The sequence below is a fragment of the Hemiscyllium ocellatum genome, chromosome 37, assembly GCF_020745735.1.
Source record: "Hemiscyllium ocellatum isolate sHemOce1 chromosome 37, sHemOce1.pat.X.cur, whole genome shotgun sequence".
Classification (NCBI taxonomy): Eukaryota; Metazoa; Chordata; class Chondrichthyes; order Orectolobiformes; family Hemiscylliidae; genus Hemiscyllium; species Hemiscyllium ocellatum.
In genome coordinates, this window is record NC_083437.1 from 21,510,056 (window position 1) to 21,623,394 (window position 113,339).

Genomic DNA, 113,339 nt, shown 5'->3' on the forward strand with positions numbered 1-113,339 from the left:
AAGGAAATGGCAGGAACTCTGAACAGGTATTTGGCTTCATAGCAGATGTCACAGAAAGCATCCTTAGTATTAAGTCAAGAGGGAAATGGGAGGGAGAATTGAGAGAGGGCAAGTACTGGGATAACAAGTGGGACTAAAGGTTGAAAGTCCCCTGGACCTGCAACTTAAGTCTGAAAGATGGTGGTGAAAGAGACAGTGGTTGCAATGATTGTAATCTTTCAACATTCCCAAGATTCTGAACGGATCAGAAAATGACAAATGCAACACTGTTTAAGAAAAGTAGGTGTCATGAAACCAGGAATCTATAGGCCAGTCAGTCTACCACCAGTCATTGGGAAACTGCTAAAAACCATTATTCAGAAGGTAATAGCAGGACCCTTAGAAACTCATATTACACAATCAGGCATAGTCAAAATGGTTTTGTGAAAAGAAAATAAAGGGAAACCAATAGCTATTTATGGGGGTGGGGGGCAGAAACATAATGGTGGCGCTACTGGCCTAGTAATCCAGAGGCCTAGACTAAATCTGGGAAAGTGGTTCAAAATACACCATGGTAACTGGTGGAATATAAATTAATACATCTGTAAAGTAACGCTGCAATGAAACTACCATTTAGAACCTAATTTGTTGATGATACAAAGATCATTAGGAAAGCAAGTTGTGAGGAGAATGCAGAGAATCTGGAAAAAAATATAGATAAACTAAACAAGTGAGCAAATAAATGTGTGCAAACGGAATATAATGTAGGAAATGAGATTCTCACTTTGACAGGAATAGAAAAGCAGAATGTATTTTAAATGACAAACTGTAGAATACTGCAGCAGTGACGGATCTGGGCATCCTTGTCCATGAATCACAAAAGATTAGCATGTGGTTACAGCACATAATTAGGAATGCAAATGGAATGTAGGGCTTTATTATTGCAAGAGGGTGGGAAAATAAGTCGGGAAGTGTTGGTACAGCTGTACAAAACCTTAGTGAGGCCACATCTTGAAGACCATTTAGTTTTGGTTTCTTTACCAAGGAGGGATGTACTTGCATTGGAAGCTCACAGATGATTTCTGGGACAAAAGAGGTATCTTATGAAGAAAGACTCAGCACACTGGGTCTGTACTTGAGCTCAGAAGCATCAGAGGTGATTTAATTGAAACAAATGGTTTTCAGTGGGTTTTTGAGGGTACTGAGAAGATATTCTCTTTTATGGGGCAATCTTAAACTAAGGGCCATTGTTTAAAAACAAAGGGTCTTCCATTTAAAATGAAACGGAAGACAAATTTCCTTTGTCAGAAGGCTGTTTGTCTTTGGAATTCTCTTTCCTAATGAGCATTGATGCAGTATATTCATAAAGTAGTACAAATAGACCCTTTGGTCTAACTCATCCAGTCCAACCAAGTTTCCGAAATTGAACCAGTTGCACTGCACGAACTTTGCCCATTTCCTTCTAAACCTTTACTAACCATGTACCTGTCCAAATGTCTTTTAAATAATGTAACTGTGATAGATTTTTGATTAAGGGTTAAGACAACCTGGCAGGAAAAGGAAGTTATGTGTTGCAATTTTAATGAATAGCAGAGTATACTCAATGGGCTGAATGGGTTACTCCTTCCTAAACTTCTTTTGAAAGTGCAGGGACATGGAATTAAATTAGGTAGCTTTTTTCAAAAAGGAATGGCAATCTAAACAGAATTATTGAATTTTACAGCCTAAGGAAAACATAAAAATCATCTAAATAGTTTCACAGTCGAAGGAAGCACCTATAATATCGATGTTATCAAACGTATGGCTAAATTGTTGGAAACTAGTATTGTGTAATGGATGGGTGGATTGCCCATCCAGGGAATGTGTTCAAATTCTACCATGACAGTCTGAAAACAAACATATCAATATCAAAAAACTCTGAAATAAGGAACTGATATCAGAAGAAGTGGCTAATTAACTGTTGGACTATCATAAAACAGAACTAATTCATTAATGTACATTAAGGAAGAAGTTCACACCTAGTGTGTAACTCCAGTCCAATCAATGCTGCAGGAATATGTCTTTCAATTGCATCAAATTAGCCAGTAGTTCACAAAGACCTGACATCACATGCTGATATCAACTAGGAATACATTTAAAGAAAACATTCTTTATTTAGTCAATATACTGGAATTTATTAGTCATAGTATTTATAAATGACTCAACGAAACCCGCTATGACAGGTCAGCCCTGATGAGAAGCAGATTTTTTAGTGACTGCAAAACTATTTCTTACCACATATCTCCACATTTGCTTGCTCAATCTCTCAAACACACATATAGTGGAAATGACTGGATAGTATTTAGCGTAATTATAAGGAACACCGGATAATTTCTTTCTCCTGACACAAAAGCAATGAAGTCAACTGCATCGTCTCTATCATCCTCCCTCTAGGAAGTCAACTCAGCACAATATAAAGAATGAATGCAGGGCTCTCCTTGGGCCATGCACTTTGGCTATTCTCAAAAATAAAATCTGTGAACTAACAGGGAAGTCTGTCTCCAATCTGTCTTTTTAAAAAATATCCTGATTTGATTCAAAGTAGTTTGTGTGTTCACTCCTACCCTATTTTAACGGTAACCATCAAGAATCTAAACAAGCTTTGATTAACCCTGCTAGACTTGCAGCTGCAGATCATGGTTTTATCTTGTTGTAAGGACAGCAAGATCTGATCTCAACATCCATTTAGAAATTTAAATCACTCGTTTATGTCTGCTCCGAGTAACTGCCTAGTAAACAAAGATATATACAGTACAAAATGTCTTGATGTTACAGGAGGATAATGTGCACAGGATCTGCTGTTCCAGACTCTCAAAGATAAAATCAATTTCCAAACTCCAACTGTGTTAGATTGTGCAAGCTAAAAATAGGCTATAAACATTTTGTTTAACAAAGATGACCAACAGTTGTAAAATAGCTAAGATGCTCCAATCAGTAAAAATCTCATTTTTCAGTATAAAAAAGGTAAAAAAAAAAGCTTGACCTTTCCTAGGACTGAAACTCTTTTCAAACAACTATCAAGTCAATAACAAATGAAAGACATGAACAAAGCACCTTAAGTCAGAATGACTGAGTTATAAAATTCTGTTGTTCTATGTTGGAGACTTCAAAAGTACAAATTAATCATTTCTTTGAAAAACCTACGAAACCCAAATTTCTGGTTTAGGACTATGACACTAACATGTGGTCCAATACCATTTATGCACCAACTTAAATTGTTCCTCAAAACTTTTCAAAATTGGCACAGCATATTTTACTTCTACTGAACAAAAGTAGTGTTAAATAGCAATTTAAATTGTGGAACCATATTAGACATGTACCAGTGGAGCTACTAATAACTAGGCAGAATAAAGATAATAGACTACCGCGACAACTTCAAGTGAGACATCTACACTGCATTATCATATGTAAAAGACTTGATAAATTAGTTGTTCCCTTGCCCATACATCCAACTGAATTAAGTGAGGATTAAAAACAATCAAGAAAAATATACATTCCTTAGCTTTAGCAAACTGGTACGGTTTTTTCTAATTGCTCCTAGTGCACTGACAGTATAGTTATATAGCTATATATGCACAATATACCTTACAGCTAGTGTTGGAATTGAGACTTTCATTATAACAGCTACTTTTTGAAATCTCTTGGAAATCCATGGTTACAAGGTAATTCCAGAATATGCATCTACCACAATTTGTGGAATGTGCAATCAGAAACAAATGATGTTGACAAAACACCGAGAGAAAGCTTAACTGTCTAATTAAAAAGGTAGTTATGCATTTATAGCCAACCTTAAAATGTCGGTTGTCAAAGGATTAAACAATACCAGCTCGCAAGGCTATTTACATGCTCAGTCAAGAGAGAAAAATGTCATACCTTCTGTAATGTGCTAAGATTTTTATTCTGTGTATCAAAATTATAAGTGCCTTCAACATTACCATGAAAGAATTGTTTTGAGTTTTACAAATATTTACAGCACTGTGTAACACGGTTCAAGTCTGTGTGGGGTTGGGGTTCCTTTCTTTTTTACACAAGTTAATCAGATCAGACCAAAGCACAGAATTCCAAAAGTACTATGTACAAACGCCATTAAAAAGTACAAGGAGACTGTTTGCTGCCAGTAGGTAGTTACAGCGTTCATGGCTGGCTCAGACAGCACAGCCCCTGTTTTCTTGGGAGTACCAGTCCCCTTGCATCCCCATCCTATTAGGAGTACGGGGGCTTGTTTAGTCAGTACCAGTTTTGCTGCATATTGGAGACCACTTTTCACCACATGGGCTTAAATCAGACTTCGATTGCTCCAAACAACAAAGGGATTAAAAAAAACAAAGAAAAGACTGTGGAAAGAATTTATAAATTAATGAGACCGAAGAGATGTCCTGACAAGCATAAAATACTCTCACATCTTGAAGGGCAGCGTTAGGGAGTAGTGAAGCGCACTTAAGAATGAATGAAAGTACAAAGTCCGCATATGAAAATAAGATTTCTCTGAAAATGCATTTTGGCACAGGTAAAATTGTATGTTTCTTTTCATCTCAGTAAAGTTTGAATTCATGGTTCCAAGGATTCAGCATTTGCCATCAGCTTTATTCACCTTTTCAGCTTAAACCGTTCATCCCTCTTCTCTCAGAATTCAGCCCATTTGATTCCCTCGCAAAGAAGGGAGATTTACAAAACGAAAAAGTTGATCATTATAACTGATGGTGGGGTTGAAAAGCATCCCAACTCTGGCCCTACTGAAACAGGTAGAGATTCTGAGGTCCTGCCTTCAAGTTCATCAGAGGGGTCCAGGATGCTACCATGATAAGATCCATAGCAATCTACTGCCATACAGTCACCAAGTCACTAATATAGTGCAATGGTAATCCCAATTCACATAAACAGGAATCGCCGAGAGTGCAGGATTACACAGAGAGGTTTCCACTCTGCCACTGGAGCCACCAGTTCGCTCAGGGCCGGAAACATTGTAAACACGTAGCTGCCCATTGTCCAAGTCGGGCCTTGCTTGGAAGAAGATTGGCAGTTGGCAGTGTAACGGAGTCAAAGATTAAAAACGAGAGCGAACCAAATGCTCACACTGAAGCAATGACGATCATTAGATGAGGGGAGATGTTGGAGATGCTGGCCAGCAAATCTGGGGCTAGACGGGACAGATGACTTTCAGAGAATTCACAGGGTGGGAATATTTGAAGAACATAAGCAGGCTGTAAAGAGAAAATGCACAGAATTAGTGGGTGCTGCCTCCAAAATATATATTTTTTAAAAATCGCAGGTTTCCTGTAGAGTAACTTTCACAAAATATGTTACATTCTAACATGCTAACTAATTCTTGATGAATCTCAAACAACATTTCATGTTGAAATGCAAAAACTGGCTTACCAAAGATTTAACTTTAATTAATTGTGGTCTGCAAATAACAGCCTCATTCAAGTATGCTGGTGAGCTAAAAATGTGAATAGCTCTCCTTTGAATCAAATCAGTGTCCACAATTTTAAAACTGACCAGATTCCCCTTCTGAAATGTAGGGAATTGGAGAATGAGTAAGAAACTCTCCTACCTTGTTGATATGAAATGTCTCTGCCTAAGTACATAATATTGTTTTCAGCATCCTATTTACAAGTTGAAAATAGCCTGTTCCTACAGCCTACTGGAATGGATTTACAATACTGAAACAATTTGACTGTGTTCCAAGCTGTCTTCAGTTGTTGGGGACATAAGGGTATTTCCAGTTACTGCAATGAAATTAATTCAAATTGATACTTTTGTGTGCTGCATTCGACGTTAAGAGCATCACTCATGGGTGGCTGCATTAATCTTCTGTTCTGTCCCATGGTGTTAGAAAACATGCTGTTGAATTTCTGGTTGATCATATACCTGATTTGAGCCAGGATTTGGAACATTGATTATTCCAGCAGCTTGTTTTAGTTGTAGATAGCTAATAAAACCAGCCTTCAAGGACTCTGTCTGACTCACTACATCTTCCTGATCACGACCACACGGTAAAGCCAACAATAAGCAGTAATCAGTTTCAACCTAGAAAACAAAAAGAGAGATCTTCATTCCAACAATTATTTACACTGCAGTTGCCCAAATTATAATCTTAATGTTGAAAGACATGTTTAAGATGACAAAACATTCACAGCCTTTAAGTACATAACTACCCCAAATCAAGACACTTACCGTCATTCTACGTGCTACACCTTCTAGCTGCGTTGCCTCCAGCCGCATACGCTGAGCAATTCTGAGAGGAGGCCCACCTTCAGGCGCTGGAAGTGACCGGTGTGCCAGCACATTGTTGCCTGACACAAAATGGAGTTGCACTGCTGCTGTGTCATTCTTCAGAGCCAACAGCCCCTGCCATACAATTGGGTATTTCTAAAAGGAATAAATAGTTTAAAAGTGAATCACACTTAGATCTTTTAATCCTGCAGCATTTCAGTTCTAACAAAGCAGACCCTTTAGGCATGTCAGATTTTTCCAGAATGATGTGAAAAATTATGCATTTGAAGGGCATTGATACTAATGCTAGCTTTACACAAATGCAAGAGAAACAAGTGAAATGAGAACAGGTATTTCATCAGATTTCTTTCAGCTAAACACGATAAATTACTCACCTCAGTCAGGATCATTCTCAATGTTAAGGAAGTTTGATTTAGAAGTGGTTTATTCCTCTAATTAATTTGCAAGTTAAAGGAATAAACAGTTTTAGAAAAAAAATACAAGAAATAAATATGAAGTCCAAAACAAAGTAGAGCAGATGAGAAGCAAAATGATCATAAAAACAAAGGTAACAGTTATAACAGAAGGACCAGACTGATGCTTATACCAGTTAAACCAAACTCTATATACAAATTCAACATTTCACAAATCTTTGAAAACTTTGAGTATATACAATTTAAAATTAACTTTTACATTAATTGATAAGTTGAAGCTAATCTTTTTGATATAAGAGAATTGCGGCTTACTGTGAGAAGCTGAACCATATCCACAGGTCTCTGTGAGCCTGATGGTGGCTGTGGCTCCTGCTTTCCAGTAGTTGGAGGGTCTGACCTGGATATCACCGGTGATGGGGCTGTTCCTGATGTTGAGGATTGTGTGGAGATAAAAGATGGTTGTTTTGGAGTTAGGGGCTGGTGTGGTGAGGATAGTTCATGCTTGATTGGCATAGACACTCCAGTTGGAGAAGGATAAGAAGTTAGATTAGCTTCCGGCTGTACCCTCTCTCTCTGTAGATGCTGTAAGTGAGGAGAGTGCAATTCCATCTGCCCTGTTAGTCTGGTGATAGATACATGATGAGGATGCTCAGAAGCTGCAGATCCCTTAGCATCCTGGGATATTTGTGGAGTTTTACTTCTCTGGCCAGGATGTACATGCTCCCCTTCTGAAATACCCTATTAAATAATAAACAGTTTTACACATAGCACTGAAAATATTCTTGTATTCAACACATCCCCACATTAGCATTATAAAGTGTTATCATTTGAATCTTTGATTTGAAGGTTCTAATCAAGCTGAAAGCTGCTCTAAACTAAATTGCAGAGAATTCTGCTAATTTCTCAATTTTTGCCAGACTGTCATCTGGTATTTGGTCTTTTCGGACTTTGAGAACTAGGTTCTATCCCAAAAATATTTTGGAGCATTTCAGCTGAAGCCACCGATAGGAACAAGTTAATAATTTACCATATTAAATTTTTACAAAATCTAGAATTACATTCTTAATTGATACTTTCACAGAGAATTCCTTCAGAATGGACTTATATAAATTTCCAATAACTGAGTATGATTAGTTGGTATTCTGTTAGAGGGAAATATTTCAATGGCTCCCAATATACCATTTCTTTAATTGACATGACTTTGTGGTGGTGGAGCACAGATGTGGCAAAAGGAGAACTTTAGATTTTTAAAGACAGAAATATAGGTGGTGGCACAATCTATGTTTTGAGAAGCCTTGAACCTTCCTGCACAATTGTTTGTACATATTTATCTATAAGCTGGAATATAAAAGTTCAATGCCAAGAGGAAGTCTTGAACTGTTTTAAGTCTTAACTGTTGAAGACAGAATTTGTGTTGAAGGTAAAGCCTCAAATGAAATAGATTAGCAATGTTCATTATAAATAATGAAATCAGCATACATAAAATTACCAATAGCTAGACATAAAAAACAAATATCCTATGGATGCAGCTTGCAATGTATGAGGGAAATACGACAATAAGCATAAATGATACAAAAATTAACTACAAATTTCCCTCAAGAAGAGACGAACAGCATGGTAAGAACATTTAGCACAAAAAGAAAGTAGAAAAGAATAGAGTGGAGAGGAGAGGAGTTCAAATTTTCAGTGTCTTTACAAGCATCCCATATGCAATAGGATCTCTCCCAGAAAGGTCTGAAAGCTGATGTTTGTAGAAGTTCTCTGGTCTGAAGTGGTTGCTTCTCATCAAAATTGGATGGTAGGTCCATTCCAAGTCTTTAGGAGGCATCTTTCGAGAAAAGCTGAAAACGTGTTGCTGGAAAAGCGCAGCAGGTCAGGCAGCATCAAAGGAGCAGGAGAATCGACGTTTCGGGCATGAACCCTTCTTCAGGAATGTTTTCTTGGATGCTGCCTGACCTGCTGTGCTTTTCCAGCAACACATTTTCAACTCTAATCTCCAGCATCTGCAGTCCTCACTTTCTCCTAGAAGATCTTTCGAGAAAAAAAAGTTCTGCAGCATGGCAAGCAAAAACGGATTTTGGGGCTGGGGCAGGGAGGGCACAGACTTACTAGTGGAGCAAAAACAATCAAGTATTCCAGGGCATTGAAAAACACTTTTTAAATAATAACAATGTTGAACTATCAAAGATCAGTTAATTCTAGGTCAACATATTTGAAAACAACCAGTCCCATGGACCTAAAGGGAGACAAAATTTATAACACCATTGAAGGTGGAAGGAGGAATTCATCTCAAAAAGCTGTGGTAAAGTGAAGGGGCACAGATTACCTTACAAGACAGTATCAATGACAGGCTTTACCACAGGCAACTGCAGATCCAGTAAATAAGATCTCTATTTTGACATTTTACTCAAGAATAAAACTATCCAGAATCAAGGCACGTCGACACAATGACAGAACATGATAACTTTCAATTCTGTTGTGTAAGTGTGTTCAAGGACAGAATTCAAAAACAGAATCCTCTCAATATCATCTATAAATGCTTCAGAGTGGCAGAGATTTTTGTTTAAAAAAGGGAAAACATAAACTAAAACAATTTAGTTATAAAAACCATATTCAAATAAATAGTTTACATCAACAACACTCATTAGTGCAGTGTTGTTCACATCTACAAAACGTTTGATTTCTTTACACTGCAACATTATTTAACGGGAATTACAGTGCTATAGCGTTTAACACCACTTTGGTTTGATGGTGGTACCTGACTCGGTCAGAATGCCATGGGTTCAAGATTCACTTCAGAGACTCAAACATTTCTTCAGATTTTTGCTTAAGTGCACTACTGACCAAGTGCTACACTGTCAAAGATGTCATATTTTGATGAGCCTTCATACTTTCAAGTCAATACAACAGACAAGATATCATTCAAAGAGCACGGACCATCACCCCAGTGTCTTCATCAAATTTATCCCTCATATCAATATTACCATAACAGATCTGATCAATAAGATATTATTACTTAGAGATCTTGCTATGCAGAAAATTGGCTTTATAAAACTAAAACATTGGCTTACTGTTAAGCATTTGGAGACATCTGGTGATTGTGAAAAGTACAGTATAAACGCAAGTTTTTTTTTAAACTGCATAGTATAAAGGAAAAAGTTTCTGAATTACACAGGAGAAATTTCTAGATCAGATCTCAGGCACGCAAATTAGGTGACTCTAGCCTATACAGGAAATCTAGGAGTGATCTTTGCAAAGCCATCAAGGACATCAGGAGACAATACAGACTAAACTAACTCCCAGACGAACCACCCAAATACAAGGCCTACATAACAGGTTACAACATGAAGTCTAAGAGAATCACTGACAACAATGCATCCCTCGTTGATGAACTCAATGCATTCTATGCACATTTTAAGCAGAAGAACAGTGAAATGATGTCACCTACCCCAACAGCCTCAGGTGCACCCGTACCCACAGTCACCACCGCAAATATCAGATAGGCCTTACTGAGAGTGAACTCAGAGAAAGCAATTCGCACAGATGGGAGTCCCCAGCCGTGCACTCAGATCCTGCACAGACCAGGTGGCAGGAATGTTTTTTGACATCTTTAAACCCTCTTTACTATGATGTGATGTTGCCACCTGCTTCAAAACGACCACTATCATCCTGGTGACAAAGCAAAATCAGGCAACACGCCTTAATGATTACTGCCTGATGGCTCTGATATTCATCATTATGAAATGCTTCTTGACATTAGTAATGGTACACATCAACCCCTGCTTCCCAGGCTGCCTTGATCCACTACAATTTGCCTATCACTCTAATAGTTCCATGGCAGACACCATCTCCCTCATTCTACACTCATCCCTGGAACATGTGGATAACAATGACACCTACGTCGGACTCCTATTTATTGACATTAGCTCTGCCCTCAACACCATAATTCCAACCAAACTTATCTCCAAACTTCACGACCTTGGACACTGTTACCTCCTCTACAACCAGATCCTTGACTTCTAGATCCGTAGACTATAATCAGTAAGAATAGGCGGCAAGATCTTCTCCACAATAATCCTAAACAGCAGGCTGCATACTCAGCCCCTTACTATATTCCTTATACATTCACAATCGTGTGGCCAAAATTCAGCTCTAAGACCCTTTACAAATTTGCTGATGACACCACTGTAATGGATTGGATCTCAAACAACTATGAGACAGAGTACAGAAAAGATACAATGCTTAGTGTCTTTACACTATCTCTCCCTCAAATGTCAGCAAAATGAAGGAGCTGCTCAATGATGCCAGGAAGTGTAGTGGGGGGCATGCCTCTGTCTGTACCAATGGTGCTGAGGTGGAAGTGGTCAACAGCTTCAAATGCTAAGGAGTAAATATCACCAACAATCTGTCCTGGTATATCCACATTGATTTGACAGTCAAGAAAGCACACCAATGCCTCTGCTTCCTCAGAGGCTAAGGAAATTTGACACATCCACAATAACTCTTTTTATAGGTTATTTCCTGTGGTATTACTATCTGGATGCATCACAGCTTGGTACAGTAACTGTAATGCCCAGGACCACAAGGATTTTCAGAGAGTTGTGGATGCAGCCCAATCCATCATGAAAACCAATCTTTTTTCCACTGACTCAGTATATACTTCCCGCTGCTTTGGGAAAGCAGCCAACATAATCAAAAACCCCTCTCACCCAGTTATATTCTCTTCCATCGGACAGAAGATACAAAAGTTTGAAAACACGTCCCTACAGATCCAAGAATAGCTTCTTCCGCACGGTTATCAGACTTACAATTTCTTGTACATTAGAGTTGGTATTTCTCTGTAACTGTAACACTATATTCTACATTCTGTTCTATTACCCTGATGTACTTGTGTAAGGTATGATTTGTCTGGTTAGCAAGCAAAACAAAAACATTTCACTGTCTCTTGGTATGTGAAACAATAATAAATCAAATTAAACAGATTAGTGCATTTTTGACCAAATGAGAAAGTAGACACTGCTAGAGCATTTTGGAAGGTCAAGTACAAGTGGAAACTGTACAGTCAATGGCAGAAACATTAGGAGTATTAATATGCAGAGGGATCTGGGTGTTCAGGTCCACAGATCACTGAAGGTCGCAGCACAGGTAGATAAAGCTGTACAAAAGGGCCAATGACATTTGTGCCTTCATTGGAAGGGGCATTGAGTAGAAGGATAGACAAGTTCTGCAGCAGCTTTCTAGAACTTAGTTAGGCCATACTTGGAATATTGCATACAGTTCTGGTCACCACACTACCAGAAGGTTGTGGATGTTTTGAAGAGAGTACAGAAAAGAGTTATCAGGATGCTGTCTGGTATAGGGGATTATAGCTATGAAGAAAGGTTGGTTAGACTGTGTTTGGTTTCACTGGAATGCAGGCGGTTGAGGGGTGATCTCGTAGAAGTTTAAAAGATTGTGAACGGCATGGATACAGTGGAAAGTATGAAGCTTTTTCCATTGTGGATGGGTCAATTACTAGGGGACACAGGTTTAAGGTGTGCGGGGAGGGAGAATGAGGAGGTTTAAAAAAGGTGCGAGGCAAGTTTTTCCACACAGAGTGCTGAGTGCCTGGAACGCATTGGCAGAGGTGGTGGAAGCAGGCACAATAGCAGAATTCAAGAAGCACCTGGACAAATACATAAACAGGAATGGAATAGAGGGATAGGGATCCTATAAGTGAAGACAGTTTTAATATGGAACGGTATAATGTGTCAAGGCAGGCTTGGAGAGCCGAAAGGCCTGTTCCTGTACCATACTGTTCTTTGTGCTGGTTGTGGGGAATAAGGTGGGTTGAATGCATGATGTGTTGATAGGGCAATATCTAGGGAACCGATTTCATAGTACAACATCCGGATTAGCTATAGAAAAGGCTTTGCACCTTGGGAAGAGAGAATGCAGATAAAATTAGGAGAATGATTTTGGAGAAGAAATCTCAGTTACGTGGATAAACTACAGAAACTGAAGTTGTTCTCCTGAGAGGTAAAATAATCATTGAACAATTTGATACAGGCATTCAAAATAATGAGTGGTCTGAACAGTTAAACTAAAAGTATTTTATTGGCAGCAAGGCAAAGTACCAGGAATGCCAATTTAAGGTGAATAGTTAAAAAAAAATTGTTACAAGAGGAAAAAGGTGTACGAGTGATTAGTATCTGGAATACATTGCCTCTATAATGCTGCCAGGCAATGTCAATTGTGGCTTTCAAAAGGGAATCCGATAATTATCTGAAAACAATTGCATGGCTTACAAGGGACAAGGAAGGGTATGGACTAGCTGAGTTGCCCTAGAGAGAACCAATGTGGATACGACAGCTAAACTGCCTCCTTCAGTGCTGTTAATCATCCTATGATTCAATGAAATGACAGTTTCAGCAGGAGAGCTGAGACAGATGTAGAAATAGATGAGGGCGGAAGGAGATTCCAGTCTAGGTGATAGAGAGAATGTACCCTCGAAAGCTCAACTTGGGATCAAAAAGGTCACTTTGGGTGTGAGCGATGTCTTGGAAAATGAAAAGAACTAGTGGCAGGGGTCAAAGACAATGGGTCAATCTTGCTATTAATTCATTGATAGAAAATCTCTGGTCATCCGATGCTGGATTTCAGACAAGGAGTGAAATCAAATTAGAGATAGTAGTGAGGTCAAGGAGATGGTGCTGAATCAGAGTTGGACCACAAAACGTGTTTTTCGAAGATGTCACCACAGCAGATGAGAATTTCAATGGTCATAGATATAGATCTAGGGAAGGGGAAAACATTCCAGAGGTAACAGCAGGTATTTGAAGGAACAGCATGAATAGACATGGAACATAAAAATTATGAAGTTATGCTAAATATTTTAAATTATTGGAGGAGTCACAACTCGAGTATATGCCCAACTCTGGGCATTAACCTTTAGAAAGGCCATCAAGGCTTCTTTGGAGGATGCAGATATACCAGAATGGTATCAGGGATGAGGGCCTGCAGTTACATGGAAAGACCAAAGTAGTTGGACTCGGTGCAGAAAAGAAATCATGATTTTATTGAATTGAATACATACACAGATTCACCAAAAGTAAATAAACCATTTCCATAAAATAAGAGCGGTTCACAACCAAGTGACAAATATTGAATGTAAATGGCAAAAAAGCCAGAGATGAAGTGAGGAAACGTTCTTTTATATAGGGCATTATGATGGTCTGGCATGCACTGCCTGAAGGGGCAATGGAAGTAAATTCAGAAGGCAATTGGATACTCAAAAGGGGCGAAATGCAGAAGTCCAAAACTAATTGAATTGTTTTTCTAAAAAACTGAAACTGGCACAAGGACCCAAATGGCCTCCAATTATTCTACAGTTCTATAATTCTGAAGCAAATGAAGCAGAGGACTTCACACATCATAAAATTTGACAACAAAATGGTAGTGGCGAAGTCCCAAAATTAGGCTGACTTTACAACTTGGCAATGGCAACAGGGAACACTAAAGTAATGAATGTAGAAGTGCAGTTTTTATTTTTTATGTACTTATCTCAGATGTTGCACTGCATTTTTCCCTCAACAAAGTATCACAGGTAAGAATAACTTCAGAACGAAAACATTTTATGGAAGTTGATAAAATGAGGCAAAAAAAAATCACACATTTACCTGAGGAGTCATGCTGCGAGATGGTAGATTCATTCCTCCAAACGGTGGATGACCAAGGTGAGAATGGTGGAAGTTCCGTGGATCTTGATACACGCGTGGATAGTCATGGAAGGAACTAGGGACTTGGTGCATGAGTTGAACGCCATGCGATACCATTACAGATTGAGACATAGGCATTCCAGGAGGTACATTGATCAACCGAGTTTCATTGTGAGGTGACTTTGTCATTTTTACTTCAGATGTTTTTGGGGCCTCTTTAGCTGGTTGAGGAGTTTTACTAGTAGGAGGAGTTTTAACAGATCCATCAGGAGTCCTAGCTTGTCTGGCCTCACCATGGACATCACCTACAGCTGTCATAGGTGGGTACATCATCCTAACGTCACGCAGTAACATCTCCTGGGGCACATTGTATTGGTCCAGTCGCAAACCTCCAGGATGGATTCTGTAGTCTGGCTGCATCACAAGGACATCTGGCTGTAAGGGAGCTGATCCTCTTCTAAGTCCATGATAATGAAGTAGTTCTTCATCAGGTTGATGCTGGTTGGATATCTGAGGCATACACAAGTCTCTGATAACTGTTGACTGTGGTGTGTTTGATCTCTGCGAACGAAGTTCCATTTGAGGTTGGAGGACAGCTCTAGGAGAGGGATGGTGAGTCTCGGGCCTTATGCCAAATGGAATACCTGGTACTGAAGGAGCATTCATTCTTACTTCACCCTGAGAAAGATGCCCTAAGGAGACCACCTGAGTCTGTGTCACACTATGAGGAGGCATAATGACCGATTGCTCTGGCAAATGAACACTTGGAACAAATTGTGTCATAGTGAGACCAGCATTTATAACCATATTAGCATTCATTGATTGGGAAGTTGTTGAGGTGCTACTCGGCTGACACACTTTGGGAAATGGAGAAGGGGAATGAACAGATGTGCGTGGAGAATGGGGTTCCTGTTTAATGGAGACTGGCAGAGGCAGACCTCTTTCTGTTGGAGTACCACGTCCAGAACTGATGTGGTTAGTGTCTGATTGCAACTTACTTGGCATAGCAGCATGATGAGGGCTGATTCCTGGGCTCAGGGTTGACTGCTGTGTTACTTTAACAGCTTCAATTTTGGGAACAACTGGGTCTCCACCTTTCTTGTTAGTAGATACAATGTTCGGTAAAGGATTGTAGACGATCTTAACTGCTCCTGGCTGAGTCGATAGTGTACCTGAATGCATAGCTGATTCAGATTTCTCATGGATTTGATGCTCTTGTTTAATACTTGAAATAACAGGTGATGTGTTATAAGATTGGGGACCACCATGTCCAACAAGTATGCTTGAGGAATGAGTGCCAATCACATTGCTATAACCTGATGGAGTTTGTGAACCCTTTGAAACAGGCTGTGATTGTGAAACTGGCTCTGGTTTGGCTTGTGACTTGGACACAGATTGTTGAAATTCTATATCTACTGCACTAGCAGGTGGAATCTGGCTGATTGGAGCACTTATTCTTTGAGGACCTTCTGTTTTCTGACCAGAGTAACTCAACACCACAACCCCTTCAGAAGTATTTACTCTCAGTCGTGGACTCGATCCCTGGTTTAATGCAAGATTATCCACCTGCCGAGACTCATCTCCAATGAATGCCACTGTCCCAAGCTTGTATCTGCTATTTTCAGTTAAGTTTGATCTATATTTCTGTTTGGTCAGTGACACAGTTGGGAGACTTGGTGTCTGAGATGGAAGGCTGGCTGGGCCTCGGCTATTTGCTGTCACCTTTGCCGCTTCCTCTTGATCTAAACTAGGTGGGATCCTGCTTATTACAGAAGTAACTTTGGGTGATATCAAAGGACCACCATGCTTTTCTTTCTCATTAAACACTGGCATCTCTGATATTTGTTGTCCTCCAGTACTGCTAGGTGGAACTACAGCTTTTTCATCCAATATCAGTTTGCTAGCTTCACTTGAAGGGAAAGCTTCTTCTGTCCGAACCGAAGTCAGTGGCTCATTTATTGCTGTAGTTACAAACGTGGTTGGAACACCTGTAGCTGAAACATACTTTGGCTCCATGAGAATTTTCCTCAATGTACTAGAGTTGGTGTCAAGGTCAGAAGCTTTGGTATCTGGGGGAGGAGCAGTAGGAGGGGGTGTAGAACAAGCACGAGATGCCTCATGCCTTGACATCCAATCTGGCACAACCCCAGGACTAATATGTGCAGTTCCCAAGGCAGGTGCAGGAGTTACTGAAATCTTTGCAGTAGTCGTGGTTGGGAAAGCATTAATAGCTACTCTTGACATGTTTTGTTTTGATTGAGCTTCAGGTGCAAACTCAGTGTGTTGCTTTAGTTTAAAACAGGGAGGACTTCTGTTATCTTCATTACAGGCTGAAGAATGCAGTGGATCATGTGGTGAAATAGCTTCAGTTGTTGAATCCTTATCTGATTCAGAGGGTTTCATACCACCAAGTTTACTCTCTTCTAATTTAGTCAGATTGTCTGTATCACTCTTGGAAACAGAAATAGGTTCTACCACTGATTTATTTGCACATTTTTCAGAAACGGTTTCTGCTGTAACACTGTTTTGTTTAATGTCAGCAGAAACAGGCACTGGTTCGGGTTCAGAATTATTGCCATCTGCTAACTCTCCCTTTCTGCCAGTGCTCCCTCTTCTATTACGCCTTGTCATTCGAGGTTTTGAACGCCCTCTACGACTTGGGGTCCGTGGGACTTCAGCAGGTTCTGGCAATGGAAGGTTCTCTGTTTTCTGGGAAATATTTCCAGATCGCTGAAAACACACATCAGGACTTTTTGCCTCAGCCACTGTAGTCAATAAAGGCGATCTGGAAGCTGAACTGACTGAAACTGCTGAGTGACTGTCCATAACTGGAGTTTTCAAAGCGGAAGTGTCCAAGGACAGAGCGGAGGGAACAACACCTTCTGTTGAAATGGGAGTTTCAGAAACCATGCTCTCTGTGGAGACTGGAACTTTAGAAATCACACTCTCAGCTGAGACAGGTACTTTAGAAATCACACTCTCAACTGAGACAGGAGTTTTAGATATTACACTCTCAACTGAGCCAGGTGCTTTAGATATTACACTCTCAACTGAGCCAGAAACCTTAGCAATCGTGCTCTCCAATGGGACTGGAGCTTTAGATATCACACTGTCTGCTGAAGGGGTGTCTACTGGTGTAGCATTTTCAGGAACTATGTTGTCTGCTGAGGTAGGAACTTTAGGAATTATGTTGTCTGTAGAGGTGGGAACTTCAGAAACCATGCTTTCAACTGAAGAGGGAACCTCTGTAACCACATTTTCTGCTGAAGCAGGAGATTTAGAAATAGAGCGGCCAGAAACTGGGGCTTTAGACAGCAAACGACCTGAAGCTGGGATCTTTGATATCAAACGGTTTGAGGGTTGACCCTTTGCCAACAATCGGCCTGAGGCACCAACGTCTGCAGCTGACTCTAAAATATTCACAATATCCTGATCAGTTTCAGGCTGCAACGTGTCTGGTGGTGTAGGAAGTACCATTTGATCTTCAGAGATACCTGCTACAGTTTGTTCAGTAGGATATCTTGGAGCAGATGGGAAGCTATCTGGTTCTGCTGATTCATCAGCAATAATGGAGTCAATGGCTGCTGCAAGCTCAGTTTCACTTGCCTGATGGGCAGGCTTTTCCACGTCTTCCTCTGTTCTAACATCTGGCTCATCTGCAGTCTCTTTGTAAGGATGTACAGTTGGGATTTCTGTTAATTTTGCAATGTTCTCCACTGCTCTTTCAAGTTCTATCTGTTTAGCTCGTTGTACAGCTTCTGGTGAACACTCGGGTTTTGCTATTTCTTCTTCTGGTGATTTGGGAGGTCCTAAAAACGTATCACCCATTTCTTCTTTAACGAGCTCAGGTGACTGACTGTCATTTCTCGGTGGGTCCTTCTTTGGTGTCACAGACACTTCTCCATCACCTGAGTGAAGAACACCTTTTACTTCTTCAGTGCTAAGTCTTATTTCCAAATTTCGTAGACACATTTTGTCCTCACTAGCCTTTGCATTTCTCCCTCTACCACATTTTGACTTTGAGCCTTTCTCCACAGATCTTTTCTCTATCATTTCACCCGAATTGTTAGTTGAAGGACACTTCTCTACTGCACCATCATTTCTGTCAGATTTTTGGTCACTTACTATCTCATTTCCCTCAGCCGAGGCTTTGATATTCTCAGCTGTTGAGCTTTGCTCAATTAAGGGCTCTGCAGCATCAACACAAATTTCAGCAGTTCTTGGTTCTGTTTTAACTCCTTTTCTTCCTATCTGGCTACTCTGAGCAGCTGAAGAATGACTTTGTGCGGTTTTCTGAGATCGAGGTGACTTCCACCCTTCCACAGGTTTTGTGCTTTCAGTACCATCTTTCGTTTCGGTTTCTTCAGCGTCCTGTTTTACCTGGTCAGCTTTAAAGCATGGCACTTCTTCACCAGGTCTACGACGGGATTTTGGAGGTCTTCCCCGTCGTGGAGGGGTTTGTACATTTGGTGATTCCTGAACTTCTTTCTCAGCCCTTTTCCTGGTTGAACGCAATGTATCTGTTGAGTCCTTTATTAAGGATGGGCCATCATCAACTGTGGCATAAACTGACCGCACATTTCTGCGTCTTGTTCTACCTAAAGGAAGACTTGGCTCAGAGGTTTCTGACTCAGGGGCTGAACTTGGAGACTTTGCTGTGTTTTTGGAGACCTTTTCTACATCTAGCTTTTGGTCCTGAAGTTTTTGAGTGTCGCCACGAGGTGATGACGACCGTTTAAGCTTTTCACGGTCTATCCTTTCACTTTTTCTTGTGACCGGCTTTTCTGAAATGGTTGCAGTGATGGCTTGAAGTGGAGTCTTTGTTCTTTTATTTTTGGAATTCTTTTTCTCTTTTAAAACTACAGAAGGCTCAGTATCCATTTCATTGTCAGAAACTTGTGGACGGATTCCCGAATGCTCTTCTTTCTTGTTGACATCCAGTTCAACACTGACAGGAGGATTCTTATTATCTTTGTGCTCCTCGGGTACTACCTCTTTTGGGATAGGTTTGGAGGAATCTGCATTGATCTCTGGCACTTTAGGTTCAGCATTGATGCAGATTTCTTGTACATCATTCCCCCCTGGAGTTGGTGGTTTGGTATCCAAATAAGACAGATGTTCTCTAACTACTGATTCCTGCCCAGAAGCCACTGGTTCTGAAGTAACATTTGCTTCCAACTGCTTGTTTACAACAATAGGTTCCATTTCTTCACAGGGGCTCACGTTAACAATGGCAGGTTTAGATGCATCAGCAGCAGGTCCAGATTCTGAACGATTCTCTCCTGAGTTGGAAACTACACTTTCTGTCACCAGGGTTTCATTTGCTGTTTTACTCTTAACGGTTTCTTGCTGTTCAGCAGGTAGTGCCTGAAAACTTGTGGTCAGAGGAGGTGGTGGAGGTGGTGGTGGTGGTGGTGGTGGGACTATAGTCCTTAAAAGAGGACAAGTATTTTTTAAATCTGATTCTTTCAATTCAGATACAGGCTCTGTTGTTTTAGGTTGAACTTCTTTCTCAATTTCTCGTCGCTCAAGTTCCTTTGGCTTCTGATCCTTTTCTTTCTCCTTCTGTTGCATACGTGTCAATTCAATAAACCGACTGTGAAATAAAACTACAGGTTCCTGTATGAGATCTGGGGTATTACTGGAGCCATCAACAGATCCCTGCCTTCCAAATAACCGACCAGAAATTACATCCATATCGTCTTCTTTCCTTTCAAGATGCTGTAAGCGTTTTGAATCCTGCTCAAAGATTGAGCTATGGAGGAACCGGGAAGCAAATAATTCTTGCCTCTCCTGTTCATCCTCCTTATGATCTTCCTTCTTTTCATCTATTTTGCCTTCAGAATCTGTTCTAATTTTTTTCTTTTTCATATACCAAGAAGGGATTGGCCTTGGTGCTGATTCAACCTTTTCTTTATCTTTATCTTTCCTGAAGCTGGCAAACCTTGAATCCCGATCTAAGAATGACCAATTTTCTTCTCGGGATGAAGACAGAGACTTTGCTCTCTCAAGTAAAGCCTTGGTATCAGGGGTAATGGTCTTGTCAAGTGCAAAGGAGTAGAATTTATTTCTTTCTAGTGAGCTTGACAGCTTTAAGTCTGATAATCTATCTTCCCTATTTCGCAGGAATAAAGGTAATCTAGAACTTTCAAAAGATGTTGAAGCTTTAGGTGAATGAGAAGATTTGTGTTCATTATCCTCATCAGAATCAGATGGTACCTCACCTGGTTCAAGCTCACGTACAGAACGTTTGCGAATGCCATCTCGTTTTATAATGCTACTGGGAAAGCTAACATCAGACCTATTTGCATCTAGTTTTAGACGTGTTTCCCAACGAGGTGCCTCTTCTTCTGAGCTCTGAGACATTATTTTAAACCTAGCCAAATCCAGCATTTGTTCTCGCTTATTTGACTCATGAGCATTGCATTTTAAAGGTTCTTCTCTAACAGGAATCTGAAAGGTGGAGTCTAATTTTGGAGAATCCTTTGGTTCTTTTGGTAGTAATGCCTGATGGGGGGAATCATTATCATCCTCATCCTGATAAGAGAGGATATGTCGAAATCCAGGGGAAAGGACAGTTTTCTCAGAATCTTCACTTAGCTGACGAGAACTTCTGTAATTTCTTTCTCGTTTCAAGCTAGTTTCAAAGTCAAATTGATCAGTTTTTCTCCGTTTAACTGGAGGGGAATCATCTGTGACATCCTGAGGTGGCTTCCCCACTTCATGGACCAAACTCCTCCTTTCAAATTCATCTGCATTTTCTTTCCTGGGGCTGTTGTACTTTTCAGATTTTGCCATTTCCATTTCCTGTTGCTGTTTAAGTCTACGGTTCTGCTCCATCTGTTTCCTATAACTTTGAGTGTAATCAATATCAATCCCAAGTTTCTCATCCGCATCAATGGTTTGTAATTTTTCATGGGCAGACTTGTGATCATTTGTGTCCTCAGGGGTACCACTGTACTTTCTTTTCCTTTCCTCTCTTTTAGTCTCTCCTTCCGCTGGTACCTCATCAAGATGTGGGAGCAATGGCTGCACAGTTCCCTTATTTGGAGGCTTCGTTGTATTCAGTTTCTTTAATGCAATTTCTGGAGTTTCTACTGGTTCTTCAGATGGCTCACTTAATCTTGACTGTGCTTCTATACTGGGCCGCAAGCCAATTCCCGCAGAAACAGTAGCAGACTCCTGTCCTTCTCTGGGGCTAAATGCTGAAATTAGTTTCTCTTGCTTGACTTTCCTATGCTCCCTTTTGAGTAATTCTTTCCGCAAAGGTCTTCGGTCCAAATCTCCTTCTTTGCCTACTGTAGGCATTTCTCTCCAAGCAGCCAGTTCAGGTTGTTTTCTTAGACCTAGCCGGAGTTCCTCTTCCTCTTGACTGCCTCGCTTAACCTCTAATTTCTGCCTATCCGTTCTTAAAGTGGGATCTGCAAAACGTCTCTTCCTAGCCTCCAGTTTGTCAATATCCATTGCATTTGGTGCTTCAGGGCATGGTTCGGATTTGAGGTTCTTTTTATGCTTAATTTTCACTTCCTTACCCACAACCTCTATTTGGCTGGCAAGCAACTTCTCTTTTGGCACTTTTGGCCTGGAAGGTTCTAATTTTGATTGTTCAGTTTTTGTCTGGTCAAGTCGAGTTAACTGTACTTTATTCTGTTCTGCAGATGGAGATTTGACAGTGTCACTCTCTGACTTTCCTCTTGGTTTCTCTGCATTCAAGGGCTCAATCATTTTTGCCTCTCTCTCCTTTACACGAGTTAACACCACACAAGGAATTAAATCCAAACGATTTTTTGAAGCTCCTTCTTTCTCTGCTTTATCTTTTCCTTGTTTAGTTTTGCCCTTTAGACTATCAAGATTTAGGTCCCTATCTACTTCATGGTCTGTTTCAGAAGACAGGGAACTTGGAGATGGAGGTTTCACCTTCCGTATTTTAAGCTTCTCAATTTTCTCTTTCTTATCCGGTTTCTCTACTTCAGATTTCTCAATTTTCTTTGCTCTTTCCAATTTTTCAGACTTGTCTTTTCTTTGGGTTCGTTTTTCAGCTCTTTCAGGTTCAAACAGCCGATCCTTCTCCTTTTCATTTTTCTCATAACGGTCTGGTCGGACTTTGTCTGGTTTATCTGCCTTATCGTATCGTGGAGGTGATAGTGAACTGCAACTACCGCTACGGTCCGATGATCGACTGTATATCCTGCGTTCAGAATCCACACTGTCACTTTGATGCCTCTCAGACTGTGCTGGTGAAGCGCTGCAACTCTGAGCTCTTCTCGAGTGCGTTGGGCTTTGGCTTCGCTCACAAGTTCGCCTTTCGTGATCTCGTTCTCTATCAGATTCATAGCGTTCTCTCTCTCTTTCTCTTTCTCGCTGTCTGTAACTGTACTCCCTTATGTCCTGTTCATATGGATCTCTATAGTCTCTATATTCCCGTGGATCTTCATAATAACGAGGATCATAATAGTCGCCCTGGTAAGGATCCCACTCCGCATAAAAATCTCTACTTCTTGCACGATAATCCCTTCGAGGATCTTCAGGAAATACAGCAGCTGGTCCTCTAACCGCATCAAAGTAAGCACGATCCGCAGGATATTCATGATATGATCCCCTCCGGTCCTCCCTGTTAATTAAAAAAAATACATTAATTGAAGCGCAAATATTTTTTGAACAAATCCATGCTGTTTGAAATTAATTTTAAAAGAAAGAGCAGAAATGTAGAAAGGGGTTGCTTCAAACTTGAGTTCAAAGGTGAATTTCACTCCTTGGTCCAATAGTGAATACAAGATTTCAGATTTGATTTTCGAGGTCTGAGACAATAGTCGAGATGAGACTCTAATTCAAATGTGATGTCCCACCGTCTACATTTGCTAAATCTGGCAGCACAAATGACCTGAACTCATTTGAAGAATGCCACTTTGGCTAAGTACTTAAGTAGGAAATTCTGTATGCACCAGTTGCGCAAGAAGATACAGAGGATTTTTTTTTTACATAAATATAATTTTGTCAAAGGTTCAGAGGCTTTCACTGGATTGGATATGACAAATTTAAAATAGAATTGGAATTCAAAATTTTCTGCAGTGTCCTTAATCCTTGCTTTATTCTATTCATTGTTATGTTATCAAATTAGAATTCTTGAATATAGAAAAGTATTGTTTATTTGCTTATAACTTTCTATGCTTTTGTAAGCATAAGTATTTTAGGTCCTACAAATTAAAAACAAACCAACTCTACTAAAACTTCATCAACTACTTAGAACAAGCTCCAATATCCAGAGATATTTGAAACCAAACAGCAAAGACAGTTTCAATCACTTCCCATGTGATTACTGCTTTTGTCTCTCTTCCTCCTTTTTCAAGTGCCATTGGTTTGTTTTTTTTCCTCAAAGTTACAAAACAATGCAACAGTTTATAATTCAGTAATTACTGCTCCTAGAATTTGAGGAACTCTGCTCATCACTGAAATCCCTCTTGTGGCTCTTATAGCTACAATTTTTTCTCCTATGTGAAGCGCTGTATTTTGGAAAAAGTTAAAAATCACACAACATCAGGTTATAGTCCAACAGGTTTATTTTAAGTATAAGGTTTTATAGTGCTGCTCCTTCATCTACTAGCTTCCTGATGAAGGAGCAGTGCTCCAAAAGCTTGTACTTTCAAATAAACCTGTATGTCTATAACCTGGTGTTGTGCGATTTTTAACTTTGTACACCCCAGTTCAACACCAGCACCTCTACATCATGGCATTTTGGAAAGGCGAATCAGGCAGTACTTATAAACATAATGGTAAGGTCCTGTGGAGAGGTGCTGAACAATGAGACCTTGTAGTGAGGTTCGTAGTTACTTGAAAGTAAAGTCACAGGTAGGTGGGTTAGTGAAGGCAGTGTGTGGAATTTATTGTTCAGTGCACCGAGTACAGGAATTGGGAGGTCATGTCACAGCTTTGCAAGACATTGGTTAGGCTACTATTGGAATACTGCATGCAATTCTGATCTCCTGGCTATAGGAAAGCTGTTATGAAACTTGAAAAGGTTCAGAAAAGATTTACAAGGATTTTGCCAGGGTTGGCGGGTTTGGGCTATGGGGAGAGGCTGAATAGACTGGGGCTTTTTCCCTGGAGTGTCAGAGGCTGAGGGATGACCTTATAGAGGTTTATAAAATTATGAGGGGTATGGATAGGATAAATAAACATAGTTTTTCCCTGGGGTGGGGGAGTCCAAAACTACGGTTTTGGTTTAGGGTGGGGACAGGGAGTGTGGATTTTAAAGGGACCTAAGGGGCAACTTTTTTGTGCAGATAGTGTGGAAATGAGCAGCCAGAGGAAATGTTAGAGGCTGGTACAATTACAATATTTAAAAATCATCTGGATGGGTATATGAATAAAAAGGGTTTAGAGGGATGTGGGCCAAATGCTGGCAAATGGGACTAGATTTATTTAGAACATCTGGTCAGCAGGAATGAGTTGGACTGAAGGGTCTATTTCTATGCTGTATATTTTTATGACTTTACTTTTGCTCTGTGAAGTAATATATATTTCTCTCCCATTACAGACATCAACGTAGCTTGAATGGTTCTTGGAATTGCAGCAGAGTGCTATCAAAATATATTGGTAATGGAATCCCCTACCATGCACTTCAAGGGTTCATATTTATTTTGATGTTTTCTCAAAATAAAACTCAGCACTAGATCAGATATTTTGCATTGGTGAATCTTGGGAAATGGCTAACTGCAAGTGGTCTTGTTTATGGAGATCAACAATTCCAGACTGCATGCAACCTGTCTTTTGTTTACATGGTTTCTCATTTCGGTCTTGAATAATGTGAGATTAACAGGTTCATCTTTCCTTTGTGCAGCTGAGCTGGAGAACTCAAGGCCGTGGTGATATGTTCACAATAAATATTTTATTCTTCAATTATGCTAATCAACAATGGAGTATGATCTAACACTTTCAGAATTTATTTAAATTTTTCAGAGGTTTGTGTTGATTGCCTTTCCCAAAGTCTGTTTTTCTATGATATAGGCAATATGTGATAATGATAGCCTAACTGGAAGACAACTTAGGCTGACAGTTAAAATTACATTTTTCTATTTCAATCCTGTGAAGTACATATTGGTTGTGCTTATTTTCTATGCCTGCTCTTAAAGCCCTCTCTGAAGCTACCTGCAGAGCTGGTAACTGTTACCATAGAGTTTGAAAAGACTACAACACTCTTGTAGTTAAATCTGCAAACCAGATAACAGCATGAATTTCATTGGTTTCTTTTTTAATAGTTTGAAAAGACAGTGGTGTTTCTGTAATATTTGTTCCAGGGCTGGTAAATGCTCCAAATTTACAAAAAAAAAATACAAAATTGAAGAAAACAAAGACTGACTGGCTCTGGAAACAAAACGTACCTGCAAAGAATAAAAACAGAAACACTACGTCTAAATTAAACTATGTGACAAAAAGAGCAAAATCTAGGGGACAAAGTGTACTGGTTCAATGTTGACCATCTGTGGCTTCTACAACACAGGGTATGGAGACAGCATGGAACATTACCCATCTACAGAGGAAACTTGATTATCTGAATACCAATTATCCGAAAATCTGATTATCCAAAGGAGATCTCGAGGTCCTGATAGAAAGATTACGTCAAAGACGTGTTTCCAGCCGTGATCGCGTGTTTTGTTTACAGTGATTAAACAGGCACAATCTCCAAATGACTGACCTCCCACCCTCTCTCCCCAACACTTTCCCTGGAATTCTACAGAAGGGTGTACCCTAACCCTCAGCTATCCTCAGTGGAATGATAATTTCTCTTAAAATTGCATGTAATCCTAACTGCATTATGTCAAGCACGTTTATGAAAAGTTTAAACTGGTATATGAATGACAGCAGTTAGAAGCCCAGTGAAAAAAGGTTACAGGAAGGTTTTACTTTCAAACAATGTCATTAGACACAAAAGAAATGTTTAGTCTGTATAAAGCATTTTTTTTTCCTTGGACTGTTTTCATTTTACTTTACATATCATGATTCCTCAAACCTCTGCCAAAATTAATTTGACATTCTTGGACTTCACAGTTGTAACAAATTTTCTAAATGTTAATTAAATAAAATATTTAAATGCATTCCATCATTTAACATATCTATAATAAAAACCAACACTTTGATATGACTGTATTATCATTTAAGAAACTTTTCATAAACATTTTACTTGCCTTCTCTCAGCGAAGATTTCATATAAATCTCTGATGTCCTGCCCAGAGACTTCCATAGAACGATAAAATGCCAGCTGACTCTCACGATTTGCAAAATCCACCTAAAAAGGAGGAGTCTCATTGTTAGATATTAAAAAAGTGAAGACAATACTTATTAAAGATGGTAAACATATACAATTAAATATATAATTGCAAAGTTGAACTGGCAGCAAATTTTTTTTCTCTTTAAAAACATGCTTCTGATCCTTAAGGCATTAAACCAATTTTCCAGTTTTCATGCCAACTATGCCACTTTGAATGCAGGATGCCAATAACTCTGCTTGTAAAATTGCAGAATGCTAGTTTTAACTTGCTGGGTTTAACTTTCCATTCCCCCTCAATACTTGCTACTATTTCATGCTCTGGTTTTTTTACATAAAATTCATCTTGTCTTTTGTCTTGTGCAATGCCATGGAACTGGGGAGGGGTTGGAAAGGATGTGCATTTGAGAAGATGGGGAATACTATTGTATATATACCTGCGCAGAGAGAGAGAGAGAGAGAGAGAGACAGACAGAGAGAGAGATAAAAAGAGAGAAAGGAAGGATATAAGAGTGAAGAGAACAAGAAGTGCATTGTTTGTATCCCCATGAACTCTCTTATACTAACCTTTATTCTATTTCCTCCAATCTTCCTGCCCTTGGTCTCCTGCACCGCAGTTTGTGCGCATTCAATTTCATCGTACAACACCAGAGCCATTCCTTTCTGACGATCCAACACAATCTGTCCCAGGAGGTAAAGAAAGAAGTCAGCTAGTTCCCCATATAGGAATGGCAAGTAACTGATAGATATACAGCAGAACCTCTCTAGACTATTGTCCTGGGGATCCATACAAATGTGTATAATAAGAAGGGACGAGTTATAGAGATGATGGTTGATATAAATTGCCTGCTAGTAAGACAGACATAAATACAGAGTGTATTATCAGAGATCTTATCAACAGAGATGATAATGAAGGATATACTATAAAAAGCAGGTTTAATAAAGATTGTCCATCAGTGAGTGACCTGCAACAAAATCTGTTATTAGAGAGAAAATGTATCAGAGTGATACAGTAAACAGCAGATTGATAGAAGGATTATAGATATAGAGAATGCTATATTGTGGAGGCAGTATACTTTGGCTTTGGTTTCAGTTATCTTTAAAACTTTGGAGCAGCTGAAGTGAAAAATAGAATTTTTGAATAAGACTTAGTTATTCATTGCAATATCCTTTTCAGAAACTACCTAGAACAATTAAGGAATTATTGTTGTTCCAACAGTCAGTTTTAAACCTTACAATGCTGTTAGCCAAAACCATTATTCTCTGACATCACCCAACATGGATTACAGTCTAAACAGTGGCACTTTATTGCCAATAAAGGTCAATTCCACATATCCACTTCAAATTGCGAAATGGACAGATGACAAGGAACAGTTTCATACTGTTAGGTACACACAGAGCATTTTGACAATAACAGAATGGCTGGAAATAGGTAGTAGGTCTTCTGAAAGACAGAAGACAACTCAAAGCTTCAGGAGGAAACCTTCATTAAAAGTAAGTTCTGTGGTAGGATCTGCACCAAGCCACTGAACTGCTGCATTTCCAATGCCTTCTGTTTTCATTTCAGATCCTGAATGTTTGGACTATTCTTTGTTGAAATGTAAAGAGAAAAAATAAACATGAAATAGATTGTTGGAAGGGTGACATCAAGAGAGGCAGACAAATAAGTTAGCTTCCAGCATTCTAATATTTAAACTGCTTAAGGAGGCAAATGTAGTCCCATTTTGGAACTAAACTGATTAAAACAGGAATTGTAAACTCAAACAAAAAGTCATATTCAAGTGGTATGATTGAAATGCTATTTTTCACTGGAGGTTCTTAGTATATGAAGTGGAAAGCTAACTATATCAGCATGTTCATAGCCATGTACTGTATGTAATTTGCTCCTATCAGAACATGAAATATGGAGTATTTTGGAGAAGAAACCTGAAATCATAATTTTGTCCATAACCCTCTTAGTTACTCAATTTTTCAGAATTAAATTGGAAAAATTATGACATTTTTGCTGCCAGCTGTTAATAAGTTGTGAAAATGTAAGTGAATGGTGCAACAAGGCACTTACTTTGAGCACAGGTCCATAACGACAGAAATGTCTGGATAAATATTGTTCAGTAATGTTTGAAGACAGACCATCTAGCCAGACACAGTTAGTTGGCATGCTCTTTCCAAATCCCAACTGGAAAAAGAGAGAGGGAGAGAGCAGGTGTATTTAACTGTAACAAAACTCACTGACTTGAATACACGAAAACTAAAGCTATATTAGAGATGTTCATATATATTTAACAAAACTACTTCACTGCCCCCCAACTCCCCAATTTACAAACACCACTGGCCTTCACTGTAAAACAATACAGCACAAGAGATCTTCACAGGAGATAACTGGTAAAGAAATATGATGCAACTTTATACATAATGCATATTGTGCTGTGAACATCTTATTCATCTCACTTCCTTTCAGGTATCTTTAGATCATTCAATATTTAACAGCTGAAACAAAGTCTCAGCCTTTCAACATTCTTCTGGAATTGGTCTTTAAATGCACACATTGATTTCGGAAACAATTCAAATTTCTCTCATTCCATTTGGGGTACTGGCTCTCCTTTCCATCAGAGCTGAAATTATTACTCAAAGCAATGACATGAGCCCCATTTTTGATAATTTCAGGCCATAAAGTGAAGTACTAACAGAATCATACAGTACAGAAGAAGCCCTTCAGCCCATTAAGTCTGTACCACCAAAAAAAAATTATACTAAAGGTGCACAATCCTTTATCAGAAATACTCGGGAGCAGCTAGTTTTCGGAATTCAGAATTTTTCGAATTTCAGAATAAGTGACAGTTTGATAGTGAAATTTTAAAAAGTCTTACCGGAGGAATAGACTCACTGAGTAAAACAGGCCCTGAAACAAAACAGAGGTCTGCCACTGCTGGGCCACCACCCCCCCAGGTCTCATTTGAGTGACACACATCAAGTGGGTGTCAACTTGGGTTAACTGTTCGCACACCAAACAACCTTGTTAATGAGAAAAAAACTTCACAAAAAACCTTCCAACTTTGGAGCTTTTTGGATAAAGAGTTATCTACCTGTACTACCTAGTACTACTTTCCCACATTAGTGCAACAGTCTAACTGAAAAACATTCTTGCATTTGTACAGAAGACCAATATGGTTTGAATAGCATAAAATAGCAGACATTTCACAGATAAGCATCACTTTGGGAATCCCTCAACTTGTTTTTGGACTTATTCTCAATCCTACTTCAGGGATTACATAATAAGTTTATTAACTGAATAGTAATTGAAATAATATCAATAAATTTTTTTGTCGATGCCATCACGTTCACTTAGGCTAACTGAATTTCAACTGATATTTTTACTGAGCAATTGCTCTGATTAGATTCTGTATTAGAAGAATGATGGCCCAATTTGTACTCACTTTCTGTACAAGACATCTCATTGGCTAGATTTTTTTTTCACAAGCCACAGAAGTTTGTCAGTTAAATGTACTGCAAAATGTGCATCAATTTGGTGAGCCTTTGCTTTTAATTGCAATTACAAAATGCAAGCAAGGGCAGTGGTTGCAGGTCATAGATTCTTCTTCCAGGATTTTCCACACAGTGAGTTGCCAATCTCAGCCAAACTACTAATTAAGGAAAAAGTAATTTTCTGAACAGAAGTGAGAAATTCAATCATAAATTTATTGAGATGATTCTGGTACATTACAAATTACATAGATTTTTTAATCACAGTTGCCGGGGAGAAATTAATTTGCCAAGTACAGCACATCAGCTGCAGTGTGATACATGCGTGAAAAATAATTTGCAGCAAAGAGGAAAACAAAGCTGACCAATCCTACCAACCTAGGTCAATGGATGGTCATTCAGGAGAGACCAGTTTCAGGTAGCAGTTGGACTTGGGCATTCCCCAGAACTCAGTTCAACCTTGCTTGTCTCAACCCCATCTGAGATAGGAACAGTGATGTTTACCTTAACATACTGCTCAATCACAGGCCAGGTTGGACGACCAAAAGTAACACTGATTGCATTCACAGAAACATCTGTGCAGGTTGGACATTCTACCTAACATGCCAAGGAGAACAATATTAAACTTGGAGGGAGGAAAGAGAGAAGTAACTCAAGAAAACAAAGGGGAATATTACAAAAGTAAAGTTACAACAAAAAACAGTATACAAGAAATTGTTCAACAGAAAATTCTTACTAATATTTCACTGTGAATTCCTGATAAGTGAATATTCCTGATAAGCAAATGACTGTATTTCTCCTTCCTGACCTTGAGCCGATTATTTCCTAAGTACTCTCCGTCCATTTTCTTGATGGCTTTGCAGACACTTGCAATGTCACAGTACTGTAGGAAGGCGTACTGAGGAACCCCATTTACCTTCTTGATGTCAATATCCTGTCATGTTAAATAAAAAAAATTTGATTTTTGCTTTCCTTGTTGTAACAAATGGGGGAGTGAAAGTAACATTAGTTGTAGTTTAAATACTTTTTCTAAAAGTAAAAAAGTGTACCATGTTAATCCATTGTCATTTGAAATAGGGTTTGAGGGAGTAGAAAGAAAGGAAGGCGATGGCAACTTGAGGAAATACAGTACTACATCTGAATTGAAAAGTACCTGCCTGAATAATATATTCAGTGCCTTTTGCCAGTTAGCTGTTGATAAGTTGGTGCAAAAATCAGCCTCATTTCTCCTTGTGGGTGGTGGCGTTTTATAATGTCAAAATTCATTCTGATTAAAGATCAATTTCAAACTCCTCAGATTCTTTGAGCCATTCTTCATTTATAACAATTTGGCAAATAGAATACTTTTACATTCTTGTACAAGTCACTTTGCAAAATGAAGCCCTAAGTTTCAATTACAAAAATGGTCTCAGAGCCTCACAGCACAGAAAAAGGCCTTTCGACCCAGCAAGGTGTCAGGTCGCGGCCATTAAAGTTTGATGGGGTCCATCTGGTGTGAAACAATAAAATTAACACAAGCTCTTCAATCTCTGCTGCCCATATAAGAACCCACACTAAGTCCTGCTAATCCATTAAGCTGTTCCTTACTCACCTACAATGGTAACCGGATTCCAAGCATCTTAACTTCAACGTTCTCAAACTCATGTTTAAATCCCTTCATAGTCACACTGTCCTTTTTTTAAAAGACAATAGTAGGTGCTAATAAAAATTTATAAATCCTAAACGATGCACTGAAAGACTGTGGACCTGCCCACTTCAAGTATTAGGAGCCTGTCAGAGAGTTGACTCAGTTACATATTTCCAACATCATCTCAATAAGTGTGACCGATGTTGTCCACCCGCAGGGATGAATGAAATCACACACACAAAATAAACAACAGATGTAGGTTATTCACGGTGGGGAGAAAAAAAGGATTCAACACAACTCAAAAATGGCTTGAAATGCAGTAATGTTCTATACGTGGCCATGTGCTGCAAAAGTTCTGTAAGATAATCAAAAATGGAGGATAAGCAAAAGATAGATAATGAATGCCTTAAAAACTGTAAATAATTTACACTTCTCAGTGATGGAGTTCTTAGAAGGAATGAATTCCGATCAACACCACAGCGATCAACCCAAGTAACATACATACCACAATTTCCCCGAATCGTTCAAAGATGTTTCGGAGATCTCCATAAGTTGTGGTTTTCTCCAGATTTCCAATAAATAATGTTCTTGTGGCTTTGGGATGAAACTCATCTATTCGGTCATCCAATGGTCGAAATTCATTTTCACTTTCAGTTTCTGCAAGGGGTCCCAAATGAAAATAAAATTGAAAACATTATGTCACCAGAACAAATTTGACAATATACGTTACAAAAGCTATTTCATCATGGGGATACCATCAGTGTCCTTTCTTCAATCCTCATTCATTTCTGAAACAGCTGTAATTAACTAGACAATACTCTGTGCCACATATTTATCAATCGCTGATTCTAATTTTACATTATCTTGCAGGATGTCAAGATCAAGCTAACATTCACAGAAAGTCAACCAAGTCACTGATACTTGTAATATAATTCATGGACCATTTCGATCCCTGCCTCTTTATCTGTTGCCCATGGCAGATCTTTTCTTATTTTCTGCATATCTAGAACACAATTTACATCCTTCTTGACCTTAAAATATGCCAAGGAAAATATTCCTTCCTCTGTCAAGTATGGGAAATGCTATTAGAGCATACTTGATGCAAAATCCATAAGGGAAATGAAAATACTAATCAGAATTATGTACTATAGGTATAGTTTAATGGATCCTACATTTCTTCCCATTGAATCAGATCAGTAACTTTCTAAGTCAGGATTGAAACCAGGCACCCAATATAAGGGAACCTTGCATGCACATCCACATCCCACTATTCTGCAGTATATTATATTGCAACCTTTCCAAGAACTGATTTCCACAAAATATTCCAGTGGGCTAAGCACTGGAACATCAGGAGTAACATCAATTGTCTATGCATCTTGGTGTTTCAGCAAGATAACAAAGAATATACAACTGATTCGCAAATCCAAAGGATAAAAATAAAAATAATAATAATTCAAAACTCAGATATTCCTTATTGTCAAGGTGGTTAAAAACAATGGCTGCAGATGGTGGAAACCAGATTCTGGATTAGTGGTGCTGGAAGAGCACAGCAGTTCAGGCAGCATCCAAGGAGCAGCGTGACAATTCCTTATTGTCACTATGCCTTTGCCATATGTGGTCTATACTTTCACATCCTTCCTCTCAAAACTTTGCTGCTGCTCAGTAAACACCTACCTGGGCCTGTCCACGCAGTAACTTCAATCTGCATACCAAAAAATAACTTCCCCTTTGATGCATTCATGGCCTTCTCTTGGTCTTCCTGTTGTCGAAAGAATACGAGACCATACCGTTCTTCAGATGCACCATGGATTTGCACAGATGTTACTTTCCCATACTTTTTAAATTCATGGAAAAGACCATCTTTAAGGCTTGTATCTAAATGCAAAAATGAAACCTTTCAGTGAAAATCTGCAATACAAGGTATCTGCCCTTCAAGTTAGTTAGCTATTTCCAATTTTAAAAACATGCTTCTGATCTGGGCTAGAAGATACTCTTCGTTTTCAGTGAGTGCCATCAGAGAGCTCCCAAAATCTTGAGACAGACTAGTATTAGTCATTGCTTCAGGAAGTAGAGAGACAATGACAACCTCTATTAAACTAATTGGAGGGAGAAACTGAACCAAGCTATCCAAAGTGATTTGTGACAAATAATTTTAATTGCTGGAGCTTCCTCTATTTCAAATCAGATCTTTTCTATATGCTTCACTTAGCAATTGGTCAGCAGTTTAATAAGTTAAAAGTGCAGTGAAGATTCAGATCTCCAAAAACAGAAAATCCCAAATGTAAAATTGCAATTTTTATACAAGTATTATTTAATTATGGCCAATTGAGAGATTATAAGGTATGCCAGTCTTCTATTATACAAAACTGGCAATTTCCATTGCATACTTCTGTTGAAATGAAGCAGGCATCAACTTCGTGAGCCTTCACTTTGAATTCTGTACACTGCCTTTGGCCCAATTATCCAGTTTCAATTTATTCAGAATATTTTTAGATTAAGCATGAAAGCTGTGAACTTTGGACTATTTTAATTTCCAACAACATTCAATTAAATCATAAGAGATAGAATACTTAGGCTTTTAATAATCATAAAAATTAAGTCTGATTAATGTGCAGTTTGTCCAATGTGTGCAGGAGGGTTTCCTGACACAATATGTAGACAGGCCAACAAGAGGTGAGGCTATACTGGATTTGGTTCTAGGTAATGAACCAGGCCAGGTGTTAGACTTGGAGGTAGGTGAGCACTTCGGGGACAGTGACCACAACTCGGTGACTTTTACTTTAGTGATGGAGAGGGATAAGTGTGCGCCGCAGGGCAAGAGTTATAGCTGGGGGCAGGGAAATTATGATACAGTGAGGCATGACTTAGGATGTGTGGATTGGAAAAACAGGCTTCAAGAGAAGAACACTAATGAGATGTGGGGATTGTTCAAGGAGCAGCTACTACGTGTCCTCGATAAGTATGTACCAGTCAGGCATGGTGTAAAGGGCCTTGTGAGGCAGCCGTGGTTTAGTAAGGAATTGGAATCCCTTGTGAAAGGGAAGAAGGCGGCATATGTAAAGATGAGGCGTGAAGGTTCAGTTGGGGCGATAGAGAGTTATAAGGTAGCCAGGAAGGATCTAAAGAGAGAGCTAAGAGATGCGAGAAGGGGACATGAAAAGTCTTTAGCTGGTAGGATTAGGGAAAACCCAAAGGCTTTCTATAGGTATGTCAGGAATAAAAGGATGACTAGGGTAGGTATCGGTCCAGTCAAGGATAGTAGTGGGAAGTTGTGTGTGGAGGCGGAGGAGATTGGAGAGACACTAAATCAATACTTTTCATCAGTATTCACTCAGGAACAGGACACTGTTGCTGATGTGAATATGGAGTCACAAATGATTAGAATGGATGGCCTGGAAATATGCAGGGAAGAAGTTCTGGGAATATTGGAGAGGATGAAAATAGATAAGTCTCCTGGGCCTGATGGCATTTACCCTAGGATCCTATGGGAAGCTAGGGAGGAGATAGCAGAGCCATTGGCCTGGATTTTTATGTCGTCATTGTCAACGGGAATAGTACCAGAGGACTGGAGGATAGCGAATGTGGTCCCCTTGTTCAAGAAAGGGAGTAGGGATAGCCCTAGTAACTATAGGCCAGTGAGTCTGACTTCAGTGGTGGGCAAAGTCTTAGAGAGAATGGTAAGGGATAAGATTTATGAACATCTGGATAGGAATAACGTGATCAAGGATAGCCAGCATGGTTTTGTGAAGGGCAGGTCGTGCCTCACAAACCTTATTGAGTTCTTTGAGAAGGTGACTAAGGAAGTGGACGAGGGTAAAGCAGTAGATGTTGTGTATATGGATTTTAGTAAGGCGTTCGATAAGGTTCCCCATGGTAGGCTAATGCTAAAACTACGGAGGTATGGCATTGAGGATACATTAGAGGTTTGGATTAGGAATTGGCTGGCTGGAAGGAGACAGAGGGTAGTAGTTGATGGACTATGTTCATCTTGGAGTGCAGTTACTAGCGGTGTACCACAAGGATCTGTTTTGGGACCATTGCTTTTTGTTATCTTTATAAATGATCTAGAGGAAGGGCTTGAAAGCTGGTAAGCAAGTTTGCGGATGACACAAAAGTCGGTGGAGTTGTGGATAGTGAGGAAGGAAGTGGTAGGTTACAGCGGGATATAGATAAGTTGCAGAGCTGGGCAGAAATGTGGCAAATGGAATTCAATGTAGCTAAGTGTGAAGTCATTCACTTTGGTAGGAGTAACAAGAAGATGGATTACTGGGCTAATGGTAGGCTACTTGGTAGTGTGGATGAGCAGAGGGATCTTGGTGTCCATGTACACAGATCTCTGAAAGTTGCCACCCAGGTAAAGAGTGCTGTGAGGAAGGCATATGGTGTACTGGGCTTTATTGGTAGAGGAATTGAGTTCCGGAGTCCTGAGGTCATGTTGCAGTTGTATAAGACTCTGGTGCGGCCTCATCTGGAGTATTGTGTGCAGTTCTGGTCGCCATACTATAGGAAGGATGTGGAGGCATTGGAACGAGTGCAGAGGAGGTTTACCAGGATGTTGCCTGGAATGGTAGGAAGATCGTATGAGGAAAGGCTGAGGCACTTGGGGCTGTTCTCATTGGAGAAGAGAAGGTTTAGGGGAGATTTGATAGAGGTGTATAAGATGATTAGGGGTTTAGATAGGGTCGACACTGAGAACCTTTTACCGCTAATGGAGTTAGGTGTTACTAGGGGACACAGCTTTAAATTAAGGGGTAGTAGGTATAGGACAGATGTTAGGGGTAGATTCTTTACACAGCGGGTTGTGAGTTCATGGAATGCCCTGCCAGTAGCAGTGGTGAACTCTCCTTCTTTATGGTCATTTAAGCGGGCATTGGATAGGCATTTGGAAGTTATTGGGCTAGTGTAGGTTAGGTAGGATTCGGTCGGCGCAACATCGAGGGCCGAAGGGCCTGTACTGCGCTGTATCTTTCTATGTTCTATATGTTCTATTATATAATTAAAATTACTTGAAATGCTAGAATACAAGCATGCTAGGTTAAAAGTATATGTACTGGATGCAGGTTTGTTCGCTGAGCTGGAATGTTTGTTTTCAGTTATTTCGTCACCATACCAGGCAACATATTCAGTGAGCCTCCAAATGAAGCACTGTGGTGTAGCCCACTTTCTATTTATATGTTTGAGTTTCCTAGGGCATCATGCCATTTCCTGTGGTGATATGATTTCCTGTTTTTTTCTCAGGGGGTAGTAAATGGGATCCAAGTCAATCTGTTTGTTGATAGATTTCCGGTTGGAATGCCATGCTTCTAGGAGTTCTCATGCATGTCTGTTTGGCTTGTCCTAGGATGGATGTGTTGTCCCAGTCGAAGTGGTGTCATTTCCTCATCCACATGTAAGGAAACTAGTAAGAGTGGGTCATGTCATTTTGTGACTAGTTAATGTTCATGTACCCTGGTGGCTAGTTTTCTGCCTGTTTGTCCAATGTAGTGTTTGTTACAGTTCTTGCAAGGTATTTTGAAAATAACATTAGTTTTGCTTGTTGTCTGTATAGGGTCTTTCATGTTCATTAGCTGCTGTTTTAGTGTGTTGGTGGATTTATGGGCTACCATGATGCCAAGGGGTCTGAGTAGTCTGGCAATCATTTCCAAGATGTCTTTGATGTAGGAGACAGTGGCTAGGGGTTTCTGGAGATGCTGCTTAATGTGGTGACGAAACATCTGAAAACAAACCTTCCAGCTCAGCGAGCTAACCTACATCCAGAACCTCAACCTGAGCTACAAATCTTCTCAAAACTCACTAGTATATGTACCATTTGTTCTTTCTAATTTTCCTGTTAAATGTTTCCCTCACATCCGATAACATTTAGTCCTTACTGGGGTATAACTTTTGAAATGGCTTTCAGGACTTGCAAAACTGGCCATTTTTCAAATGTAATCTGTACAAGTGCTGCCAAGTTATTCAATAATGTGGGGTTATCAACAGATTCCACCCTCATCCAACTGTTATACGTGCATTTTCAGCAGGGCTATTAGACAAGAATCACAATCAGGAAATGTGGCCCAATTTTCTATAACATGGTGGACTGTAGATTGACTTTGGCTATGCTAACAAACACCAGCTAATTACAAATACAGGGAATTAAATCTAGAACTGTGACCTACATAATTGCTTTACTCTTTGCCTAAACCAGCATGCTCTTACTAAATGTTTTCAGAATGACATATTCTAATATTCTGTTGCAGTGTTATTTTTGATTTTCAATATGCTATAAAAATTGGAAATATTTGATATGAATTGGCAAATGCTTTTTAAAATCAAATCTTTATTTCCAACTGCTTAACTTCAGGGCACACTAAACAGTTCAAATATACTTTCATGAACGGTGTGCAGGATTGGACCATTTGGTCCAACAAGCCTGCTCTGCCATTCCATAATATCAGGGAGGTCGTGGAGAATATAAAAAGGTGACAAAATCTCCAGGACCTGATCTAATGTATCCCAGAACATTGTGGGAAGTAAGTGAGGAAATTGCGAGACCCCGTACAGAAATATTTGGATCATCTATAACTATGGATGAGGTGCCTAATGACTGGAGGGTAGCTAATGTTGTACCTTAGTTAAAGAAAGGTTGTAAGGAGAAACCGGAGAATAACAGACCCGAGAGTCTGACTGCGGTTGTGGGTAAATTGTTGAAGGTGATTATAAAACAAATAGGATTTATGGACATTTAGAGAGGCAAAAATTGATCGAGGATAGTCAGCATGATTTTACCCAAGGAAAATAGTGTCTCACAAACTTAATTGAGTTTTTTGAGGAAGTTACCAAAACGATTGAGAGCAGAACAGTTGACATTGTTTACTTTGACTTTAGTAAAGCCTTCAATAAGGTTCCACATGGCAGACTAATTAGTATAATTAGGTTACATGAAATTCAGGGTGAGCTTGCCAATTGGATATATAATTGGCTTAACAACAGGAAACAATGGGATGGAGGGCTGCTTCACGGACTGGAGGCCTGTGACCAGCGATATTCTCCAGGGACCATTTCAGAATCTTCTTTTGATTGTCATTTATATAAATGATTTTGAATTGAATTTACAAGGCATCGTTAGTAAGTTGTGGACGACGCCAAAATTAATGACACAGTGGACAGTGAAGAAGATTTTCTAAGATTACAAATGGATCTTGATCAAATGGGTCTATAGGCTGAAAAATGGCAGATGGGAGTTCAAACCTAGATAAATGCAAGGTATTGCACTTGGGTACAACAAATAAGAGTAGGGCTTATACAATTAATGGTAGGGCCTTGGATAGTGTTGTAAAACAGAAGAACCTAGGGGTGCAGGTATATAATTCTTTGAAGTTTTTGTCACGTAGAGGCAGGGTGGTAAAAAAGATGTTTGACACACTTGCCTTCATTGCTCCGTCCTTTGATTATAGGATTTGGGAAGTCATGTTGAGATTGTATAGGACATTGGTGAGACCTCCTCTGGAATGTTGTGGTCACCCAGTTAGAGGAAGGATATTAATAAGCTGGAGACAGTTTAGAAGAGATTTACTAGGATGTTGCCAGGAATGGAAGGTTTGAGTTATGAAGAAAGGCTGGGACTTTTTTCACTTGAGTGTCGGAGGCTGAGAGATGACCGTATAGAAGTTTATAAAATAATGAGTACAGCTAGTTAATGGTAATTCTCTTTTCTCTAGGATGGAGGATTTCAAGACTAGGGGGCACATTTTTAAGAGGAGGGAGATTTAAAAAAGATATGGGGGCACTTTTTTTAAAAACAGAGGAGAATTAAATTCCTGAGGAAGCGGTGAATGTGGGTACAATATCAAAGTTTAAAAACATTTGGATAAATCCATGAATAGGAAAGATCTGCAGGGGTATTAGTCCAGGATTAAGCAGGTGGGACTAGTTTAGTTTGGCATGGACTGGTTGGACTGAAGGGTCTGTTTCTGTACTGTATAACTATGTCTGAATGGACTGTGCCCTCAAATCCTCAATCATGTCTACTGCTGGAAAGCTTTCAAGCCTTCCAAGAACCTATCCCACTTCTGCCTTAAAAATATTTAAAGACTGCTTCCACTGCTTTTCAGGAAGAGTGGTCCAAAGACTCCCAACCTTGACAGAAATAATTTTATCCTTTAACTAAGGGTAACCTCTTAGTTTTAAACAGTGATCTCTAGTTCTAGATTGTTTCATAAGAAACATTCTCTCCACACCCAACTGATTTCCCTTCGGTGTCAATCAAATGAAATTTTACATTTCTGAACTCCAGCAGATACAAGTCTAGCTGGTCTCACCCTTCATTTTGAGGGGATCTGATTAGTCCAGATATTAGTGTAGCAAACTTTCACTTCCAATTAATTCACTTCTTTTCTTAAATAAGGTGACTAATGTTGTACCAATATTCCAGATGTGATCCCATCAGAGCTCCTCATAATTGAAACATAACCTTTCTACTTTGTGTCCAAAGTCCCTTTGCAATCAGGGATAGCACTCTAACTTGCCTAATTACTTGCTGCACCAGCATACCAGTTTTCCAAGATTCATGCACTAGTACAATCACATACCTAAGCATCTCAGAGGTCTACCATCTCTCAACATTTAATTTATAATGCTGCTTTTATTTTTCCTACAAAACAGAATATCACATTTTTCTACACAATATTCCACTTGCTAGATCTTTGTCCACTCACATAACATATTCATACTCCTTTGGAGCCTCCTTGGATCCTTTTCACTTATTTTCCAACCTATCAGCAGATTTTGATTTTGTAATTTCCACAGATAAAATGCACGATTTATTCTTTTCCTCTACAATTTAAGTCAAATTTAAATAGCTATATTTTTCCTCAGAAAATTCTAACTAAAGCAGAAAGACTTTGCAATTCTCACATGAAAAATTGAAGAGGTCACAGTGAGTACAAATAGCCAAGAAGCTACCAACTGAATTTTAAATTGGATTGAAGTGCCTGATTTAAAAACTGAAAACGATTTGTGCAGTGAAGTTAAAATACTGTTAAGCGTCACATGAAGCAACTTATCTATTGTAAACACTGCATAATCATTTCAAAAAATAACATTACAGTATTCCATAAAGTAAAATATTCTGGCCTTTAAAAACAGAATTCGAAATTGGTTGCCAGGTGGTTCTTATAACTTTTTAAAAACCACGTCAGGTTTGTTCCAGAAATGGAGTTAAATTTAAGCAAAAAACTGTAGGTGCTGGAGTTCAGAAATAAAAATAGTACTAGAAAACTCAGGTCTGGCAGCATCTTTGGAGACATTAAGGTAATATTTGGAGTCTCATTTGACTCTTCTTCAGAACTTTGGAAATTGGAGTTTTGTCAAATAGAAGTGGAAAAAACATTTCAACTCCTGAAAGTTCAAATTGCTTTTAGACATAATATTTACTCACCAGTAGAGCGTACAGGCAAATTTTGGACTTTGATTCCATAGCTCTTACGTGGTTCATCCTTTTCCACAGGTGTTGGGAGTTGAACTGGCGGTGCAGGGATTGCAGCAGACTGAACTGATCTTGCTGGAGATTCATCACTGGAACTGCTGCTAGAATCACTACTGCAAAGGAAAGCCATTGGTTACAAGTTTGAATTGACCGACTACTCCCAGTGAAATATTTGTTCTTGAACCATAAAATGTAAGATAGATTCTTGTTTGGCAAAATGGAGGAGGATATTACTAGCTAATATTCCATATAAATGTGTATAATAAGATTCCCACCATAGCTGTAAAATAAAGAACATTAAACTTCACTTAAACTTCAATCATGCAATGAAGTGGCCTAACATTTTGCTGAAGGCAATTACATGTACATAAAAATTTACAGCCTCTCAAAAACTTAATTTTGAGAGATGTCAAGAATGATATACAAATAGGTTGCCCAGCACTCAGATACAAATTAGATCATTTACAAGGTAACCAGAGATATAAAATACACCATGTAATAATGTTAGATACATAAAAAATTAATATCTTGAAACAGGAGTTCCACACTCAAGAGTTCACCTCCAAAATTGGAATTGCAATTAATTTTATAACTATAATAGATCTAATAAATAGAAACTGTGAAACAAAGCTTGTTGGGTTCCACATTGTTATTCAACATTGTTATTGAACGTGGTACGGTCGCTCACTAGTTAGCACTGCTGCTTGACAGAGTCAGGGACCCAGGTTTGATTCCAGTCTTCGGCGACTGTGTTGAGATTGCACATTCTCCTTGTGTCTGCGTATGATTCCTCCCACAGTCCAAAGATATGCAGGTCAGGTGAATTGGCTATGGAGTTGGATGCATTAGCCGAGGGAAATGGGTCTGGGTGGGTTACTCTTCAGAGGGTCAATGTGAACTTGCTGGGCCAAAGCGCCTGTTTCCACACTGTAGGGAATCTAATCTAACCATCAGAATTGTTTTTACATTTAAAATGTTATACTATATAGAATTCTACATATCATACTATGAGATCTCTTCAAGACAGCCTGTGTTTTTCAGGAATGCAAATATATTGTGGCATCTTTATGAATTCCTTTCAAGCAAACCAAATAAGCACTTATGACATGAGTCAAATGCAGTGAGGATTCCAGCACTGAGACTTAACTTATTCAAATGTAGTCATAGAGGCAGAGTGATACAGCACAGAACAGGCCCTTCAGCATGCACACATTGAGCAGTTCACATCTACAATTCTTATCTCTATAACCAATTAACATAATTTTCTTTTAACTACATAGGATTAGATGATGAAATGTTAGCCAAAGCAGTTAAGAAAAATAAATTTAGAATCTGTAAGCCTAATGGCTGAACATTTCCAGTGAGGGCAAACTTCAAAACATTGCAGACAATGTAACTTTGCACAGACTGTCCCTACACTGCATATGTATGACTTGGGAGCACAGGATTAAAGTAGTAAATCTCATTTAACCTACTACCTTAAGTATTAGTCATATAAACTGACTCCTAACAAAATCTGTTGATGCTGTGTTCATCAGGCCTTTCATAAAGGGAGATAGACAAATATCTTATCGCTTAAGGGCCTACATACAATAGAGATCAAGTACAGACTGAGGTAATATTCGATGATGCAGAACTGTTAAAGCAACATGAGTTGGGGAAGGGAGGGTTTTGGAGGACAGGTGATCAGGGATTTAATATTGAAGGTAAAAACTGAATTAATTTTTCTGGAATTTAGTTAATTCAATTTCAGGTTTGCAGAATACAAAATTGGAGGTTAGAGTTCACAATAGAGCAGAATATATTTTGGCTATTAAAAGAACAAATCCTTTGGGGGCCAAAGAACCTTTCTTTTATTTTGTTTTTAACATCCTAACTAACGTGCTTTTGTAAAATTAGTGTTAATTAGGGATAGAGAAGAAATAATTGGCATAAAGTAATAATTGGATCCAACTGGCAAGGCAGCTAAAAATACTCAGCTAGAACAAAGTCAGTCAATGAAGGACTGCATCAACGATGTGTTAATGTTACTTTTTCTTCCAGGAATCTCCCCTGTGTCAGATTCCTACACATAATGTAAACTGCTCTAGATACAGCATTGTTTAATCCCCAAATGTTAACAACCTTTTAAAACCATCAAACCTTATTTGTTCAAATATTAATCATCATTCCAACAGAACATTTTAGGTGGGACAGGAATTAATTCAAAGATAGTTGAACAGAAAAAACACACACTATGCTATTCTAAAGCAGGAGTAATTCCCAATACTATATATAATAGATTATCTAGTATTCATGTTATCAAAGTGATAAGTGACATGAAATATTTCAAATGTTAAGTACTGACTGGAATCTGCACATGTAAAATTTGAATGGCTAACTACTGAAAAGGTAACTGAAGACCAAAGTCTCCGGCTTAAAGAGGGTTTTGGAGTGAATAGAAGATTTTCAGTGCATCTGTAGGTAAGCAATTGAAACTAAAATTACCATTTTGCCCTTGGAGCCTAACCAAGTTAATCATGTGATATGTTCCCCATCTGGCAATATTTATTTACTACACAATAGGTTATCCCAATATCTGAGCTTTTCAAACTAAAATCCAATTGTTATTCAGTGAAACTAAAATACATTCAAAATTAACAAAGAATACATTTTCTGTTTTATTTCCATTTCAATTCTATTTTCATCCAGGTATGGTTATGTGGGCATGTACTGTGCATTATGACATTACACATGTAACAAAATATAGAAGTAAAAATTATAAAATTCTGGAAGTGCTGGAATAACATGACATATCATGTAACAAGACAACAGATTTGAACAGTTTCAATTCTAATAAAAAGGGCAATAACTAAAGATTTCAATACATTCTCTTCACAAATGCTGCCAACATTATTTTACTGCATACAATTGTCATCTCTGAAACAATCAACTGGAAATTTTTGATTGAAAATTAACATAATTGTTTTAATCTACATTTACTACAAAAACAGAAATTATTCCTGGGTTAAGTTTTAATTAAACATTAATCAAAATGTTCGAACAAGGTGTGGCCCTCACTTGATAATTATCAGTCAGTTTGGGTGTATTCCAAAGCCACAAAATCTTTCATTTAACTAAAATAAAATGCCAAGCAATTCTAATATAAATTCATAATGTCCAGTATAATCCATTCATGAAATTTAACAATCACAAAATCAAAAACAATGTTCTCTGGTTGGTTCCACTATTTATTCCCTTGTCTCACTGAGTGATATCCAAGCCTCACTGACTTCGAACAGTGCTGCAAAACCCACTGCAACAGCAAGGTCAGATCATGCTAAGCTGCCAAAGTTCTAACACCTGGAGGATTATTCCACAACTGAGTTGTAAAAATTCAACAAGCAGCTGTTTTCTTTTGCTTTTAAAAAAAGAATGCAGTCTGAAATTTTGGGAAATTTCTACCAAACTGTCATTCCATCTTAAAGACTAAAAGCTAAAAAATCATTCAACTCATCTCTTGCTCCAAGAATGTTAATTACAGTACTAATTATTTAAGAGTTACTTGTTAAGAAAATTAATCCATTATTCTATTAAAATGTCATGCAATGTATAATAATCTCCAAATATATACAGTAGGCAGAACCTCATAGGTGTCTGAGCAATGTAGACTATTATATGATTATCACATAATTGTACATTTAGTCCAGGAGCATCTTTTTATGCCTTTGCCAGGTGGCGAGACAAGTTTATCACAAGAGAATGGAGAGCTGCCAATCAAAGGAGATTATTGCTTTAAAACTCCTTATTAATAATGCAACTTGCCAAATTAATATTCAGATTCCTATCTACCAAATGTATCAAACAAGCCAGGCGTAAAGAAATCATGACATGGAAATCACAGCAGGTACACAACAACTTCAGCTCACCACTGCCTGCAGCAAGCCTTTATGCAGATCAGCACCAAACTGCATCACAGTGCACAATCCGTTGGCAACAGCCACACATATACTTCCCTTTAACGGACGTTGGCATCCAGTACTTGCCAACCTATCACACCACTTCTCCAATCCACTTGGAGGATATTAGGAAGAACAGACTTGCATTGCAGGGCTCACTGGCAACTAGTTCCGAAAGGCTGCAACAGGGACACTTGCACATGGGGACAGGCACCCAGCTCACAGATTGGACCTGGTTGCACCTCAGGGCTGCCTTCATACCCAGTGCTTACTTGCATGCTCACAGGATCCATGCCTAGCTTTGGCTTGCCATGCTATAAATCTCTGTCTGTAGCTGAAGTGCCAACGTGTTGTGCTCTTTTGCATCAAAGCAGACCGGCTATTTGTCATTAAGAATCTGTCCAGGAATACAAGACAGACGTCAATCTAACAGAGATCCTAGCAGAGTGGGTCAGGGGCACATTTCATGCACAATTCATAGGTTTGGTTACAGCCCATCTTGGAAGGCCAGTACCATGTCAGGAAAACAGATCACCAGCTGGGAGCTGCAAAGACAGCGCCCGGGTATGTCAGTCATATCAGGGGCGAATAAAATCCTGGATATCCATCTATTGTTCACCAGAGTGCTTAAGGGAGGCTTGTGTGAGCAAGCAGGCAGATCATTGCCAAAACAAGTGAGGGAGGTAAAGCTTTTTCGAGAGTGGAAAGTGAACAGAGGATGGGAGGGATGTTGAGGGATTGGGGATGTGGGGTTCAGAGAGCGCCAGACAGATAGGGAGAGCAAGTGTGAGAGCGAGACAGCAAAAGAGAGAGCGTGAGCGAGAAGACATGCAACAGAGAATACAAGTGTGAGAGCGAGAGCGGCAGCGTGAGTGAGACAGACAGCGAACGTAAAGAAAGCGCGCAGAGTGAGAAAAAAAGGGAAGCAGAGGCTTATGTGGAAGTGGAAACAAGTTGCAAATTTTTTTTAAGAAACACATGTGGAATGAACTTTTTGAGGAACTGGCAGATGTGGGTACAATTACAACGTTTAAAAGACATTTGTATAAGAACAATAGGAAAGTTTTGGAGGGATATGTACCAGGAGTAGACAGGTGGGGCTAATTAGTTTGGGATTATGGTCGACATGGAGTAAAGGGCCTGTTTCTGTGCTGTATGACTATGACAAGGGAAACTCAATCTGTATGGGGGTATAAAGAACATTAGAGGGTCTGGTAGTCCGTAGGGTGAGATGTCAATGATAGGGACCACCACTATGGACTTCACAGTGTAAACAGCAAAGACCAAGGAGGGCATTATTCACGTGTAATGGTCAGGGTTTCAAAGAGGCAAGGTTTGGAGATGCCAGTGTTGGACTGCGGTGTACAAAGTTAAAAATCACACAACACCAGGTTATATTCCAACAGGTTTAATTAAACCTGTTGGACTATAACCTGGTGTTGTGTGATTTTTAAAAAAGGGGTAAGGAGTACAGTTGGAGGCAAAGTGTGAGGTAAATTGGGACATGAGGGTTATCTACCACCCAGCTGGGGCTTAGTGCTTTTTTACTGATTAGATTAGATTCTCTACACTATGGAAACAGGCCCTTAGGCTCAACAAGTCCACACTGCCCCTCTGAAGAGTAACCCACCGAGACCCATTCCCCTTCCCTAAATTTACCCCTGACTAATGCACCTAACAATATGGGCAATTTAGCGTAGCCAAATCACCTGACCTGCACACCTTTGGATTGAGGGAGGAAACTGGAGCACCTGGAGGAAACCCACAACATACATGGGGAGAATGTGCAAACTCCACACAGACAGTTGCCTGAGGTGGGAATTGAACCTGGGTCCCTGGTGCTGTGAGGCAGCAGTGCAAACCAGTGAGCTACCATGCTGATAGAAATGCACTGAGTTGCAGTCCCTGTCATCATTTACTATGCTCTTGATGCACAATGAAACTAAAATATGTCTGGGACAACACCCAGGGTATGTAAAGTCAACATCAGTTTGATGGGTGATAGTGTGTGGAGCACAACAGGGACATCGATAGTGCAAGTACATGAAGTCAAATTTCCTAGCTAAACATTTCTTTGCATTTATGAATATATGTGCAGTGAATGTGCTTAGACTTCAAAAGTTGCTCAAGAGGTGAATTGTATAATGTCATTGGCGCTAGTTAAACTGACATTGTCATCTCAACAATGCAGAAGTTAGCAGTGTTACGACACGCGGTAAACTCTTCTGCTTAATGTAAACCCGCAACATAGAAAAGATTTATTCCGTGCAGTTAACTGTGAAAGTTCAAGAGACCAAGCACTATTTAAAGTAAAAATAAACAATTTTATTTCTTAAGAGAATAATTGACCAACAACTATTTACAACTCCTCCCTCTAACCTATCTTTTACTTTTCCCTACACAATACTAATCTGATAATCGCAAAGGGGGGGGGGGGGGGGGGGTCGGGTCACATTGACTAACTGCCTACAGATTGTGAGCTTTTTGAATAACATCGAATGTATCTGCAAATTCACTCCACAGACTTAGACTTCTATATGTCTAAAGCATGTGGGAGTGTGTGTTTCTGTGTATGAACGAACGTGCTTAAATGGTGTGGGTACGCGCAAGTGTGGCAGAGTATACGCCTGTGAGAGAGTGTGAATCTGTATGTATGTGAGAGAGCATATGTATGAAAGGGTCTGTGAGATTATGTATGAGTGTGTATAGCATAGTGGGATCACCTGTAGTGTGACATGAAGCCAAGATTCTGGTTGAGACCATCATCATAGGTCCCAAACTTGGCTATCGGCCTCAGCTCGGCAACTCTGCATTGTTGTGCATCGTGAAGTCCACCTTGGGGAATGGTCACATGAAGACCTGAGGCCTTGGATCTTCGGGTGACTGTCCTCCATGGCGGAGGTCAGGATACGCAACAACTCAAAGTTGCCGAGCAGAGGCTGATAGCCAAGTTCGGTACCTGTGATGACGGTCCCAACCAGAATCTTTGCTTCATGTCACACTACAGGTGATCCCACTACGCTATGCACTCTCATACATAATCACACAGACCCTTTCATACATATGCTCTCACACATACAGACAGATTCACACTCTCTCACAGGCATATACTCTGCCACAGTTGTGTGCGTGCGCGCGCACACACACGCACGCATAGCCATATATAAGTCTAAGGAGTGAATTTGCAGATACATTCAATGTTATTCAAAAAGCACACAAACTGTAGGCAGTTAGTCAATGTGACATTTTATGAATTCCTACTTTGGAACCTGAACCAGTCTGACTCAAGGTTGGGATACAAACTCTAACCTCACACCTTTAATGCATGTCTGAGCTGAGATTTTTTTTTAACATATACTGATAAATCTTAAAGACTATCTCAGGACAGAGACTTGAAAGAAATTCTGAGTGTTACATATTAAATAAATTGAAACCTGCATCCCCATTCTAGATGATTAACGACTTAACAGCCATCTAGATCTGTCTAATACATCATATCAGCAGTATGGCACTTTGATCTTTTACTATAAATTCTGTGTTCTATGATCCTGCCTCACTAGATACCTGATGAACTAACAGCGCTCCGAAAGCTTGTACTTTAAAATAAACCTGTTGGATCATAACTTGGTGTTGTGTGATTTTTAACTTTGTCCACCCCAGTCCAATACCAGCACCTCCACTTCCACATCACAGTATAATCCAGACTGTGTGCCACAACATCAGTGTGTGCTGTGCTATCCTCTGCACAACTGGGGCAGGCAACAAGGTGACGTGATAGATGCTGAGGAACCAAGAGAACAGGAAGTAATTTGAGGAGAAGGATAAGGACACGGAGCTGGAGGAAGGTGGCCTTATGGATGACAGAGCTCAAGTGATTAGGTATTACAAGGCAGACAGCACTTGAACGATACTCAGTTCCAGTAGATCCTACTTAGACCGTCATGGACCAGCATTCGGTTTGCACTGTGGGTATGAACTGCAACATCTACTTGCTTTCATGTTCTTCTTTTGCTGGCTGCCAATAAATTCTCAGATCTATACCTGTCCAAACTCTTGCCAATATGTGATGTTTCCCTATTGGACAATGACAAGATGCAATGTTTTGGGGAATGAGTAACAGGAAAGGTATTCAGACATGATGTGTTCAAGGATAGGAAAAGTGCATGGCCTGGCAGTTAAATAGAGACTAGGATGAGAGAATGGAGTTGCATGCCCAAGGAAGCAAGTGTCAGCCTTATCAGCTACATGTCATGGGTAGCATTGCTTCAATGCTATTACACCGACAGTAAGAGGCAACACTGGCTGCCACCCCTTTCGGGTGCATGGCAGCTTCACAGAGATGGTTGGATACAAGAAATATTGGTCTTTCAGTGAATACCTACTAATGACAAGTTGTTCTAGGAACAGCACTTGGTAAGGTGGGGCAATAATCAGGTGTGTGAGGGATGCTGCAGGGCAGAGTAGGTAGTTAATGAGATGACTTTGGTAAGTGAATAATTTCACTGGGACTTACAGCGAGAACTTCTCCAAAAAGCTTAATGTAACTCAGTTAGCCCAGTATACATTCCTGTTGATAAAAAACAAACTAAATAATATGACCAGTCTATTGGCAACATTTTGTAACCACACCTAATACAAGCCTATATTTCTCAATAGGGACTCACAATAGAGGAACGAAGTAAATACTCATCTTCTCATTCTAACAGTTATGAAATATGTAGTACAACTCACTTATACAACCTTGCATTAATACCATCTCAGAATAAATATAGTTCCATGATAATGTGGCATGTTTCTGAACTAAGCATTCAAAATTAACCACATGCACAAAACTTGGTTAGTTTAATTCACTTTTTATTTTGTGACTGGTTTTAAACAAAGCTAATTTTCATAAGACATGGTGAATAGAAAAAAAAGTTATCTTCACACTTCATTATATTTGCAGAATTTAGTTTCATATGTAATGAAGCAAAAAACAGTCAAAACATATCTATAATGGATCTTCAACAATAAATACTGATGAGAAAAAGGCTCACTCAGTCATTAACCATACAAACTTCACGAGTAATATAATTAGACAAGCACAATCTGCTTTTAGTCTCAAATAAATGTAAAATCAAATTAGGAACACTCAGCAGGAAGTGAGGCATCCTACATGCCTGAAAACAACAAAGGGTTCAAAGCAAATAGTCACAGTAAGACAAGTCAGTTGGTGGCCGCATATTGAACTCTGCTGATTCAGGAATCTGGCATATCGGATCTACAGTCTGAGATCAAGCTAACCTTATTTAAAAAAATAACTTCACACTTTAGAGAATCTCAGCAGCTGAATCAGTGAATTGATTTAGTTCTTACATCAGCATTAACTGAAATGATAAATGGCTGCTGCAATCATCAACAGTGACACCAACTTTAGATAAACACATACTTCATCCAAAATACTAAACTCCTGGTTTATTTCCCACTAAATGAAAAGCAGAATGCTGACGCAAACAGAAATATTCTTAGAAATTTCTAAAAATATTTATCAGTGCTGGAATATCACACAATGCTCAACCTCCTTTGTGACTTGAAGCAGCTAGCCACTTTGCACTTGCAATACACACAAATAAAAATGAAAGTAAATTATGCTAAACTGTATTCAACCACAGATAAATACCAATCTTTCATAAACCATCTATTCTAAAAATATATTCGAAATGATTGAAACTTCAGGTTTCCTACAAAATATCTATGCAAACAAGACAAGGAAATAGCCAGATCTGTGTATCAATAAGGACGTCAAAAATGAGGCATCGACTTAATTTTAAAATTAGTTATGCTTAAGAGATACACATGAACATAGACATACTAATTAGTTCAACATTAAAGAGAAGTACTGGTAATTTTTCTCTGTGAAGATCTCAGTTTTTCTCCCTACAGAGCCAGCATCGCACATTGACATTCAATCCAGCATTTTTTCATCTCAGCACAAGGTAGGAAACATGAAGACACATAGCCGTTCATAAAAAAGGAATAAACTCCATTTACCCATCATCAGGCAGAAAGTCTACCTCCAAACAGGAACTTTTACTTTTCTGCAATGTACATAACGCAAACGCTCAAGGGTAGGAGCAAAGATAGAGTAGAACTTGGAAGTGATTTTGCTTCAATGCTTTCATGCAGATGGATCAAATGGATGTAACATTGGAAATGAGACTAGAATAAATGAACACGTTTAAAATAGAGGGTGAATAGTTTAGATCTATTTATGAAGTTGCTCCCCTGAAATCAGACAGTAAAGCACTCACCAAGAAAGGCAAATCAATACTCCACTAGGTTGAACCCCACTGTGAGCTGTACACCCGTCAGACAGACATCTCCCAGTCTATATTTGACTCTTGTTCATAAGAAACAAAATATGGGAGAGGAAGTACCTTTGATTGGAGCAGTGAGAATTGCTAAATTAGTACTGACATTCAGAGTACCCCGGGGAAGTGGGGCCTGCTCAGTGCAGAGTTCTGAGAGTGGAGATGCAGGAGGCCTGTCTTCTCAGACCTTTGTGAAACATGGAAGGCTTACTGCAGTCATGGAAAAAAAGCTTAACTTCTGATGTCATGGTTTGTGGTGCATTGTAGGCATCATCTGGCAGGACAAAACCATGCATGTGGGGTCCTCTCAAAAGCAAATCTCCCAAGTGGTTGACACTCAGCAAGCAGAGGCATTTATCACTATCCTGGAGATTATTATTAACCAGAAACTGAACTCGACTAGCCGTATAAATACTTGGGCTATAGGAGCAGGTCAGAGACCAGGAACCTGTAGCATGTAACTCACCTCCGGATTCACCTATCATCTACGAAGACAAGTCAGGAGTGTGATGGACTACTCCCCACTTGCCTGGATGAGTGCCACTCCAACAACTGAGACACCCAGGTCAGTGCAGCCTACTTGATAGGCACCATATCCAAGCCATGCACTCTGTACAATCACTGACACTCAGGAGCAGCAGTATGCACTAATGCACTGCAGAAGAGCACTAAGGATCCTTAGTCAGCAGCTTTCAAATCCATTACCAGTATTATCAGAACAGTAGATACATGGGAACACCACCATATCCCCTCCAAGGCCACTCACCACCCTGACTTGAAAACATATATAGCCATTCCTTCAGTACTACTGAGTCAGTCTTCAACTTCCTAACGGTCCTGTGGGTATATCTACACTAAATGAACCGTGGTAGTTCAAGATGGCAACTCATTATCATCTTTCAAGGTCAAATGAGGATAGAGCAACCAGCAAATCCTACATATCCCACAAATAATTTTTTTTAAGAAATAAGGAATAAGGGTTTATGTCGATAATGTTAGATAAGTAAAGATGAAATGCCAACATGGACTGATTGTGCTGAATGTCTTTTCCATCACATTCCAACAGCATTAAGAAATGGAATTTTGCGATAAGCCCAGGTTTTTCTTCATAAATGACTTTCATTGTTAATAGTCATCTTTGAATAAGCGTAAGATACTAACAAATAATCCCTCTCGTTTTACTGCATGTAACATGGGAACAATCCCTAGCTCGCACTGGAAAAGGCAATAACTTCCCATTCTGTAGCAAACTCTCAAATGAGATCAACATTTGGCCTAATCTTGTGGTTACTGTGCTTTTAACGTTTGTACACTAAAGTCTGTGGATAGAATTCAGAAGGTTTCATCGCAACTTGATTACAGCGGGGAGATACTGGGTCAGAGCATTCCATCAAACGTAAAACTTCCTACAGCTCTATTTTCAAAACCTGAAACAAGCTGGACATTCATACACAACCAGAGATGGCACCAGAGATAGTACAGTTCAACAGTTATTTATGGTCAAAATGCATGATTCCATATTGACATTGGTTTAGCTTCACTAATTTGACAGCAAATTTTAGTCAATTAACCAGACTAGACAAGTGGCTAAAAAAAGGAGAATAATACGATAAGGGAACAGTGGGGGCTCAAGAATAAGGACTGCTGTTAATGTCAAGAAAAAACATCAACACAGACTAAGAATATAAAAATTAGGAGTAGGACATTCAACACCTTCAGTCTGCTCAAACCATTCACTAATATCATGCTGAACATCGATAACAATTCCACTTTTCTGCTCTATTCCCAAATTGCTTGCTTCTTGGTCTTATATATCCAATGACAATATCCAAACCCCTATGGGTTAGATTTTCAAAGATTCACAAATCTTACATGCAGAAATTTCTCATCATCTCAGTCATGAATCACTGGCTCCTTATTGTGAGATTATGACTCCAAGTTCTAGGAATCAGAATGACATGGGGCTTAGAACAGAGTTAATTTTTTTTGTAGAAAAAGGTCATTGCCTGGCACTCAAGTGGCAGGTAACATTTATGCCACATATCAGTCTAAGCCTAGATGTTTTCCAGGTTTTACTGCATATGGACACAGATGACTTCAGTGACTGACAACACAGAAATGGTGATGAATATTGTTTAATTATTGGCAAACATCCTCACAAGTCAAATAGTGCAGTGCTGGAAAAGCACAGCCAGTCAGGCAGCATCTGAGGAGCAGCAGGAGAGTCGGTGTATTGGGCAGAAGCTCTTCATCAGGATGAAGACCTTATGCTTGAAATATAGGATCTCCTGCTGCTCCTCAGATGCTGCCTGACCAGCTGTACTTATCCAGTGCTGCGTTTTTTGACTCTGATCTCCAGCACCCGCAGTCCTCACTTTCCCCAAACATCCTCACATGACCGTATGAACGGAAGGTCATTAATGAAACATGCTGAAGATGGTCAGGCTTATGACATTAACATGAGGAACACCTGTCATCATGTCCTGGAGCAGAGACGATTGACTTGCAACAACCATCCTTTGAGTTAGGTATATCTCCTACTAGAGGAGAGTTTTCTGCCAGATTCCCACTATCAAGTTATGTTAGGGCCCCTTGATGCTACAATCAAATTCCAACTTGACATTGAGAGTGTCACTTTCACCTCACCTCTGGAACCCAATCCAAGTGCCTTTCCTGTGCAAGTACTGCTTGATAGGACTGTCGACTACACTTTTCATCACTATGTTGATGAACAATATTTCAGTTGGGCATTAAGTAGCTTGGATTTATCCTGCGTTTTGTTTTACGCTTTTCTTCCCCCCCACAGTCAGATAGATGCCAATGTTGTCCTTGTACTGAAACAGCTTCGCTAGAGGCAGAGTTAGTTCTGTAACTCAAGATTTCGGTGGAACATTTTCAGAACCCATAGACTTAGCAGTATTCAGTTCCTTCATTGCTGCCTTGATATCACATGGAGTAGATCAAATTAGAAGACGACTGGCATCTGTAGTGCAGGGACCTCAGGAGAGGGCAGAGACAGATGAACAACTCAGCACTTCTGGCTGAAGATGGATGCAAATATTTCAACATTTGACAACTGTGTAGTAGATTCCCTCATCATTGATAGGGATATTTGTGGAGCCACCTCCTCTTGTTATATATGGAGTTATCCACCACAATTCATGACTGGATGTGGCAGCACTGCAGAGCTTTAGAACAACATATTACATAGAAAAGTACAGCACTGAACAGGCCCTTCAGCCCACGACGTTGTGCCAAGGATTATTCGTAATCTAAAATAAAATAACCTAACCTACGCAACCCTCAATTCACTGCTGTCCATGTGAATGTCCAGCAGTCGCTTAAATGTCCCTAATGGCTCTGCTTCCACGACCATTGCTGGCAACGCATTCCATGCATTCACAACTGTGTAAAGAACCTCTCCCCACACCCCCCCTAACCCCCCATGTCTCCGCTATACCTTCCTCCTCACACCTTAAAACTATGACCTCATGTGCCATTCAATCCTGCCCTGTGGAAAAGTCTCTGGTTATCGACGCTATCCATGCTTCTCATTACCTTGTATACCTCGACCAGGTCCCCTCTCCTCCTCTCCAGAGAGAGGATATTCCAAGCTTAGTCTCTTTGTAAGACAAACTTTCCAGTCCAGGTAGCATCCTGGTAAACCTTCTTTGCACCCCCTCCAAAACCTCCACATCTTTCCTATAATAGGGCAACCAGAACTGGACACTATTCCAAGTGTGTACTTGCAGAGCTGCAGCAAAACCTCAATTTGATCTTGTCCAATGGTTGTGGGATTGCTTAGCAGTCTATCGATTGCTGTTTCCACAGTTTAGAGTGCCTGTTGCCTTGTTACAGCTTCACCAGGGTGACACCTCATTTTTAGGTATACCTGGTGTTGCACCTAGCAAGCCCTTCGCATTCCAGGGTTGAGCAGGGAATATACCAGGCCATAAAGTTGCAGAGTATAACTGAATATAATTTTGCTGCTGATGCATCTAGCATCATGGGGGCTTCCAGTTTCAAGTTGAAAGATATGTCTGAAGTCTGTCTCATTTAGCATCATGCTACACAATACCGTGGCACCTTAATAAATGCCAATTGAAAATCAAAATATGTCTTTACTGGCTACCCCCTTATCTAGCTGCATGAAAAAGCTCCACTAGATTTGTCTCACAATTTTCCTTTCATAAAATCCTGTTGATTCTGCCTAATCATATGATTCTGTATGTGTCCAGTTACCGTAATAAAAAATTCTTGAATATTCCCTACTATTGATGTCAGGATAACTGATCTACAGCCCTAGAATTATACAGTACAGAAGACAGTCCTTTTGGCACATCAAGTCTGCACCACCAAAACTACACTAAATCTATACTAAGTCTACATTCTAGCATCATGCCCATAACCTTGAATGTAATGACATTTCAAATGCTCATCCAAGTACCTTTTAACGGTTGTGAGGTTACCCACCTCAATTACCTTTCCAGACAGTGCATCCCAGACACCACTGCCACCCAAGCGAGAAAGTTTTCCGTCAAATCCCCACTAAACAAACAGCCTTTCATTTTAAAGTTATGCCCACTTGATACTGACCTGACAACTAAAGGGAGCAGCTGCTTTCTATTCACCTTGTCCACCCCCCTCATGATCTTATACACCTCAATGTTCTGTGCTCCACAAAAAACAACACCGGCTTATCCAGCTTCTCTTCATAGCTGAAGTGCTCCGTCTCAGGCAACATCCCAGTAAATCTTCTCTGCATCCCCTCAAATACAATCCTTCCTATAGTGTGGAGATCAGAACTTCACACACTACTCCAGTTGTGCCCTAACCAATGTACCTATTATCCCTCCATCCACCTCTTTTAGAATCCTGGGAAAAGACCATAAGTTCTAGGGAATCTTTGAATTTTACTCCCATTAATTTCTTCAGGACTTTTTTTTTAATAATAATAATTATGAACAAGTTCTTCATTCACATTGGACCTTCAGATCCTCATAATTTGTGGTGTACTTCGCGTGGCGAGAGATACAAAATGTGTTTATTGTCTGCCATTTCCTTTTTCTCAAAAATAGTTTCTTGTGTTTCTACCTCGAAGGAACCCACATTTACTTTTACCATGTCTATTTGAAACCGCGGTAACTGGACCTGCAGATACAGTGGTGGTCCTGTATTAGGTGAGAGAGTTAGGAGAAATTGATTTAAAAATTGTATAAACAATAGCAAAAGAGAGTAACCGGTATACATTCTTTTGAGGAATAAAATCTCCATCAGAAAAGTGCCATGTAAGTGGCTAACTGCAGTAGTTACACATAATGCTAGATTGCTAGAGTCTTGCAATGTTTGTAGAAATTTTATTAGGATGGAGAGTTTAAAATTGAGCAAAGGATGAACAAGAAAGTGATAGGGGGAGAAAATGGATCATGAAAGCCAGATAGTTTTGAAGTATCAAAACACGTTGCAAGAACTTTGAAAATATGCAAAAAGAAAGAGATTGGTTTACCATAGCCTGAACACATCACATGAACCAGCGACCTCTGGGCTGCTGGGAGGTAAATTTCCCATTTAAATTGATGGGTTTGTTACTATCCATAATTTCAGCCATCCGTACTAGGTCTTGGAACGTACTCCCTGCGGATATTGGAGGGGGCCTTCTACTATACACCCTCTGCACATCTGACAGGAATTGCTGTTTAATTGTTGCAGGGGTAGGGGGAAGCAAGATAGAGAGAGTGAGCATGTGCATATATGTGCATAAAAATGAAAGTGACGACAAAACAGAAAAATGGAAATGAGAAAGATTAAGAAAGTAACATAATGCAGAAAAAAATGTGTCCTAATGATGAGGCTCTGTTACGTTTATCTCATGTTTAGTTTGAGTCTGAGGAAAACAAAGTCCATGTATTTAAATCCTATATTTACATTACTAAAACCAACTCCAATTTCCTAATTGCAGACCCACATCTTTCTCAGTCGACATAAGCGCTTGGAACCAATGCATGCAAATTGCTAACACACAATCTAAGCATGACAGCAACGCAAAACAACTCTGCCATCCCAATCTAAAATCAAGATGGCCTGGCAGAGGTTTTGCTGTAACTCATGAGGATAAATACTACGTAGTACCCTGAGGTTCAAAGCCTCATGAGGGCTTTGTATCAATGTCAAAAAAAATATATCACAGGTTAACAATGTTTGTCAAACAGACCTCCATAATTTTTTTGATGTTCTGCCATGCTATTTCTCCACACTTTCCCCTCCTTGAGCCACACTAGAATTTTCCTTGCATTGACATTCAACCCACCAGCTCCTGTAATCAAAAAGGCAAACCTTTGCCAGTTCACCTTGTCCAAAGGCACAACCTGCCACCCCCTCCCAACTCCTTATTCTTATTCACCAATAGGCTCTTCCTTCCCAAATCACTTTCCACACAACTGTTGAAAGAACAACCGCTGCTTTCTTACCATCTCCCTTCCCAGTATCCAGGGCCTCAAACCTTCCCTGAAGAAGGGCTTATGCCCGAAACATTGAATCTCCTGTTCCTTGGATGCTGCCTGATCTGCTGCGCTTTTCCAGCAACACATTTTCACCTCAAACACTTCCTCCAAGTAAAACATTAAATTTATTTTTACTTCTTTCCACCTCGCACAACGTATTTATGGCACATAATAGTTTCTTCTACACTAATGACCAAATACAAGTTGGGTAATCACTTTGTCAAATAAATGGCTCAGGCACAAGTATGACTGTTAATTTCCAGTTCCTGTCATTTTAATTTTTTGTTCCACTCTGATCTCAGTGGAAAATGAAGCAACAGTGCTTCATATTTTGATTAGGTACTTTACAGCATTCCAGGCTCAACTAGGAGTTCAACAATTTCAGATCAAAACTATTATCATTCTTTTCAGACAGCACCTTCTGACAATGATTCCATGACTTCCACTGACAACTCCTTCATACTCAGCTTTTGTTTCTTTACTTGTCCCATTACAATCCCCTTTTGCCTTTCACCATTATTCTTTTGGTCATTTAACTTTCCTGCCTTCCACGGTTGCTCAAATGGCTTGCACTGCTGCCTCAGGGACCCTTCTGCCCTGGGCGACTCACTATAGAGTTTGCACACACTGTCCCTGTGTCTGCATGGGTTTCCTTCAAATGCTCTGATTTCATCCCACAGTCCGAAGATGAGCAGGTTAGGTGCATTGACCATGATATATTGCCCAACATGTCCATAGATGTACAGGTTAGATGGATCAGCCACGGGAAATGTAGGGTTACAGGGATAGAATAGGTTAGATCTGGGGTATGCGTTGCCCCTTAATGAATTCACTTATTTCCTTTTTGAGAGAAAAATAGCTCCAACTTAGTCAAAAATCAGACTGCCTCACAAAATATTTAACATCACAATCATATTTATCACTGTGCCAATCATGTAATCACCACTAACTCAACTACATCGCAGCTTCCTTGTTTTGCCAATGTTGTATTTCTCTCATATCCAACAATTAAAGCAATATCAAAATCCATATTTCCGTAATCTATATGAATCTGATATCATTGGAAACCTATGTTTTACTGATAAAGTGCCAACATTTAATTCTGTTTGAACATCCCCTTCAACTATCTGCCACCCATGCTTTTTACAAGGTCCAGTTGGGAAGATTTTACACCAAGCTGATTGGTTGTGAAAGGCGGCTATGGAATAAAAAGCAAAAGGCGCTATCTCCATAGTAAGAAAGGATATATGACGCACACAGACCTGAAAGCAACACTGAGTCACAAAAAAAAAGGGTCAGTATAACAAAGATTGTGCTCAGGAACTGAACTGGGAAACTGAATTCAGTACAGAGAGCAAACAACTGGTGCAATACTGGACAAGAATCTCAGAAATGAAATGAACCATTAAGAAATATAATCTTTAACTGGTCAGGTTTTATATCTTTAATAGAACTCTGAAAAGTGACTTTTTCATCAAGTTACTATGGACAACATGGCCACTGTTACAGATAGTCAAAATGCCACATATGGTTAATTCTAGGAATGTTTTAATTGAAAAAGACATAAGCTGATTAGCACTCAACATGAGTAGTGGCAACTCAAACAGCCATGCAAGTCAACCGCATTCCACTGTGACCGAGGACTGATACAAAAATACTTCAAAATCAGATTTACTCCCTTCATCCAGAGTACCAGAGGATGGAACTCCCAACAACCAGCTATTATTAGTGCACAGTTTAAAACAATCTGTTTGGAAACATATTGACTGCATCATGAGCGACATTTATTTTCTGCAGAACAATATTTAAATAGGTTTTAGATAGTAACATTTCTGGAATGCTAAGGGAAAAAAGTGTCTTTTAATATAAAGTTAGGAAAAAGAAAAGAGAATGAAGCAATTTCATTAATTTCCAGCTCAATTAAACTGTCAGTTCACTAGCACGCATATTACCCACACAACTGGAACAAAAGTATATTAAAGCAGTCTTCCTACACACAACACTGTATGAGCTCCTACAGTCAATAACTGGTAAATAATTTGCATCAGAGAATCTTAAATTAGGAAAACATTGCTTCACAATGACATGAGAAAAAAAGATCCCCAAGCAGAGGGATAAATCAAAGGTTTGCTCAAAGGCCATAAACAGATTTGTAATATCAGGGGTTCAGTTTTTTTTTAAAAAAAGTGATCTCATGCCAATCAAATTTAGGTTTTTTAAAGACCATTCCTACAGACTAGTTTCATTAAGCAACAGTCCAATATACTAGATGGACTCAAAATGTAACTACTGCAAACTAAAATCAGGTGAAGTGGAGGCTGACCCTACAGATGCCCATCAAACAAACCAGTGGTTAGTTGGAAGTGCATAACCAGATGTTCTAAAATTTTGGGCGGCACGGTGGCACAGTGGTTAGCACTGCTGCCTCACAGCGCCTGAGACCCGGGTTCAATTCCCGACTCAGGCGACTGACTGTGTGGAGTTTGCACGTTCTCCCGTGTCTGCGTGGGTTTCCTCAGAATACTCCGGTTTCCTCCCACAGTCCAAAGATGTGCGGGTCAGGTGAATTGGCCATGCTAAATTGCCCATAGTGTTAGGTAAGGGGTAAATGTAGGGGTATGGGTGGGTTGCACTTCGGCGGGTCGGCGTGGACTTGTTGGGCCGAAGGGCCTGTTTCCACACTGTAAGTAATCTAATCTAATCTAATAAATGAAAAAAGAAGTTCATTTCTATTTCTGTAATGCCTTTTACAACCTCAGTTCATCTCAAAATATTTGCAGACAATGAAGTATTCCTGAAGTGGAGTCATCATTGAATCAATATAGATTGGTGTCACAAGCATTTTCCACAGCAGGCTGGATTAACAGGATATAAAAGTCAAAAATATCAACATAAAATAAAACGGTAAGAGTCCAAAATGCTTTTGTCAATCTGTCAATTATACGAATAACTGGTCACTTATCTAAAATCAATAACACAACTTCTGAAATCTTGATAATGGACCAAATCTTCCATTTAAGATTCATAGAGCACAGAAAAACCTTCTTCAGTCCAGCATGTTCACACCAACCAGACATCGGAATTTGACATAGTTCCACTTCACATCACTTGGCCCACAACCATCTAAACTCTTCCTATTCATACACCTATCCAAGTGCCTTTTGAATGATGTAATTGTATCCCCCTCTCCCACTTCCTCTGGCAACTTGTTCCAAATGCAAGGGAGTGTTATCCCTCAGGTCCTTTTTCAATCTTTTCCCTCTCACTTTAAACCTTTGCTCTTTAGTTTTGGCTATTCAACTTATCCATGCCCCCGCATGATTTTTTAAACCTCTAAGATCACCCCTCAACCTCCAATGCCACAGCCTACTCAGCCTCTCCATTTAGCTCATCTCTTCTAGTCCTGGCAAAATTTTTGTAAATCTTTTCTGAACCCTCTCGAGTTTAACAACATCCTTCTTATAAAAGGGTGACTAGGTTTGTACACAGCATTCTTAAAGCGGCCTCACCAAAGTCTTGTACAGCTGCAACATGACTTCCCAACTTCTACACTCAATGATCTGATCAATGAAGGAAAGCCTGCCAATCGCCTTCTTCACCACCCTATCTACCTGCGACTCCACTTTCAAGGAACTATGCACTGCACCCCCTAGGTATTTTTGCTCTGTGACACTCCCTAGGACTCTACCATTCACTGCATAAGTTTCCTCAATCTCTATGTAATTTTTAAGAGCTTGTGAGAATTGTACATTAGTAGGTCATTGCACCTGTTACAGAAAATTAGGGCATGTATTTAATAGTACAAGTATATTTTTAAAAAAGATTAAAATGGTGCTTTTTAATAAAAAAAACTTTCCACTTGCCTCTCTTGTAATCCAATCTTTCTTCACTCAGTTTAACTCCATATTATCTGAGCTAATTTGCTGTTTACTTCTGCTGTTCCTTCATTTTTCTCAATTCTTAAATCTTAACAAGTTATTCTGGCATCATTGAAGTCCCTGACACCCATTACCCTTGCCACACTGTTACATGCTTGCGCTTCAAAATTAGTAAAGTTCCAAATTACAATTGATTTGAATGATGCAGCAAGAGGTTCAAATATTAGTGCATGTAATGAGATGTGCTATGTCAACAAAATTTGGCATTCAAACTTCAATCTATGACCTTCTAGAGAATGCATTTTGCCTGAATGATGAGAGGCCAGAAATTGACTGCAAATTATCAATTTCATAAACACGATTTTCTTAAATTGTTGAAACTGATAGAGTTCTTTACACCCTCATACTTGAACATCAATTGTGTTATAGAATAAGTCATCCTCCCATACAGTGATCTAATCCACCCACATCAAAACAACAGTAAGTACGTATCTAAAAATAACAAACTATGAGCACAGTGGAAAGCTATAAACAGGTGCATAGAAAGGGAAGTTCAATTAACACAAGGGAGAAGGGAACAGAAGGCCAACTGGGTTGACTGGCTGCTTTTGTACGTACGTGCAAAGTAATAGTATGGCATTGTTTGAAATTATTTCTAACACTATGCTTAATTGAAAAATTCTTGGCAGTCATTATATCTACTTTTGAATAAAAACACAGTCATTACAAGCAAGATAAATATTCCTCAACTATGTTAAGAACAGATTTACAACACCAACGCATGTAACTGTAGGAGTCCCTAAGAAAGGTTTGAATTACTACCCAGCCAAATGCAGATTTCAGGCATCGGTGGAACACCCAGTTAAAAAAAAAACTCATTTTACTAGGAAAGTGCATTTGGCCGAATTTGTTAAAAAAAATTGGAAACACTAACTTTACAGCAAAATGGCACATTTATACAGCACCTTTAACTAAGCAAAATGTGCAAAAGCATTTCCATAAGAATGTTAAACCACAGAGAATAACAGGACCCAAGTACATAATTCTTTGAAATTTGCATCATGTAGACAGGGTGGTTAAAAAGATATTTAGCATGCTTGCCTTCATTGCTCAGACCTTTTGAGTATAGGAGTTGGAACATCATGTTGAGGTTGCACAGAAAATTGGAGAGACCTCTTTTAGAGTACTGTATACAGCACTGGTCGCCCTGTTATAAGAAAGATAATATCAGAGTCGAGTGTGTCCGGAAAAGATTTACTAGGATGATGCCAATACTGAAGGATTTGAGTTATAAAAATAGGTTGGATAGGCGGAGACATTTTTCTTGGAGCATCGGAGTTGAGGGGTGACCTTATAGAGGATTATAAAATCACAATCTTTTCCCTCATGGAGGGGTTAGAAGAGTTCAAAATTACAGGCTTTTTTTAGGATGAACGGAGAAAGTTTTAAAAAGAACATGAGGGACCACTTTTTTTTTAAAAAAAGCACAACTGGTTCTATATATGAAATGAATTGCCAGAGGAAGTGCTGGATGCAGGTACAATTACAACATTTAAAAGACATTTGGACAAGTCCTCGAATAGGAAAAGTTTGGAGAGATATGGGCCAAATGCAGGCAAGTGGGATTAATTTAGTTTAGTTTGGGAACATGGACTACCATAGATTAGTTGGACCAAAGGGTCTGTTTCCATGTTGCATGACTATGATATTAGGATAAACAACCAAAAGCTTGGTATTCCCAATACTGCCATACACTCTACAAATAAGCAAGAAAATACTAATCCTGAGGTACCCAGATAACCGATTTTGCTTTTCCCTCTCAGACATTAGTTTCTGTAAGTGAAAACAAAGTCACACCAAAATTTAAGCAGCAAATGACAAAATAAACCATAGCAAACAGTAAATTTGCAGAATTCTCCTTCTATCCACAAGATTTTTGGGATTATTACAATAAAAATAACTTCAAACTCCCAACTGCTTTCCCATTCCTCTTAGTTCATTTTTCTCTTTATGTTCTAAATGAAAAGACTGTTATATTGTATGCAATTCAATATTAATTTTCAGAAATGAATTAGATTTTTACTTGAAAAGGGGAAAAAAATGTTGGATATAGGAAAAGACTAGGATGACTTCAATAGCTGTTTCAAAGGGTTTGCACAACATTTGGGCCAAATGACAGATTCCTGACTGTAAGATTCAATAATTCTTCAGAGACAGCACTTTTAACATGGATAGATCCACTGAGCGGCAGCCCAATATTGCTGCAATATTGCAAAAAGCATGTTGCTTTATCCTTAGACAAAAGTGAACTTCTTTTTAAGTTACAAATATAAAGATTATATATTTTTTTCTTTACTTTGATTGTAGGCTGAAATTGGAACAGAACTGTTTTATGAAACAAAGATTATTGAAGGATTGCTGCATTTTGAAAAACAAAGCAACTAATCCAACACTCATTATAAGCATGTTTACACATTAGCTTGTTTAAGTAGTATTGGAAGCTGTTTGCAAATGAGCTTGAGCCAAGGTATGTGTACAAGTGGTGCTTAGCTGGCAGCAAGTAACTGATTAGCCTATTGACTAGTGATGAGTTATTGATGGCAAATGCACCTGCTTGGAAAAAATATGATTGCCTAAAAGTAGATGAACAGTTTTTTTTTGTGGGCAGTGGAGGATGTTCTGGCAAAAACCCATGGAAGAGAAGAGACTGTTTTTGCTCTGTTGTAGCCATTTTACTTCTCATTTCCCGTTGATATAAGCTGTGATGTTTGACTGTTAAGTCAAAGAGCTTTATAACTGGGGATCACCTTGTGCCTCCTACAAACAAATGAAGGAAGACCTTAAAGCAGCATTCTAATCAGCATAAGGACCATGTCAGCAAAACCTGTGGACAGGAACAACTGAACTTCCCAATCTTCCGCTCCGCCCATAAGTCATGCTTTGTTTTGTGTCTTTCTATATTGGTCTGTATGTAGGTGTATAGGGAGGAATTTATAATTGTGTTAGAATTTTAACTCAGAGTTACATACTGATGATTAATAATTGCTTACTTGTAGCTAGTCTATTTATTTAAAATAAATGATCACATGTTAAGTACAAAGACTGAGTTCATGCTACGTGTATGGAATGAGCTGCCAGAGTTAGTAGTGGAGGCCAGTACACTGCAACATTTAAAAGGCATCTGGATGGGCATATGAATAGGAAGGGTTTGGAGGGATATGGGCCAGGTGCTGGCAGGTGGGACTAGATTGGGTTGGGATATCTGGTCAGCATGGACAAGTAGCACCGAAGGGTCTGTTTCCATGCTGTACATCTCTAGGACTTTATGAAAATGTCTCTGTTGCCCAATCTCTCTCTTTCATAGGTTTTCTCCATTTTCCTCTGCTACTGTAACTAAAATTCTTGCACTTACAGATCATATTTGCTTTAACTTTGACACTATGTATCATGAGGAGAAAGTGAGGACTGCAAATGCTGGAAACCAGAGTTGAAAAGTGTGGTGATGGAAAAGCACAGCAGGCCAGGCAGCATCCAAGGAGCAGGAGAATCGACGTTTCGGGCATAAGCCCTTTTTCAGGAATGAGGCTGGTGTGCCAAGTGGGCTGAAATAAAAAGGTTTGGGGGGGGGGGGGGGGGGGGGGGTGGCGGCGCTGGGAATATGATAGGTGGAAGGAGGTGAGGGTAAGGGTGATAGGCCGGAGAGGGGATGGGGACGGAGAGGTTGGGAAGAAGATTGCAGATCAACAGGGCGGTGCTGAATCCGAGGGTTGGGTCTGAGAGAAGGTGGGGGGAGGGGAAATGAGGAAGCTGGAGAAATCTACATTCATCCCATGTGGTTGGAGGGTTCCAAGGCAGAAGATGAGGCGCTCTTCCTCCAGGCGTCATGTGGCCAGGGTCTGGCGATGGAGGAGGCCAAGGACCTGCATGTCCTTGGCGGAGTGGGAGGGAGAGTTAAAGTGTTCAACCATGGGGCAGTTGGATTGGTTGGTGCGGGTGTCCCAGAAACATTCCGCAAGTAGGCAGCCTGTCTCCCCAATGTAGAGACCTCATTGGGTGCAGCGGATACAGTAAATGATGTGTGTGGAGGTGCAGGTGAATTTGCGACAGATATGGAAGGATCCATTGGGGCCTTGGAGGGAGGTGAGGGGGGAGGTGTGAGTGCAAGTTTTGCGCTTCTTGCGATTGCAGGGGAAGATTGCAGGGGTTGGTGGGGGGTGTGGACCTGACAAGGGAGTCGCGGAGGGAGTGGTCTCTCCGGAACACTGATAGGAGTGGGGAGGAAAATATATCCCTGGTGGTGGGGTCTGTTTGGAGGCGGCGGAAATGACAGAGGATGATACAATGTATCTGGAGGTTGGTGGGGTGGAAGGCAAGGAATAGTGGGGTTCTGTCCTGGTGGTGATTGGAGGGGTGGGGCTCAAGGGTGGAGGTGCGGGAAGTGGAGGAGATGCGGTGGAGAGCATAGTCGACCACATCGGAGGGGAAACTGTGGTCTTTGAAGGAGGCCATTTGTACTGTTCGGTAGTGGAATTGGTACTCCTGGGAGCAGATGTTGCGGAGGCGAAGGAATTGGGAATACGGGATGGCATTTTTACAGGGGGCAGGGTGGGAGGAGGTGTAATCTAGCTAGCTGTGGGAGTTGGTTGGTTTGTAGTAAATGTCTGTGTTGAGTCGGTCGCTCGAGATAAAAATGGAGGGGTCTAGGAAGGGGAGGGAGGAGTCTGAGATGGTCCAGGTAAAGGTATGAATTCAGATTTCTCCAGTTTCCTCATTTCCCCTCCCCCCACCTTGTCTCAGTCGGTTCCCTCAACTCAGCACCGCCCTCCTAACCTGCAATCCTCTTCCTGACCTCTCCGCCCCCACCCTACTCCGGCCTATCACCCTCACCTTGACCTCCTTCCACCTATCCCACCTCCATCGCCCTTCCCCCTAGTCCCTCCTCCCTACCTTTTATCTTAGCCTGCTTGGCTACTCTCTCTTATTCCTGATGAAGGGCTTATGCTCGAAACGTCGAATTCTCTATTCCTGAGATGCTGCCTGGCCTGCTGTGCTTTGACCAGCAACACATTTGCAGCTGTGATCTCCAGCATCTGCAGACCTCATTTTTTACAGGTAAATTTGAGGTCAGGGTGGAAGGTGTTAGTAAAGTGGATGAACTGTTCAACCTCCTCGTGGGAGCACAAGGTTGCGCCAATACAATCAACAATGTAGCTGAGGAAAAGGTGGGGGGTGGTGCCAGTGTGGCTGTGGAAGATGGACTGTTCCACATGTCCGACGAAGAGGCAGGCATAGCTGGGGCCCATGTGGGTGCCCATGGCTACTCCATTGGTTTGGACGAAGTGGGAGGATTGGAAGGAGAAGTTGTTAAGAGTGAGGCATCACTGTCTTCCTTTAACATCTCTCACCTCACTAGCACAGTTTTCCATTGGTACCACTGAGACCATTGATGACACAACATATTATTCATTAGTTTATCTCAGCTATACATGATTTCTGTTAATGTACTACCAGGCTTCACTGCTTTTTCCTCCTTTATCATCTAGAGGTATCTTTTAATTTAACCTATTCAAGGATATTTTGATACATCTCTGGAATAGCTACGACTTGAACCAATGTCTTCTGACCGAGAGGGTGGAATACCGCAACTATACAACATGAACCCCGGTCCATCAGCAATATACTTGCTTTGGTGACATCATCCAAAATTATGGAATTGGGTTCCAGTTGTATGCTGACGACATCCATTTTACGGCTGCTAATGAAATTTACAACTGCTTGTCTGAGTAAGTTGTATGTGTTACTACTGTTCAGGCAAAGCAGTGACTTCAGTCATTATACAAATGCTGCAAAGAACAAGTACTACAATATTTATTCAGAGCCAGGCTACAAATCTGGTCAATTATTGAAATAACAAGCAACACAATGGTGTGTTCTTTAGAATGGGAAATGAGTTAAAATTCTTAGAATGCTTTCAATAAGATTTTTTAATATTCCATTCCATTAATATTCTATGCCCAATTTGAAATACTGCAGTGAATCATGTAAGTAGCCAAATAAACACCTTTATATGCATAATTAGATTCAGAAACAAGGTTTGAGTTCCACATTCAAAGTCTCTGATCTGAATCCATCTCCCAGGAAACCGAACGTTTCAAGAAGGGTTTCTGTTAACTCCAGGTTCATGTTGCAATTTATATCCATATTTTAGTGAAAATTGCAAATACAAGTTTTTCCTTTTGCCTTTTCAGCATCCACTGAAAAATAGCAGTACAAAAATGTGTTAAGATAAAAGTAAGAAGCAGAAGTGTTTTGATATGTGGTGTGATAGATTTAAAAAGTAGCTACAGCAGTGGAGAAAGAAGCAAATGATGGGATATGGCTGTTTTGAGGAGTAGAGTTTTCAGTGTCATGTGGGGGAGGGGGAGAAGGGAAATTTTGGGGTTTGATAGTTAAGGATTGACGGGTAATAGTGATAGTGGTTGAGCAGCATTATAGAAAAGTAGGTTGATGATGACTTTCTTTTAGGCAAAGATAATAATATTAAAAGTTCAGCTCAAGAGCAAAACATTATAAGCAGTCTTAGATCATCATCATGACATGATGGTCAGGAGAAAAGACAACCTCGGTAACGAGTACAGAATTTTCAGTGTTTAATTTCAAGTATGTTAATGAGATGTTATGGGTTAATTTGTTCAGCTAACATGTAAGAAATTGGATGTCCCAGCAGGTGTGTTTTTCTTTCTTGCAGGCAGGATGTGACAACCTAATATCATAGGGGTATGGGTGGATGGCGCTTCGGCGGGTCGGTGTGGACTTGTTGGGCCGAAGGGCCTGTTTCCACACTGTAAGTAATCTAATCTAATCTACTCTGCAAATGCTGACATTTAAGGAATAATCTACTCACACATTGTTTTTGGGTGGCATGTGACTATGGGGGAGTAGGAGGGAGTTGTGCCTTGTGTGCATGACTGACTGTGATGCAAGACCCTGTGTAAAAGGAGGATGGTTCCTTTGTTCAGGGAGCCTCTCTCGACACAGCTCCGCAAGCCTCATGAAGAGTCTTAAGTGATCCTCCAAAAAAGCTTGTACTTGCTGAAAAAATCATGGTTGTTCACTGAAGATGGCATATTGCAGTTGTATTAGGCATGTAAGAATCTCAAGAGGGAACCTCACATTTAGACTCATCTAAGGCAAGATGTCAAACTGTTTGATGTCAATAGAAGTGGTGGAAGTGCAGAGTTGGGCATAATCAAGTTTTATGCACACGCTGACCAAAGCTTTGGACAAAGTCATCAAATGGCATACAAATAAGGACCGAGAAGTGCCAAGGATAATTGTGGGTACATACAAGAGTTGACAAAGGTAAATGGGAAAATAAACCATCATAAGAAATGCTCTGGTTATAATTGTTACAACTCTAACCAATCAAGTGATGCTCTGCAAAGCCACACAAAGCAGGACAGATGTTAGCCCAGCAATTCTTCTATCCTGCATACATTAAAATTAAAAACACACCACTAACATTTTTCAACCTTAAAAATTCTGTACATGTGATCAGCCGCAGTGTCTCACATAATTAGCCACTGTACATGTACAGCTCTACTGGAGCACTGGAACAGACAAGCTGAAAGTAACAACGGTAGGTAAGTGACTCAGCAGATGAGTTAAATCTGGATCAGAGATGGGCAATGATGTAGAGATGAAAGTTGACAGTGATGGCAAATGAAGAGGTTATGAATCTGAAGTGGTTATGATCAAAATTTGGTCAGATACATCTTTATACATGACAGTCACAAATATATACAAGATATAGGGAAATTAGCATGTCTTATGATATTGGGGCTATTCACGAAAGGTATAAAAATTGTACCACAAAATATAATGTATCACTCTTCTGCTAAAGTATATCCCTCTAAGGCTACAAAGACTAACAAAAAAAGTGAACACTGGATGGGTTCATTCAAAAGGTTATCGGTTATTCAGACCTGGGATCAAAACCATAGCTTTGTGGAAGGTCAGTTAAGAAAGAGGACAGTATTTATTTATACAACATCCTTCAAAATCTCAAATTAACCCAAAGCAATTCAGTTAAGTATATTTGAAACATAATTACTCAGGAAATAGCAGCGAACTTGGGCAGAGAATTTGTCAATGTTATAAAATCATATAATCTGTTTGGGTTGCGGGGTAAATATTGATAGGTAATCAGATTCTTTTAAGACACCTCTTTGTACAGGAGTTGTTACCTTCACCTGAGTGGACATGTGTTTCATCTAAAAGATGGCAAGGTTGTGGTTCTGGCATTTTCCAGTGCAGGCTTTTCTGCTTTGTTTATTTTCTTCTTCTCAATGTAAACAGAAATTTGATTTGACATTGTGATATAAATCAAGTCAGAGAGGGGTACTACACAGAAAGAGATGTTTTTGTGTAACGCACCAGCCTCTGCGTGAAAAAGTTGCCCTTAGGTCACTTTTAAATCTTTCAACTCTCACCCTACGTCTATGCCCTCTAATTCTAGACTCCCCACCCCAGGGGAATAACCTAGCCTATTTACCCTACCCATGCTCCTCATGATTTTATAAACCTCTATGCGGTCACCCCTCAGTCTTCAATGTGCCAGAGAAAATAGCCCCAGCCTATTCAGTCTTGCCTTTTGGCTCAAATCCTCCAACCCCAGCAACATCCTTGTAAATCTTTTCTGAACCCTTTCAAGTTTCACAACATCCTTCCAAAAGGAGGGAGACCAGAATTGCACATAATATTCCAAAAGTGGCCTATCCAAATGTCCTGTACAGCCATGACCTGCCAACTCCTATATTCAGTTCTCTGACCAATAAAAAGTGAGCATACCAAACACCACCTTCCTATCTACCTGCGACTTTACTTTCAAGAAACTATGAACTTGCACTCAGAGATCACCTTGTTCAGCGACACTCCGCAGAATCTTATCATTAAGTGTACAAGTCCTGCCCTGATTTGCCTTTCCAAAATGCAGAACCTCACATTTATCTAAATTCCATCTGCAACTCCTTAGCCCATTGGCCCATGATCAAAATCCCACTGAACTTTGAGGTAACCTTCCTCGCTGTCCACTACATCTCCAATTTTGGTGTCATCTGCAAACTTACTAACTTTACTTCCTACGTTCACATCCAAATCATTTATATAAATGATAAAAAGCAACGTCCCAGCACCAATCCTTGTGGCATACCACTGGTCACAGGTCTCCAACATGAATAGTAACCCTCTACTACTACTTGCTATCTCCTATCTTTGAGCCAGTTGTATATCCAAATGGCTAGTTTTCCCTGTATTCCATCTGATCTAACCTTGCTAACCAGCCTACCATGAAGAACGTTGTTGAACGCCTTACTGAAGTCCATATAGATCACATCCACCATTCTGCCCTCATCAATCCTCTTTGTTATTTCTTCAAAAAAACTCAATCAAGTTTGAGACAAGATTTCCCATGCTGAAAGTCATGTTAACTATTCCTAATCAATCCGTGCCTATCCAAATATATGCAAATCCTGTGCCTCAGGATTCCCTCCAACAACTCACCCACCACTGATGTCCAGCTCACCAGTCTATAGCTCCCTGGTTTTTCCTTACCACCTTTCTTAAATAGTGGCACCATGTTAGCCAATCTCTAGTCTTCTCACCTCATCTGTGAAGATCGATGATACAAATATCTCAGCAACGGGCTGTAATCACTTCCCTACCTTCCCATAGTGCTCAAGGGTACACTTAACAAGGTTCTGAAGACTTACCCCTTTTATGTGTTTTAAGATAGCCAGCACCTCTTCCTATGAAATATGGACATTTATTCAAGATGTTATCATCTATTTCCACACATTTTACATCTTCTATATCCTTCTCCACAATAAAGACGGATGCAAAATTCTCATTTAGTAACTCCCACATCTCCTGCAGTTCTACACATGGCCCCCATAAACATCAAATGGGGTGGGGGGGCGGCTAATTCTCTTCCTAGTTACCCCTTTGCCGTTAATGTATTTATAAAATCCCTTTGGATTCTCCTTAACTTTGTTTGCCAAAGCTGCCTCATGTCCCTCTTTAGCCCTACTGATGTTCCTCAAATATACTCCGACTGCCTTTATATTCTAAGGATTCATGATCTCTGCTGTCTATACATGACATATCTTTCCTTCTTTTTCTTAACCAAAACCTCAATTTCTCCAGTCAGTATGTGCACACAAGAAGCCTCTTGTACATAATCAGTTAAAAAACTCAAAATCCAAGATGTAGATTTCAGGTGATGAGGCAAAATTGGAATAAGACCTCCAATGATTATTCAGTCCATGTAAGAACTACACTAACTTTAAATTGCACTTTCACTTGATGTTATTTGCATTATTTTAACCATTTTCTCTCTTTTTAAATCAGGCAACATCTTTTGAAAGACATAGAATTAAAGGCTTAGTTCAATAAACCTTTTGTTATGTATTATCTACATATCTGTTGTACTGCACTGATTGAATAGGAGCATTTATAAATACACATGAAAATATTGGAAAGGTGCTGTATGTGCCAGCAAGGGAGTAACTGAAATGAGATATAATGACGGAAATGTGTAAGCAATTGAACACCGTGATGATGCCAGCGTTAAGTCAGAAGACATGGTATTTTATTTAAGTGCCTAAAACTGCTGTTTCTGCATCATTCAGACCCATACCCTCAAGTCTCTCACTTTCTCATCTGTGTGGCGAGGGGAGCGAGGAGAGCACGGCAGGGGTGGAGGGGGAAGAAGAGCAAGGGAAAGACAGGGACTGACAGGGCGGAAGATAACAGGGACATGAATATTCATTTGAAATAATTTTATTTAAGGGTAAACAAGGACTTTTATCCAATCCCCATTCCCAACTTGTGCTCCTCCATGACAACTTGCTCCCTTTGTCTAACCCCTCCTGCTCACTATCCATTCCCATCAACCCTCTCAATTGGTTCCCTTCTGAACAGCCTGCTCAACCACTTTACCCTATCCTCCTCTTTGTGCCACTTCACTCAACTCACCCTTAATCCTTCATTCATTTCTTTCAACAATGCGCACCAAAAGGACAGAAGCCTCACTTATGATCCAACTCACCTCCATCCATTTCCTACAGTTATGCCTTCTTGTCTTTAAAAACTTACTATGCTTTAAAAACAAACCGGAATGATTTGTGTGCCTGCTAATTTAGAGAATTCCATCGAACTCATGTCATGTTTCATTAGAAAGTTTTGTCACATTAATATTAATCTTTCTAATTTTGAAGAAAATACAGGCTAAGTAATTAGCTGGCTTCAAAAATCTTTTGTTGAATTAACTCTACAGAAGGAGAACTGACTTTCTCCGCCTTAACTCTTTTCCTGTCTGACCTACTTCTCTCTCTTTTTCTTTTCACACCATGTCACACTTTATAAAGAATGCTATGAATTTTATCTCAGTGCTGACTTTGGAATTGATTTTTGAGCAATATTTCAAATAATTTTAAGGAACAACAATTGGAAACTGTAAGGAACTCTAAAAAGCAAAAGATTACACCAATACAGTTTTCTGACAATACTAATATATCGTAGGAATTAAGAATGCAGAGCTTAAGCTCAAGACACTACTATTCCACAGCTCTGGGCCAAAACATCAACTTCAAGTCTGAGCTTTGCAAGAAGCAAGTCCTTACTACAGGAGGAATTCATTATCACAGTAAGCAATTGATACCAAAACACAATGCATTCAAGAGGCAGCTAGATATAGCACTTGGGGCGAATAGGATTAAAAGTTATAGGGAGAAAGCAGGATTACACTATTGAGTTGGACCATCAGCCATGATCGTCATGGATGGCGGAGTAGGCCTGAAGGGCCGAATGGCATGCTCCTACTCCTATTTTTCTAGGATAGCAAAATTTCAATTGAAGGCATTAGAGGACACAAAGAATAACCCAATGGATAAATTCAATCATATTATTGCAAAATAAACATCTTCTAACATTGGTTAAATTTTTTTGAACATTCTGAACAATTTTCAATTGCAAAGGAAAAGAAATGGCTGTTGAAAAAAGCTTACTTTCTAAGGCAATGTCAAAACTTAAACGATGAGACTATACAGGCCAGTAGTCAACTTAAGTTTAAATAGGCACATTCCAAATCAATGAATCAAGTATTTGTATATATTGACAATGGGTTAAACATAGACTTTGTTTTAGAAATGATAACAATGAGCATTTCCAACATTGTTAACTGTAAGTTAATATCATCCTGGAAGGAATTTAGTAGGATGTTAATAGAGACCCTCTGTAAATTGTGCAATTGCTTTAAATGGCATCTGTAAAAGATGTTTTAGGCAACTGAATTAACTTTACACTAAAACACAATGCCCATGCATGTGTGGGAGGAATGAAAGCCTGAACAGACGGGACCCATTAAAGTGCACTGTAAAAAATTCTGCAGATATAAGCAGCTCAATCAAGAAGGCTAAGTGGCTTATTTTGCAAAAGTGCAGTAGGGACTTAAAAGCACAAAACAACAGTCTGTCACAATTTTAGAACAGTGACTCTTAGTGATCGTTGAAAGTGATTTATGTATGGAAGGGAAAAGGAAAAACTGTTTAATAAAAATGTAATTGAACTAATTGAGTTAAAACATACATATCCATGAATATTATGTTAAGTTTTTATAATTTACCCAAAGCCACAACTCTTATCTTAAAAATGTATAAATTGTACTCATTAAATGCCTAAAATACACTTCAAGTTTTTTAGCCAAATGTAATGAAAATCCCAAGATATATTTTGAAATTCAAAAATAACATGCAATATTTTTCAAAATTACAGCATGAACATCTCTTCCAAACCCCTCGTAAAAAAGGCATTTATTCTCTGAAGACATTTCCACAGCACTCCGCTACTCCTCCTCTCCTCTCCACCCCACCCCCACAACATCAGCTCTACTGTACTGGGGTGGCAATAACATCTGCAAGTATACTGACAGGCAGTGACTGAGAATATAATCCCTCCTCTCTCTTGGTTAACCACAGACTCCTGCCAGTCACATGCCTCCTCCCCTCTATCCTTTCCCCTTGCACCACAAGGACTCCATCAGAGAAGGAAGTGAAGTTCATATTACCACTGTGACATGGCCAGCTGCCAAGTCAAACTGGATATTTCCAGTTCAAACTAGCTGAGAAGCCAAACAAGTAGTTCAAGCTTTTGCTGTATTCAGATGCAAGCCTTTCAACGCAGTTTGCCAAATATAACTCCATAACACAATATTCAGTCACATAATGTTACTACAGTATTATATTCCTGAAATATAGGTGACATTCCCTTTCCACCCTCAAACTTTAGAATAAAAATATAAAACATTACAGCATTCTGGAATTCAGTCTATTTCGCCGGTATAGTTCTTCACCAATGCACACAAGTTGCAGAAATCAATCACTTTCCTTTGTTTGCAGATAACATTCACCTCTGTGCTTCTTGCTTTATAAAATTTTCAAACACAAAAACTTCTAATTAAAATTACAGTCTGAGCATGTTGATCAAAATGAACAGAAAATAAAACTATGCTGAAGCTATTTGTGCGTTCTGCAACAAACAGGCTTATTTTTCACAAAATTCATGTGACACAACAGCCTTCCAAAAATGATCCACTTGGGCTTTTATGTATAATGTTTACCATGTTTAACTAAATCTCCAGGCATTTAAGTATATCTAATTTAAAAGCCAGATGGGTTCTCTTTATTATGCAGTTCACATAACACAGTGGGTACAAATTCAAATATATTAGACTAAAAAAGGGGAAAAAATTCTTAAGATGTCAAATTGTGCTTCACACATTGGTGTGTTTGAATTTAGAAGTAGTTTCATCTGTCATTGCTCGCTGAAGCAACTCATGTGGCTGTCAGATTGAAGTCAGCGAACCAAATGATGCCGGGCTGACCAATCTGCACCAAGCAATCTGAGGTTCTCCCAACACATATTCAAAGCATCAAGTCAAAAGGTTTTCAGATGATAAAAGCTTCATGAAATGAAAGATACAAGATATAATCAGCTTTGACTGTTCAAGGTTCAAAAATCACCAAGCTCTCTCCATATACTTAACTACCTTGGCATTTGTCATTTGTGTTAATTCCCATTAGAATTATATAGTTGCAAAAATGGAAATAATGTCAAAAGCACACAAGAAGTGTGCCTTACATAATCTCTAAGTAAATTCAAAAACTGATAAATAATATTAAATTTGAATTCTGCAGACTGTTTTGAAATGTTGAACTTTTTTTTGTTTATTCATTCACAGGAGGGCAGCATCGCTAGCTAGGCCTGCATTTATTGCCCGTCCCTAATTGACTATTAAACTATCCTCTGAGCAATCTCATTGCTGTGGGTCTGGAGTCACATTTCGGCCAGACCAGGTAAGAATGACAGTTTCCTTCAACTAAAGGACATTAGTGGACCACATTTTTAAATCCGCACATATTTACAAGTTTTTATTAAGAAAGCAGCTAATTTTCAATTCTTTGTGGTGTCCTATTCAAAAAGAACTTATTAATTAATTATCATTAAAGACAACAGCCCCGATAACCTTCACTCCACAGCTTTTAGCACAACTCAAACTGTATGGATGTTGCTAAAATGCCCAACCAATGTCATATATTGTATAATATAGGCAAAACTATCACCTTCCTTTTCCTGCTACCTGTTTTACAAACATATTACATAACACATCATTAAAATGTGAATGATTTAATTGGTCAAAAATGAAATAATGCTGGGAATATTTATTGCCAAAGCAAATTTCATTTTAAAAGACTAAAAGGAATTTCACTGAACAAAGGCAGTATGATGGAGGCAGTGCAAACTGAAAAGATCCAAGAAACCAAGTTTGTTCAGAGATTACAATCAGGTAATACAGATTCAATAACGTATTTTGAAGAATGCTAATTTAAACTATAGATTTCTGCATAATTGATTTTAATGTGCGAGTACAATTTCACTAGTATTCCAAAGCACACAGAGAATGATAATTTGAGGATTCATGTTTCTTTAATTGTTTGACATCTAACTGAGAATGTGCCTGTTTAAAAAAGGTACAGAATGAAAAAGTGAAAGACTAAGTTAATTACTGAAACACATTTAGTTTTCATTAGAGTGGCCATAAGGTCAGCTACAAAATATTTCCAGTATAGATTAAGTAGCTTTCATAGAAATTTTGCTTCCAAATGAAATTCATCTTAATAAAAAATAAAAACAACTTTCTACAAATATTTAGAGAAAAGAGTCATCAAAGTGAGCACTGGTTGGTCCTACGGAAGATGCTACAGGAGAATTAATAATGGAAAATAGGGAAATAGGAGAGGAGTGGAACAGGTCATTTCCATCAGTCTTCACTATAGAGGATACAAGTACCATTCTAGAAGCAGCGATAAATTAGGAACTCTCGAGTTTCACAATCATTGGGAGAAGTGGTACTGAGTAAACTGCAGGCTGACAAATACCCAGATCCTGATGGATTACAACCTGAGGTCTTAAAACAAAATAGCTAGTGAGATAGTGAAGCATTGGTGTTGATTTTCCAGAACACACTCAATTTAGTCACGGTCCTGTTAGTTTGGCAAATAGCGAGCATAACTTTTTTTTAAAAAGAAGGGAGGCAGAATCGTGGAAACATCGTCCATAGGGAAAATATTAGAAGCTATTATTAAGTTATAGCAGGGCACTTCGATAAGTTAACATGGTTTTGAGAAAGGGAAATCATGTTACAGTTTTTTCAAGGAGATAACAATTGAAGGAAGGGGTATCAGTGGATGCACTATACTTAAAATTCTAAAAGGTATTCAAGGAACCATAAAAGTTACCACTTGAAATAAAAGATTAATGAACAGAAAACAAAGGATAGACATAAATGTATCTTATTAGGTTGGAAAGATGCAATGAAGAAGGTGCCATAGGGAACACTGCTGGGACCTCAATTCTTTACAATTTATACAGATGACCTGGATGAAATGATGGGAGACATAGTTACCAAAATTGCTATGACACAAATATATAGAGGAAAGGAAGTTAGTTTTGAGAGAGATGTGGTCAGAAGTCACACAACATATGACTAAGAGGCAACACTCTGAAAGCTTGTGATTTCAAATAAACCTGTTGGACTATAATCTGGTGTCGTGTGTCCTCTGACCCTGTCCACCCCAGGCCAACACTGGCACCTCCACATCTTAAAGGAGGTTATAACCTACCTATATGTTTTTGTATGATTAGGCAAAGAGTTATAATTTGGGAAAATATAAAATTATGCAGTGTGGCAGGGAGAATAAAACAGTATTATTTAAATGTCTAGACACTGCAGAGCTCTGGGAGGCATAGGGATCTGGAAGCCCTTTTGCATGATTTACAACAGGTTATTGTGCAGGTACAGCAAGTAACTAAGGATGCTAATAGAACATTATTATCACTGATATCGGCAAGTTGGCTTCTAAGGAAAGATTAGGCTTTATCTAATGGAATTTAGAAAAGAATTAGAAATTATTTGATTGACAGATGCAGAATTTGAACTACAACAGAATTAGACAAAAACCCACAGCTAATAAATAGATATTATATGAAGTCTTGCCGAACCATATTGCATTTTTGAAAAAACGTAGTCAAAAAATGTTGTCCCACCAGCTATGAAGGACTCAAACTAGCTGTGACCTTGAGCTTTTTCTTATTTTTTTTTCATGAAATGTGGCTCGCTAAGCCTTTTCAAAAGGATTTGCTGGAGTCGCATGTTGGCCAAACTGGGTACGGGTGTCATATTTTCTTTTCAGAAGGAAATCAGTTAACTAGATGAATTTTTCAACAAATAATGATAGCTGCCATGGTCAACATTACTAAGACTAGCTTTATAACTCCAAATTTATTCACCAAATTTAAATCCCACCAGCTCTATGATGGAATATGAATCTGTATCCCCAGTCCTTCTGGATGAAGTGTCATTACACTACATACCAAGTACCCATCTCTCAAATAATGTGACTTTTCAGTCAGTATCTGCTGACACGTTGTGTGCATATGCACTATCTTCAGTGACTCAGCAATTCTGACTCAGACATGCTTTTAAAAGAAGGGGGATAAAAATCAGACCAAGTTACAGTCCTTCAGAAAAGATTTAATTAACAATTAACCACCCAAAAATCACTGCTAGAAGCACTTTCTACAGAACGACAATTTCAATACTGAACTCCGCTCATTATTCAAAGGACACAAATTATAGAAAAGCACGACAATAAACTCAAGAACCAGGAACTTTCAGCTGTAAGAACAATAATCTTCCTTCGATAAACAAATCGCGCTGAGGAGAACAGAACAACCAAAAAAAGCATGTTCTAGAAAAGGATGGTGGAGGAAAAAATAGTTAGTGTCAGTTGAAAGTAAATTCCTTGAAATCCGTAACTCAGATAAAATTAACAAGATGATTTACGTATGGACAGGAAACAGAACTGGGGATAACAGGAGTGTTGTTCATATTGAAAGGGTTTGGGACATGATATTGAAACTTGCATGTTACACAGTATGGAATTTGACAGATAGCAAGGACTGCAAAATATTTCAGGAAGACAAATAGGTTAAAAAGTTAGGTGGAATAGGTGCATGCATTTTACATTAAAAAAAAGTTTTAGACAGACACATGAACAGGCAGGGAATAGAGGGATACCAACCATGGGCAGACAGATGGAATTAGTTTAGAATTACATCATGTTCAGCACAGACATGGCACAAGCCTCGGTTACTCCATAACATAAAAGGTAGGAGATTAAAGCCATTTAATGTAATGTACAATGTACATTACATTCATCAGCATTATGTGATGGCACAAAAACCAAATTTAAGAAATTAGACATACTGCACCCAATTCGATTGGAACAGAGAGTGGTGAAAGCAAGTTTATTGGGGGTGGTTTAAATCATGGATATTTGTTAAAAAAAAAGAACTATTTCTAACAGTTGTGAAGTCAGTGGGGAAGATTTATCAATACTATATCATCTCTATCTTGCTGTCAATTATCATTGGATCACAATTTTCAAAAGTATAAGATTACAGTCCTACAACATCTTTGTTTAAATGGCTAAAAAAAAATTATAGTATGTGATAAAGAATTGAATCTAGTTCAATTAAAGTTAGCATCCATTAGAAGTGACTGTAAAGGAATTGGCTTATTTGCAAAGTACATATCCAAATTTTAGATAACCAGGAACTTCTAGGGGAGGTCCAATATCCTTTCACCACAAATTCATCATTGTTTAAATCTTTACACAACAGATGCAAGCAATTTCTATCAAGCCCTTATAAATAATCTTAAACTATTTTTATTCAGAAAAAACAGAGCCAGATGCCCTCAGTACTGCTCTTCATTCCAGACATCATTCACTGATATCTCAAAATAAACACCAAATAAAAGAAAACATACATCCTTCAGCAAAAGAAACAATCACATTGAAAAAATAATCACTAACTCTACAGATGGCACCAACATCATGCAAGGGTTAGGACAATAAGGGTATGCAAGCAAATGCAACAAATTTAGATGTACCATGAGAGTGGACATATCATGGCGAAAGACACTTAATCCAGCTTAGGGTAGTTGGAGGTATGTTGGTAGGCCATTACAGCTCACGTGCATGAATTACAGACAGCAAATGTCAAAAGAGATATTTCAGCATCCTCTCTCAATTACAATAACTATAGTGCTATTTGTATCAGTTGTTATCTCCAACTTCAGACTCAATCTTTACTTTTTTAACAAATATCCATGATTTAAACCACCCCCAATAAACTTGCTTTCATCACTCTTTGTTCCAATGGAATTGGGTTCAGTATGTCTAATTTCTTAAATTTGGTTTTGTGCCATCACATAATGCTGGCACATAATGCTAATGTACATTGTACATTACATTAAATGGCTTTAATCTCCTACCTTTGCAGCATACATCTAAAGTTTTTTTTTTAAATTTCACTATCAGCCTCCATTTCTGCCTCCCAATTCAAAGCCACTTCAGTTCCAAAAGATTTTCAGCTTTGCAATTCAAAATGTAGAAGACAAAGAAAAGATTGTCAATTTCTTCAACGAAGAGTCGTGCAGTCACAAGGATATACAGGCAGTCCAACTTCAGTCCAACTCGTCCATGCCAACTAGATATCCCAAATTAATCTAGTCCCATTTGCCAGCATTTGACCCATACCTTCTAAACCTTTCCTATTCACGTACACATCCAGATGCTTTTTAAATGTTGTTATTGTACCAGCATCCACTACCTTCTCTGGCAGCTCATTCCATACACACAACACACTCTGCATGGAAAAAGTTGCTCCTTATGTCTTTTAAATCTTTCCTCTCTCACCTTAAACCTATGTCCTCTAGTTCTGGACTCCCAAACTAGGGAAAAGACCGTGTCTTTTTACCCTATCCAGGCCCCTCATAATTTTATAAACATCTACAAGGTCAGCTGTCAGCCTCCGATGCTCCAGGGAAAAAGAGCCCCAAAATATTCAGCATCTCCATATAACTCAAACCCTCTAATCCTGGCAACATCTTTTGTAAATCTTTTCTGAACCTTTTCAAGTTTCACAACATCCTTTCTATAGCAGAGAGACTAGAATTGTATGCAGTATTCCAATAGTGGCCTAACCAATGTCCTGTGCAGCCGCAACGTTACCTCTCAACTCCTACACTCAATGACCAATAAAGACAAGCATACCAAACATCATCTTCACTATCCTTTCTACCTGCAACTCCATGTTCAAGCAACTATGAACCTTCAGTTCTATTTAAATAAAAAAGTTTGCCAGTTGAGTAAATTTTTATCCTCATCAGTTTGTACACAAGCTTCAATTTATAGAGACTTGAATAACTAGACTGCATGAAACATTGGAGACCACAACTTCGAAAGACTTCATGGGTAAAAACACAATTAGGAAAAATATTGATAGATATTAGCAAGACAGAATGCATTATTCTGCCTATAAAATTTTATACTATCACTTCAATACGGATTCAAAACCAACAAAATATAAAAATACCTGTTCAAAATTAAATCCCAGTCACTAAGTAGTTTAGGACATTAACTATTTTTGAATGTTTTTTGATTTATCAAGTATGGGACTGGCATTTAGGACTTAATTAACTGATACCATGCAAATGCACTTATTTGGGCAAATTTAAAAGCAAATACAATCACTCTTAAGCCTGTCTTAGCAGTAACAAAGAAACAGCTGAACATACAGGCAACTTCTGACCTCAGTCACATTTTTTACCAATTTCTCAAGCTGGGTGCTCAGTAATTAATTCTGCCATTTTTCAAAATGTGAAAGACCAAGAAATTTAAGTATCAATTCCTGCTTAACACTAATTGCTGAACTCAGGATAATAGTGACTGAAATGGAATGCTACAAATTTGCCCTACATATAAAAATGCTAAATACAACAGTCTGTTTGGAACTATCACAGAAATCTAAAACTTGGGAATGATAATGCATCTAATTTTGTACAGTATTGGTTTAAATCTCCATTTAGTGGAAGGTCAAGATAAAGAAAACTGACTGCTGAAATTTAAAACAACGTGGCTGTTGAACTGAGAATGTGTATAGGGTATAGGCAAACAGGGAAAGAGTTAAGTTCTGAGTTTTGTGAAACAAGAGGTTCAGCTGAGCAGGTCTCAGATCAGGTAAGAACTCAGAGTTAACAATGGGGTGTTGGAGGTAAGGATAATGGGTTAACAAGGTGGAAAAGCAGGTCATTATGTAGAGCCATTTAACAATATTGGAAGCATTCAGTAGGTAAGGTCAGCTCACATGGGGAAAAGGTATCCATTGTTTGAATCCAGTTAACAAGGTTAAGAACATTTATTATATAATAGTAAAGGGCTTAGTTTCTGCTATTGATACTCGTTGATTCTAACAGTCAACCAATTAATATGTATGTTGCCTCATTGATGCTCCTCAATGTAAAATGAATATATAATTCATTAAGAATCTGCTATTCGAGAGAAGACTGTGAACTCATGCCTCCGTGCGCATGGGTGATCATTCTCTTTCCCTCCAGGGCCCTGAATAAAACTATACCACACCTGAGCTTCGACTGAGGGGGTGAACGAGATGACAGAACAAATGCCCAAATAACACTGTAGCGTAACAAAAACTTTACATGGTTAATACGGTATATTTGTTTAAAACTTGTTCCGAAGTCCATGGAATTCAGTTATGCTTATGCAAGGATTTCTGGCCTCTACAGCATAAGAGTGCTCTCCTTGAACATAGCAAACTTTGTGACCCAAAAGTCACTCAGAATATTGTCAGATTCTTTCACAAAACAATGAACATAAAGTTGCTTACAAAAGCCAGTGGAAACCAACAATTTGTTATGAATATTTTGCATAGCTGGGCTCATGGAAAGAAAGGTGCAACGCACCACAATTTTAACCAATGCAAGACAAGTTGTCCATTTTTTACTGAATAAATGCTTAATGGCATGATTCAAACTTAGATGGCTTAGTGAACAGTGTTTTACATAAAACCATTCATTGCACCATAAAACTACAGAATAAAAGTATCTCCTAATTACTCATCATAAGTTTGTTCCTGAATAGAAGCTAAGTTTATCCTAAAAAAAAAAGGGAAAGGCTAATACACACTATTTCCAGATTGCTCATACATATTTTCAAAGCTGAACATGTAATGAAGGAACAAAGCTAAATGTACAAACAGACTACCTATCACATGAAAAAGATACATGGCACTTGGAGACAGAGGAGACAAATGTAAATAGAGAAAAATCATAAAAGCACTCATTGGTAATATTATGGATGCAACGATTAAGCATATGAAAAGAACATTTATCTAGTATTATTAGGGAGGTTGTACTGATTCCAGAGCTTTATAAATAATGTGAGCAAACTGCACAATTCAATCAAGCACCCAGATCTAAGATGAACATTTTTAGACAAGATCAATTTTCCTTCACATCATCATCAGTGGCTGTGCCAATAGCCATGTAAACATTCTCCACTTAAACCCACAGTATCCATGTAACTTTAAGACTTCTCTTGAAGCTCAATTTATGCCAGACCAACATCACCTCTTTTGGCCCAACATTAACATTCCTTATGCATCTGTGAAATATCAATTTTTTTGCATATTAAGTATTATTTAGACATTGCGTATCTATTGTTTATCAAGATTCCATTGTGGTCAAAAACTACATCTACCTCATTTATCCAAAGTTATGGGTTGCTGAAATAAAAGAGCAATACTGCAACATACAGATATTAGAAATTGTTGGTAGGCATCCAAAAATTATGATCGTCCCATTTGATTTGCCAAGTAACAACATCCATCCTTACTTGTGCCTCCCACTACGTTAATTGGTTCAGCTTGAGTTTTTTAAAAACTCAAAAGAATGCACTTTGACTTAACTCACTACAAAACTAAAATTACATATGGTGGAGATTCACATCTTTTATTTCTGCTATGAAACTCCAGCTTTGTAACTGGGGGGTTCACAAAGTGAGTGATCTACTGCACTCATCCACTTCTGAATTAAATCAAATCAATAGTAGTAAGGTAAACAAGTTTATCCAAGAATGAATTGCATCCAGAATATCTTTTAATAATTTCACACATCATTAACAGTTAAAATTAATTAAGGTTGCAAATTTAGATGATATGGTTGCTGTTTTAATAATATCATGCAATACCGCAGTAAAAGCGCTGGCTCAGAGTACATTATCCCATATTCTTATTCTGTTTATTGAAAGATTGCAATTATTAGGCAAGATTAAATGGATTATAGCTCTTTTCTCTAGAAGAGGCTGAAGAATAATCTACCAGGGCTCTTTAAAACTATTAAGGACTATCAGAGGAATTGCAGAAAGAAGAGGGAATTTTGAAAAACTCAAAAGATCATAAAATACCCATTAATAAATCCAACAGAAACCAGGAAACACATATTTAGACACATAACAATTGCAATTAAGACAAAATAAGATGAGTATTAAGAAAGGAATAAAGGGATATGATGTGTTTAAATAAAGTACAGCGAGAGTAGCATAAACATCAAAGATCTATTGGGGCCATGTTGTAGGCCGTAAATGCTATGTAATTCTAAAGCTATTTTTACATAACATAAAAATTAGCTGGAGGTATATCTTCTTTATTAAATTATCTCTTTTCGACACCACATTCCCTAGTTTTGACCTATTTTGTTAGAATCAGCGGAGTCCAAAAGGAGTAAATTACATAAACAAAAATTTTAACTAGAGTTATGAATGATCCATTTCTTCCCAAAAGTGGGTATGCTAATGACTTGAATGTTTCTGAATGCTCATCCACAGCAACAGCCCTGCTCCAGCCTCAAGCCAAATGAGCCAATGCACTAAGCAGTTACAACTAGCTTGGTGGCACCTGTGATGAGGGCCCACTTGCAAGTATTGCTAAATTTATTCGTACCAGAATGTTAAATGGGGGAAAAAGCTATGTTATAGAAACATTTTTTAAGGAACTGAAGTAGGTTAATTGGCCCTTCGAGCCCACTTCACCATTTAACATGACAATGATTGATCACCCTACTCTGCATCCTGTATCCGCTTTCACCCTATACCTTTTGATCCCTTGAGCTCCAAGAATCATCGTGTCAAACTACTCCAATCATAAGTAATTCACTATTTCATATAAAATGATCCTTCTAGAAACAATCCACTTTCAAAAGGGTGACTATACTATTGTACTGTTAAGTGGTGTTTAAATGTTTTCAACAATTTCAGAGGTCACCACAGAAAAATCACCTTAATTCACTGAAATTCCAATGAGAGCTTTGTATCATTACTTTTCTATCACAGGTTTTGTGAAAATAAGCAACATGATTTTCAAAATCTTTCAAGATAAAAAGGTTAAAACAATCATTTTGCAGTAAAAAGAACTAACAACAAAAAGCAACACTAGCAACACTTATTTACTAACTTAGACACTTTGCCTTTTCCAAGGATTGGTAAAACAATACCCACATGTTTCTCTTTGCTCTGATGTCATACGGTGAGAACTACTGGCGTTACATTCCTCTTCACCTACCTGTCACTGCTGGTACTACTGCTGCTGCTGACAGAATCACTGCTTGATGACCTACTTCGCGACCCACTGCCACTGGGAGAACGCCGTGACCTTGATGCTTGGCTAGACCGCTGTGGGGATTGGTTTCCTGACCGTGAGGAATGTGGGGATCGACTCCTGCTGTGCTGATAATTTTTTTCTTGCCGTCTCCCTCTTACTTCCCGCGTAATGTCTTCCCTGTAGAGATCTCTGTGCACTACACTTGATATTGCAAACTGTTCCCTCCCTCTTTGTTCATAACGTGGATCATGAGCTTCAAATCGAGTTGGACTTCGACTTCTTGACCCATAATAAACTCCATGTTGTATAGTTCGATCTCGAGGATCTCTATAGTAATCCTGCTCATAATGCCTTGGGCGATCAAACCCTGCTGTTGTACGATCGTGGTGTCCATAGGCACTGTGATCATAAGTACGCTCCCTGTTATCAGAAGCCCTGTGTTTTGGGGATAGGGAGGGGGAAAAAAAGAAGATCTGTCAAGTATCAGCAAATTATCCCTAACTTTTGAAAAAATAAGCATATGAATTTTAACTAAAGAATACATGAAACAATAAAGAGAACAGAGAATTTAGCAACAGCAATGATAGCAATTAATTAGCATTCTATAATAATTGGCATCAGGTGAACTTTGTTCTGCGTTTGTGAAGTTTGTGCTTTCCAATTCCCAGGTATTAAAAGTAAGATTTGTATTAAAGACATGTTGATATTTTCATGTCAAGAATTTTCCTTATCTGTTCCTTCTGCTTTATTACTTTAAAAATATGTAACTGACTATTTAAAAGCTATTTAAGAAGTTTTTAAAAATCACATATATAGTCTATAAACAAAATCAACTTGAAGGCTCTCATCTCAAATCTCAAACTAGAAGAAATACCATCCTGTAGCCTGTATTTAATCAGATACTCACTTTTGGAAGAAAGCAGAAATTGAGCAACAGATGTTGTGCTGGTTATCTATACTAGTCGACAGTTCACTTTTCAAAATCTGAAAGTGACTAAACCCGTGTGTTGTCAAAGGTGTTACAATCACATGACACTGACTGGAAGATCAACCGTTGTCCAAACTTCTACGTGAAGTCTGCAATGCAGAACTTGAAATTTGTATTAAAAAATTAAGTGACATAATTGGTTATTTATCATTGGCTTAAGGAGTGCAAAAACATTTTTTAAAAAGCCTGATTCATTGAGATTACCATTGCTAACATTCAGTTTTTAGACTCAAACAAAAACACAATCACACAGATTTAATTTTGACCTTATTCAGGAAAATTATTTCCTTTAAGAAAAACTGCTTTCTTCCAAAATCTATTCTTTGTAGTTAGTTACTTTTTAATTTATAAATAAAGCTATACTACAATTTTATTTAGTTCATTGTATTTCTTAATTATCAGACATTAAAAGATATCAGAGATTATTACAGAGCTTGATTAAACATAGGTGAATAAATTGCTAAATATTTTACTTCAATAGCAATGTGCTACTTATATTTTTTAAAGTTCTTATTTTAATGCCTGGATTTTATATTATTCTGTCCTGTTCACTTATTTATATTACTTCATTTTTGTTCTCAATATTTTTGCCCCTTTGCATCTACACTCCTACACAAGTTATTAAAAAAAACACTATATCTCTATTAACATTTTACAGATTCAAGAAACATTGAGCAGCCAAACACTAAACTATGCAGTGTTAACTTGACTTTAAGCTACAGTTACAGAATTAATCTTACAAAATACTGTGGAATCATTTTACACTGACCTTTCAGCAATCAGAAGCAGCAAGCTGATTCGAAAGCGTTACTGCCATCAGCTGACATACAAAAAAATACAAACTCCTAATCCACGAAAGACACACAGAGACAGGCAGAGGAGCTAATAAAGCTGTAAGTCAGTGAGATTCTATTGACTAAAGTGCGGTTTGATTTTCTAGCAGTACTAATGACTACTGGAGTTAGTGGAAAGGAAGGGTTGACTGGGTTAGGAGAGGGGCTAAGATATACATGGCAGGACATACCAACCTTTTAAGACTGCAGTAAACACGACCTAAATCCCAATTAAATCTAGGGAGAGAAAAGTGTACAAACATTCCCAATTTGGTCCCCTCTTAAAGGGGTAATCCAACTTCGGATAGTGCTAGTGCCGCATTGTTTTGGGGATTGTATCAAGAAAACTGAACGCCCAAGAAAGATAAACTTCCATTGCCAGTGTTAAGTACATTCGCCTGAAAACAGATAGCTCCCAAAGTTAAAAAGTAAATCCCAAACCCCAAGACCTTTCTGAGATGGCGGAGTGCGTTCAATCTGATCGTGTCGATGGATAGATGTATCCCGATTCTTGCGTCGATATTAAGCAACTATACCCGTTATTCCTAGGGCAAAGTGCTTTCTTCTAGTAGAAGGCATTTATTATCCATTTTCTAGTAGTCAGTAGCCATTCAATTGTTATGAAGTCTCTTCACATTTGATCTGCAAGTTAAAATGCACCGTATCCACTAACACTTTTCCCTTGTGTGGTAGTCCATTGGTACAATATGGTAAAAATCAAGAAGTATGTCAAACACAAACCAGGTAATCCATTCTGCCACACAACTATTTAAAGGTTCCATATAATCCCATGTTGAAGAAATAATGACTTCTATTCCATTATACAGGGAAAGTAACATTCCAAATGTTTACAAGTTTCTAATATTTTATCTTTAGCCCATAAATATCCATAAGATCCACTCAGAGGGAAACAAAGCAAACAGTACAGATTTGTAGACCCATGGATAACTGCATCTGTTACATCCTCATTCTTCAGTTTTTCTTGCATGTATTCCTGTCGCAAATCATTGGGTGTAATATCCTTCCAGGAAATAGTAGATCGCAAAAGTACTCTATCTTCATAGAAAATCTTTCATATCCAAAGAATGTGCATCAATACTTTATATTTTAAACCAAAGCCAAAATATAATACTGCAGGAAGTCTTCAAACACTTCAGTATTGCCTCAAAAGTAGGTCTGGTAATCCCATAGCATTCCTCAGGTCAGTTGTACCAGACAATATTATTATAGCCATTCGATCGAAGGGATACATCCAGAGGGAACCGCTTGCAATCCAGGGAGAAAAGGGAAGCATATTACGAGGATTAACACCAAATTAACTGACAGAACCTTCCATCAAACTAACCAAACTTATCCCAGGAGTAGTCATCCAGCCAGCTACAGAATAGATCCACTGCGAATAGGCCAGAGCTGCTACTGGTTTCAATTCTCTTCCATATCCAACAATGGCACGAATGTATAGCATTCCTCAATAAATCCATCTGGGTAACCTATACATGAGTTGCTGCTTCTCATCATACCATATATCAAAACCCTGCCTAGAGAAACCTTGGAACTTACCCATCAAGTCTCCGTTCATAACGTCCTTCCCGTCCATGTAGTGATGGTGGTGGTCCATATGTTGGCCCCCCACCACCTCCCCTGAACCCTGAAACCTCTCTAGTACGAGTTCCTATAGGAACGGTATCATCTAATCCCCGAGCAGCACTAGGAATAGTGCCAGGCTCATTGTAATCCGTTCGCAGATCCCTGTCTCCCATTTTGTTGACAGAATTGTGTGCTTTTTGCGCACTTTTGATGTCCACAAAATCCACAAAGGCTGCCACTCCACCTTCTGAGCCCCTTTTGGGAAGAATTTTGACACTTTCCACACGGCCATATCTGAAAGTAAAAGAAAAAAATTAGCATTAATGTATTAAATTTAAATAAGACTTAACCAGTCAAGGACAACGATAAATAAATATGCACAGTACAAATCTCCCAGGACGTGATAGCAGTTGAGGGGCTGTATAACAATCTGCAAATTCATATTGTACCACTTTTACCACTTTGTTCACTGCACAAGAAAAATATGTAGTGTTAATATGAACACGGCTTCCAATAGAAATCCATATTAAGATTAGATTAGACTTACAGTGTGGCAACAGGCCCCTCGGCCCAACAAGTCCACACCGACCCGCCGAAGCACAACCCACCCACACCCCCACATCCACCCCTTACCTAACACTACGGGCAATTTAGCATGGCCAATTCACCTGATCCGCGCATCTTTGGACTGTGGGAGGAAACCGGAGCACCCGGAGGAAACCCACGCAGACACGGGGAGAATGTGCAAACTCCACACAGTCTGTCGCCTGAGTCAGGAATTGAACCCGGGTCTCAGGCGCTGTGAGGCAGCAGTGCTAACCACTGTGCCACCGTGAAATTAATTCTAATTTCAAAACAAAGTATATCAATATTACCGAAAAAAGCTTCAAAATATGCCTTTTATCAGCAATACTAAAAAGTTCTGTAATACCAAATGACTATTGATATCATGGACTAAGCATTTCTGTAATTTGACAAGAGTACCAGATTCTAAGCTGGCACCATTTCTTAAACACAAACGTTCTCTATGCCTGATCACTAGAATATAGATCATGGTATTGACTTGTAACATAGTTGCATAAAGGAACATCTGCTACTTTCCATCAAAAAGTAGCCATAAAATGCTCATTTACTTTCTGACAAGTAGTAGCCCTTGTTTATTTAAATTAATTCATAAATGGATCCTTCTACAAAGTTAGGTCTGAGGCAGAAAATTGATTAGAGTGCAGGGCAATGGTCAGATATAATATCAAACATTCATTAAAACACTTAAGAATACATTAGTTGAAAATTATGGTGCTGGAAAAACACAGCAAGCCAGGCAGCATCAGAGGAGCAGGAGATACTGCCTGGCCTGCTGTTTTTCCAGCACCACATTTTTCAACTCTGGTACTCCAGCATCTGCAGTCGTCACTTTCTCCTACTGAAGAATACATTGACCTTTACTTTTTTTTCCCCAGTATTCTAGATTTTGGAAAGACTAATTTTTCTCAAATTTTTTTTTAAAAAGTAAAGCGTTACTAAAATGGAAATAAACATATCATTTAATGAATAATTGCAAAAATAATAATCAAGACAAAGCAATCAGAAATAGAAAATCTAAACTTGTTATAAATTTTAATTTGTCAAAATGCTATAATTTTAAAATGTAAAGCTAGAGTCCATCCTTGCTATTCTTTGAATGAAAGGTTTGAATGATGATTTTTGTATGTTTCACCCATGGTCTATAATAACACATTTATTTGAGGTAGACTGATTTGGGTTCAGCTCTCACTTCAGAGACTAGAGCATAAAACTAAAATTCCAGAGCAGTACTGAAGGAGTAGCATACTATCAAAACCACCTTCTTCCAGATAATATACTAAACCAAAAAACCCCACCTGGGTTCTCAGGTGAAATAAAAATTCCTATGACATCATTTGAATAAGAGCAGGAGAATTCACACACCAGTGTTCTGTTGAACATGCATTCCTCAATTAAAATGGACCATCTGGTCCTTGCTGTTTGTAGGGTATTGATGTGCAGATATTGGCTACCATGCATTCTACATTAAAACAGTGACAATACTTCAAAAGTATTTTGTTAACTGTGAAGTGCTTTGGTTAGCCTTGTGATTGCGAAGGACTCATGTCTTTTCCATAATTTTTCTCCTATGCATTATTCAAATAGGTCTTATTTATGAATTTTGGTAATAAAACACAGTGAAGCTTGATTCTATGCTCATATGATGTCTATATAGACCACTTCTACATTGATATGTCAGTACACTAGTTCTCAAAACACGAGTATCATACAGCCAGTAAATGTGCCAGATTTGGTAAGAGTTGGCAAACTCATTTCATAATTGCTGATTGTGCTGGATCCATACAATTTTCTAGACCATGGAAATGCCATACATCAATAAATTAAAGAATTGTGTATTTCTAGCAGGACTCATTCTATTATGATTAGAAACAAGAACCCATTTAATTGATGTCAAATCATACTATTAACCCGCCCCACCACCAGAGTGCTTCGTCAGTATTTATCGACAACACTACAACTACGTGCCACGGTGACCAGAAACAGAAATTGCCAGGAACCAAAACAGTGCTGTCCATATGATCACACTAATTGGCATAATTTGAAGAGGGGATTACATACAAAGAGGGACTGGAACGAGTCGTCAGGGATATAGTTCTTAAAAATGTTTTTGTATATATGGAGGTAACAAATACAAAATCACTGAGGTATCCCTCCCTTTGAGGAGTATGTTGGAGCCCAATGTTGGGAGCGCGCACGGATTAGGTGGAATGAACCACCCTCTTCATTTTATCAACATTCTTTGTCTTCCCATCACCACCAACCCAATTATATGTGGCTCATTTCCTGAACACAACTGATGCCTTATGCTCTACTGAAAACCTAAATCAAACAAAGATCTGAGAACTCATCAGGTTCATGTTTGCACATTGGACCATGACACTCACATTCAAAGTGCTTTTGTCCAAGACAGAATGTTGGCTTCTTCTATTTAATGGATTACAAATGATTTGGATGTAAACATAGGAGGTATGGTTAGTAAGTTTGCAGATGACACCAAAATTGGAGGTGCAGTGGTCAGCAAAGAAGATCATCTTACAGCACAATAGGACTTTGATCAGATGGGCAAATAGGTCGAGGAGTGGCAGATGAAATTTAATTTAGATAAATGTGAGGTGCTGCATTTTGGAAAAGCGAATCGGGGCAGGACTTATACGCTTAGAGGGGAGGTCCTCGGGGAGGGTTGCCAAACAAAGAGACCTTGGGGCGTAGGTTCATAGTTCATTGGAAGTGGAGTCACAGGTGGACAGGAAAGCGAAGGCAGCGTTTGGTACATATACTCAGGTGCATTGAGTACTGGAGTGGGAGTTCAGGTTGCAGCGATATAGAACATTGATTTGGAATACTTCATTCAATTCTGATCTCCCTGCTAATAGAAAAGATTTACAAGGATGTTGCAATGGCTGAAGGGTTTGAGTTAAAGTAGAGGTGGCAGGGTTGGAATTATTTTTCCAAGAGTGTTGAAGCCTGAGAAGTTTATAAAATTATGAGGGGCATAGATAAGGTGAATAGTTAAGGCTTTTCCCCAGAGGTAGGGGAGTCCCAATCTACAGGATGCAGGTTTACGGTGAAAGGGGAAAAGATTTAAAAAGGGACCCAAGAGGCAACTTTTTCACGCAGGTGGTGGTGTGTGTATGCAATGAGCTGCTAGAGGCGGTGATGGAGGCTGGTACAATTACAACATTTAAAAGACATCTCGATAGGCATATGAATACGAAGGGCTTAGAGCGATATGGACCAAATGCTGGCAAATGGGACTAGATTAATTTAGGATATCTGATCAGCATGGACATGTTGAATGAAGGATCTGCTTCTATTTGACATATCTCTAGGACTCTAAAATGCATTCTTTTGTCCATGGCTTTGTTTTGGTTACATGAGATCACCAGTGCCACCTGCACGAGTTGCAGGTCATCTCCGTCTGCAACCGTGGCACTGCCAACCCACAATCTGTAGTTATTTTTTAAATTTATTCATGAAATCTGAACATTGCTTGCATGGCTAGCATTTATACCCATTATAACTGCCTTTGATATAGTGGTGACAACATGCCCACTTAAACTGCACACTGAGAAGCCAAGACGTTACTGTTTGGAAGGAAGTTTCTGACCTAGCAACTGTTAACAGAGTATCGATGAAGGGCTTTTGCCTGAAACGTCGATTTTGCTGCTCCTCAGATGCGGCCTGAAGTGCTGTGCTCTTCCAGCACCACTAATCCAAAATCTGGTTTCCAGCATCTGCAGTCATTGTTTTTACCTTATATAGCTTCAAATCAGGATGATATGGGTGGAGGGGAACATGCAGATGGAGCTGGTTCTGCGCATCTGCTGCCTTTTCCTTCAAGCTAGTGGAGATCACAGGTTAGTAAAAAGATCCTTTGAAAGTTGTTTCAGGACATCTTGTATGCAGAACATGAATTAAGAATGGAGAGAGTGCATGTTCAAGTGGGCTGCTGTTGAGCTTACGTATTGCTAGACCTGCACTCATTCAGACAAGCAGAAATTATTCTATCACATTCCCGACTTCTGCCTTATAGATTGCGATAGACTTTAGGGAGTCTCCATAAAATTCCCAGCCTCTGATTTGCTCTCATAGTCATGGTATTTAAAATGCTGGTTCTAGCAAGTTTCAGATTAAGAATGTCGATTCAGCAATGGCATGCCATTTAATATCAAGGGATAATGCTTCAGTTTTCTCATGCCAGAGATGTTTGATGTCTGGCACTTGCACGAAGTGAAATTGTTTTATTTGCCATTTATCAACCCTTGCATGCAAATTCTCCAAGTCTTCCTTTACAGGGACACAGAGAAGTTATAGAGTCAGAGTCATAGAGATGTAGAGCATGGAAACAGGCCCTTCTGTCCAACCCGTCAGTAGTGAATGGTATTGAACAGGATCCAAATCATCCAAGTCAGAACAGACTAGGGACCCTGATCTGTAAGTTTCATGTATTCCCTGAATGGACGATGTTTAATCACTGTCACCATTTTCAGCATGTTTTCAAATGAAGGTTGCTGTAAATATTACTGTCTAGGTGATGTGTTGATTTTTCCATTAATGGTGATGCTTTAAAAATCCTAAACTTAATACAAAAGCCATCAAGGAATATTTTGGTAGATTTCCATTCAGCTTCTGGCTAACAGCAGTATAGAAAAATAAATCAGTGACATGAAACACATGGCAGGAAACTAAAGTTTACATACTGCAATTTTTTGATACAATCTAGTCCTACTGCAACTAGAAATTTTCAAAATACATATCAAGCATCTCCTCACTTTGTAAACACCAGATCTGTTATGTTAGAAGACACCAAATTCCAAATTCCTGCTCTGCAAAACAAAGTGCGATATATGCAAGAGTCTTGTCCAGGATGTTGCCTGGAGTGAAAAGCCTGTCAGGCTGGGTTTGTTTCCATGGCACAGACGCGGCAAAGGGAGTGGCCTGGTTGAGGTATATGTGGTGCAGTGGTAGTTTCCTAGTCCTGGACTCGAAGTCATAGGTTCAAATTTCACCTGCTCCAGAGGTGTGTAATAACATTTCTCTGAACAGTTGATCAGAAAAATTAATTAAATAAGAAAAGTTTAATAACATTATGAGGCACAGATAGATCAGGATAATTTCTTCCCTTTAACAGACGATTCTAAAACTAGAGGGCATACGTTTAACGCAAGGAGCAAGTGGTTTCGAGGAAATCTGAGAAAACTCTTTGACCCAGAGGATGGTAGACAAATTCCAATGCTGCCTGAAAAGATTGGTGGAAGCAGGTATTCTTGCAGCATTTAAGCAGCATCTGGATGAGTACTTAAAATGCCAGGGCTGTGGATCAAACTGTGGACCAAGTACACTAATCCCATTTGGCTGAGTTTTGGCGTTTGTTGGTCTCATTGACATAGCCGAAGTGCCAGCTTCTATGCCGTATGGCTCTATGTCTTTGTACACGCTTCCTTTAACTATCAGTTATTCTCAGCCGCACCCAAAATAATTATTAATCCTCCCATTAAGTAAAACACAACCGAAGCGAAAACTACTTTTGTCATTAAAGGTGTGAAATGTTATCTCAAACGTTTTTAATTTACAACGCATGTATGCAACACATTGTAATTAAAATTATCGAAGTTTCAACGTCACTAATCGTGGTAATACGCCACCCATTCACTAACTGCGGCTCGATTTGTTATTTGAACCCAGATTAAACATAAACGTTTCTGTCTGTTTACAGGGTTCGTGTCACTTCAAAAGTCAAGGCCGTTTACACAAGAGGCTGCACTTTGGGTAAATGCCGAGAGGAATAATAACGCGCATTCCCTCAACTGAGCTGAACTGGTTACATGGACGCACCTCGCGGGTGCCTTCCAAGTTCTTCAGTTGCTGCAATCTCGCAGCCGACTGGCGGTGCAATGCTGTAAAATGGCGGGATACATCACAGGGATCCAACTGATCCATGTAATGGCGGGAGATCGGGAGGAAAAAAAAGACATGACTTGAACAATGTTAGCAGAATATGCCAATGTTGTAAAGAAAAATGGCCAGCTAGATTTAGAATATGTGCACAATCCGGTGTTAAAATGTAATTTCATTTTCCCAAAGTAATCTTCTGTTAACGCACAACGATTTATATTATTCCAAGGACATAATTCTTGATAGTATTCTCATTGGACGTAGTCATCAATTAAATTACCTTTCTGTAACTGTGTGGCTCGACAGCGGTATCACATGATGCGTTGGGAATGTAGCAGGATTTCATTGCGGTATGCCTAATTTGTAGATTTCTCTCTAATTCATATACATTCAAACGGTTGTTCCCTATTTCTGAGAACACACGTACTTAGGTGTCCTACTGCTATCAGATATGACTGTTCTGTACAATGTTGTTCTCGAATAATGCGATTTTTCTTTTTAATTAACGAGCGTGGTATTAGCATTGGATTATGCAGCCTCGTTTTTTTCTAGCCAAGTCTCTTGAGACAAGTGAATGCCACACATTTTTACATAATACACTGCAGAATCAAAACAATTCTCCTTTCTGTGCTTGTAATAGCTGTCGCTTACGAAAAACGCTGTTTTAAAATGGTTTTGGACAATCAAATAGTCCAATCGACAGATCCACATTTGCAACATTAAAAAAAAGACCAAAAGTAACCCCTGCCCGAAGTATTGCAGCATTTTATTGTTATACTAGAGTCACACCAAACGTTAACATAGCCGACCCAAACAAACTAAGGGGGAGGGAAAATGACAAAAGGACAATCGCAACAGCCTCTCCTCGATAGTAATTTAATCAATTTGAAATGTACATATCGGCTGCATACGCGAGGGGATACGTGGAAGACTATCCATCACCTCAAAACGAAAACACGATATTCGTTTTAAATAGATGCAAAATGAAGATTCATGCAATTGTTCAGGAATATAATGCCCTGGTGTGGGGCCACATCCGACAAGCACAATCAACGAGGGGAATAGGTGCAGCTTCTTCTAATTTATACAAAACAAAAATCACCGCACATCGGTACTGTATATAATTTAAGGCTCGAATGTTTTCTGCCTTACAAAGGCCGGGGAATATCTTATTTCAAACTAAAAAAGTATAATCTAATTTAGAAAAAAAATTATAATCTGTGCATTTTACACGGTTGCCCCTTCAAATACATGCTTTTGGTTGTGATTTTTTTTCTGCTCAAATAAATTAGTGGAGTAAACCATTTAAATCTGTAAAGTTTTTAAAGGGTAAGCTTGACCGCGAGCATTTTAGGTAAACAATCTGCAAATCTTGAAGTACACAAACAGTAATAGTTACAGCAATAGAAATATTCCATTCTCCTAGTTTAATAATGGCACGAAGGTCTGCAACATCCACATGAATGGTCATGATATAAATCTATTTTTTTGGTTAGTTTTCAGTTTGCAGCATTTACCCAAGTCTCAAATTATCAATTCTCTCAAAGATAGCACTCGAAACACCACAAAAACATTTGACATCCATGAAATGTACCTGAAGTTCACCTCATAGCCAAAAGAGAAAATGGAGCATTTGCAATGATAATTAATTTGTCAATGATAGGAAAAATAATGGAATTACTTCTTAAAGATACAACAGAAGAAAAAAATCTAGAAAACAAAAAATGGAATGTTAACCAACGATTCTAAAATAAAGTAACAAGTACATAAGGATAATGCAATAGGTTTGATATACATGGACTTTAAAATGCCTAAGATCATTGACTGCGGTGTCAAGGTACAAGCATCAGAATCGGTAGCAACTGGCTACATAATGGAAAATAGAATGAAAGTTTAAGGTTGTCAGGTTGTCACTCAGACTGGTGAGAAACAAAGTCTAGCATAATCAGAATGCATTTGTTAATGCATGGTGTCAGTGTGGCACAGCTTATCCATCAATCATATGCTATCGAGCCTTTGAGAAGATGCAATAAACTGTGATACAGTAGTTTGTAAATAAAGATTTGGACATCCCCTCCCCCAGCACATAGCACTTACAAAGTTAATCAACTACCATCTTTCACAGGTGGAACAGCTGAATCACATTTTCCAGCCATGTTAATTACACCTGACTGCACAACATTGCTGAAGGTTAATCGGAGACCACAAACTTGAAACAAGATCCCAACTTAAATGGCATTTTCATATCGCTTAACAATTTCTAGATATTTCAGCTTTTCCATGTTTATTTTGCAGTTAATACATCATTTTTGAAACAGTTATGCACACATCCATAATAAAGTAAATATTCTGTATTTATGTTCATGTCCTGCAAACGTTTTCCTGACTTTGTTTTAACAGTGACTACACATCACAAATGCTTAATTGGGTGTGACAGGTTTTGGGAATGTTGGGGTGGGAAAGGAAACTATATAAACAAATTTCATGTTTATTTATAAGTGGGAGTATAAGAATGTATAATATAAACTGTGTACGTAAAATTACTCATAACTGGATCTTCTCATCAGTGGCAGCACTACATATTCAATATTCAAATAATTAGCGATTTCAAGACTCTAAAAATACCGCACCAGTAGGTGGGGCTGTCAACATAGCATTATTCAACATATCAACATTGATGGGAATTGGCTTAAGGTTATGTAATAACCCAAACTTGCAGGCATCTCATCGGGGATCATCAGAAGGAGAATGCAAAAGTATTATGTTCCACGGTTAAAATATCCTTAAAATCAAAAGTAGAAACAGTTTTGAAAAAGAATGACAAAATCTGTTGCCAGAGAAAATATCAAACAGGACTGATTAACGAACTGCCCTTTAAATTAGGGATCAGAATGGAACCTGAAATTGGAAGATTTCCAAGCATAGAAAAATCTGATTGATGGGGCTGGCGGAGTGCAATGGTAATATCCGTACTTCTATGCCAGGAGGTCCAGGTTTAAATCCCACATGCTCCAGAGGGGTGTAATAACATTTGTGAACAGATTCATTAGGGGAAAAAAAAACTATCTAGCATGAAAGACACCACAGTAGAAATGTAGACCCATGGATGTGCAGTGTGCGATGAGCGTTAGTCAACCCCCTCTACTAGGCCAGAAAAGTTACCTTTTTGGCTCCAACCCGATCCCTGCTGAACAAATTATCAGATAGCTCCATTGTACTAACAGTATTTTTTTTAAATCTGACTTCATTTATTTTGCCTGAATTGATGACCTCTAGTACTCCCACTGAGGTGTTGGCAGATGTCAACTAATTTGTAACTATATTTTATCCATGTTGAACACTGCCACTCAGCTAATCATTATCCCCATTTCAATACCAAGTTGAACCCTAACTTGTTGAAATTTACATATTTGGTACTCCTTTAGAAATATTGAAATGTGAAAACTCAAGACTGAGACTCAGCTTAGTATCCAATCACAACCGATATATAATTCTGTTCTAACTGCATGTTCACATGCAAATACTTTCTAGATTGATGATAGTTACTGGGCAACCAAAAAGTAACAGATTTTCCCATTAATAGTCTGGTCAGAGACCAATTGTAGCACACAAAATGTTGCTTGGGTTGAGAGTAACTAATTAATCAGACGAGAAAACATTGAAGTGTTCAGTTACACCCTGTCTTCACCAACTGAACCATCACAGAAACTACTTGGCATTTTTAAATGGCCTAAAGATTGTGAAAACTTGCATCACAATTTTAACAGAGCAAACACAGGCAATAAACTAGGCAACACAATAAAACAAAGCATCGAATGCATGATTCTCAAAACATATTTGGAACTTTACTCAGCCTCACTAATAATAACTTCAATACTATAAGGAAATACACATCATGGAGCTTGATCTTTTTTAATAAAAAGAACTGTAATAATTATACAGAACTGTTTTTCATTCAGAGGATTATCTTTACTAAATTTATACATTATCTAGATTGTACATTAGACAGCCCTTTTATGTTAAGTGTATCATAGGAGTGATACACAGTTCTACAGACTGACCACACTCAATCTGAAGAATGTCTTCCTCATCTCAACTCAAAGGTCATCTTTTCACTCTGAAGTTGTGTCCTCAGGTCCTAGTCTCTCCCACCAGTGCAAACATCATCTCCACATTCATTCTATCCTCTCAATATTCTCTACGTTTCAATCAGATCCACCCTCATCCTTCTAAATTCTGTCAAGTATTGATCTGAAGTCCTCAACTGCTCCTCATGTGACAAGCCCTTCACCCCCAGGGTCATACTTGTAAACCTCCGCTGGACCCTCTCCAACACCAGCACATCCTTTCTTAGATGTGGGGTCTAGAACCAGTCACAATATTCCAAATGCAGTCAGACCAGAGTGTTACGCAGTTTCAACAGCACATCCCTGCTCTAGTATCCTAACCCTTTTGAAATTTGCCTTCCTGAATGTGCATGTTAGCATCATGAGAATCCTAAACTAGGGCTTGGAAGTTCCTCTGCACTTCAGATTTCTGAAGCCTTTCCCCATTTAGAAAATAGTCTTTGCTACTATTCTTTACAAAGTACATAACCTCATATTCCCACATTGTATTTCATCTGCCACTTACTTGTCCACCCTCCTAGCCTGTCCAAGTCCTCCTCCAACCTCCCCACTTTCTCAACACTACCTGTCCCTTAAACTTAAAAAAAACTATTTAGCATTTCCCTTCTATAAACTTAACAACAGTGCTCCCAGTTTCTTTGTCCAGATCATTAATGTATAGCATGAATAGTGCGGTCCCAGCAATGACTCCTGCAAAACTAAACTAGTCACTGACTATTATCCTGAAAAAGATTTCTTTATCTCCACTCTTTGCCTTATGTCAGTCAACCAATCCTTTATCCAAGCCAGTACCTAGTCCGTAACATCACGGGTTCTTATTGTACGTAGTAGGTTCTTGTGCGGCACCTTGTCAAACGTCTTTTAGAAACCTAAACAGATCACATCAACTGGTTCTCCTTTCTCTTACTTGCTCATTAACTGCTCAAATAATTCTAATAGATACGGTAAGCATGTCTTTGCCTAGATGAAAAAGGTTGAAGCCTCTACTATTGCTATTCATTGCTCCAGGCATCTTCATGCATACAATTCTATAACAAGATTAGGTCAGAGTTTGGGTATCAATGACAAATATCATACTTCCCAACTTCCCAAAACATTTCCATAATTTACAAGATAAGTCAGGGGTGTAATAAAATATTTTCCAGCTGCTTAGATGAGTTCAGATCCAACTACCATCAAGAAATTCAACACTACTTGGACTAAGCATCACTTTTCAGGTATTCAGTCCTGCCAGCACCTGTGCATTTGACTATAGTTGATACCATTTACAACATCTACTACCACAACTCAACAAGGTTTCTTCAACATCATCTTCCAAATCTCTGATCTTTGCCTCCTAGGGAAAAAAAAAAGAGGGTCCAGACATGTACTGTATTGCTGTTAGTTTTTTGTTTGAATCAAATTCCGAGATCTCCCTCACAGTGAGAGTAGCTTCACCAAGCAGACAACGGTGAGAAAAAGGTGGTTCACTATTAAAACACATCTTCTCAGGAGGAATTAGGGATAAGTAATAAGTTCCCATCTTGCAGAGCCACCCACGTCATATTACTTACATTTGCTCAAGATACAAACTGATAGAAGTGTGCAAAGATTTGAGAAGCGTAGGTCATGTGTGACTAATCCACTTAAACAAGCAGCTGATATCTAGCATGATAAATAGGAAAATGATAGGAAAACAGACATGCCATCTGTATGAATTTCTGCAAGCCATTTTAGAAATAAATACATGAGAAATCATCAAATGTAGATAGATTTATACATCTAACTGGAATATTGGTTGGGGGATGAGAGAGTAGGAATTGGTTGAGTAGCTAGTTGTTTCAAATGACATTCCCTAAGAATTATATTGGAGCCTCAACGGTTCACTGAACAAATTAATGACTTGAACAAAGGTATAGGGGATTGCCTATAGAAATTTGAAAATTAGTTGAAGTCAGGAACCATAGCAAGTTTTCAGTGGTAGGAGGAGGAAGTTACAACGGTAAGGGGCGACTAAGATAAAATCAAATGTGATCTAAGAAAAGCCAATCAAGAGTATTTTCTTAATTGTGGTAGATCAACTGCGGAAGGACAATAAAACTTAGATATCCCGATGCATAAAATTGCTAAATACTGGTCCCTGGGTACAAAACTGTAATCAGAACGCCAACCTTTGTTTAAAAAAAAAAGGCATGAAATTCAAAAAACGAGGAAGCCAAGCCTCACTTGCAGAGTGCAAATCATGGCCCATTTCCAGCATCGCCCTTCAGAATATATTGGCACTGGGAGAGATATGATGCAACAACTTACATTTATACAAAATGTCCCACAGCACTTCACAGGAGCATTACAAAGCAAAACATGACAATGTGCCACATAAAATGATACTATGGTAGGTGACCAAAAGCATGCACAAAGATGCAGGCTTCAAGCAATGTCCTAAAACGTGGAACAATATAGACAGTAGGATTTGGGTCTTGGTAGTTGACGGCAAGATTCCCCCAACAGTGCAGCAATAAATTAGGTGGCAGAGAGCAGGAGTCCACTAATTCACCAGAATGAGTCTAAAGTGCTAAATTCTGATTTTCGATGCCATGAGCCTGCAGTAGATTCCCTCAAATTCAGAACAACCTAGAGATGTTTAAACTGATCAAGCAATTCAATGGTAGATACAAAGACATTATCTGAACAAGAGGAGACTGAATCATAGAACAGTTACAGTGCAAAAAAAATGGCTTTTCAGCTCCTCCTGTCACTGACAGCTCCCTGCAAGAGCAACTCAGCTAGCACCATTGTCCTGGACAGTTGTGCAAATACCCTCACTTTAGGTGCTTACCAATTCGCTTTTTAAGCCACAAATACATCATTCAGTGTCATAGCTTATGTATTCCAGATCCTAACTTCACAGTCCATTTAAAAAAAGTTGTTTTTTTTTTAAAAACCACAGTGCACTTATGCTGAGAAATAGGCGAAGCATTAGGAAAAATTAATTACTTGGAATGCTGGACGAGAAGAGACCTGATGTGGTGTTGAATCCCATTGAATCAAACTCCCAAACAATTTAATAACCACAGGAACTGTAACAGTTTAAACCTATATCTGAACAAGTGGGCACAATCAGATTACCTCAAACCAAAATCAGCAGAAAACAACCATTTGTGACGGCTGGGAATTGCTTAATACATAAAATACTAAACATTTGCAAGAGATAGATGTTATCTTTTTCAGGATATATGGGCATCTTATTTACATTGGACCTAAATTGCTAATAGTTGCAATGTCCAAAACAAACATGTTCTCTAAAACCCTATGAGCTGATCACTATGAAACCAGTTAAATTCGTAAATTCAAACCACTGATCTACTTTTCCATATCTACATTTTTGTCTACTTCTAACATACAGTATTAGTGATTCTCATTTGTATGCTTGACATAGTGAGAATACTTAGCAAACGCATATTGGATGCATGTATTCAACAAGCATACCCAACATCAAAACAAATTCATGACTACATAGTTCAATGAATCGTTAGATAAATGACATATCTAACATCAATAATTTAGGCATTCTACCTTAAAAAAGTATTTCAGTTATAAAACAAGTATTTCAGTTATAAAACCAGACAGGTTTGATTTGATCACAAAGAACTCATAGCAATTATTGTTCTTATCCTGTTTTAAATCTAACCATATTTACAATATCAGATCTGCAACACGTGCAAAGGACAAATAAATAGTTTTGAAATAATCTTCCATTATGTATACCAGCCAACATAACATTTTCAGTTCAGTCATTATCAATATTCCTAGTTCTACCATTAATGTGCAATAACAATAGAATACATATGATAAACAGACTGATAGATTGCAAGAATCATCAATTAGAAGAAACATAATTTGTAACAAATTGCATTCTAACCATGTTTGTCCCTAATTTTAATTGTTCTACCAGTGGCAGTCATCGCTTCAGCTATCTTGTTACAGATACTTCTCTAGCTCCCCTTTCATCTTGAAAGCACTTCATTTATCCATGTATGCGATCACAGGTCCCAACATCTCATTATGTAGTCCAGTGTGAAACCTGCTTTGATAACACTCATCTTAAACCGTTTTATTATTCAAGAAACGAAAGTTGTTGCATTTCACCCAACGCTTCATATCTACAATAAATCAGGCTGTTTGCCATCTATAACAAGAGGTTATAACGTTAGGATATGGGGTTGCAGATTTCAAATAGAGATGATGAGGAATTACTTCTGTCAATGGGTCATGAATCTGTGGAACTCCCTACCCTGATGGGCAGTGGACACCAGGAGCCAAATAAAGGGTGAATAGATTTTTAATTAGCAATGGGTTAAAGGATGATGAGGAACACACAGGAAAATGGCATGAAGGCCAAAATAGATCAGGCACGATTGTATTCAACAGCAGAGCAGATGTGAGGGGTTGAACCACCTATTCCCAATGTTCTTATGAAGGTGTTTTCTTAATGAGATTCCAAATACATTAGGTCAGATTTGGGAGACATCAGTCAAAAAGGTCTGATCACAGAAAGTCATTACTTAGTCCTCGTTCAAAACAGCAAACACTGCTGAATATAAAACCGAGGCTTAAAATCCCAACTTCTTCCATGATTGGTGTTAATCATAGCCAGGTGGAACACTGGCTTCACTAAATCTGAAACAGTTATTCACCCGCACTTCGCTCAAAATTTAGGGGTGTGAAGCAAAAGAAGGTGTGGAATGTGTGCGCGTGTTTTCAATAGGTAAGGAAAAGCAGAACTTGACTAAGCTGCGAGGTCTTCCAAGATAAAATAAACAGTCTTGATAAAACTTCATACCTAGGCTCAAAAGTTAAGAATTTCCAACTCTGATGAGGTTGATAGTCTTTTTCTTGCAGATATGGGTTTAAGGAAATTAAAGGGGTAAAATTCCTGATCAAAATTTTGATTATACATACTTGCATCTAAACAAAGGTCGATGTCATTCTGATTGAGGAGGATTGTTCCAATGCACACAAAATCAAAGTGTACATAAAATCAAATATTATTTCTTGAACATTAAACGCAACAAATACTCTGTCAACCAAAAATTCCGTAAACTGAAGTTTTAAAAACTATTTTCAGCCACAGAGTGGATGCAAACATTTTGCGCCCCTCACAATAGGTTGTTTTCTGAAATCAAACAGATAGTGCAGAGGCAGGAACTACCAAAGGCCTCAGAAACACCTTCCAGGTGAAACAGTTATTCACCCGCACTTCGCTCAAAAGTAGTCTACAGTATTTTTTCAAAACAAGATAGTCTGTACATTGGAAAGATGACACACAGACTGTGCATCCAATTTGCAGAATACCCCGGATCTGTCTAAAAAAAATTACCCCGAGCTTCCCATTGCCTGTCACTTCAACACACCAGTGTTCCCTGGCCAACACCGGTTTTGGGCTTACTGCAGCGAAGTTGGAAGGACAGCATTTCACTTTCCACTGAATGGCATGCAACCTTCTGGATTCATTATCTAGTTTAAATTTTTTAGGGCCTCAGCAGCTCTCCCATGCCTTTACCCCAACCCCCTCCAAATACAAGACCTTGTCATTACATGCTGAAAATGTGTTGCTGGAAAAGTGCAGCAGGTCAAGCAGCAGCCAAGGAGCAGGAGAATCGACGTTTCGGACATGAGCCCTTCTTCAGGAATGAGGAAAGTGCGCCCAGCAGGCTAAGATAAAAGGTAGGGAGGAGGGACTTGGGAGAGGAGCGTTGGAAATGCGATAGGTGGAAGGAGGTTAAGATGAGGGTGGGGGCAGGAAGAAGATTGCGGGTTAGGAAGGTGGTGCTGAGTTCGAGGGTTGGGACTGAGACAAGTTGGGGGAAGGGGAAATGAGCAAACTGGAGAAATCAGAATTCATCCCTTGTGGTTAGAGGGTTCCTAGGGGGAGGATGAGGTGCTCTTCCTCCAGCCATCGTGTTGCTATGGTCTGGCGATGGAGGAGTCCAAGGACCTGCATATGCTTGGTGGAGTGGGAGGGGGAGTTGAAGTGTTGAGCCATGGGGTGGCTGGGTTGGTTGGTCTGGGTGTCCCAGAGGTGTTCTCTGAAATGTTCCGCAAGTAGGCGGCCTGTCTCCCCAATATAGAGGAGGCCACACATCGGGTGCAGCGGATGCAGTAAATGATGTGTGTGGAGGTGCAGGTGAATTTGTGATGGATATGGAAGGATCCCTTGGGGCTTTGGAGGGAAGTAAGGGGGGAGGTGTGGGCGCAAGTTTTGCATTTCTTACGGTTGCAGGGGAAGGTGCCGGGAGTGGAAGTTGGGTTGGTGGGGGGTGTGGACCTGACAAGGGAGTCACGGAGGGAGTGGTCTTTTCGGAACGCTGACAGAGGAGGGGAGGGAAATATATCCCTGGTGGTGGGGTCCGTTTGGAGGTGGTGGAAATGACAACGGATGATACAATGTTTATGGAGATTGGTGGGGCGGTAGTTCAGGTCCAGTGGGGTTCTGTCCTGGCGGCGATTGGAGGGGCGGGACTCAAGGGCAGAGCAGCGGTGGAGAGCATCGTCGATCATATCTGGGGGAAATTGCGGTCTTTGAAGAAGGAGGGCATCTGGGTTGTACGGTATTGGAACAGGTCTTCCTGGGAGCAGATGTGGCAGAGACAAAGGAATTGGGAATATGGGTTGGCGTTTTTACAGGGGGCAGAGTGGGAGGAGGTGTAGTCTAGGTAGCTGTGGGAATCAGTCGGTTTATAGTAAATGTCCGTGTTGATTCGGTCGCCCGGAGATAGAAATGGAGGGGTCTCGGAAGGGGAGGGAGGAGTCAGAGAAGGTCCAGGTAAATTTGAGGTCGGGGTGGAAGGTGTTGGTAAAGTGGATGAACTGTTCAACCTCCTCGTGGGAGCATGAGGCAGCATCGATACGGTCATCAATGTAGCTGAGGAAAAGGTGGGGGATGGTGCCAGTGTAGCTGCGGAAGATGGACTTGTCATTACATGGGCTGCTACAATAACCATCCCATTGTCTGCTACTAATAGTCCCAATTAGTATCCATTGATTTTCCCAAATTGACCTCTACCAGTTTCTTTATCTGTCCAACTATTATTGTCTCTCTCTCTCTGGGTTTCAGCTCCACCTATCGTTGCACCCCAACCTCACCTTCAACACATATAACAAATTTTTCCAAGCTATCATCAGTTCTGAAAAAGCATTATTGGACCCAAACTCTGCTTTCTGAAGCAGCTGAAACTGACACCCGGAAGCGGCAAGAACAAACCAATATAAATACCGGAAGAAACATCAAAGCAGCGCTTCACACGAGGCTCCCACCGCACTGATGATGTTCCCTAGCCAGGGAACGAAACGTTTGCAGCAAAAACTTCCAGCTCGGCGAGCAGAACCACAACAACGGATACCCGAGCTACAAATCTTCAATCAGATTTTAAACACTCTGCTTTCTCTCTGCAGATGCTACCAGACCTGATACATTTTCCCAGCAATTTGTTTTTGTTTCTGACATCCAGCATCTGCGGTTTTTTTTTCATAAACAAATGTTCCTCAAATAAAGAAACTGCATTTAGGCAGTACCTTTGGTGTTCTACATCACAGAAATTACTGCTTAAAATGCAGACATTATTGCAAGGTAAAACTTTTGTACAACAATCTACTGCAAACAATTTCATAAATGACCAAATAATCTTACTTTCCAAAATTGGAAATTTACATCAGTCTGAACAGACAGGCTTTCAGCTTAATGGGTCAAAATGTAGCAGCAACCCAACAAGAATAGTCATTTCAGTGCTGACCCAATACTGTCTAATATTCTATAACAGGGTTTCAATCCAATGACCTTCTGACTCATCTCTTAATGCTAAACCTCAAGAGAGGGACTTACATGCTAAGGGCTGCCACCCAATGTAAATCGTAACAAATTTTGAAATGCCTGAATTCTTCCTTAAGATTGAAAGTTGATTAATTGAATTTAAATACCACTGGTACTCTTGTAATCTGCAGGGAGCTATTTCATTTGTACACAAAACTGCAACTCTTGTCATTCAGACATGGCAGCCAGGAGCAGCTGGCACTTTTGTTGCCTGTTACGCCAGAACCACAACTGGTATTTTGAAGCCAGCACATTTGGACAAAAGGGTCAGAGTTCAGTATTCATTTTGTGACTGTCATCCATGCAATGCCAAGGCCAAATGCATTATTTTGCTATCCTAAGAATGATTTCCTTGATTTTTGCACAACCAAAATATATGCACAGATCAGAAATGCATATAACATGACAGCAGATGCCAAATTAATTTTTATTTGTTCACATCTGGAGACCAAATGTTGCTAACGATCACTTTCAAGAAGTTAATGACTGCTATCACACAGGTGGAAAACATCCAATTTGAATCTGGCTTTAAGTTCAATCGGGGGTGGCTAAACAGATGAAAGACAAAAGTATCATTATATTATGATGAAACTACTTTCACAATCTATTTATGAGTCTGTTATTGTGTGACATTTCTCTGTTCATTAAACTAGATTTCTGAAATCTAACCCCAATACCAATTAAACAGAGTGAGCAACTTTCTTGGGGTGGGGATGGCGAAGGGAAGGGAAGATAACGATTTCTCAGCTTTTGTTGCAAAAGATGTGAAAAAGATTAGACAGCTATATTCCTGGTACTATTTGTATCAATCTGTCTCTAATATGATCCCATTTTGAAACAGTTCAATTTAACAATCAAAATTTGACTTATAGATGTCAAATATGGTATATTTCTAATCCAATTCAGGTCTTCTGGTGTCAATGTAAATGGACAGGCAATCCATCTCCTAAAAGCAAGTCCCTTTCTTTTGGTGGGAAAGAAAAATATCAAAACCTTCTTAGAAGATAATTTTGTACCTTAAAAGGCTGATCTATCTAGTATCACTCATTACATAATTTGTTTTGCTGGAGTGCAATATTACCAAAATTCATACATTGACTGGGAAATAGTGCTATTATAATCAAAGAGCAACATTTTCTGCATAGTTTGCATGTCTCTTAACTCTGAATAATTCCTCCCCATAGAGTGCTAATTCAATCGAGTCATGTTTAACTATCTTCATCTTAGCATTCTTACTTCAGCAAAATAAAATACAGACCACAAGGAAAACACATTCTACCCACAACATCTGACTACTGTTTCCATGCAGAAAAGTGACAACACTACTTGGGCAAGTAAAATTAACTGATACTAAACACCTACGCCATATTTCACCTTTCGGAATACAATTCTTGCTGCTGACATTAATTGTGCATTTTATTAGAACAAGTACAGTGCCCTAACTCTGGCCAATACAAAAGTGCAATGCATAAAAACAGAATCTAATGAGATATGAGTTATGCCAATGATTTCCTAACACCTGCCACATTACAGAATAGGCCGACCTAAAATACAATGAAAAGCACTAAATATATTAAATGTTGTTGTATCAAATGAATTAGTGTTTAAAGCTTGATTTCACAAGCTATCTACTTTGTTTGGAGATTTTTTTTCAGGTAGAACATGTTCCAGATCATTTCTAGCTGAAACCTAATGCACCCTCCCCTTTGCGTTTCCTTCTCTGGTGGGGGAGGGGTGGGAACTGGTTTATTTGCATTTCAAACTGGTATAACAGAAAATACACAGTCTTCTTCTATAATTAAACATAGCAATAGACACTAGAGAGTCTATCAACCGCAGATCACTCTCAATAATTTTTGTAACCACGACAGCATTGCTAAAAATATCTTAAAATGGTTTTAATAACAGTATTTTTCTAAATCACCATAATCCTATTTTAAAAAGTGCTCATAGTGGAAACCTATTTCCTCTATGTCATAGAATAATGTTTTTTTTCATTTTTATCTGGTTGGATTAGGAAAAAACTTACAGCATACCTAGATATGCTCTTGACTTTTTCTTTAACAAATGGAATAAAATTACACTATATTTTTATTTAAAACATACGGATATCATCTAAATGATTTTGTCACTGAAATACAATTAGAAACAATTTAGAAAATAAAGAGTCTCTTGATGTTTGGATGAAGAACATAAACATGGGACATTTTATATTCTACTTTTTAAACAAATATAGCATAAACATAAGTGTAAGTGTATGATTTATACAAAATTCCTGCCCAATGCAAATGAGATCTTACTTCACACACTGACAATTAATTTTTTAAAAAAAGTCACCAACCAACAGTAACAAGGCACCTTCAGCACTCAACTAAAAGATAGGAGTCCGTTAAAATTTTTTATCTAAAGCAGTGAAGTTTGTGTGTATATGTTGGGCAATCTCCACACTACCATTATTCTTAAATTGAACCAAATGATACAGACCGACAAATACTGAAACCACAATCAACTTTACTCCTGAAAATTTAACGTTTTAATACATAAAAGATACTTTTACAAATAACATGATATTATTTTAAACATGGGGCAAAAATTTTATTGCAATCTGATTCGATTGTGTTTAGGTTTTGTTGAATTTTAAAATATCCAATGGATTTTTTTTTAACATTATGTACATAATATGGTGAAAGAAATCAGAATTAAATTCCTAAACATGAGAATTCACTAATATCAGCTTGTGTGCTCATCCTAGAAAACAGTCCATGAGTCTTCCCCAATATTCAAAGATATCCCCAAAAGGCCAAGCTTCAAAACTTACCATAGATCTATTACTTCCATTCATTTATATTCAAAAATACAAGGTTAAACATAAAATAAATGTAAAACTATATTCTTATTTTTGAACAGCAAATGATCACTTATCAGGCAGTGTTTTGCAATTAGGTATGTAAAAGTTCTTTCTAAGCCTAAAAAAAATACGAGATATGGTAAATCAAGCTTTGCTACACATCTTCTGCCGGGTAGGTACAAGTGCATGCTTCAAATGCCAAACGTGAGGCTTGATACTGAGAATGAGTCCGCCATTTTACTCACGCTGAGCACCACACGCTACGCTCTGCTCTGCAATTTTATCATTTCCTTTTTGCACCAATACTTCATTTAAGAATAAAAACATTCTGCTCATTTTTACATTAGAAACAACTTGCGACTTCAATAGCTCCCTTTCACCTTTTTTTCTGGTTTCACAATCAGAATTGTTTTCAATTTGCATCTGTTCATTACACGATGCATTGGTTGCACTTTGGATCGCTGCTTCCTGTCTAGTATATAAATAAGCTTGTGCGAAATTCAGCAACCCTACATGAAAATCCGAACCTCTCAGGTAAGCTGAAGCATATTTTGCAGAGGTACCTTTAATATCATACCAAATTAGTGCCTCTAATTAAAATACGATACATAAATTGACCAAACTGAAATCTTTCTTGGGCTTGTATTTGTTTCTGTTGTACAAGGCCAGTATCTGATCGCAGATGAGCGCCAGTTTGGACCTTTGCTATCAGTGAATGTGTTGTATTCCCCTCCCCCAGCTCTGTTTCCCACAGACAGCCCCTGTCCTCCATTATAGCTCCCATGTGTCTAAAACAGTCAGATCTTCATATCTTTCCCTCTCTAGGGGAGGCAGTTTGCAAAACCACCAATATTTACAGTATTAACATGAAACAGTTGTAAACTTTGACTGAAAAACACAGGGTACAACAGCTTCAAAAACATACACAAGATTCCCACAAACACATTTAGCCAAGTCACGGGCAAGAACAAAAATCGAAATGTGTTTGTTTCATTTCCCTTTTTTAGTGAATGGTATTCCTCCACTCCTGACTGATTAAAAGCTTTTAGGTAGCATCAGAAAGCAGACTGGAGAAGATCGACTCAAGATCCTGGCAATGTCACATAACAATAGAAATACTGTAAGACAATCAGTGACCCCTTTTACGGAATGAAGGATATGAACTTAACCAACAGCTTGCGCGCGTGTGTGTGCGCGATCTCACACACAGCTGCAGCAAGAAGCCGGCACTTTCCCTGGTTTCAGTTTACCCTGACGGGCCTCGAGGCTAGGCCCACATTATACACTCCACAGCGTATACCGCACACGGCGCAGTCCACACTTACCGTTTAAAATGCTCGATAATCTTATCTTCGCGCACATTTTCCGGCAAATTCCCCACCCAGAGATGCCTGGTTTCTCGTACCATCCTTAGCGAGTCATAAGGCTCCTTTTCTGTGCGAGTGAAAGTCCGGTTTTGCGTTGGCGATGGTTCCTGTCAGCTCGGACCGGGTTAATCCTTGAGGTAAAATCCCACCATTCGACTAACGCGCACACACACTCTTTCTCGCTCGCGCCACCCGACCTGACGCGGTTTTTTTTCCTCGAGACGCTAACAGTTCGTCCCCAGACCCGAAATTGAGCCACATTGCGCATGCGCGGGATCCGTCGCCGCGAGCGCGCAAGCGCCACGAAACCCCGGGTCGCCACAGCTCGCCGTGGTAGCACGCAGGCGCCAAGGAAATCCTCGCCCTTTTCTCCACCCCTCCCCTCCCCCTTCCCAGCCAAAAGAACGAACGTCAACTGCGCTTGCGTGACACCCGGTGAACATTTCTTTTCCACACCCCGGGCGAAGCTTGCAATCTACGCATGCGCGGAAAATGCGGCGCGGTGCGCTGCCCAAGGGTACAGACCGGAGCAGAAACTCGGAGGAGAAGTACGCATGTGCAGAAAGTGACCGGGGTGTATTTTCTGCGCAACTGCGCAGACTTGGTATTTAGCTTACTCCAGTGTCTGGAAGGAAAGTTCTCGAAAAGCTGCTGTCGGTGCTGGAGCACGATGAATAGAGAGGAATCTGAGAAAGCGCTATTCCAGGGATTTGCACTATTTCATTTAAAGAATAGATCTGTTTAACTTGTGTATAAGTGCCTCCTTCGACTAATTCTAAAATTTGGATATTATGAACGATTTGGGAAGATTTTTAGATGGCTTGAACGCCGAAATGACCGATATGAGGAAATACAACTTTGAAAAAACTTGTTACCATTAACTTACTTCTTATCAGAAAGCTGCTGTGTTCGTTCAGAATGGGGTTTTCTTACAGGAATATCGTCATTCCACCATTTTCAGTCCTCTTTGTCCCTGTCTTTGTTCCCCCTCCCCCTCTCCTTATCCACTTGGGCGCCATTTTAAGGTGATGGAAAGTTCTGGAGAATCCGCCATTTTGTGGCGAGCAGTGTTCTGCCTTAACAGGGAGTGCTGCGCACATACAGTGCTGGAATACCAGGGATGTAGTCTACTTTGTGGCTTAAAAATAGTGGAACAAGCAATTAGTACCCCATGCGATCTAAAAACCTGGTCTTTCTTGGAAGGTGCTATTTCGTTTAATAATAGCGCTAAATAAAACTGGCTTTACGTGCAACCTATA

General features: G+C 39.1%; 1 protein-coding gene across 7 annotated transcripts; it reads right to left on the reverse strand.

Annotated features, from left to right (window-relative positions):
- Positions 1 to 3,907: 3,907 nt before the first annotated feature.
- spen (spen family transcriptional repressor) lies at positions 3,908 to 112,313 on the reverse strand. Of its 7 annotated transcripts, none has more exons than XM_060852083.1 (15): positions 112,039 to 112,313; positions 89,386 to 89,706; positions 85,966 to 86,439; positions 41,153 to 41,310; positions 33,409 to 33,609; positions 32,240 to 32,391; positions 30,844 to 31,041; positions 28,690 to 28,803; positions 27,195 to 27,308; positions 26,548 to 26,648; positions 14,327 to 22,976; positions 6,981 to 7,406; positions 6,196 to 6,390; positions 5,890 to 6,048; positions 3,908 to 5,219 (listed from the first exon to the last, which is right to left on the reverse strand). In XM_060852083.1, exons 1-15 carry the CDS (start codon positions 112,119 to 112,121, stop codon positions 5,088 to 5,090), a joined length of 11,478 nt encoding a protein of 3,825 aa, XP_060708066.1. In that variant the 5' UTR covers positions 112,122 to 112,313; the 3' UTR covers positions 3,908 to 5,087. The 7 variants fall into 7 exon arrangements, with proteins under 7 accessions (XP_060708066.1, XP_060708067.1, XP_060708065.1 ...); XM_060852084.1 differs by having other exon boundaries at positions 30,916 to 31,041; positions 41,153 to 41,313; XM_060852082.1 differs by having other exon boundaries at positions 41,153 to 41,313.
- Between the last annotated feature and the right edge of the window lie 1,026 nt (positions 112,314 to 113,339).

Coding starts and splice junctions, on each gene's coding strand:
- spen (XM_060852082.1), bottom strand. CDS start 112,121: ATGGTACGAGAAACCAGGCATCTCTGGGTGGGGAATTTGCCGGAAAAT. Junction 22,977..26,547: donor GAAATCTTCGCTGAGAGAAG/GCAAGTAAAATG, acceptor TTTAATTAACAG/GGAGGACCGGAGGGGATCAT. Junction 7,407..14,326: donor CTCGCAGCATGACTCCTCAG/GTAAATGTGTGA, acceptor ATTATTTAATAG/GGTATTTCAGAAGGGGAGCA.